At 37.9% G+C, this 117,030-nt stretch overlaps 1 protein-coding gene across 7 annotated transcripts; it reads left to right on the forward strand.

Moving 5' to 3' along the window:
• Positions 1 to 18,145: 18,145 nt before the first annotated feature.
• Positions 18,146 to 115,780, forward strand: LOC117408895 (nipped-B-like protein). 7 transcript variants are annotated; one of them, XM_058995733.1, is made up of 49 exons: positions 18,146 to 18,424; positions 18,556 to 18,644; positions 47,759 to 47,904; positions 50,347 to 50,512; positions 51,731 to 51,861; positions 53,558 to 53,669; positions 53,959 to 54,110; positions 55,641 to 55,766; positions 56,341 to 56,501; positions 56,888 to 56,978; positions 57,381 to 58,034; positions 59,093 to 60,604; positions 79,749 to 79,931; positions 82,967 to 83,158; positions 83,325 to 83,396; positions 83,511 to 83,600; positions 83,923 to 84,026; positions 85,227 to 85,313; positions 85,728 to 85,956; positions 86,182 to 86,333; positions 86,551 to 86,631; positions 87,431 to 87,531; positions 88,259 to 88,394; positions 88,639 to 88,721; positions 89,136 to 89,268; positions 89,472 to 89,615; positions 90,898 to 90,984; positions 91,898 to 92,118; positions 92,406 to 92,508; positions 92,684 to 92,782; positions 92,897 to 93,043; positions 93,641 to 93,775; positions 94,166 to 94,264; positions 94,421 to 94,474; positions 94,688 to 94,796; positions 96,583 to 96,719; positions 101,213 to 101,353; positions 104,329 to 104,422; positions 105,462 to 105,616; positions 105,712 to 105,802; positions 106,005 to 106,178; positions 107,474 to 107,664; positions 107,944 to 108,051; positions 108,211 to 108,411; positions 108,686 to 108,832; positions 111,423 to 111,718; positions 111,933 to 112,107; positions 114,231 to 114,407; positions 114,792 to 115,780. In XM_058995733.1, exons 3-49 carry the CDS (start codon positions 47,841 to 47,843, stop codon positions 115,152 to 115,154), a joined length of 8,460 nt encoding a protein of 2,819 aa, XP_058851716.1. In that variant the 5' UTR covers positions 18,146 to 18,424; positions 18,556 to 18,644; positions 47,759 to 47,840; the 3' UTR covers positions 115,155 to 115,780. The 7 variants fall into 7 exon arrangements, with proteins under 7 accessions (XP_058851716.1, XP_058851721.1, XP_058851726.1 ...); XM_058995738.1 differs by having other exon boundaries at positions 18,146 to 18,644; positions 57,384 to 58,034; XM_058995743.1 differs by having other exon boundaries at positions 18,146 to 18,644; positions 51,731 to 51,831.
• Positions 115,781 to 117,030: the final 1,250 nt, after the last annotated feature.

The raw sequence follows: 117,030 nt of genomic DNA on the forward strand, positions 1-117,030 counted from the left end.
GACAAGCACATTTGCAACAGAACTCTGCTAGAGGCACCACAGGACAGGTCAGACTGTGACATGACATGTAGAATGAATGTTAAGCATCTGAAACAGTTTTCTTTGACTGAGACATTTCTTTTTTAATTGAGTTTGAAAGCCAGACCTTCGATCCATTCATCTGAGGAATGAATTCCAGACTGCATTTGTCACTGAGTTTACTGGTGCCCCTGTATTGCCATCATCTAATCACCACCATCAGATTGTCCTGTAAGGTTGCAACAGCAACATCTAATCAATCAGACACATCATAGTGATGTCAGACAGTCACAATCCCACACACTCATCTGGCCATAGTGTCAATTAGGCAGCCAATGTCATCCATTCCAAGAGTCAGTGTCACCTAGCCACAATGCAGCAACATATGGTCAGGCTATCACACCTTTCTCCAGTCAGCAAGTTAGCCACTGTCGTTAGTTTGTTAATCATAAAAAATAGGAGCCAAAAGAACAGCAAAGTTCTTTGCTTAAGAGTCACACCAGAATAAAAGAAGAGCAGAAAATAATAAAGGCTAAATGACAAATACAGTTTGATGAGGACAGCTGTGATTCTAGAGCTGTGATTCTAGAGATTGAGATGAGAGAGTGTGATAGGATGTGAGTGGTGCGGAGTATAAAAGTAATGTCCAAACAGTACTTACAATAGAAAAATGTCAGTATTTATTTAAACAAAAAAAGAAAGCAATCAATCAATCACCCCTATAACTACAATGGTATAGGGGAATCCAAATACGGCAGGTTTCATTCCCAAAAGAATAAACACTCCACTACCACAATCCTCCGTGCACATAATTGTGCGCCTTAGGTTCCCGGGGAAAGTGGTGCTTGTGCTCGTGAGGTGCTTTGCGTAAAAGCTAGTGCTCAGGGTTTCGTGCTGGCTCCGTGGTGGCAGCTCCTGGGTCCTTAATCCTCCTCTGCAATACATACAGACAATTACAAACAAAACAAACCAAAGATCTGGCCATGTTTTGCTTTCAGTGCAAGGTCCGGTACTGACGTAGCTGCTTCCCCTTTGTACCATAAAACTCCTCCTTGCAATCAAGCCATAGTTTCTCCAATCGCTCTCTGCCCTGTAGCTGATTGCAAGGGAGTCTTTCCATGTACATGAAGCTACGCGCTCCCCCTAATATGGTCACCTTCTGGTTTCTGCTTACCGTTGAGGCTGCACATCTAGGAGGAAGCATACCATCAACCTTACACAGCGCACTTTCTCTTCAGGAGGGAGATTTACAGCTTGAATTCCTTCACTCTCTGTCACAGAGTGAAACAAAGATTCATCATAGGGGCTTTTTCAGATTGAATTTGCAGTTGATAATAAGTAAATACCATATTTGGTTATTTTTGCACCATTTTTGTACCGTGGTATTCACTGTGCTTGTCTCATTCTTAGTTCTGAAAGTACGGGGTGCCATGTGTAAAAAAAAGTGTTAATATTTTAACACCTTTTTTTCCAGATTTAACTTAAATCTTGTATTTTTTTCCCCCAGATTTAACTTAAATCTTGTATTTTTTCCCCAGATTTATAAATGTTTTGAAAATAAATAAATAAATAAATGTGTAAATCGCGTGAAAGCACAAAGTGGGCGGAGCTCATTTGCATACAAACTCCAGATTTACCTGGCCAGTTAAATTTTTAGCTAAATGTTAAATCTTGTTAAGAGATTTAAGATTTTGTTAAATATTTAGCTAAAAGTTAAATCTAGTTATTTATAAGTTAAATCTAGATTTATAAATTATATCTGAATGTACACATTAAAAAAAAAAGTTAAGTAAAATATTAATGCTTTTTTTTTTACACATGGCACCCCATAGATTGGAATTTTTGTGAGTAGTTCTCCACACACTTTAAACTTGGGTTAGGATTTGATTCTGTTTAAATATAGCTGATACAGCATAAGTAAATACATAAATAACAGAGATAAATAACAGAAAATGTTTTTGAACTTCATTAGGGTTACCATATGGCTCCAGATTAACCGGATGCTTTGAGACAGACCGGGATTTCAAAATTCCCCCTAAACTGAAATTAATTCAGGTATAAATGAGCTCCACCTTTGCTGTGATTAATCCTGCTGTGGTGGAATTGCTTGGGAGCAGCAAACAAGTCACACTGATCAGCTGCTTCTGATCAGATCTTAATGAACGAATAGCTAATTTATCGATAGATCAACGAGATGATGATGCAGAATAATATGGGCAATTGAATTTTAACAAACAGAAAAAAATAGCGACTGGCTGCAATTCATTCTTAGTATAATACAATTATTTGACACACATGCGGGTATTTAAGCACCATTATTAATTGTAGCTAAGGATGGTTCATTTACACATTCATTTATTTCAATTTAGGGGCAAGTTTGAAATCCCGTTCTGTCTCACAGCGTCCGGTTAATCTGGAGCCACATGGTAACCCTAACTTCATACCATATAGTTAGCAAAGTTTTTTCCCGTCTCTGTCTGGTTTGCCAACTGCTGCATAATCCAGTTTATATCCTGACCATCATTTTTCGTCGAGTTGAATTTGTTTGAATTTCAGAAAGTCAGAAAACAGTGACAGTGACATTTTAATCACCATTTTAGTGTTTGGAGCATCTTTCTTTTGTAGTATGTTTTGTAATTCATTTTCTATTAATTCACAGAATCAGTGTTCAGCCAAGTGCAGGGAAGAAAGGCGTTCCTTTGAAAAGGGGCAGGACTGACAGTGATGTGAACCAATCACATGACAGACCGAGACTATTGACAAACCTCTCCCGAGCACTCGGCAGTGGCTGTCCATTCTTTTTTTGCCAGAATACTTATTTTTTTCGCGAGAACAAAAGAACCTCACGAAAAACGATCCCCTCAAGACAATTCTAAATTCTTTTTTCACTTTACTTCTGTTTTTGCCAGAACAGCTTCTTTTTTCGTGAGAAGAATTCCTTTTTTGTGAGACGTGACGAAAAAAGATTTTAAAAGATAAAATAAACACATTTCCCACTCACGAAATGAAAGGACAATGTTACAGTCAATCTTATAGTCCCAATTATATATAGACATGGCCCACATCAAGAGATCTAACCAAAGGGACCACACATCCAAATTTTCATGCAAAACCCTACCACGCCACTATAATATATATATATATATATATATATATATATATATATATATATATATATATATATATATATATATATATTCCAGTCAGTTTATAGTACAAAATCTTACAGATTTCCAAAAACACTGAACCCAAATAATGGGTTGTGGCAAAGTGTCTGATTCTGTACAGGTCCAGGAGTGATGCAGTGTGCAATGAACAAACAGAGAATTGTAATAAAGTTGGAAACAGTTTTTTAAATCCTGGTCTGGTGACCAAACAATAACTCCAGCCAATACACAGCAATGTGTAATGCACTGGAAGTAAATAAATGGGTTACAGTCCCAAATAATAAACACACATATCTTTCCCACAATGTACAAAACACAGTCACCAGTCCTGGGTGTGTGCTGTAGTGCTCGTGGTGGGTGATACAAGTTTATTTGTGACAGTAGTGCAGTGCTGTTCCGGGTTTTGTGTTGGCCCTTGGCGACAGCTCCAGAATGTGATTGCTGTCTATTAATTACAAACAAACAATTATAGACAAACAAAACAAAACACTCATGGTACTTTTCTCACTGGGTCTCTCACAGGTCCTTACAGTTTAACGATTCAAACCAAACGAAAGAACAGATTGCGATTCTCCGTCCCATTTTATGCCATCACACATGACCCCTTGGTAAACGAGTGCAACCACCTCTCCAATCTGCGGCTACCACATCGTTTCCCTTCTGGGTCAATGCGTTCTTGCAACGGAGTCTCGCCTTCATCCAGACTGGCTGACTTCCCCACCCTGGGAAAGAACTGTCAGACCACCCTGTCCAAAGAACTCTGTTCTTGCTGCTTTGCACCCTCACAGGTCAGGAGGGATATTTACAACCAAGAATCATTGTCTTTCTGACACATGGGTGAATACAAATTTAAATAGAAATAGTTGGGGCACAGCCTCATCCCTTGCAGCATCCTGGTGCCGCCTGATAAAAAACAAGAAATTAAATAATAAATCTATGCAATGTGTTCATCCCAGTGAACAAAAATGATTAGGCAGAGGAGCATCGTGTACAACCCCCCATGAGGCTGGGTGTGAGGCGGTGGTGGTTGGGGAGGAGTTGGTAATTCGAAAGCACAGCAAGACTGAGTTTACTAAATAGGTATATATTATACACCTTATAGGTTAATTAGAACGTGCTGGTATTAGGCTTGTAGATTAACCAATGAATGTACCAGGCACGTACTGTAGATTTCCTGCCTGAAATCTCGCAAGTTTTATAATATATATATATATATATATATATATATATATATATATATATATATATATATATATATTAGCTCAAAGAGCCAGCTGCCCAATGTTTCGATATGTTATATATATGTTATATATATTCGATATGATATATATATATATATATATATATATATATATATATATATATATATATATATATATATACAGTGCCATGAAAAAGTATTTGCCCCCGGTCTGATTTTCTGTATTTTTGCACATTTTTCACATTGTATTTGGTCAGATTTTTTTGTGGGTTGTAGTAGTATACAGTATACCAAAGTTTGGTACTTCTTTCATTTGTTTGGTGTGCAAGGTAATCAAACATGCAATCTTCAGGTGTGCCCCCCCCCCCCCCAGTTAACTCAATCCAATTAAAGGGATAATTAGGGTCAGCTGTTTAAGTACTTTGGTTAACAACCAGGCCTGATTTGGGCCAGCCCTGCCAAATATAAATCTGACTAACTTTGGCCCTTACCATCAGAGTGAAGTTGGCAGCACACAGGTTCTAGAGGCACATCATGCCACGAACAAAATAAATTCCTGAAGACCTCCGGAAAAAAAGTTGTTGATGCCTATCAGTCTGGAAAGGGTTACAAAGCCATTTCTAAGGCTCTGGGGCTCCATCGAACCACAGTCGCAGCCATATTGTCCAAATGGAGAAAGTTTGGGACAGTAGTGAATCTTCCCAGGAGTGGCCATCCTGCCAAAATCTCTCCAAGAGCAAGGCATAAAATCGTCCTGGAAGTCACAAAGAACCCTAGAACAACATCCAGGGATCTGCAGGCCTCTCTCGCCTCGGCTAAGGTCAGTGTTCATGACTCCACCATCAGAAAGACACTGGGCAAAAATGGGACTCATGGCAGAGTAGCAAGGGGCAATCCATTGCTGAGTTGAAGCAGTTCTGCATGGAGGAGTGGGCCAAAATTCCTCCACGGCGCTGTGAGAGACTAATCAATACTACAGGAAGCGTTTGGTTGCAGTTATTGCTGCTAAAGGTGGCGTAACCAGTTACTGAATCTAAGGGGACAATTACTTTTTCACACGGGGGCATTGGATGTTGCATAACTTTCTTTAATAAATAAATGAAATATTATCAAATTGCTGTGTTATTTGTTCACTCAGGGTCCCTTTTATCTAATATTAGGTTTTTGGTTGAAGATCTGATAACATTCAATGTCAGAAATTTGCAAAAATGCAGAAAATCAGAAAGGGGGCAAATACTTTTTCACGTCACTGTATATATATATATATATATATATATATATATATATATATATATATATATATATATATACACACACACACACAGTTGTAGTCAAAATACCCCAACCGAAATTTATGATTTCTAGAAATTTTAGGAAAAATCTTTTGCAGCAAAGTTTTTTGTGGATGAGGGGAAAAAAAAGTTACAAGAAATAGAATTATTTATTTCAGCAATTTTTTGGCAAAACTTATTCAAAAGTAAAGCTCATTCAAAAGTATTTATACCCTGACAAGGAAAATGAAATTAATGGCTAGTTGAGGCACTGTGACAGGGTAGACGAGTGGTCTGACATCAGGCAGAAGCAGGAACAAAATACTGACACCAGGGACTGCAGTGGAAGTAAGAAAGACTCGTCTTTTTATTTTTAAATAACAAAAATAAAATAAATATTTTTAACAAAAATAAACTGCGCTCACAGAGCAAAATAAAAGGGTTAACAAAACAAACCTTGAACACAAAATAGCATGGTCAAGCTGGGCATTAGCCTTCACTGATCCTTTGTCTTTTTTAAATACAGTTTCTCTCTCTCTGCTCGCTCTCTCCTCTCTCACACCCACCCCGAGTGCCGAGAGCTGCAGGCTTTTTATATCATGGCCAAGGGGTTTAACTAATTAGTAAATCATCCTATTACCCCTCAGCCACAATCTGCACGGGTTTATTAATTGTGTTGTGGATGGGGCTACCCAGCCACACTAAACAAAACAATCGGCTACGCCGTCATTTCAACAAAACAATAACAAAACATACGGCACTTCGCCGACATAAAAATAAACAAACACAAAACAATCTGCACAGGGGCGGAGGGGGAGACCCCGATCTAAAAATAAATAAACAAAATAATGTACAGGGCACCTTGCCCTGTTACATACCCCCCCCCCCCCCCCCCCTTGTGCAACGCACACTTGGCCCCAACGGCCACCTCCCCCCTCAGTCTCAAAGTCCCGGAAGAGGGGGAAGCACAGTGTCTATGGGGGTGGCCATGGTGGGAGGTCCGGCACCCCCCAATTCTTCGTGGCCGGCAGCTCCCTCTTCCGGGGCTCCCACCACACACTATCCTGCCGCGAAAGTGCGGCTGGGGGAGCTGGTCTCCTGAACTCCTCCCTTTTCTTCATGGCCGGCAGTTCCCATCCGTGGGGCTCCGGCCACCCAATTTCCGGCAGCGAAACTGCTGCGGGGGGAGTGGTCTCCTGACCTCCCCCCCCTTCTTCGTGGCCGGCAGCTCCTCTCTGTGGGGCTCTGGCCACAGTGTAGCGACCCCAGGCGAAGCAGGATCCCTGGCGACCCCAGGCGAACCAGGATCCCCGGCGACCCGAGGCGACGGCAGCAGGAGCGGACCCTCGGGAGGCGACGGCAGCAGCAGCGGACCCTCGGGAGGTGAACTCGGGAGGGGAGCCCCTGGCCATGGAGGCGGCAGCGGGAGCTCCACTTCTCCCTCGTATCCTGTACCCTGTATGGAGCAAAAGGCAGCCCCAGGCGATGCGGAGCCACAGGCAGCCCCAGGCGATGCGGAGCCACAGGCAGCCCCAGGCGATGCGGAGCCACAGGCAGCCCCAGGCGATGCGAAGCCACAGGCAGCCCCCGGCGATGCGGAGCCACAGGCAGCCCCCGGCGATGCGGAGCAACAGGCAGCAACAGGCAGCCCCAGGCGATCCAGGCGTGGCATCCCTGAGTGGAGCGGGCGTGGCATCCCTGGGCGGTGCGAGGCTGGCATCCCCGAGCGATGGCGAACTGGCATCCCCGAGCAATGGCCAACTGGCATCCCCGAGCGATGGCGAACTGGCATCCCCGAGCGATGGACGACAGGGCGGCAGCGGACCCTCGGGAGGCGACTGCGGCAGCAGACCCTTGGGAGGCGATTGCAGGAGGGGAGCCAGGACCAGCGGTGGGGCTAGGTCTGGCCCTCTTCTCAGCCACGGTAACCCGGCCGTTTTCCCCCTTGCCCTTTTCAGCAGCCCGTGCAAGGGCAGCTGCGGACCGCCAGCCTTCTGTCCCGGTCCGTCCTGTCGTGAAGGGAGAGGTAGCTCCTGCTCCTCTCCCTCGGGTGGTGGAGAAAGAGGCAGCTCCTGCTCCTCTCCCTCGGGTGGTGGAGAAAGAGGCAGCTCCTGCTCCTCTCCCTTGGGTGGTGGAGAAAGAGGCAGCTCCTGCTGCCCTGCTCCTGGCAAAGGTGGCAGGGGCTCCTCCCCTTCTGGCTGCGAAGGCGGCAGGGGCTCCTCCCCTTCTGGCTGCGAAGGCGGCAGGGGTTCCTCCCCTTCTGGCTGCAACCGTGAAACCAGCAGGCATGCTCCCTCTGCTGGTGGCGGCGATGGAGGCGGAACCAGCAGGCATGCTCCCTCTGCTGGTGGCGGCGATGGAGGCGGAACCAGCAGGCACTCTCCCTCTGCTGGTGTCAGTGGGCACAGCAGGTCTACCTCCTCTGCTGTGCGTGGCGGGACCAGCAGACACTCTCCCTCTGCTGGTGGGAATGGACGCCGCAGACACCCTTCTGACAGGAGAGGGCAGTTGAGTGGGGAATGCCCCTGCTCACCGCAGATGGGGCACCTGCATGACCGCCCGGATGATGCTCTCCCGCTTTGTGGCCGCGGCTGTTAGCTCCCGCTTCTGGGGTCTCCCCCGGGGTACCTGGTCCTGGCTCGCTTGGACAGCCCACTCCTCTCCCTGGTATTGGGTGGGGCAGATGGCCACGGTGTGCCCAAACTCCCCACAACCAGGGCATCACTCGTCTACCACGTAGCTAGGGCCGACGTCCCCTGGTGGCAGCTGTTGCTGTTACCGCCGCTTTTGCTGCTTTTTGCAGCTCTTCCTTCCCATCTTCCTTCCTCCTCTTCACCCTCCTCACACACAATAAAAAACGAAAAAAAAACGAAAAACCTGCAGTACCCTACTTCTGCCTGAGTCCAGGAGGCGCTGGTGATCCCACGCTGGACACCACGTGTGACAGGGTAGACGAGTGGTCTGATGTCAGGCAGAAGCAGGAACAAAATACTGACACCAGGGACTGCAGTTAAAGTAAGAAAGACTCGTCTTTTTATTTTTAAATAACAAAAATAAAATAAATATTTTTAACAAAAATAAACTGCGCTCACAGAGCAAAATAAAAGGGTTAACAAAACAAATCTCGAACACAAAATAGCACGGTCAGGCTGGACATTAGCCTTCACTGATCCTTTGTCTTTTTTAAATACAGTTTCTCTCTCTCTACTCGCTCTCTCCTCTCTCACACCCACCCCGAGTGCCGAGAGCTGCAGGCTTTTTATATCATGGCCGAGGGGTTTAACTAATTAGTAAATCATCCTATTACACCTCGGCCACAATCTGCACCGGTTTATTAATTATGTTGTGGATGGGGCTACCCAGCCACACTAAACAAAACAATCGGCTACGCCGTCATTTCAACAAAACAATAACAAAACATACAGTGGTTCGCCGACATAAAAATAAACAAACACAAAACAATCTGCACAGGGGCGGAGGGGGAGACCCCGATCTAAAAATAAATAAACAAAATAATGTACAGGGCACCTTGCCCTGTTACAGGCACCTTTAGCAATAATAACTTATAAACGATTAGGATATTTGTCAATGAGCTTTGGCATGATTCTTTAGTGATTTATGACCATTCTTCAACGCAAAATTGTTCCAGTTCATTCAAATTCCGAGGACTTCTCTTGTGCACAGCCTTCTTTAACTCATACCAAAGATTCTCAGTTGGATTTAGATTGGGACTTTGATTAGACCATTTTATTCACCTTTAACCATTCTGAAATAGATTTTGATGTGTGCTTTGGATTGTTGTTGTAATGGAATGTCCAGTTGCACTTTAAACCAAGTTTTGTAGCAGATGGTTTCATATGATTGGCCAATATCTTTTGGTATGCTATGGAATCCATTTTACCATTTATTTATTTATTTATTTATTTATTTATTTATGAGATGTGTTGGGAGGGATGGTGATTGGGATGAGGGAGGGGGATGGAGTAGCTTATTGAGGGTTGAGAGGAGTTGACAGAGCAGTGATGAGGGTTAGGAAGTAATCGTGTTTGGCTAGTTCCAGAGCAGAGTGGAAAGAGGAGGGCGTGGTAGGCTTGGAAGTTCAAAGGTGAGGGGAAGGACTTCCAGAGTCGTTCAGCCCGACACAAGGAAATACGGTCCATTTTAAGGGAAGGGGTAAGCCATGGTTGAGGAGGCCTAAGTGAAGGAGAATAAGGATGTGAGGGTGCTAGGGAGTTGAGGGAAGAGGATAGCGCAGTAGATAGGATGGCAGAGGTTAAGTCCAGGTGAAGGGAGGAGAAATCAGAGATGGGGAAGCAACGAAGGAGATTACAGCAGAGGATAGGGAGTGAGGGGGTAGTGAGAGGGCAAGGGAAGGGGAGGGGGTAGGGAGAGGGTGAGGGTGAGGGAGAGGAAAAACTGGTCAGAGGGAGGTAGAGGGGCAGTTATCATGGATGATGATGCCTTACAACCGGAGAGGAAGATAAGGTCAAGGATATTACCAGATATGTGGGGGAGAAGCAGGAGGTTAAATGAGTTGGTAAGGGGGAGAAGAGCAGCAGCAATGGGGGAACAATGTAGGTGGAGGTTGAAATCGCCTTGGAGAATGAAAGGGTGGGGAGGAGGGAGGAGAGGAGGCAGTCAAGAAGGTCAAAGAATGAGGAGGGGGATACCGGGGGGGGGGGGGGGGCGATAGATGATAAGGAAGGTAGTGCGGTGAGGGGAGGCAAAGGAGGTAAGTTGGTACTCAAAAGAGGGGAAGGTGGTAGTTATTCAGGGAGGAGGGGCAGGGGTCCAGGAGGAAGGCACAAGTAGGCCAGTACTGCCGCCTTTATCAACTGTGCGGGGGGTATGGTAGAGGTGAGGGCAGCAGGGGTGGCTATGTTATGTGGTGTGATCCATGTTTCGGTGAGCGCAAGGATGTCAAGGTGGAGGGAGAGGAAAGCATCTAAGGTGGCTACGGGCTTGTTGCAGACCGAATGTGTGTTCCAGAGGCCTAATTTGATTGGGGAGTGATGGGAGGGAGGTTCAGGGTTTTTCAGCAAAAAAATTTAAATAATTGCAGACATCTATTTCGTGTAACTTTTTTTTCCTCATCAACAAAAGCAAAACTTTTGCTACAAAAGATTTTTCCTAAAATTATTTGTTTTCGAAAAAATTTCTAGAAATTATAAATTTCCATTGGGGTATGTAAACTTTTGACTACGACTATATAAGTCGTATGTTTTCTCTGTAAAACAAAAGTCTTTCTCATGTGTTATTGCTTATTTCAATCATTTGAAGCTTTTCAATATAAAATCTGTTAATGGCGCCTTGTGACAGAGAAAGAATGAATCTTGGTTATAAATCTCCCGCCCGATCTGTTAGGAAGCTGTGTAAAGGGAACAGTGTGCCCCGGAATGGATGGTCTGACAATTCATTCCAGGGAAAGGTGAAATTCGGCCATCTAGAAAGGGGTGGAGCTACGGTACACCAAGTCATCGCCCTAGAAGGGAAGCGATGTGGCAGCCGCGGATTGGAGGAGAAACAGTTGCACTCGCTAACCAAGGGGGGCGTGACTGACAGCACAAAAAGGACGTGGACAGGCGATCTGTTCCTTTGTTATGGTGAAGAGCGAACCATTAAAGGAGAACTAAAAACGTACCATGAGTGTTTTGTTTGTTTGTTTGTTTGTCGTGTGTAATTATACTTGTTTGTTCTTGTTAGATGGCTAACACGATCAGGAGCTGTCGCTTAGACGGCTAACACGTTTGGACCGTACACTTACGTGTTTGTCATTACTTGAGCACTGCATCACATCTACACCTGTGCACTGCAACCTACTTGGCCACATGCCTATATACCAGTAAGATACCAGCTGGTAACTGTAGACACAATTGAGCTCAAGACTCACACAGCTCAATTCAACCTGTAACTGTTTGGAGTTGTGAATCCAGCAGGTACCTGTGAACTCAGATAACCTGCATGACCATTTCCATTCTAAAGTGAATAAAAAGAAGTAAGCCATGGCTGCACCATACACTTACCATGCTTTACCACTGCTATTGTGTTCTTTCTTTATTTAACTTTGTAAGAGGATTTTGAAAATATTTACTGATGTTTATAATTTGAATAAGTAAAACTTTGTTTTAATTTTTAACTTAAATGTATCATGTGTTTTGTCCTGTTAAGTAATGTTTTACAAGTTTTGGAAATAACAGTCTGAATGTGATTTACCATGCTTGACTGTGCTTTCTCATCATTTTCTTTATTTGGATTTCTAATATTTGACTGCACTTTGCTCCGCTTGTACCATGACATTGCACAGAAAACTTGTTTTAGGGGTTACATCTACTCACAGTTCAGTTTTAAATAATTGATATAATGCAGTAAACTATTCAGTATTTCCTTAGGAATTATAGAACACACAAATGTCTGATTTCCACCACTTTTTGTTTTAAAAACATACTCTGACTGTAAAATCAGTTTTTGTTATTTTTCTAGAAGAAAATATGGTGCAAATTCTGAATTTTATATAAACCCAAGAGTGTATAAATAAAAGTCATCACTAGAGGGTGTAAAGGAGTAGATTGCATATATACATATGTATTTATATATATATATATACTGTATAGGCATGATTATTTCCAGCTCACATTCATATGCAAGAAAAATTCTCACTTGTTAATGCTAAGAAGCAGAGATTAATTTTACCCCCTAAACTGAGTTTCTGCAATGTTGATTGCCAGTACTGTTATGACATTAAATGTTGTACCTGTCATGACAGTCAATCAAATTGTGTTCCTGTGTTTTTTTACTTACTAGTTTTGTAGAATTTACTTAACCCAACAAGTAACATAATCTTTCAAAAATGTAAAGATGGAGAATATAAATACACAGGGTTGGGTCTGAGATTACCTGTAGGAAAAGTCTTGATACACATAACAATTACATACAGACATGAATATCTTCTCATTTGGAACAGCTGATAATTGTTCTGGGACTGTGCTGACATAAGGTTTAACTGTGTAATCCCCATAGATTTAGTAAAAGGAGGTGTTGCTAGTGCTGCCCTCTATTGGACAATTTAGCACCTGGAGCACAAGCAGGAGCAAATGCTGTTGAGCAGGGTTTTTTTATATATATTTTTTTTTTGCCTGAGGCCAACCTGTTGAGCTGCATAAGCCACTGCGCCCCACTATTAACACTTCTTCTGAAATCAAAATCATTTTTAAACCTGTAACACTGTAAATAAACTTAATGTAAATTGTTCTTTTTTTTATTTTAATCATATTTTTTCTTCATTAGTATTTTATTGTTGCTTTTCTTTATTATATATATGAAAAATACATAGAATGTCGTTTCTCCCATGGTCCACTCTGAACCACTCTTTTTTTAATATATATATGTATATAATTTATAGAAGATCGGGAAGATAAGAAAATCTATTTTGCAAGTGAGACCTGGATTAGAGTATGTCATAAAAATACAAACAACAATTAAGGAGGGGGCACGTGTGGTCAATCCATAAATACAGAAAAAATAATGTGTGTTGCATAACTGTGCAGTATTTAATGATTGAATTGACACCTTAGTTCAGAGCAGGTCAGAGTGCAAAGCATTATCTGAAACAAGAGAAAGTATCCGTTAAATAAGGCCCTATTTATAAAACCTTAAATTATTTTAAAATAATGTTGTTAAATGTCTGTTTGATACAACCAGTCTAGAACCGTGTTATGATTATCAATAAAAGAGACTTTTACAGTTTGATATATCGTGGATGTCATAGTATGTCATCTTCATACCTGAAAAACATACTGGGCCGAGCCAACCCATTTTACAATAATAGTTTACTTTTTAATTCATATTATTGGAGTGGTCTATACCCTTTGTCATTAATAATGAATCAAATCCAGGGGGTCTGTCTCGCTCGGTCCCAATTCCAGTCTGAAAATGACAGCACACATTATGGAATTCTCTTAGGCCCATTCAGCCTCCATTATCTGGTTTGCATGAAGGAGGTTAACTCCTATAGCCTACTACAGTCAATGCTACACCTTTCAGCCTTCAGGCAGTTACTGGTAAAGTCATCTACACTGGGAGCTGCACGTAGAATGCCTCTGCTCTCACAGTCAGGTCTGTCTACACAGCGGAGGCTCTGCCACTGTCACAACATGCCTGGCTCCACACCCCTTCCTTCTAAAGACTGACTCCTTTTGTGCAATCCCATTATTAAGTCACGTGGCATGGCATGAAGGGTTTCTTACAGTGCACCCATAGAAACATTTATTATGGCAATTTTACCATGTTTTACCTACATTTACACTTCGGATTTTCCAGTTTGCCATGGTCATCTTTTTTGCCATGCTTTACTATGCTTCCACTATACTTTTTAATGCATATGTCAAACAGACATTGATGACTTCTGTGTCTTGTCAAAATTCTGAAAAAATCAATGCAAAATTAAATCAGTTCCTATTGTGACATGCTAGTATCAGAGGGATTGAAAGGGGTAGTCCCCCCTACACAATTCGTTGTGCATTTCTCATGGGTACCATGCTGCTTGTATTTGTCAATGAAAATCTGTAATAGCATGACAGCTGATATACATTGTTTCATAATGCATGTTTGTTATTCTTAAGTTTCATATATACACATATGGGGTATATATTTTTTATAATAGCCATTTTTCTGTAACACAAAGCCAGGGAGAATATATCAATTCAAAGTTTAGAAATTGAGCACATCTACAATAAATGATTCATACATGCCCAATTGTGACTGATAGGGTCAGGTAAAGTATGTGATGAAACATTTTTTATTTGTATAATATTAGGTCATCCTGAGGTGTGCAATAAATGTTAGCATGCAGTATATGCTATTTATAAAAACATGTTTCAACAGAATATATAAATAAATATTAATCAACCTTAAAACATTACGTAATACTGTTTATTGCAATAAACTTACACCATCCATTTTTATTTCCTCTTCAGATCTTGCTATTGACTAAAAGCACTGGTGATGTCAAAGCATTGGCCTACAGCTTCATTTCCATGGTGCCGGTGACTCAGTGACCTGGTACATTAATTCAACTTTAAAGTCAAAATGAAACCTGCTATATAATGTTACTTTAACATATTGAAATTACGCTCCACTTTTTAGTTTCCCATACTTAATGAAAAACTGACACAAATGTGACATTTTGAAATCTAACATGAAATACTGTACTACTATTATGGCCTCCAGTAGACTTTTGCGAATACATTTTGTAGCTTCTTTGATTACACGATGTTAAATAAAATATCTAAATTATGTTAATATCGTTTTTTTTTTTTAATTATGTCTCAATCCTAAAATTCTAGGTGATGCAAAACTTTTGGCCATAGCTGTAGGCTTCCTTAAAAACATGACCTTTTACTGTTAAAGTTATCCTTTTTACTGTTATCCCTCCAGGCTCCAAGGCACAGATCAGGCACAATGGTCTGCCAGTGTGGAGAGGTCTGTTTTTGGCAACTGATAATATGCATCAGTACATCTCCCTTATAAAAAAAAATAAAAATAAAAAAAATAAATCTTCCTTTGCTCTTAACCAACCAATGTGATTTTTCCAGCATGATGAATTCATTTGTAACTAGCTTTCACACACACACTCTCATACTCTAAACAGTAAATTCCAGTTTCTAGAGGCAATAGTGATATCATTATACATTACAGTTTGCGTTAGTCTAATTCAGAAGCTTTATACATGAAATATCACATTGTCATAAGTTATTCTTGGCTAAACTATATCATGACAAAGCCATAAAGTAAAGGGGTGTTTAGATTTTGATCAAGCCTTCCAATCTCAGGCAGTGCTTCTGTTGTTCAATAAAACTACATTGTGTTTTAAAGAAAAAACTAAGAAAATCTAGTCACTGCAGACTTGCAAATGTGTTATACTCACTAGATGGCGCTCTTTTGATCTTTGCTGTTAATGCAGGACTGTTCACACGTTTACTGCATATCAGATACAATCATTTAACACTTACTATCTAGTTCTGTTGCACGTTATACTGTATCTTCATTTGCAATGCACTATGTACCATACTATGGTTTATAAGGATACATTTCACATACTGTCTATGTATGGATTCATAAGAAAGTTTTGGAACTGCTTACAAACCTAATTTACCTGAGACCTATTAGTAAAAACATGAATTTTAAAATATGGCTCAAATATTGAATACATGAAAAGTATAGAGCATTTACTATTTGCCAGAAAAATGCTATTCTAAATCCTTGGATACAACTGCAGATTTTCCAGAAAAGAAATAAAAGACTCCAAGAATCTGCATACAGCAGAACTTAAACATAATGTTAAGTTAAATAATATGATTTTGGAGCTATATTTTGAATAATAGAATATAGTTATAATTGTTAAAGTGTAATTTTTACTTTTATATATTGCAGTACTTTTGAGAAGGCTTCAAATGTATTCCAAAGATGTAAGCACTGCAGGGACAACCCAGGTTTATTTTGGGTAGCCACATGAAGCTTAGTCCTTGACTTCCATTACGTTTTGACTTATTAAGGAAAATTCTCAAAGACTCTTGAAGTTACAAAACAGATATGTAGTAGAACAATTAATTGGAATATATTTTTATTATAAATGTAGATAAATGTAGAAGATTGCCTGTGGGGCCTGTATATATAGTACACAGGATTCTCCTTAGGCATAATCTAATGACACCCTTCACTTTAGCTTGTAACCTAAGATGGTTGCCAATTTGTTGGTTTCATGGTCTTGACATACCTCTAAGATTAAGCAACCAAGGGTGCTTTGTTTTTGTAGATATTTAAATAGATATGTAACATAGAGTTATATACATATTAACATATCAATTGCCAATGTAAATATAACATTTACAATCGAATGAGAGACAGACAGACCAACTTATTTAATGCCTCTTAAATCATCCTGGGCTGGACAAGGTACCATTTTAATTGAACAGCCATTGTATTGTATTTTTGTACTTTCAAGTTAAAAACACACAGCATGCAAGTTGCTAGAATGATATTTTATGAGGAGAAAGAATAGGCAAGGACAATGCAATATATAACTTTCCTGACTTTGGAGCTGAGGGAAATAAAGTTTGGACAGCATGACACAAAGCTGTTTTAAAAGTTATTTTAATATAGCATTTTGTTGATGCATTCTTTTTTTTAATTATTATTTATTTATAGTTTCTAGCTCTCATTCCGGGAGTTTAGTTACTGTATATGTACAATCAGGACCATTACCAGAGCTGACATTCTACCGAGGTCAAACTCAGGTTTCAAGCTATAGCTGGCAGTATTTATATGACTGCTTGGTATTTACTATTCAACCTCCAAATCTATGTTACACGACGAACCAACAGAGAAAATTAAGGAGTCTTTTGTACTTTAGCAGAATTTTTACATCAGCATCAGCATTTATGATACAAAAAAACAACCAAGGACACAAACTCAGTGTCCTCATAGATAGTTACAGCCATGTGTACAATGTAGCATTTGTCAATTTATGTGTGATTTGTAGTTAGTTACTATACATAGTTTATAATATTTCTGACAATCAACCAACCAGAGGAACACCCACCCGCTGGGCAGCAGTGTGGAGTAGTGGTTAGGGCTCTGGACTCTTGACAAGAGGGTTGTGGGTTCAATCCCCAGTGGGGGACACTACTGTTGTACCCTTGAGCAAGGTACTTTACCTAGATTGCTCCAGTAAAAACCCAACTGTATAAATGGGTAATTGTATGTAAAAATAATGTGATATCTGTATAATGTAAAATAATGTGATATGTTGTAACAATTGTAAGTCGCCCTGGATAAGGGCGTCTGCTAAGAAATAAATAATAATAATTGTGTTGTAACTGTACTGTAGTGATAATTGTAAAAAGGTTATTGTAAAACACACAAAAAAGCAAATTCTTTACTGGCTGTAGTTACTACATTTTATATGTAATCCAATTCATCTGTTTCCCTATAGGAATAGGTCTGGCATTTGCAAAATTCATATTTTTAATTTTATCAGTCACATGTTAACTTCGTCACTGCTTGTCATACATGATTATTAAAAAGCACAATGGAAACACAATGCTCATTTTTGTGAATTATTGTACTATGAGAAGCAAATGAACGGGAAAGTATTTATTTCTGATCACATAGGTTCTTAATAAACACATAAGTTATTGTTTTATCAGTTGCTTAAGGGCCTATGAAAATAGCCATTCAGTTTCTCAAATATTAGCCTGATATCTAAGCCATTGTGCTTCAAAACAATACAATTAAAAATATTTAAAAACCAGATCTAAAAAATCCAGACACCAGAACAAGAGGCCACAGCAGCCCAAACATAACTGCCTAACTTGTCACGTGTAAAGAAGGCCATATCATTTATTGAGATTAAGGTATAGTAGTATGCCAACCAACCCTGTGCTGTGTATTTCAAATTCCCTAATTTGTCCAGTGCACTGTTTACCTGAGCACATTATGGCTGTAGCCACTTGCGTCTCGCAGCAGTGCTTGCTGTATGCATGGAGAGCAGCGAGCAACGGAAGTGAGTGTGTTGCTGCTGGTTGGTTTGGCGCCTGTGGAGGGAGTCATTCCTGCAACGGCACTTCCGGTCGGCATTTTGTTCTGCGAGAGGGAGAAAGAGCGAACGAGACAGTCTGAGTGGATCCGTTTATCACAGGCAGCCGCCTCAGATTTTTTTTTACATAATATTAACAAAACCTTCGAAATTTACAAACATGTCCACGTTCAAGGTATGAAAATCTAGAAGAGATTTGCTAAACAAATGTTTCCTTAGTAACCCCCGTTCGAGTCTACATGTTTGCAGTGAGACGGAAGAGCGAACCCTCCCGACCCGGATTATTGTTGTTATATTATTTCACAGAGCTGTGAGTGGGAGAGAGCGACGGACTCGGATCGTTGACAGGCTTTTTGTTTTATTTTATTTTTTTCCAACAAAACAAACATTCTGAGGTAATTAATTTACTTTTTGTGGGTTTGTACATATTTGGTTTCATGTGCTTCTACTGTCCAACTTGTGAGGAATTTACTGTCGTTTTTTTATTTTGGTGGTTGTATGCGCTGTGCCCGCTGAGAGGCGCCGTGCCGCGGTTTTGTCATTCACTGTGAGTCCGAGGATTCAGCCAGCCCTGAGAGGCCAAACAGGCCTCTGAGAAACAATAAAAACAACAACCATTCACATGATCAAACATGGAAATAAACCAGCGATGGTGCTTGTATATATCTGTATGGAGGAGAACGTGATGTATCACATTTGTGACGAAAACCTTTTAGTTCGGTGCTGATTGTAGTTTTACTTACTAGTTATAGATGAAACTAATATAAAGCGATGTTCAAATGAAATGCGATCAAGGAAACAAACCCATTACAGTTATCTACCGCCAATATTATTTATATGAAGAAAAGTGTCTTATGACAGTTGTTAAGAAGTACAAGGTTACTTCGTTTGTTTCGTTTTTTCTCATCTAGGTTTTATAGTCTGTGACCATGAATTAAATTAATTAAACATGATTACTAGACACCATTTCAAGGGTGATGACGGTCTTGTGTGCCCTAAGAAATAAACTTAATCTGAAGTTTGAAATAAGTCTCTGAAAGCAAAACTACAATGTCATCAGCGGCTGGAAGATAAACTGAAACAAATAAATATGCTAATTGCATGCTGATGAATGCCTACAGTTTCCTGAAAATGCAGAAGCATAGTGAACCGCAAATCCCTATAGAAGAACCGCACATTGTTATACCAGCTGAACATTGAGGTAAATTAGTTTAATAAAAGCGAGAAATATTAAACTTTCAGCAAGTTGTTATAGAAGGGATTCAAAATAATGTAACTCATTCGTTGTTTGGGGTGGATTGCCGGTATTGTAGAAAGCCAGAACAGAATAAAATGTATTGAGCTTTAATTAGACAAATGTTATCAAAAACAAATGTGCGGTGAATGTAATTTGGACATGTCTTCAGTTCATTGGAGATTGATTAGTACAGTACGGTATGCAAAATATTAAAGTCTTAGCTTGTCAGGGTAGGTCAGTGACGGCCTCTGTTTGTATCTGACTGATGATGATGTGTGAATACGTAATCAGTGTGGTGTCATTTTAGAGCAGATGTGTTTGCAAGTGTAGTAAGTTGCTGTCACATTAGGTAAACAAAAAGCATACACTTACTATTTAGGCTTTTTAACGTTGATTGTGGATATGTTGTTAATCATACCGCTTTTTTTTGTAATAAGTAAATAAAACACTTGCATATCTTTCATTTATTTGTTTAATATGAAAAGCTTATGAACCCCAGCTTTGGTGCAGTAATAAAGTAATTTTTTGAAAGGTTAAGCATGGAAATCTGACGGGAAATACTACTCTGTAAACACAGATAGCGGGGTGAACGTTTATGGTTGATTTTAATGTATTGGGATGTTTCGTTTTGCGGGTGTTAGTTTTAAAATGTATCTAATTTATGTCGCTACAGTGAGATTGTAAATCGAAAGATTAACCTATTGTATCTGAAAGGCGAGCGGTTGGGTTGCGAGCAGAGGTTTTTGGTAGCGGTCTGTGCAGATCGATAGACAGTGATTCATTTGCACAGGCAAAGAGCTGTTTGAATTTTAAAAAGCCTTAGGATCCCGCTGAGCCCCTATCCAGGCCTCCCTTCCTCTAATCTCAGATTCCTGTCTTTTGTGCGGGCAGCTTGCTTCTATCGGACGATCCTGACTGGTTGCAGCAGGACTTCGGGCCCAGATTGAAGCGCCAGATTTAACATAAGAATTTTCACAGCAAGTACATTTAATAACAATAATAATAATAATAACAAACCAGTCATACGAAATGTTACGCTAGAATCAGGCGCTTATAGCATTAAACAAATGCAATTCCACGTTTTGCATTGGTGGTTTCTGATGCTTTTTGTCGGACAGTATTGTTTTCAGATAGACACAACGCCCCAATGAGTTTGCAAAACGAGAGTGAATATTATTAAGTTCAAAACAAAATTCAGTTTCGGTAGATCTGTGCATTATAATGTAATTGTTGGTGGTTTTAACCTAGAATAGACGTATGATTATGGTATCCAGTCTTGACAGCCTAATGGTTTTGTAGGCAGGCTTGAGGCCTGCACTACTAGAAGGGAATGTTCTCTAAACTGAGCAGCAACTTTTAGAGGGATTGGGTAAGAATGAAGCATTTTTCAGTTAGAAATAGTGTTCAGTAGTAAACAACATAATATTCTTCCAGTATAGAGTATATATAATATACAGTTGTGTGTGATTTTGATTAGAAACAAGCAGTATTTTGGTTATGTTATAATGAAAAATACCCTTTAACAATAACAGATCCTGTTTACAATTTGATTGGTCTATGCCTATTGAATATGTTATTTATTATACATGTGTTTATGTGTTTTGAGTGATCCCTTCACTTATTTTGTATAGTTTATAATGTATATGCATAACCATTGTAAGCTTGTAAAAGTAGATTTGTAGCCTGAACCATGTTCAGACCACATTTATTGTCAATGGCAACTTATGACAGATGGCTGCTTATTTAAAGTTCCTGTTTTTATTGTATGGCTGGTAAGGACAGCTGTGAATGCATACCAGTTACCAAAAATAGGGTTTTTCTGTTTTGTGACATACTAAAGCAGTTTTAAACACAGGACCTAAATGACTTGTATTAACATTATTTTAATAAATTGGTTTGCATCATAATTAGATTTTTTGCATGTCACTGTTAGTCTTTTTTTTATGTTTAGCGAAGAAAATGGCTTTATTAATTCTGTAAATACTGCTGATTCATAACTGTAAATGTTTTTTAATCATTTATTTTGAAGAAGAAAAAAAAAATGTCTAAATTAAATTGTAAGGCTGCAGTTATATAAATATCTCTGCGGTGGATGAATGTCCAGGTGACTGGAATATAGATAGTTTGATGCTTATACATACATCACACTTTTAGCTACAGTCAGCACCCGTTTCTCCGTGTCAGCACTTTAACAGATTTATTCTATTTGAAAATATTACATTTATACCACTCAAGGCTAAATTTCCTTGAATTATTTTTGTTGTCTCATGAAACTTTTTTTTTAATCCATTGTGACGTACTGCACAGCAAATACATTCTATTGTTAAGCATACTGCGTGTCATTTAAAAACACTGCTTGCAAAAAATCACAAAATATGAAATATTTTTTGATGGAAGTAAACTTATCTCATTTGCAAGAGGATATTTTAATAGAGAAATTTCACGGCTTTAAAATAAAATAGATTACATAACTAAAGTAACTAGTGTATTTGTTTACATTTATTTATTAATTAGTGACTAGTAAGCCTATACAATCGCTTGTAATTTAAAACGGGTATGCTTCAATGTGGTGATTTCAAAAGACGCATTACAATAACAAATATTTGTTTTAATATAGTCCTTCATAAACTAACTTGTACAGTGCCGTGTGTTTACAACAAAGTTAAATATGTATATAAAGTATGTATTTGTTGATGTAAGCATTCATAGTATAGACAAGACATGTCATAAAAAAAAAAAGAAAATGTTGGTATTTCTGTCATGGATGTTCATTTGTTATCGCCACATCCACCCATGACAGAAATAATCAATTTTTTTTGTTACACTAGCACTATATTGTTTGTTATTAACTGTCATTTATCTGTCCCAAGACATGCCTGGGTTAAAAAAACAAGAAGCGGTGGAAATGTGCACATCAATAACTGCTGAACTGATATTTTTTGTTTGTTACTTTGTTATGTAGGTTTTAACAGTTGAAAAGCCGTTCAAAATTGTTTTTGTTAACTAGCTGAATAACATTAAACGTTACAGTACTGTATCGGTGCCAGTGTTATATTTGATAAAGGCACGTGCAAGCCGATAGTATTTCTTGTATCGTAAGTGCACTTGCTCATTGTATTATAAGTAAAATATTTTATTATAAAAGTCTTTTTCTATTTTTTTTTCATTATTGTAGCTTTCAATATTACAAGCTGTAGGTTTGCTGTCTCTTTTTAATGCATTTTTCACTGCTCAAAATAAGATTTAAATACAGTACCAGGGCACTTCAAAACTTTTTTCCATTGAGGGTCCAGGACTAAAAAAACTGGAGGTCTTTGAGGAAAAAGTATAAAGTACAGTTAATGTTATGGTATACATTTTTTTCTTCTTTCTTTATTTATTAAGGTTTTGACAATTTTAACAATAAGAAACAAACACTAAAAGCCACAAACAGAACTTTTTCTGTCTAAAAGAAAGAAGTACAAAAAGGCGTAGTAGTAGAATGTACAAAAGCAAAATTCTATAAAGATCAAAGGACAACCAACTGTTATACTCAACCAGGCACCCCCTACTGCTCTCACTATTAAAGGACACCAAATGCTCCAGAACCAGGCATTTAAACATGCAATGTTTTTATTAACACAGATTCCACAAAATAAGTACTCGCCACCATATTTTCTGTTACATGGACATGGTAACCTACTTTAGTCCAAGCACGCCTGTAACATTGGGGCATATTTTAAGCATACTCTGTTGGTTCTGTTGCAGCCTATACAATGCATGTGTTAAAACTGTTCAAAAGATAAGGGCATGTCTTAGCTATACCAGAGAAAATGTTCTGTAGAACAGTTCAGGACTAATGCTTACGCATGGGGATATATATATATATACATATATATATATATATATATATATATATATATATATATATATATATATAATCACACACACACACATATTATGTATAATTTACTATAGTTAAAATGTTTAAGGATTGTACTCCACCTCAATAGTTATTTGTGAAGTATCGGCTCTGGACTCTTGACCGGAGGGTTGTGGGTTCAATCCCCAGTGGAGGACAATGCTGTTGTACCCTTGAGCAAGGTACTTTACCTAGATTGCTCCAGTAATAACCCAACTGTATAAATGGGTAATTGTATGTAAAAAATAATGTGATATCTGTAAAAAAAAAAAAAAAAAAAAAAAAAAGTGTGAAATAATGTATAATGTGATATGTTGTAACAATTGTAAGTCGCCCTGGATAAGGGTGTCTGCTAAGAAATAAATAATAATAATAATAATAATAATAATAATAATAATAATAATAATAATAATAATTCCCATTCGCTTCAACCATTATTAAAATGGGGATGTGGGCATTGTATTTTTTCTATACAGTATGTATTCTGATTTATGCACAGCATTTAGAACTTCCTAGTTGAAAAGGGGAGTGCACCAATGAGAAACTGAAACCCAGGTGAGAATTATTGTGAAAATATTTTTTTTTACTAGAGCCTGCAGTGGTTATTGTGGCTGTTCTAATCTGGATACTAATCTCTTCCTAGGTCTGTAACTACCAAAGACAAATCAGTCATACTTACAAATTAAGACAAGAAGAACAAAGTATTTTTTCAAAAATATAAATGTTTTCTTAAATTGCATTTAGAAAATTACCAGGGCTCTACATATTCTCCTGAAAAAAAACAAAAGGGGGGAAAAAAGAAAAACTTTAGCTTTCATGCATATTCTTTCATGATGTTTTTTCATTTCCATGTTTAGTAATGTGTACTGTAACCCAAAGAGAGCCCATGTCTCAAATAAAGTGGCTAAGTGAAGCCTTTCAATATATGCATTATGTATTATGTCAGCCATTTAACATACACATATTGGTGTGCTTGTCAGAAAATGAAAATACTGTAGTTAAGATTTGAATGTATGTATACAAATGACGCTCGTTTTTTTTACAAGCAAACCAGCTACCAAGCTGTTACCTTATGGTAACAGCAACGCTAAAAGGTTAACAGACTTATACTAATCCTAATAATAAACACTATTCATACAATAAACATAATAAAAATAATCGTTCTCAGATCGTTTTCGCTTGTAGCCTCTCCTAAGTCAGCACCAATCTTACTGCTGATGTGAACGAGTCCTATAGAGGTTGTGAATGGCATTTCTGACCTGAACACATTGTATCCCAAATCAGAACGTTAGACAATTTGATCCCGTTGTCCAGCCTCCATGTGGCATATCTGGGTATTCATCGGTGCATCTTTTTTCGCTGCAGTCACAACAGCAGACAAACACCTATTATCTTGTGAAATATTACTGTGAGACTGGATATGAGGGCAACTAAATGTTGAATTCCCAACAAAAAAGCTGCTGTTTTATCTGCAAGTCTGGGTAACTGACATTTGTTTGACTGTCATCATGAAACAAGATGAAGTCTTTCTTCCACGCCACTCTATTTTCGTCTTTTTTTTTTAAAATATAATTTCTGTCTTTTATCTTTATTGATTTAAACACTTTATTTTTGGCTTATTGCAGTTGGTTTTTTAGTTATTAAAAAAAAAAAAAAAAAAAAAAAAAAAAGAATTGTAATTGTATTACCAACAGCACTTCAGTACGCAGTCTCAGATGCTGACTGTACAGCAAATACAATGTGCGGTGGGAAAGTTTGGACAAGTTCATTTACACCGTTATGGGGGTGGGGGGTGGGTATGTTTTTAAAAATGGGTTTGTAAATTTATTTCAGCTTTTTGACACAGCGACACATTTTCCTGCGTTCATGAAACGGAAGCCATGTGCACTATACTATATACATTATACAGTTAAAAAATGTTCCCGGCCCAGTTGGGCCTGTGGTGCATCATAACTACTGGCCCTGGGCCGCTGGGCCATGGTTAATGTCGAACCCTGGTTTCTGTTAAACAGTGGTGACTAGTGAAAACAACATTTTCACCTCATTTCACAGACCACCATTAGCACTGATATTGGACTACTTGGCTTTTAAGATTAAGATTTGGTTGAAATCAGCAAATTACAATTCAGCAAAAACCCTGTATTTAGCACTAGTGAACGTGGCTTAAGTGAGACTAAATAAAACTGATTTATGAGCTGTATACTTTACATTATTTTTCATTCACATTTTTTTCTTTGATCTGGAAAGAGCTAATGGTTCAGTCACCTTCTGGTTGTACCTGTTGTCTAATTCATATTCACATATTGCATCATGCAGACAGTGAGCTTGTTCTTCGTGTTAGCAAGGGAGTCAGTCTACAGTAACAATACAGTAATTAAAAAAAAAAAAAAAGTTGTGCATGTTATGGTTAGAAAAAAATAACATACCTGGTGAGCTGGTAACAAACAGAATGTCTGTTTTTGTTTGACCTGAAGCAAAAAAATAGGTCAAGCTAATTTCTGGATATGACCATCTGCACAAAGCTGTCAAAGTTCCCACCCTGTGTTTCTGTTTGCTGACAAGGGATATCACGGTATTACATTTTGACGGTATGACAACTTTCAAATATACAACGGTTATCATCATACCACAGTATAATGTCATTTTTTAAATACATTTTTAAAATGGCTATTTAAAGAAATACACAGTGGTCAACTCATTGTATTAATTAAAAAAATAAGTTGTTAATTTTAACATTACGCTTTCTGCTTTAAAGCAGCTACGTTAAGATGTTTAAGTGCTCTTACAGTAGTTACATTTTTCCTACAAAAGATTAAGAAAATCCAAGTATTTTCCATCAGTTTGAATTTGAATTGAATTGCATGCAGAATTGCAGTTGAGAAACAGGATACTACAATAAATGTTAAATAGAGTTCTATTATGTATTGGCGATGCAAATTTTCAGATCGCCTCTGAATTGACTATTCGTAATCTATATTGACCTGTTCATCTGTTCTGTATTGGTGATACTTTATTAATGCATTTGATTAACTCATCAGCTTTACATTAAATGGCAAAAGAAAAATACATGTGAAGGATAACGTTCTGGAACTGTCACTGTTAAATCTGTTTTAGCTGCAGTTATTTACTTGGCCACAATGTGCTCCTGCAATACAAGCTTACCTTGTACTGTATACAAAGTGTGTTTTAATTTTATTTTAATTGAGAATGTGATTTTAAGAGTATACTATGAATTTACATGCCAGAGCTTCACTACAGGGATGGGTGATGTATTCCCAGTAGCTGTTACCTGAATCCTGAGTGCTCTGAACACTGGTTTTCCATCCTCAACTACAAAGCGCTCTTAATTTTTTTCATACCCAAAATACCCCCAGATGGATATTTTGTGGGTAGTTCATCCCTTATGAAAAAAAGTGTGTGTTGTGCTCATTTATTCCTTTAGCACAGTGTTTCCCAACCTTTGTCAATAAAGGGATCACCTTGGCAGAGTCCTGTGCGGGTCTTACGACCTGCTTCCGACCCGGACCCACTTACTGGACCCGACCCAAACTCGCAACCCACTGCAGCACTGTCTTACCTGTGACCAGACCCCTTTTAATAAGACCTGCTACCCGAACCCACAAGTGTTTGTCCTTTACCTACGGTCTGTGTTGACTGACTCTCACATTCACACACACAGATACATCTACCATTCTCCACAGATTGAGCTTATAAAAAAGGCTATACGCAGCATGGCAGCTTTCTCTAGTGGGCTGCATATGTTGTAACATATTAACTACCTCTGCTTACTTTACTATAAAATACCCGTCTGTTCCTTTCGTGCCACCATCTTCGCTACCAGGTCAGCAAGGAATGTTGTCGTTTTGCGAATTGAAAGATGTTAATGGCAAAGTTCCTGTTTTTTTTTTTTGTTTAAAAATATATATATCATATTTTGAATGCTTTTGTAGATAAATGGCGTCTCAATTGTACAGGTTTAAGAGTTTAGTTTGACAAAACCTCCTGAAAATATTAACGCACTGGGGCTTGGGTCGTCCTCGGATCCCGTATCTGTAAATGCCAATGCTGGTCCCAGCATTACAAGCTCTTTTCTTTAACCACTGGACCACACAGTTCACAAGTCAAGCTACAAATATAGCCTCTTTGTTTCGCATTAACTTGTTACTATATGCAGCTAACCTCTCCAAAAAAGTATGGAAATAGGTAGATTCCTATATCCATGGCAACACTGTAGCACATATTTTATATTTTTGAAAATGAAAAGTACTAAACTGTGGTTTTAATGGTTTTTTGTTTTAATTTAGTCATTCCAACCGATTAGGAATATTCAGTGCAGTACGCTACTTTGAGGAGCAAAAAGGCTGGAACAGCCAGATTACGTGTTTTTTCCCCTCAAAACAGTCAACACACACAGTAGAAGGAGCACAGATTAGAAAGATGTGCATTTACGTGAATGTGAGATGTAGATTTTTTTTTAAAGTAATGCTGGCTAAAAAAAAGGCTAATTTTGATAAGACAAATGTGCCTTCAAGGGCAAAAATGCAGACTACATAGATATCTTATAATTATATATCATGTAGTTAAAGCTGTTTGTTGTGTTGCTTAGTAGTAATTGTGTAGAAACTGCGTAACCAAACTGTGGCCAACCTCCTGGAGTTTACTCACGGACCACAGGTTGGGAACCACTGCTTTAGCACCATTCTTTTCTTTTTTTAAAAAAATTTAGTAATTGTCAATTATTTTATTATTTTCTCCCAATTTGGCATATCCAATTATTTTTAGGCTCAGCTCACCGCTACCACCCCCGTGCTGACTTGGGAGCGGCGAAGACGAACACATGCTGTCCTCCGAAGCTTGTGCCGTCAGCTGATCACTTTCTTTCACACTGCAGTCTCAAGGTGCAGCCAACTCAGAGCTACAGTGTCTGAGGACAACGCAGCTCTGGGCAGCTTACAGGCAAGCTCGCAGGTGCCCGGCCAGACTATAGGGGTCGCTGGTGCGTGTTGAGTCGAGGACACCCTGGCCCACCTGCTGCCCAGAGTTGCGTGGTCCTCCGACGCAGTAGCTCTGAGGTGGCTGCATGGCAGGCCTGCAAGAGTGAAAAGGAGCCGACGGCTGACAGCACATGTTTCGGAGGACGCGTGTGTCCATCTTCGTCTGTCCCAAGTCAGCACGGCGGTGGCAACAGTTAGCCGGGTTGAAATAAAAAAAAAAAAATTGGGTTTTTCAAATTCGGGAGAAAATGAGAAATAATTGGTGATTCCAAATTTATTAAATAAAATAAATAAAGCAGCAGAAAGTTTACAAAAAAACAACCTTGTTTGTGCTTTATAATGCATATAGTGCAAATTTGACCTACCAAACGAAAGTCTCTGAAAACGGCATGCTATTGAACTAGATTAGACTTTGTACATTGATTAGTTTACGTTTGTTTTCTTACATTTAAAAAAGTTAAATGTTCTGTTTAGTAAATGTATTCTTCCATATATGTTATAGGCCTGTAGGGCTACTGATTTTCCATTCTGGGGAATTGCAAATTTCTTTTTTCAAAAATGACCAATTCTGTTTTATCCACTTTTTATTACTGTATTGATAATATGGCATTTGAGCATAAATATAATGTTGATAGTTAAAATAAGTAAGTTAATAAGTATTACCACATTTTGTAATTACATTTTCAATCAGACTCTTGTTGCTGTAATAGTAAGTAAAGCTCCTGAAGACACTTACCTGCCATAATATTTATAAACATCACTTGGCTCATTGCTAACATGAAAGTAAGCAGAACAACTTAATTATATTTCAACAGTCCAGAAAACAAATGTCCAGCAGTGTTGTGAGAATCATAGTTGGAATCTTCCACTAACACTGTAGTAAAGGGATTTTGGAAACACCTGTTTAGCCTATTGCTGGCATTACAGTAACAATCCACAATATTAAACGGTTTACAGTCCAACAATGTCATGTGAAAGTAATCCTATTTACAGTACTCCACAAATGAATAGCGTTTTACTGGCATTACAATAACCAGGATTAAATATGAAACACCAGGGGCCTAGTGCACAAAAGTGGTTTAAAAAAGTCGGGTTTAGTTTAAGTTGAGTTAACAGGATATAACTTAGCAGGGTAATGTTGCAAGAGCGTAGACTGAGTTTAAATTTATTCTAGATAACTCAAGCCAGGTCAATGTTTCTATCTTTGCACGTGCAGCCAAACTGTTTGAGTGTGTTGTTTGTCATGGTAATCTTTATTAATGGTCATCTGAAAAAATGGAGAACGAAAGGGCAACTTTTTTTTTTTTTACTGCTTCCGAGCAACACATTTTAGTTTCAACGTATGATAATGTTGAAGAATTTTTAACAAAAACCAAAAAAAAAAAAACACCGCTACTGCCAATAAAGCCAGGGTGGTAGCCTGGCAAACTGTAGCTGACTCTGTTAATGCGTAAGTATACAGTCGCATCCAGAGTACACAAGCACAAATCCCCTGACTTTATTATTTATATTATAGATTATTTATATTTATATCCCGCTGTATTTTGATTAATAGGAAATGATGTACAGTCATAATTTGTAGACATCCTAAAGAATAAATAGACGGTACTATTTATTTCAATCCACCACACCAATCACGTTGGGAAACCCTATATAAGTCAAAAATCTGTTAATAATAATGAAACATAAAAAATGATAGTAATAATGAAAAAAAAAAGTAGTATATAGATATTTTTACCTTATTTATATGGACAAAAACATTAAATATATATTATAATAATTACCTGCAATAGCGTTGAATGCCTCCTTGTTGAGCTTCACTGGACCACGTCTGGGAAATTTCATAAAATGGCAGCAACTTCTTCAGTGCAAGGTACACTTTCCTTATAGCTCTGCATATATTTGCCTTATTAAGATTTTTGACATCGCTGACTGTATACAAAAATGTTCCACAGGCCATAAATCTTAGACCTATGCAGAGTACCTGTATATGAGTAACGGTCGGGTTGGTTACTCAAGGGAGGGTCTTAGGAGATCCGCCAGATACAGGATACCATCCATAGAGAAGCGGGATCGCTCGGACAGGGTGGAATCTGGATTATTAACCGGATCCTGACGATCACTGAACACCCTTTCCCCACGAAAAGCCCTTATAATTATAGCACCAACATCAACCACTCTCAGTATAAAAGGTGATGCCTTTTTTCAGTTTTAAAAGTCAGGATTAATTTTTGTTAATCTGCTCTGAAGCAGGTTAGTTTAATCACAATAAATTACCATGGATTTAAGCCTGAGTTCTTATTATTATCTTGTTTTGTGCGATAGACTAAGCCTGACTTTCACAATTAAACCTGGAAGTTATCAGGATAACTCTCTAAACCACTTTTGTGCAATAGGCCACAGGGCTTTAAATTGGCAAAAAGAAGGGCAAGGCCAAAATTATATTCATATATAAAGCTAAATTAGTGGCTACAAAGAACAACAATTTCACTTAATAATAACTGTTTATTTATTCAGTAAAGGCTATTTGTTTTGTCAATCAGCAGCCTAGACGGATGCAGACCAACTTTTTACCTTAGGAACCAATGGCTCTTAGGCCAAACAAATTTGTTGGGTGTCACTTTAAGAGCAAGTTGGTTGCTACCATATTCAGCTGCTTAAAATATAACAACTTGTTAAGACACTAAAATGATACTAAAACAGTAACTTATGTTAGTACTCACTTGTTTGTTGCCTCATTCTGTTGAATAGGTAATCTATGCAGCTGATGGCTGCAATGAACTCCACATTTCATATTTGAGATATTGTGTGTTGAATTGCTGACCGCACCTTTTATTGTGTCCCGTTATAAAATGGGAAATAACTTGCTGCAGCTCGCATGCTCAGTGTTAGTTAGTGGAGTCCTGGTCTGAGACCATGTAACACACCCAGCTATTGCTTTTTACTGTACATGTAACCATTTATTGTTTCAGTAAAAAAATAAGTTCTTTTTGAGTTATTTCTGTTATTTTGATATTAAATACACCACAGTAAACACAGTATCATATTTTAGATATTTCCAAACCATTCTTTTTCATTATCACAATCCGAAAGCTAAGCTTTTAACAAATGGCAGTTTTTCTACTGCAATCAAATAAGCTGCAGTACATTTCATTTTCAATTTGCTAAATGTTTCCTAATTACAGTCGCCCACCCTGTACCGGTATCGAATTTGCATGAAAAACACAAGCCAAGTTAGTAGAAACAATTGGGGAAACCTTGACCCCCACAGCTTTTACAGTTGTGCCTATTTGCTAGGTGCTGGCCAAGGATGCCCCAATGGTTTATTGAAACTTGGCTTGTGTTTTTGATATCTCCACTTTAAATGGCTGGGCACTTTTGATAACTTGGCGTCTTTTCACATTTCCAATGTGCTTTTGTTTCAGATTGAGGATTACATGAAACATGAAAAGGGCCCATAAATATTCCTGCCGTGTTAAGCTACGATGACTTCAAGGCTATATTTGTTGCGCTCCATATGTGCTGGCTAGGGCACATCCTATGATGATTTGATTGATCTTACAAACATCCATATACATTACACTTCAATATCAGGGTTGGCTGATTTAAATCACTGATATAAATCACTTGATTTTTTTTTTTTTTAATCGTTGATTTAAATCATTTTTTCATTTACTACCTATTTTATGTAGTATCTCAAGGAAAAGACATGAAAAGTAAGTTTTAAAAATCTTTTATTAACACAAATATCTTAAACTCTTACTGTCTGTAAACAAAAATTGTTAGGGCTGTATTCTGACCACAGCGCAAATGTGAGTGCAAGTGCGAATGGCGCCTCCCCCCCCCCCCTTTATTCTGTGGTGCATAAATGGAGTTAAGCTATAAACCATTAAAAAAAATATAAAAAACTGAAATGGTATTCTGAAGACATGTCTTGCACAGTTATAGATTGAGAAATTTAGTTTGGTATGTAACAATTCACAAACCACAATTACCAACATCCTTAAATTTACAGTTTGGAGGTACTGTAAAGCTACAACTATGGTACTACAAAATACATTCAATTTAAAAATAAAATTGAAAAAATCGATTTAAATCAAATCTGATTTTTTTTTTTTTAATAAAAACAAAAATCGCAAACCCTGCACTTAATAGTTCATACAGTACGAGAGTATATAGCACAAAAAAGTTTCTCAAACCAAATGTATTGTACATATTGCATATTTCCTCAGTTGTCAAGGATGTGAGTTCTGTAGGTTTTTAAAAGTAAAATCTATATTGCATTTGGGATTTGTAATTCGCATTGAAGTATTTATCATTGAAGATCAAGACATATTTCTACATCTGTCCCACATACCCATACCATGCAGTAAGTTGAGAGGTCAAATGCTCCAGTAACCCCAGAAACAGACAGGTGCAATAGCAACAGCCTCTTTGTCCTTTAGTGCTTACTAACATTGTACACCTACAAATTCAGTGTAAGTTCTGTACTATTCAAATGATAAAAATGTTATCATTTTAAATGCGACTATTTCTTAGTTTGGTCTAATTTTTCATAGCCTACACCTGTGGTGGTAATTTTTTTTTTTTTTTTTTACTGTGACAGTTTTTATACGTGCAAAAAATGTGGTTGATTTCACTAACTTGGTTCAGGGAACTCTGATGTGGGAAATCTGCAGTTCAAAACGGTTCATTTGTTTTTTATTTATAGCAATGTAATTATATTAAGGCCTGAGTTGTTGATTTTACAGCTGAATAAAGTTTGTTAACCAGATTCAGGGTAATTGTAAGACAGATATAGAAACTCAGGATAGGGTCACCTTGGCAAAGGTCCCATAATTCACATTTTCAAGGAAAGTACTGTACAAGAGACTTATTGCCTCGTTGCCAATGCATGGTGCTACAGGCTTTGGCTGTCCATGGCTAGCTGGCAAAATCAAAAGTGCTTTTTTCCCAAACCTGGCCAACCTCAGAAATTCTTACTGTGCGTCAAAGGTTACTGGGGGACTGTGGGATCGTATTGCTTTGTTTTAAAGAAACCGGCCGTAACAGATACATTTAACCATAGGCTCGTTACAAATAAAAATGAATCTCATTAAGGAGAGCACAGGCAAACAGCCAGGTGGTGTTTAATAAAAAAAAAAAAAAAAGCGACGTCAGACGTTTTTTGTATTGTGTGCCAAAACAGGATGAACATTGTTCAATTTAACAAAGTTCTCTGCTTTCAGTAAATACTATTAAGCTTAAAGAAAAGCAATAAAGAAAATGTCACAGGCGTGCTTTACCTATATGAAAAAGATTGGCTACAATGGGAGTGATTTCCCAGTCCGTTTCTTCTCTATACACACCTCCTGGCTATGTGAGGACGCACTTCCTTTGTAGCCAGTTTGGCTACATAGAGCATGAAATACAAAACCTGACCAGATAGCCTCGCTCAGCCGCTTGGGCAAGCAGTGAAAACACCCTGTTTTGTTCTCGTGGGCAGCTGTCGCTGGGCGTGCCAGGCAGTAGAAACTGGGCATATTTTTGTTGTCCAATCTGTTGAATAATAAACGCAAAGGTAGAGTTTTAATCCTGCATTCCCTGACTACATAGCAATCCTATAAAGTGGTGTTTGTGTAATTTTGGCCGGTGCAAGCCATACAGTATCTTATGGTGCGGCTGCACTATTCTTTTTCTAAAAAAAAAATTATTTAAAGGAAAGTAAAAACAAACAAAAAACGTGTTTAATTGCTGTTATGTTTCCTGACAGGGGTGACCCACAAAGCCTTTGTGCTCCATATGTATCATTATTTGCGGACCAGTGGGTCCCTATAAGGACCTAGGTAAACATCTGCTTATCAGAGGTTTTCTAAATCCCAGACAACACGGATGAAAGTCTCATGTGTATTCTAATACTTCACTAATAATCTGCTAGATGGCTACATAGTCCACTTTTTTATTTTAACTATCAGATTACTGCTAACCTCATCCTGAATATATCATGTACATGACTGGAATATTAGTCTTTATGAAATACTGCGTGAAAAGGTTGCAACTGAAGTTTTTCAAAGATCTGTGTGTGATGTTGCAATCACATTTTAACCTATTAATTAGATTGATTTTATTCAAATAATTTGTAATTACACACACACACACACACACACACACACACACACACACACACACACACACACACACCCCATGGAGACGGTATTTTAAACCCTGAATTTTGTTTTTCTGGCAGTAAATGCACAAAAAACTGAATCAGAAATTATTTATCAAATTTAAGTAATGAATTCAGAGCTTCTGTTAACACAGATACTCATTTGTTGAAGATTGGCAATTTTATTTCTAATAGACTGGTGAAGAGTAATTCGTACTTTTCATAGTAATACAATTTGCACTATAAGAGCCATTCATAATTTGCAGAGAGGTCTGGAAGTGCGCTTGTAATGATATTATTAGTATAAGTAAAAAGTTGTTTTATTGCTGGATAAAGTTTGTTAACCCGATCAACAGGGTCATTGTAGGATGCGTGATTTATTAGCATGCGTTTAATAAAATGCTAAAAAATGCAGCCTAATACATGTTAATGATTTCTGTTGTGTTGGTGTATATTTAACATTTCCTTGGAATAGAACATTTTTATTTTAAGAGGAACTTGTGCAAAGGAAATTCTATACAAAGTGGAAGGAACAGTTCTCAACATATAGCCTACTGTAGGTAAAAATGTAAGTGACACAAGTTACATATGGACAGACTGACAACTGACATCTCCATAAAGGGGTTTGTATAAGATTACCAAAACATTATTTAAATTGTATTGGATATTGCATCGGTTTAATATTTATTATAATTAGTATTTCTTGGACCTTTTTAAATCTAGTTTTCAGGTTAGTCGCACCTTTAGAAGTCCAGAAATATTTCATATTTGTTTCTTGTTTTGTGCACGGTGTCAGTGTACTGTATATAGAAAGGATTATTATCCTCCACTAGGTATGTATTCCCTGTGAAGGGCATACAGTGGAGGGATTTGTACATTTCTGTCATACACGTTTGCATCTCTGGACAACCCTTTTCAATTGTCATGAAACTTGCTATTACAGTAACATTATTTAGCTTAAGTTATTGAGTGTCAGATTCTAGGGTTACATAAGGGAAGGTCTGTCTGTAAATCCAATGTAATTGTCATCATCAACTCATTGATTGCTCTGGTTTTGAACGTCACTGACATACTTTTGTTGTTCCTTCTAGTAATGTCATAGTTTGTAATTTCCCTATTTTACATTATCATCTCAGTCATTATAGTTCACAGCACAACTGTGGTTAGGGTTAGGTTTGAATTAGAAAACAAAACTTTGGATTACAACTATAACTTATTTATGGATCTAATATGTTGGCAGGTATTTGCATGGTAAATAACAACCAAGATGCTGTTTGTGTTTTTTTTTTTTTTTTTAAATTGTGCACCAGTTGCTTAATATTCTCATTTGCATAACTCTGGCTTGTATACAGTATGTAGTGTATTAAAATATAATAGTGCATGTATTGTCTGAGTAAAAACACATGACTTAATCTAAAGCTACAGTATCCCACAATCTATGTTCAATTTTTAAATAAAAGAATCATTCCTGCATGAATGTTTACTATTCATAGCTTATCTGTATGTTTGAAACCAGACATTGTTGGCTAATCAGTTTGTTTACATTGCCTAAGATAGTAGTAGCTGCAGGCACCCACGCTTCCTTCCTCAATGAAACTTTCAGGCAACTCTGTTAGCTAAGGTGCTCTCCTCCTGCCAGTACCTGCGGTCATGTGAAAGGGACACAACTCCGTATAGTGTTCAGTCCTTCAGTCTGCTCTGGTAGTGTAGACGTATGTCAAGATTGATGCATTTAGGGTTCACTTCTGAGGCAGTTCCTTGTGTTCATCAGTTATCTCCAACTGCAGAGCCATATCCCTACTGAGGGGATATACTGGAGGTAGGCATACATACTTTTCATGAAAGTTTTTGCACAACAGAGAACTGCTTGTGATACAACTTTTAGTGTAAGTTACTGAGTATTATAATCTGGGAGTGCATAGAAGCTGTCTGTCTCTCGGTCCAACTGCTTGTCTGTCTGATTCTTTCATGTAACAAGATGGAACTTACCAAGGACAATACACAGAAGAGGTTGTCTGTCTGTCTGGCTGGCTGGCTGTCTGTGTCACGTGTATATGTTTTTACATACAGAACCACTTATCCAGTTATGATGAGAAGGACTTTTTTTTGTTGACAAAATCTGGTGGTATACAGAGGCACCCTGTCTGTCTGTGTGTCACAAGTTTTTACATTACTATCTATAGAAATGCTTATTCATTTGTAATGAAACGTGCTCTTGAGTATCAGAATGTTGTGTTATTGTGAAGTACTGTATGTCCAACTTACATTTTTTAATGTTACTAATGACTCTGGGGGTATGCAATCGGCCGGCACTCGTTATAAGATTTGTGTGAGGGACAACAAGTTTTGCTGTAAAAGTAGTTTTTATTCATTTATTTTTCCTATGTTTGTTCTGTTGCTAGAAAGACACTCCGGGTATATGTCTCGAGAGCCACGCAAGTTTCTGAAAACTGAATTGTGGAAGTCTAGCACCTACACAAACATTGTAAAGTGTTTAGTCCCACCCCTGTCACGTTTGATTGGCTGGCTGTAGAAGAAGCTGATCTTCTATTGGTTACAAAGAAACTGAAATATTTTTTTTAGATTTAAAGGCTTTTTTTATTACTAGATTTGAATAGAAGTGATATTAGTTATTTATTGGACATACACAATCCATCGATTTTGTGAAGCTATGAAACATGAAGATTGATAAATGTTTACAATGATAGAAATTAAATGCTTACAATATTTTATTTTAAAATAAAATAGAGTTTCTCATGGCAATGTGTTTATGTACTCATTCATTTAAGTATTTATTTTTCAGTGAGAGTAGTGCAGAGAAAAAATGTCCCCCCCCGTCCCCCCCCCCCCCCCCCAAAAAAAAAAACAGGGTGTGAAACCAGGATCACCCTGCTGCAGCAGTGTTCCAGTTAGCCATCATGGGACAAGATGTTAGATGAGGAAAAAAAAGCTGTAAAATGTTGTACACTGTTGTACAAGTATATACTAGAAATAAACAAAAGAAACATATTTAGTCTTTGCAGAATTTAATGGAGCCTACTGTAAATATTGCTTGCCATTTTAAGAAAAACAGTAAAAATATGCGGTTCAACAGTTACAAAACTGCAAACGTCAAGAAAATTGGAATTCCACAAAGCAGCAGTAATAGTTGGCAATAATTTCGTATCTGACGCAACAAACTAAAACACCTGTACAGCAGGAGTTGGATTCAGCTTATAGAGAAAGAGTGGGGAAAAAAAAGCAGGCAGAAGCTATTTTTATATTTTAACAACTCCCATGTATTGCTTATTATAGTTGTACTCTTAGTACGTTACTTAAATTTACAGGCAAATATGCGCCAAACTGCACTGACAGGCAGTTCCTGAAAGTATGTTATATGTAAGAAATAACCCACGACAGGGTTTTGTCCATGACAAGAATTGTTTTACCGCACATGCTCTGGATGCGTTGTGAGGCAGGAGGCCGCAGGCAAGAGTCCCTTCAATCACCCAGCAAGTGTGGTAAGAATTATCTTACCGTATACCCTGGAGTGGGTTATTTTGCTTATAAAATGGCTACATTTTTTTTTTTAATTACGCAAACTAGCTTTTTTAAGGAAAAAAAAATTAAAAATGTATTATGTATCCTTCCACTAGGGGGGGGGGGGGGATCCCTGAAATACATATATTTTGTACTTTATTTGCCATAAACATTACATTGACCATTCCCATTTATAGTAACATTTTCGAGAGAAAATGACATTTGGGAATTGAAAACAGACTGATTTCCTACATCTGAGGGAGGGTTCATGGAACAGCTAAACAATGCACTTTTTTTTGTGTGTGTGTAGGAAATTATCCTGCTCAGGTTTTGCTGTATTCAAGAGAAGCTGACTAATAATTCCAGAGGCTGTTTTCACATCGATCGCCGGTAACCGGCATAATTTCCCTAGATTGTAAACCAGCATTAGATGATATGTGGACCAAATGACTTCCGTGTCAGTTTGTGCAGTGCTGCAGTCCTTCCCGTCCGCGGTGAGCACAATAGAATTCTATGCCGAATCCAACCTTGTTTAAAAGCCCAGCGGTTGTGTCAGAAGACAGCAGGAGAGATTTTAATTTTGTTTTAAATATGTTTCTGAAATCGGAGGGTTGTGGTGAGATGTATCTGTTGTGTCTAATTTAAACATAGCATACTTACTAGTCAGTTTTAAAAGGTGATATTTAGTTTAATAAGTAGATGCTGCTGCTGCTGCATATGTATTCAGGGGTGGACAAATCACTACTGTGTGTGGCAGACCGATGGGCTACCAAAAGGTAAACTATGGTAGCCCACCACAGATTTTGGTAGCCCACATTTTTCAGTAGATAAACATTTCCATTTAATGCTACGCACCATTAAAAAAAATGTAGACAGATACAATTGTAAGGTGGTAAGGTTCAGGAAAGAAATCCAACATCACTTTTGAGGGCCTCTAATAAAACTTTTTTTTATGATATTTCAGTTGTATATTGACATTTTTACCTACAGAAACACTATTTAGATAATTGTTACTGTTAAGGTGTAGTAATATTAATAGATCAGGTAAGGAAGTTGATCTATGATGTCATAACCATGCGGTAAGAATTGTCATGTGATCGTGTTAAGCCAATCACAGCACTTAATTCATCCAAGCCAATGTATAATTGTTGATGAGGTGGGGTCACTGGGGAACCTTTTGTGTATCATGCAGGACAACGTTTTTTTTCAAAAATTGCACACCCCTGGGCTCTAACTTAAAGTATATAGCGACTGCAAGGGATGTTGCTGACATGCACAATTCAGCTCAATGCCATTTAAAAATGTTTTAACAGGATATGTTTATTTGTGTGTTTTTAAAACACCAGGTGTACAAGTGGTTTTGTCATGAAGTGACAATAAGATATACAGATGTTACTACTAGAGCATTAAAGACAATTCAGTTAAGCTGCAGTAGTCTTAATTATGTACATGTGCAGAGTATAATGTAGAAAAGTAAGTCCTTAAAAAATATATTTAGTATTTGCTTTCTGATTTACCCATTGTTATACACAAGGTGGTTTTGACTGTCTATTTTTTATTTGCGTCTCAGAGCAGCCTGTTGAAGTGCTGGAGTTTGTTTTTGTTTCGGTTCTCAGGTTCAGGATACCTTCATATAATGAAAGCAAAAATTGCATTTTTTAAATAACAATCCTGCTGTTTGAGAGGAAACTTTAAAAATCATTCTAAACCTAAAGTCAGTATCATTCTATATCACATTACTTGGTAGCTTCAAGATTGACAATCTGAATTAATCTAAGTTCTTTGAAATAAAATTAAGGAAAAAAAAATAGTGCTTTAGTTACTTTCAAGGCTGTGTATTGTACTTTGACATTGACATCTGCAGAAGAGGAAGTTTTTACTTTAGGTTTCACTTTCACTGTAGTGTTATGGTCATAAGTATTGGCTGGGAGTGTATTTCTGAACTCATTTACAGACAGTATTTGCATGCTTTGGCTGTTATACTTCTAATAACTTTTTTCCAGGAGACATGAGGCAGAAAGTAACTGTTTGCCAATATCAAGTTTTTTGTTGGTTTTTTTATTACTATTTTTTATACAAGATAAAAATATTTTAGACAAAGCTAATGTACTGAATGCCCTTGTAGTTTTGGTTTTGCAAATTGTTATTCTCAGGGGGTGGGTCACATATTCAGAAAATATGCTTACCAGTTATTAGTTGTAAATATTATTTTCACTTGTTACGGATTAACCCCCTTAGTGTCTGGATAATTTAAATACTGTAAGAGTCTAAACTATATTTGTTCAGGATAAGCATGATGACAAACCTTTATTTGTCTGTTTCATCTAAGTTGGAGATGGCTGTTATGGTGTTAGGTTCTGTGAAGCTGTTGGTTTTGTGAAGTGCAAATATATTGTACAAGGTTATATATGCTGCTGTATAGTATATCTCATAAACCATTGAGATGCCATCTTTATACAGTAATCTGTCGTGTATCCGCCCGTCACATATCCGCCCTAACCGTTTATCTGCCATGATTTAACTCTTTTTCAAAATGCTCCAGGAAAGCGAAAGCAAGTTGTGCTTACAATTTAAAGTGTGTTTTTTTTGTTTTGTTTTTTTCTCCCCATAAATCTATGCATTCTGTGTAAATTACCTGACCATTAATGTTCGTGTACACAGCATGGCATCAAGAGGGTTTTTGTGTGTAAATGTATATTGTAAATAGTGTTGTAATTAATTAATGAAGTACCTGATGCTCCAGGGAGAGCCTGCCTGCTGAGTGTGATTACCAGGTGTGTCTTACCAGGTGTGTCTAATCAGCAGGTAGGTGTATTGCAGCAGGGCATCGCATATAAAAAGGTTCCATTTATTCGCCTTGGGGCTGCTGCAAAGCCAGCTGGGCTAAAGAAGCTGAAATTTGCAGACGTACGTGTGTGAGTGAGAACCAGGGTTGGATACCGAAGAGTCACTCAGCAGCGAGTACACACACCCACACGGCAGGTGGCTACCTTGTCACATTAATACCCTGTATCTTTCTAAGCAAGGGATTGAGGGGAGCGCCCTAATAAAAGCCAAATCTCAAAACAATAATTGTGTGAATGTAGTAATTGTAGGTATTTTAAAAAGGATTAATTTATCTAATTTTTTTACCTGTCCACCCTTACTCTGGTCCCACTGCAGTCTGATCTGCAATGGACTACTGTATTTTCAATGTTATGGAAACTTTCATTTTGACCTTTTGACTTAAGATGTCTGAAATGTTGTGGTCCTGTAACGTTTTAGTGCCTGGATGATAATGAGCTATTGCTTTTGAGATATTGGCTTCATACTCAGTACACAACTTTATTCTATGATTCTCGAAGTAAAATTCGATGGTGAGAATTTTATTTTGCATAATTGTAGTGCCCATGACTTTGACCTCATTTTGCACTCACTTAACTTTTTTTTTTTAATTCTGTGTTGCATTATGAATGCATGTGTATTTACCGGTAGCCTAAAACATGGCCCATATGTAATCCTTTGTTTTTTTTGTTTTTTTTTTTGGATTCACTGGTACAGTATAGAAGGGAACTGCATTTACTTTACAGTGTAGTACCCCAATGGGAACCATATTTTAAAGTCAAAACATTAATTAATATTGAGTGTACTAGATTTAGCATATGACTGCATTTTTAATGAACTACACAATCAACAATCGTGTATATACATGTATGAACTACACAATCAACCATCGTGTGTATGTCTGTGTGTGCATACATACATAAATACAAACATGCATGCATACATACATACATAGATACATATATACATACATACAGTGTTTACTCAAATTCAAGTGGCACCCCAAACACACACAAAAAAAAATCCAAGTCACATTTAACTCTTGAAAAATGAAAAAAACACAATAATTAACGGTTAAATTACTTCCAGGGAACACTGTATCACTGTACATTAAAGCATCAGAGTATGTCACCCACTATATGACAAATGCATATGAGAAAAGAAAATATGTACAGTACTTTCAGTTTATGGTAGCTGGGAAAGGGTAAATTACCTTGAACTTTATTTCAGTCTGCTTTATTGTCCTCGTTTGTTTAATTTGGCCAACGTGACTGTCACGTTCGCAAGCAAAATTAGTGCAAGAAACAGAAACGTGTAGTTCATTTTCGGTTTGAGTTAGGACTTTGGAGTTTATACTAGTGGGGTTCCCGTAGTTAAACCAGGCACAGACCATCATAACAGTGAGTAAGTTAGAGAATCAGAGAGCAATGGAGAATCCACCATTAAGCAGTACTTAACTTCGTGTTCATGTGTCTTGTGCTCCTCCAGATAGAGAAAGAAAGATCTGTAAATAAATAAATAATTGTTCATTTTGACACCACGAAGATGCTGCAAAGTGATCTGTTAATCTTGGGAAGTGTTGTGACTCTTGATCTCCCAGTTCGTGGCCTGTCATTGACAGTATGTCTGGTTATACCATCTCGCCAGGTTTGAAATTGCTGGCTGTGAGCACCCAAGACGACGAGCCACAGTACGCTGCCCTAGTCCAGCCTCCAGCATGCTGACTGCACGAAGGCGCTGCTGTCTTGAGAGATGTGTCATATTGTTTTTTTCTGTGATTCTTTGTTTCTTGCAATTGAACAGCTGAAATCACTCCAAATCCAGTGTCCAATCAACTGTCTCACTAATTAGGTGATTAAGTGCATATGCTTCAGTCTTAGTCACTCAAGCGTGTCCTGGTCAAGGATGAATGATCGAGAGATTAAAAAGAAACAAAAGATTTCTTCAATATCCATCATTTGTATACCTTATTTTTTTCAAAAATAAATGTGTTGTAATAGTGATAAGTTTCTTTTGATACTCTGTATACATACATACATACATACATACATACATACATACATACACACACACAGATGAACCCGTTTTTATATCGCCTTGCTTAATATCATGCCCCTTTTATTATCACGATTTTTCAAAAAACACTCGCAATGCACCATGTTATTTGAGAAATTACCTCTGAATATCATCTCACAAGCCTGCTTATTGTCACATTTGTGCAGCCTGTCAAATGCTGCCTGGCCAGGCTTTACTAAGTAACCAGAAGATATAATTCAATTCCAACGCAACCTATAAGCATCTCGGCTGATAAACTGACATTTTGTGCAGCCTGTCAAATGCTGCGTGGGCGGTCTTAATAGGATACAGTTCAGTTACAAAACAGCAACGTCAAATTTTTTTACACTCATTTTCTTTAACACAAGAAGTGCCGAGATTTCGGAGATTCTGGGGTTAATAAGCTACTAACAACCAAACGAGCAAGATGGGCTGAATGGCCTCCACTCGTTTGTAAACTTTCTTATGTTCTTAACAAAGCTGGAAACTATATTGATCCTTTGAAAAAAGGTGTAACGCAGGAATCTCTCTGTCCTGAATATAGGTTGTGAAAACGCACCTATGTTTTTTGGCTTGTTCAGCAACCATGCGGCAAAGGAAAATTAATTAAAGAAAAAAAAAGATTGAGGATCTGATGAACTTTTCATTTCGAACTTTTCATTTCAAACTTTTCATGTCGGGTTGATTTGGAATAAAAGCTCAGTTTGGGATTCTTGCTTGTTGGATTAAGATTTGGTGCACTTGAAACGATTCATGTCAGATTGATTTTGAATAATAAATTCAGCATTTTTGCTTTTTGTACTGCGTTTTAATTCTTTAATGAATAGGATTAAACACAGGCAGAATACTGCATACATGAGACGAACAGGTACATGTAATTCTACTTTTATTCACAATCTCATCTCATTAACTTACTCCAACAGTTTGTCCTTCATTTTGATTGTCCTTTCACTATAACAAACCCCTCGATATAAGAAACAAAAGACATGGGCGCCAACAGGTTCATTATAGCGAGGGTGTAATCTACATTATAATGTTCCCCAAAGAAAAAAGGACACAAAGTCCAAGATTCTACTGTGAAAAATAATTTTTAGTGGGGGAGCACCGCACTGAAAAACGCTTGGTCTTTAAAGGGTTAATACTTTTAATAATGAAAATATAAATAGAATACTATTTATTTAACAGAAGTCATTACGATCTGAATATATACTTGTTAATTAACATCACAAGGGCGGTGCAGTGGTTAGCGCTGCTGTCTCACAGCTCCAGGATTCTGTCTGTGTGGAGTTTGCATGTTCTCCCCGTGTTCGCGTGGGTTTTCACCGGGTACTCCGGTTTCCTTCCACAGTCCAAAGACATGCTGGCTAGGTGTATTGGCCTCTCTAAATAGCCCCTTAGTTGCCCTGCGATGGACTGGCATCCCATCCAGTGTGTAGTCCTGCCTTGCGCCCTGTGTCTGCCGGGTTAGGCTCCGACTCACCTCGACCCTGTATAGGATTAAGCGGTTACAGATAATGGATGGATAGAATTAACATTACTGTTAACATTTTATTTCAAAAGCATATTCCATCTACACAAAATTCAATAAATTGTCAAACCTTTTTTGTCCTCCTTTTCCTTTACCTCAATTACCAGTTTTGTGTCTGATTATTCAGTTAAATAAATTAAATAATTGTGTACCTTTTTCATTTTTAAATCAGAAAAAATGTAAATAAAGTATTTAACTGATGTAACTTGTCCAACGTGAATCCAAAGACCGGTCTGTATCCTTGCAACGTGCTAAAGTTGGCAACCTACCGTGCTAACACAAATATAAGAGCATAACGACATAATCAATGTTTGACTTCTGACTGCACGCTAATTTGATGCATTGATTCAACAATATGTAATCGAAACTCAAGAAATTTAAGGGTGATTGGGCAATAATTGATGCATCAGTTGCTTGTTGCATTTCTAGAAGAGATCAAGAATTTTTCCATGCTGAACTGACCTGTAATTTTAACCAAGCTATACAATGAAATGCATGCAATTGCTGCAGTAGAAACCACACTTCAATATTATAATTAAAAAATAAGTATGAAAAACATTTAAAGATGTCTTCTGCATTTTGTATTCAGGTTTATTACAGAGTTTAGATGAAGTACCATATTCTTTTCAAGATCATCCTGGCTGGCACAGAACAAGATCTTTCATATGTGTTGTCAGTTTTTTTTTTAAATAACCTCCTTTGTATGGTACTCCTGTATGAACATCCATTTTTCGTGCAGCTAACTTTTAGCCTAGATTGTCTATTTTTTTTGGATAAAGCTGCATAGATCTGATCCTGGTTCACTTTGCTTAAGAACTGTTAGTTTTTGTTACTTTTAAATTTGGAAAGAAAATTGTATCCCTGCTAACCTTTGTAAATGTGCATATTTCAGTATTAAATGTAAAGACTGTATAACTTAAAATTGTTTTGTCTGTATGAATTTGCTGTATGTGAACAGTTGTGCTACTGCAGCATGCTATTTTCTAATAAAGGCCAACATCTCCAAGTGTACATTTCGGTCTGTCATTTAGTTTTAGATTTTTGGGCGATATCAGAAAACCACCACACAACAAGCAATTAATCAAGGAGAATGTTTTTCTGTCTCATGTCAGGGAAATGGTGTGCATGTGCTGATGTCCAGGAACTTAAGCCTTGTTGCTCAGATGGACAGCAGAGGGAGTCATGTAGTTTACTGCAGTTCCATGGAACAGTGTGCTTGATTTCATCAACTTATTACTTTTAGTGATTTCGTTGCTTTTTAATTGTTTCATTGTCATGTATGCAACATACAGTATAGTACCTTTCAACAAATATTGGGACACATTAAATAAAGACAACAGCGGGATCTTATTCAGACCTCCTTGAAATAAATAAATAAATAATAGCGCAACCCCCCAAAAATGTACTGCCATGGATTTGGGTAATTTTACTTTGAAAGTTTTATTTTGATGTAGGCTTAGTTTGTTCTACAAAAAATGCAGATGTTCTGTGGTGTGTGTGTGTTTTTTTTCTTTTTTTGTGGTTTTAATATGTGATGGTCAGGAAATGTGTTAGAAAACGAGTTCACACACCTGCCTTCATCTTGACTTCTGTCAGAACACTGTGGCTTTGGCAGTTGTGCTTTGTTCTGCAAGAAAGTGGTAGACTTTGTTGGTTGGCTATAATTGTAATTCTGCATGCATTGAAAGTTTTTGTTTTTCAGTTACTGATAACATAATTCTGAATTATTTAATAATCATTGTAGATTATATATATATATATATATATATATATATATATATATATATATATATATATATAATTTTTTTTTTTAGGGCCTGAAATACTGCAGGAAATTCTACAGCTTTAACTTTTGTTATGGCTATTTCCAGAGCCGCTTGGGACATTGTTCAATGAATTATATTATTTACAGCTCAGTTCAATCTACATCATTTTATTTAATCTCACGCACTTGATTGTAATAATACTATTGTTGAATATCACGCTCCAGTGACATCTTGAACTGGGTCTTCCCATAGGGCTTTGTTGTATTCAGCTAAGATTTTTGAGGAAGTTGAGTTTTCCAAAATAATGAGAATTTACCTTTGTGCATTTTCCCCCTCATTGTTTTCAATTGAACACAAACCCTTAGCCTTATTAATTATCCGTTTTCCATGGATATTGTTAGTTTTGGGCTGTTTTCAGAGAGCCCTGGAATATCAAAGTTTGGGATTATTTCCATAGTGACTATACAAAAAGTTTGAATGTTTCTTCATTACCAAGCAATTCTGCAAGAACAAATGCAAGAACACCAGGTAGTATAAATTGCATGATAGTTAAACATTCTAAGAAAGGACATTAACTCCTTGCTAAACAACACTGACCAAACATCAGTATTCACATGACTGGGTTTAAAGTCTGGAATGAGATGCAGTGGCAGAGTAATGGTAGCTGCTTTGTATTCTGTGGAATGAGTATCGTAACCCATAATGTTTGTGTGATAACCTTGGATCTGGATGGCTTATTCTTTTTGTGCACTGAAACATCCTTGTTACACCCAAAATGTCATTAACCCTTAGCGGTCCATTTATTCAGTGCGTCAGGTCCAATTTATTTTCACACGCGCAGTTTATTTTAGACGCGCTGTTTAAAAGTATTTTTTTTTCACAGTAAAACAGATTTAAAAGGCACTGCATATCAACAGGATACTCAGTACTGCATCTCCAGCCCCGCCTCACCCCTTGTTTGCTGTATTTTTCACATACCTCTACATAGTAGTGCATACCGATAAATCATCTCCTGATCACTCGTTTTATCACCAAACTCCTCAATAATGCGATCCAAGTCATTATTTTATTACTATAACATCTGAAAAAGGCTCTGCAAATGTCTGTGATATTCTTTGAGCGCTGGATGCAGAAGCAGCTATCTTGTTTGTTTATGTCCGTGTTATCTATGTGGTGTCGGGGCTATCTCTATTCGTGAGATATGGACCTTTTTTTTTAATATAAAGCCCCTAGAACTTGGGACTCCATGTGTATGTAATTTAGTTGGATTGTTTGCTGTCTTCTTTCAGGACCCCTTGGGTAAGAGATATTGATAATCCTAGTTTACTACAGTCTAAAGGCTTCAGGTGCCAAAAATTTAACATTTGATTTTCTCTGCCCTAGATTTTATGCTTCTGTTTTTTTCTGGTAGAGATGACTAAAAGGATTTAACGAATCAGTGCTGTGAACTAGAGATTTTATAAGAAGCTTTGATTACCTCCTACTCTGTTGTTAATTGATTCATGGAGCAAGTTGCTAATAGTGTTTGTTTTTCTTTTTAGCGCTTGGGAGATGTGAAGTAACGTTAGCTGGTGACGAGACTGAGCTATCTGTGCATAGACACGATCACCGCACAACTTCAGGATGAATGGGGATATGCCTCATGTTCCCATCACCACTCTCGCTGGGATCGCTAGCCTCACAGACTGTAAGTACACATGGTTTACGTAGCATTACATTGCTTTTAAATGTATATAAGAAATGTCTGAACCTGTGCCAGAAACTTTCTTTTGTTGGTTTTAGGCAGATTATGGAAAATACTGGTAATTTTTTTCCACTACAAATTGAACATACTTAAGTATGCACATATTTAGTTTCCCCAAGTGATTTTTATGGTGGTGAAAGTTTTATTTTTTTGAGGACATGAAAAGAATATGTGGAAAACCTTTATATTGATTTCCCAGTGAGGTTTTTGTTTCACTCTCCAAACATGGCTAAACATAAAGGGATTATGGATACATCTGGAAGCTCTTCTGACTGGCTGTGCTTTATTTGAAGCGACACACATGGAATATGGTTGGCGTGATATCTGGGACCCCTGTTGGATTAAAGAACATTGGCACTGAGGATTTACAACAATAATTGTAGTGACAACATCTTTTGAAGTTGATGTTGAAAAGGCTTCGAAGGAAGTGGACACCAAGGACTTTAAACTGGATAACATTTAACTGGACGTATTATAAACTGGCTCTTTACTTCCAGCTCAACCCAACCATAAGATGTTGTCAGTGTTTCATCTGCTTCAAAAAGGATTTACAGTACCAGCAACTTCACTTTTTATTGTTTTTCATGTTTTTATCACTTATATTTTTAATTAAGTTTAGATATGTGATGTAAAGAAACTCAAATCAGCAGAACTGTCAATATTAGTAGCTGACTGATGGAGCTAATTACAATGATTGGCAGCAGTTTTCCAACGATTTTCAAATACAGTATTTTTCAGCTGGTCTTTCATTAACTTTTGTTGTTGTGGAGTTTTGTCTTAAATAAATATTGCATCGCCTATGTATTTTAATTACTCCTTTATCAGTTCAAGGACTTTGAATGTGTGTTTTTCATTTACTCCTATCCACACACACAAAAAATCGAATTTCTTAAGTTAAGACTTCACTTGACAATGTGACCTCTATGCTTTTTAAAGTTTCACTAAAACTAACAATAGCAAATTTCCACAATACAGAAAAGTGTATTTACAATCGTCTTGTTTTATTTTCAATTTTCCCTCTACCAACAATGGTATCGGGGATCCAACGGTGAGCTTGAGGTCCCACGCAGAAAGTTCACCAACAATAATAACCACTTCTTCCAATCCAAGGTGCACACACGGGTTGAGGATGTGTGCAGGTGCTCTGTAGTGTTGTGACAGGTTGCGCCAAGGTGGTAGTGCAGATGCTCCGGGGGTTTGCGCTTGCTCTGTAGCTTCAGCTCCCATTCAGTAGTCATCTGCCAAAATACAAAAACAGCAGCAGCAGTGCTCCGGCTTGTTAGCATGTCAGCGTAAGGGGCTGTACTCGCGTAGCTATGTCTCCTTTGTACTGCTAAACTCCTTCCTGTGATCAGTGCGGTGCCACGCTCAATCCAATCGCCTTGCACAACACACCTGATCACAATAGAGCTGTTCAGCAGTCTTACAGCTACGCCCTTTCACCCCGACTTCCTGTTCCGTCCTACCATCGAGTCGGCCCATCCCTGTGAAGGCGTACCACCAACCTTACTTAGCGCCCTTCCAGATTGGGAGGTAGATTTACATTTACAGATTCGTTCTCTACCATTCACAGTCTGTCACAGTACTTTTTGAAGACCTGTTTTTTTTTTTAAATAATCTAACTGAATGCTAGTATGTTTGCCTATTTAATTAGTAGTGCAAGATGTGCAGCAATGTTTCCATTAGGAAGGCACAAAAGAGAGAGAACTGAATATAGGCTAGAGTAGATTTTGGGAGAATGAATCTCACTCTGCCCAGCAGAAAAAAAACATGTAGGACTCCTAATAGGCCAACATGTGAAGTAGTAGGCTGGTCAATTGTAAATAGAAGACTAAATTCAGTACTGTTATTCAAAAACATGTAGAAAACAATGTAGAAAATAAAAATAAGTGGAAATATTAACGCAAGTGTCCTGCCCAGATTAGGCTTTTCTTATTATTGCTTAAATATTGCAACAAATGCTTGCTAGTTTATTTTTCCCCTTATTCCTTAACTCTCGTCTATTGCATCACTATTGTAAACCTTATGCTGCATGCAGACAAACCCAGTATAAAGACATTGCTGGTAAAGACGGAATCTAAAGTGCCCCCCCCCCCCCCCCATTACAATAATGTACTTTATATAAAACACACTGAATTTAGTACAGTACTAGAGTATTGCTGCATAAATTGACTAGAAAGCAAAATATTTTGGGATGTTAATTCCTTTTTTTTTTTTTTTTTTTTTTTTTTACTATAGATGGAAAAAAAATCTAATAAATAACTTGTTTGTGCATTTACACCACTGCTTCAAACACAAGACGACAGCTAGCTACATGTGGTTTATTTTTCTCTGGGCTTCAGTCAAGTCCTAATTTACCTTTTGTTCTGTTCTTTTTAAACCTAGTATTGAACCAGCTCCCTCTCCCGTCTCCTCTGCCTGCCACCACCACCAAGAGCCTGCTGTACAATGGGAGGATTGCAGAAGAGGTCAACTGTCTCCTGGCCTGTCGGGATGAGAACCTGGTGTCCCAGCTCGCGCACAGCCTCAACCAGGTCTCCACGGACCACATGTATGTTACATAGACTTTTACAACATTAAATTGATATGAAATTCATCCTAAACACTGCAGCATCAAACATGTTTTAAAACAAAAAAAACAAACATGGTTTGAAAGAAAACAATTGCACACATAATTTGTTTATTATGCTCACAGTAGGTTCTGAGGCACTGACTAGACTGCATCTGTGCATTTTCGATCAAATTTATAATAACCAACAGTATATTCATGTTAGGATTTAAAAAGAAGAGAATATTTACTTTTTTGTGTTTATACTTTTAAGTCTTTGGCCCCATGTATTTTGTACCTTTGGGCACAACCCTTTTAGTTTTCTGGATAAGAAACACTTTGGCTTTGTTAAATGTTGCAAAATGAACTTTCCTGCTTGTGCTGATGAGTTGGGCTGAACCATTTTGTTTTAAATGTTGGTAACACAATCTTATTACTTAAGAGCATAAGAAAAGTTTGGCCCATCAAGCCTCGTCCCTTGTTAGCACACCATTCTCTTCTACTGGGAGGATTGCATTTAAAAGCACAGAATCTTGTCTTTTTTATGTTCCCAGTGCATTTATAACTCTTTTTGTGTAAAAAAGCGCTTCCTACCTTCTGTTCTAAACTTACTTTTACTCAGCTTCCACTTATACCCTCTTGTTCTACTCTCTGTGCTAAATCTAAAGTTGTGTATTGGGTTAACTAGCTATACCATTTAAGATTTAATAGACCAATAGAGTCCCCTAGTTCCCTTCTTTTTTTCTATGCTGAAGAAATGTAAATCTTTTGATCTTTCCTCATAACTCATGTTATTAAGTCCTGGGATCAGCCTATTTGCCCTTCTCTCTACCTTCTCGGGTGCAATTGTGTATTTTTTGTAGAGAGGTGACCAAAACCGTGCACAGTATTCTATGTGGGGTCTAACTAGGGAATTGTATAATCTTAGCATAACCTCTCTTTTGTATTACATGCTTAATGCAATATAGCCTAACATTCTGCTTTCCTTTTTAATGATGACTTTGGTGAGATACTTTTAATGATGACTCCACTATAACCCTGAGATCTTTTTCAAAGTCCTCGTCCCTTATAATAAGGAACAGTAAGGGTCCAAGTAACATACCCTTTACCTTGCTAAGAACCCCCCCCCCCCCATCACATTTTTCACATCTCTCACAATGACTCTGCTTTGTTTATCATGTTTTTTTAATATGTTATAATTTGCTTTTATTTTTTTTGCAGAGAGTTGAAGGATAACCTTGGCAGTGATGATCCAGAGGGGGATATCCCAGTTCTGCTGCAGACCGTCTTGACCAGGAACCCCAATGTTTTCAGGGAGAAAAGTATGCAGAATCGATACGGGGTTCAGGGCGGTAAGGAGGAGATGGAAACATTGCTGCTGAAACACTTTTAAATGGTTGACATAAAAATCTGATTTGTTGTAGCCTCTATTTTATGTGAGCTTTTAACTGTAAACCTAAAAGTACAAAATGCTGTTGACTTGTAAATCAGATTAAAAAAATGTCACACATTTAAGTGTGGTTTTCTGACAGGCAGAATCCATATTGTTGCCAGTAATAGTTCTACAATGGTGGGATTTAGTGGGGGGGGGGAAAAAGATCAGGTTGAGGTGGTTCCATTCAGGGTCCAGTTTTCTTTTGTGGATACGGGAATCAGAATTGTTTGGGAGTGTAAGTCCCAGAGTAAGAACAGGTGAAAGAAATGTTGTGCATAGCAGGGAATTACTCAGTTGTTTGTCTGGTGGAATGACCAGTAAAGGAAATAGCTATATTTGTACAGTTGTAAAGAGGAAGACTTAGACAAAGGTAGGGGTTTGTTTTGTGTTTTGTGGTGGTGTTTTAAGTTGTTAGTAGTTGTACGACAGATGTTCTTAGATTGATTGGCTCGATATCGGCAACTGATCACCTGCCATTCTAGCGATGAGGCATTTTAAAAAAATAATAAAAAAATTGCAAGCTAAATGTGTGGAACCCATCATGACTTTCTAAGTTTCTGCATGATGGTCACAGCACACCTTGTAATATTTGCTACACATCTGTATTTTATGATTCTGTCCTTGAAGTTCAAATACATGTGATCTGTAAAATATACAATACCACTGTGTTAGTGAAAGTGATATTGAACTTCACCTTTGACCTAATATAACTGACTGCCATGTTTTATGTTATGTGACTTTACCATTTCCAGATGATAAACACACACTTTAAATTATTTCAGCACTCCAGAATGTTGTGAGGCAGTGACTTTTAAACTCTGGGTGCATTTAAAAAAAACAAAAAGACAGTTACATTTTTGGAATATAAGTGAATGAATTCTAGCTGTATAATTTCTTGGAAGTTTGCCAAACATTGGTGTATGGAGATTACTAAATTCATTCATAAGTATGGTGCTTCATCATATTTATTGTTAGAGCAGAAATAAACTAGAGAACCACTTGTCCCGTTATGATGAAACTTGGTTTGAATATTGATTGAGTCATTAGAATTTGGGGATGTCTGTCCATGTGTCCTTACATATGTATTACTGTATATTTGTCACATTTAAATTTGTGTGTAGTTATTGACTCTGATAATCTGGGTATATATTAAAGTACCTGTCCATCTGTCTGTGTACATGTCACCCGTTTAATTCTTCTTCATAACATATGTGATCTGTTTTTTTTTTTTTTTAACACTGATTTAACTGGTTTAATTTGATATTTACAGCCTTGGCAGGGGGTGGGGGTGGGGGTGGGGGGGGGGGGGGGGGTGTATGCTACTAACGTGTTAAATTGATGCTTTCAGATGAAGATGAAGATAATTACTTCTCATGTTGTGTTTGTGCTGAGGGCACAATTGCACTCTTCAGTCTTAATTTGAGGATGTACAAGTATATACACCAATTGTTTATGGTATTTGCTATTATGGTAGTAAGTGTGTTTTTCATCTTGAGGTGGACCAGCTTGTTGTGTAAAATGTGAGCATTTAAGATATGAAGAGTTAGAAGTGCTTTTTACATCTTATAGGTGAAAAGTTGTGTTAAAGTGAGTTGTTCTTTGTTTGCTTTCAGGTATTATGCAGCAGCCAATGATGCCACAATACAAAATGTCCCAGAATTCCATGCATGGCAGCCCTGCATCTTCAAACTACCAGCAAACCACTATCTCACACAGTCCTTCCAGGTGACTGACAGTTTCTTATTTTTTGTTACATTCTTTGTTTTTTTTTTCTTCACAAACTGTGTTGAGTAGTAAAACTAACTAACTTGTATAATAACTGACAGTAAATATATAGCAAATATTATGAATGGAAATATTAATCGTAATGCTTAGCAGTTTTACAGTAAACATTTAAATAGTTCTGTTCTGCCTTTGTGATCTTATAGTAAAGCTGTCCTGTAATATCCATTTGAGTGATATTTTCTGAGAAGTAAGACCAACTTATGCTTTTCTTTCTCTGTTTCATTAACAGCCGGTTTGTACCACCACAGACGACATCTGGAAACAGATTTATGCCTCAACAAAATAGCCCTGTGCCCAGCCCTTACACCCCTCAAAGCCCTCCGGGATATATGCAGTATCCACACCCCCCAAGTTACACTCAGCACCAACAGATACAGCAAGGTAAGAGTGAAGAGGATGAGACATGGGAGAGCTTCGAGAGGTGCCGTCATTCATTGCATTTACATGAGCATAAGAATTACAATATTTTCTGGAAAACTAAGTTTTCCGAAAACTAATTCTGATATCAAAAGTCATGTAAACACAGTTTTCGGAAAATTTATCGGAATATTCCAAAAGTCAGTTTTCGGAATACAGCACCAAGAAAGTTCTGATTAAATTCTGAAAACTTAACAAAATGTGTATCATGTAAACACTTTTCAGAAAACTTATTCCGATAGCGTACTGCACATGTGCAAACTTTGACCTTCATTCCTGCACAGAGAAAATAATAATTTGTAGTCAGTCTGCATGCATCCATTTGTCTAGTTCGGGATAAAGTAATACATTTGTTAACCCTTTGCGGTCCATTTATTCAGCGTGTCTCAGCCGCGTCAGGTCCAATTTATTTTCACACGGACAGTTTATTTTAGACGCATTCTGCATTTGTTAATAGCCCATACTGAAGCAGCAAATGTTTTCCAGCTTTAAAATGACGTGATAATTTAAAATAATGTCTGCAAAAGAAACTGGTATAGAACAGGATGAGCTGTTGGAAAGGCTGATTGCACATTGTGGGGAATATGAATAGAGGTATAGGATAGTAATCTTTAAATTTAAGACCTGACACTTCGATAAAGCACTATACTGGATTGGTCTCCGTTCTATCGCAGAAATGTCCGGTCTTCAAATCGTATGTAGGCTACTACAATACTTTGCATGCGATAGTATCCTGCGTTTTCCGAAAACTTCAATCAATGTATACAGTTCAATTCTAATTAGATTTTCTATCATTAATCATGTAAACACAGAAAAGAAAAGAAAATCAGTTTTCTGATTCAGTTTTGTCATGTAAACGTACTGATTGTCTAATAACACATTGAGTCGATGAAAAGGAGAATCTAGTTTCTGGTGCTGTAAGAGTGATTTTAGAGATCCAAAAAATATGTTTAAAATCTCCATATCATTGAGGCTCATGCGGAGATGTCTGTTGTGGAACCATGTTACTGTCTGTTCTCTGGTAAGGTGCTGTTGAATAGTTAAACACTTTTGATACCAATTGTTTTAAACAGCCCAGGGGAAAAAGCTGTCCCTTTGGTCCTGCTATCAAAGTGCAGAAGCACTGGTATAACACTTTCTTTTTAAGCCGTTTTTTTGTCTTAAACAAATAAACGTGTTTTTAAAAAAAATTAAGAAAAAAATGTATACATATTTTGACACTGACACATGGCACATAGAAGGTATTAAAAATCCTCTATCGCAAATATTTTCTCATCCAAGGGCTTAAAAATGATTTACTAAAAATACCATGTCCAAAACATTTGTATTTCTTCACATATTAACTAAGCTATTTAATAATGCAATTGATAAATACAATAACATGTCCAAGTTACCCTTTCAGTAATGTGTAAAATGTTTGAAACGTGTATATATACAAAGTATATTTAAAGGTAACGGCAACCCAATATTTTTTTTTTATTTTTCTGATTTTAGAATTACATGGCTCCCCTCTTGTATCTGCACCTACATATTCAGGAAGCCCTCAGAGGCCAGTGCAGCCCTGTCTTATAGTGCAGACTCAGCCCTCTCCACAGCAGAATCCGTCTACCCCAGCATTAGGTATGGCAGCAGGACTGATTCCAACTTAATGGTGAATTGCCATTCTGGAGCCCACAGTATAGGGTATAAACGTTGGTCATTACATCCCATCGTTCAGGTTATTTTTTTGTGTGTGTATACTTTCAACATTGGCCATTTCCTATCCCATTTTTTGTTTGCCTGCCTGCTAGGTTGTCATGGCAAATAGATGGAATCAAATAGAATTTATGTAATGGGCTGCATACATTTAAAAGGCATCTTGTTCATGATATACTAATGATAATGTTGCCAATAATTATACTTTGTTAGAATCTGATGTGTACAACAAGCTTGATGTTGCGTAACATTTTGCTAACTAGTTGTAATTTCTTAACATGTGCCATTTGTGTCTTACTGGACGTGCTTTTTAAGTGTTCGTCAATCTCGTCCATCACAATCCGTCGTTTAATTTCTAAAAGCGGTACCCTTCATATCACTCAAGATTTGGAATGTTTGTTCTTTTTAAACGAGTATCACTATTTTTGTGTGTTTTGTATGCATGTATATATGTGGTAGGTAGATAAGTACTTTTATATAAAACATTTTTTTTATTTAGTTTCAGTAGCCAGCCCCATGGTTGCTGGCAGCATGAGGAACATTCATGAGAACAAGGTGTCTGGCCAGGTGTCAAGTAATTCTGCTAATCACCACGCAGATAATTCCAGGCATGGGTCAAATGAAGACTACCTACACATGGTGCACAGACTAGGGAATGAGGTACGAATAAACATTCACTGCTGAAGTGTTTTTAGTGACCAGTTCTGTTGTTCCAATAGTGTGATTTTTTTTCTTTGTATCAGAATCCACAAGGCATTGTTTATGCCTGTAGATGGCACTATAGTAATTAGTATGAAGAAGGTGGGGCCACCAGAGTCGAAGGGAAAAGGGAACCAGGGGAAAAGGGAAAAGGGAAAGGGAACCACTATAATGATGTGCTTTATGTCAAAAAAAGCAACTGAAGTGATTTGATTGATATGATGTGGAATGATTATGTTCAACCACAACTTAAATCACCAGAAGAATTTGTATTCTTGTTTGTAACAAGTGTTAGTCACATAGTTGTGAATATATAGATATAAATGGTGTTTTTTGTCTTGTAACAGGAAGCTGATCCCTCCATGAGAAATGCTTCTTTCACTCTAAGATCTCCCCAGTCTGTGTGCTCTCCCGCAGGCAGTGACGGAACTCCGAAAGGTAACTAATATAACTTAGTCACACACATGCTCGTTCACTGTGTTGCACTTTTTAATCATTAGTTCCTCAAAGTAACAATATTCATCCCCTGTCCTGATTTGTTTTACATTTTATAACTAGCAAAACCTATGAGCCAGTGGTAGCACAAGCATTGTCAAAATCACTTGTTCTGCCTGATGACTCACATTGGAGACAATACCAGTAACATGTCATCTGCTTAATTTTACCTGAAGCTCTCATTTGGGGTCTGTGCTTCCCAACAATGTTTTTTACAACCATATCAGGAGAGTTTGAATGGATTGTTGTTAATTGATGAGAATTAAATAAGAATTATTTATTTTCAGTTGGTGTTATGGGGAAATTCCAGTAAGGCTAAAAACCAAACTTTGTTTGCTTTTCCAGCAGGTTCCAGGCCACCCCTTATCTTACAGTCTCCGCCTCCATATGCTTCGCCTAGAGATGGCCCACCAGACATCCTACTAGACTCTCCAGACAGAAAGAAAAAGCAGAAAAAAATGAAAATGAGCAAAGAAGAAAAAGAGCAGGCGGATAAGGCTGCAATGTACGACATAATTAGCTCTCCATCTAAAGACTCGACAAAGCTTACGTTAAGACTTTCACGTGTGAAATCATCAGAAATGGACCCACAGGAAGATTTGCTTCCTGGCATGGAAATCGGTACTGATCCTGAGGGTGACTTGGCATATAACAACATGTCATATGTGGGCCAGCCCCCCAAACCGCCAGTAGCTCCCCAGGATTTGCACCGGTCCCTCAATGTTGCTGCACAGTGTCTGTCACAGAACGAGCAGGCCGCCTTACTGCAGGCACAGCAGGTGCCTGTTTTACAGCAGAACACTTCAGTGGTATCGGCCAAACAGCCACAGCCTCCCACATTGCAACACCAAGGTGCTCCTCCACAGCAGGGAGTCACGCAGCCTCTGTCAGTGACCCCCTACGATGAGGTGGAAATGGACGCTTTGGCAGAGATCGAGAGGATAGAGCGGGAGTCAGCCATCGAGAGAGAGCGCTGTTCAAAAGAAGTGCAGGATAAAGGTGCCTACTCTACTTACCAAAAGACATGGAAACCTGTTTTTTAGGGGTGTTTTTGTTGTTTTTTTGTGTTTTCCTCAACAGCAATATTTCTGCAAAAAAAATTAGCTTGTCAATAGCATCCAGCTACTGCAAACCAACCCCATTTAGTGGCACACTGTCACAGATGTTCTAAAGAGTGTTGATTATATTTAGCAATGTGATATCCTAGTCAGTATTGGACAGACAAGACTGTCTTGCTGAAATGTCCATCACCCTACTGGAAATATGTTTTGTGAATGTGGTCCACCCAAGGTATCCTCCTGAGAGGCTATATTATATAGCCCACACATTACTGTCTTCAGGCCAGGAAAAAAACATCTCACGTATTTGATCTAATGCTCAAATGTTCATACTAGTGTATGATCCTGATACAGTTAAGTAAGCTGTTTGCAATTTCAAAAACCGATAGCTCAATAGATCTGAAGAAATGTTTTAGTAAGCTGCTGTTGAGTTGTTTTTGTTTTGTTTTTTTTTCCTCTCCAAGCATTCCTTGCTGAGGTGCATGATGCCCTTCAGTGTAGTGTGATTGTTTTTGTTGTTTTCCGGATGGATCTATGTTGGACAATTTTTCACTCCCAAAATTGTTTGTTTCTATGCATTATTTATAGTTGTGTTTTTTTACATTTGTTTCAGCACTATAGTCTGGATTTGTATTTCTTTATTTAACTATTGCCAAAAATCCAGAGACCTTTATTTTCTGTACTTTTAAGAACACAAATATCCTTCATCCAGTCCAGTGTTTCAGCAATCTGGCAACCATACAATGTCATATTCTCTAAGCCAATATAAATATTTTATTTTGCCAAGCTTCTACCTGATTATCACTGACATTGTACTAAGCTCCTATGCCTGTTGAATTAAACATGATCTTTCGGTTTTTTACATATATACCTGTGTTTAATTAGTGCTATTCCTAACAAGAAGAAATGATCATTAACAAAACACAATACCACAGCTCTTTTTAAAGTTTATTTCAAGTCAACTTTTATAAATGTACATATCTCTATATCTATTTGCAGACAAACCTTTAAAGAAACGGAAACAAGACTCTTACCCACAGGAGCCTGGAGCAGGAGGCACTGCTGGTGCTACAGGTGCCAGTGTTGGAGGAGGGTGCAGTGCTGGAAACAAAGCTGCTCCTCAGGAGGCCAGCGCAGCAGGGAATGGTTGTAGCCGACCAGCCCTGATGGTGAGCATCGACCTCCAGCAAGCAGGGCGGACTGACTCGCAGGGTCTCCCAGACCCCACTCTCCCAGACCCCACTCTCCCTGCTCCTCTAGATGATGGACAGAAACAGACTGAGGACCCCCGAGGGTTGTCCATTGCTGCTGTTGCTGCTCCTGGGGAAGGTTCCATCAGCACTCGACAAGAAGACACAGCTGGCGTCCTCAAGCCCAAACCTGAGAACCGTCCCGAGACTCCCAGGAGGAAGTCAGATGGCGAGGTTCAGAAAGGATCTGATGGGCGGCCTGAGGTCATTAAACACAGGCCTGAGACCCCCAAGCAGAAAGGAGGAGAAAGCAAACCTGAGACTCCTAAGCATAAAGGTGAAAGCAGACCGGAGACCCCCAAGCAGAAAGGAGAGGGCCGACCGGAGACCCCCAAGCAGAAAGGAGAGGGCCGACCGGAGACCCCCAAACACAGACACGACAACAGACGGGACTCCTCTGCCAAACCTCCCAGTTCTGAGAAAAGGCCAGAGGTCTCCAAACATAGACATGATGGCAAAACCGACTCTATCAAGGTCGAAACCGGAGGACGGGGATCAGAGACACCCAGGCAGAGGCCTGATGGGCGTCCGGCCTCCTCTTCTACTTCAGAGAATCCCAGACGTGACCAAGATAGCCACAAGCAGAGATCAGATGACCGTGGTGATGCTGAGAGGCACAGAGGAGACCCCTCCAGGATAAGGCGGCCTGACACCCCAAAGTCCTCCAGCAGGGGCGAGTATGACTCCAAACATGGCATCAAATCGGAAGGCTCCCGGGACAGGGAGAGAGATAGAGACAGAGAAAAGAAACATAGGCCTGAATCAGGCGAGTCCAGGGAGAGGCCCGATAGCCCTCGGGTGAAACAAGAGCCCCGGGGGGACTCCAGCAGCAAATCTCGGCCCGACAGACCTGGGTTCAAATCCCCCAGCAGCAAGGAGGAACGGCGGTCAGATGGGAGCAAAAATAGACCAGATGGCCACAAGCAGCAGCAGCAGCCTGACAGCAAGCCAGATTTTCCCAGCTACCTGCTAGGGGGCAAGTCGGGGGCACTGAAAAACTTTGTAATTCCCAAAATCAAACGGGACAAGGATGGTAATGTCACTCAGGATTTGAAAAGGACACAGTCAAGAGAAGAGAATAAGGTAAAGGTAGAGAAGATGAGCTTGGTGGAGGATTTAAACAAAGGATCTAAGCCAGTGGTTGTCCTGCAAAAATTAACTTTTGATGAGGTTCAGAAATTCATAAAGGAGAAGGAGGATAGGAATGCAAGGAGTTCGAGCAAATCTGGCAAGAACAGACCGTCCTTAAAACCGGGTAAAGGTAAGGCTGTTTTGCTTATTTACATTCGTTACTACCAGCGTGTTGAGTTAAGCTTTAGTTGATCATGTAGGATTTGTGGTAAACGGGAAGAAAGAAATAAGATAATACCTTGTCTGAGTAATTCAATCTGTTCTAAATTTTCTTTGGGGGACGACTTCATTTTTTATTTCTCTTTACTGATTTCACTGCATTACAAAATTCACAAAAGGGCTTGCTTATTAGCAGTCGCCAGAGGCATATTTGGTGATTTTTGGTAATTTGTAGCAGCTTAAATGTTGCCATTGCCCACCCTCTACCAAGCTTATTCACACACTCGGAGACAATGGAAAGAATGCGGAAGGCTAATCGCTTCTTTCAGTACCCTTTTAAATAAGAGTTGAGTGCAAGATTAGTTCTAAACAGTGTCTGTTAAACTAGTCATTTTGAGTTATTACTATTTGATACACAGCTTCATGCTATGTTTTTACATTCTGTACAGTGGAAATTAACTGTTTTTCTGCCACATTGTTTTAGCCTCTGACCATTTTTCAGCACACAGATATTGTGGTCTTTTTTAATGATCTAAAGAGCAATGGATCTTAATGTATTTAGTGAGTTATATAGAGGTAATTAAATAGTTAAAGGCGGTATTAGATGCACCACTGTTAAGATCATAAAGTAGACCCCAGTGTCTATACAGTTGTTTCCTGTGATTCATTGTCAAGTTCCATTATATATTTTTTTTTTCACTGACATGTCTTTTTAATCACTGGTATTGTAATATTCCCAGTTATAATTATTATGTGGTCACTTCATGATAAGGAGTTACCAATGTAGGGTTAGTAAACTTGTGTACTAAAAAAAACAAACAAAAAAAAACATAACAGGACTGCAGTTAGAATTGTAAATCAATAAGGTATATATGTATAGATAAATAAGAGAGTGTGAAAGTCCGAGGATGTGTCACATCTTACCTCTATCAAAAATGCACTGTTTTTAAATGAATGGCAGCAATTGCTGTGGGAGCCCTTCTCAATTACCACAATACCCCTCAATGTAAGTCTATTCATGGCCATTATTCAGCTACAGCAACTAGACACGCCTGTATTAAGAAGTGTTTGGGTCCAAACAAAAACATGATTTGCGTGGTTGTCACATCAGCGAGAAAAAAACAACAAACAACACTGCCCTTTTCAAGCACATGGATTTCTACAGTGCATAATAATGCCATCTCAGAAAAGAGTCCAGAAAAATGTTTACGGTGTCATGGGAAATAAGTTGCCTCTTCCCTTTTTACGCATGCACGAAATTATAAATTTAAAGGGGAGGTACGTTGGAGTCTATGTGAAGCTTACAGGACACACCATTGTTTTTTTGAAGAAGCGAGAAGTACTGCAATTTTTTTTTTTTTTTTTTTAACGGTGACATTTGTCGTTTTTAAATATCGAAGTGTAAAATAAATTTACGTTTAATGTTTTTTTTGTTATGTAATTTAATTTAATCTTCAGGAGTTCGATCGCTGTATTTGAATATGCAATGTGTTTTTAGCAAAAATAAATGTTTTACAAACATCTTTTTGATAGTATAATTTATATTTGTGTGTACTTAATCGCTCAACAAACGTTTACTTTTCAAAAAAAGTAGTTCCTGTCATACAAAAGCAAAGTACAGTATTTGTTGTTATTTATTTGCTTAGAGGACGCCCTTATCCAGGGCGAGTTACAGAGGTTGCAGAATATCACAATACAGTTAAGGTGTATTTAAGTGCTATTTAAGTTATGTAGGTGTTTATGTCGGCTCACTTGAACTAAGTTATAATACCACTGTACATTTGCTCTGATTTTGAACTTTTCCAATAATTTGAATGGAGTGAAGTACGAACACCTCTTCATGTCCAAAATACTGTTTTTGTCTACATGTGGGAAGGTGGGCTAAAACTGTAAACGTTTAATTTATACAGAGTGAATAATAGAAGAACGCACTGAACGACTGGCTTAAATGGGCTTAAATGTGCTTTAGAGCAATTCCATGATTTATTATGGGCATCTGTACCAGTTAACATGGTGGCTGCGTTACATGATAGACACGTACTCGCTGTATATAGTATTACAGTTTGGATAGCTCTCCCTCCATGAAAGTCTTTAATCCTCACTTTCACAATAAGTCTCTATCCGTGGTATATTAGGAAAAATAAAACGGCATATCACATGTTGTAGTATAACAACTACCATATACATAAGTAATTTAAAATATTTTTGTCTTCAAGAATTACAGAGTTGACTTCGCCTTATGCTTTAGGTCATTGTTGGAAGATAAGGTTTCTGTCAATCAGCCCTCAAACACATGGCATCATTACTTTGTAGAATGTTTTGATACATGGCTGCATTCATTCACTTTTCAATCAAATCTCTAGTCCCTGCACTGCTAAAACACCCCCATATCATGATCAGACCACCCTGTTTAACTGTTACATAGACTCATACTTGCTGACACAAATACAGGTTTTAAAAACATATTTTTGTTAGTATAATTTATATTTGTTTGTAGTTTAAATCACTTCTTGTCAAACGTTTTACTTTAAAAATGTCGTTCTTGTCATACCCTAAGGAAGTATTTAGGCTTTTGTAGGTTCCTTTTAAACTAAGTTATATTAATATCACTGTAAATTGCACTGATCTTCACTTCAACAATAAATGTCTCCATTAGTGGTATTTCAGGAAAAATGTGAAAATTACTATGTAAAGCTGCGTGAGAACTCATTCTTCACCGAAAGTTTTTTGATTTTTTAAAATTATTTTTCTGTTGTACACCAGCTGCAGCTGTTTAAGAATACTTATTGTACAGTAACTTAATTCATGACCTTTGAATATATATATATATATATATATATATATATATATATATATATATATATATATATATATATATATATATATATATATATAATATATATACAGTAATGTGCAATGTAATGTGCAAAAGTTTTAGGCAGGTGTGAAAAAATGCTGTAAAGTAAGAATGCTTTCAAAAATAAACATGTTAATAGATTATATTTATCAATTAACTAAATGCAAAGTGAGTGAACAGAAGAAAAATCTAAATCAAATCCATATTTGGTGTGACCACCCTTTGCCTTCAAAACAGCATCAATTCTTCTAGGTACACTTGCACAAAAGTCAGGGATTTTGTAGGCATATAGTCAGGTGTATGATTAAACAATTATACCAAACAGGTGCTAATGATCATCAATTCAATATGTAGGTTGAAACACAATCATTAACTGAAACAGAAACAGCTGTGTAGGAGGAATAAAACTGGGTGAGGAACAGCCAAACCCAGCTAATAAGGTGAGGTTGCTGAAGACAGTTTACTGTCAAAAGTCATACACCATGGCAAGACTGAGCACAGCAACAAGACACAAGGTAGTTATACTGCATCAGCAAGGTCTCTCCCAGGCAGAAATTTCAAGGCAGACAGGGGTTTCCAGATGTGCTGTCCAAGCTCTTTTGAAGAAGCACAAAGAAACGGGCAACGTTGAGGACCGTAGACGCAGTGGTCGGCCAAGGAAACTTACTGCAGCTGATGAAAGACACATCATGCTTACTTTCCTTCTCAATCGGAAGATGTCCAGCAGTGCCATCAGCTCAGAATTGACAGAAAACAGTGGGACCCTGGTACACCCATCTAGTGTCCGGAGAAGTCTGGTCAGAAGTGGCCTTCATGGAAGACTTGCGGCCAAAAAGCCATACCTCCGACGTGGAAACAAGGCCAAGCGACTCAACTATGCACGAAAACACAGGAACTGAGGTGCAGAAAAATGGCAGCAGGTGCTCTGGACTGATGAGTCAAAATTTGAAATATTTGGCTGTAGCAGAAGGCAGTTTGTTCGCCGAAGGGCTGGAGAGCGGTACACGAATGAGTGTCTGCAGGCAACAGTGAAGCATGGTGGAGGTTCCTTGCAAGTTTGGGGCTGCATTTCTGCAAATGGAGTTGGGGGTTTGGTCAGAATTAATGGTCTCTTCAATGCTGAGAAGTACAGGCAGATACTTATCCATCATGCAATACCATCAGGGAGGCAGCTGATTGGCCCCAAATTTATTCTGCAGCATGACAACGACCCCAAACATACAGCGAAAGTCATTAAGAACTATCTTCAGCGTAAAGAAGAACAAGGAGTCCTGGAAGTGATGGTATGGCCCCCACAGAGCCCTGATCTCAACATCATCGAGTCTGTCTGGGATTATGTGAAGAGAGAGAAGCAACTGAGGCTGCCTAAATCCACAGAAGAACTGTGGTTAAGTTCTCCAAGGTGTTTGGGCCAACCTACCTGCCGAGTTCCTTCAAAAACTGTGTGCAAGTGTACCTTGCAGGGTGGTCACACCAAATATTGATTTGATGTAGATTTTTCTTCTGTTCACTCACTTTGCATTTTGTTAATTGATAAATATAAACTATTAACATGTCTATTTTTGAAAGCATTCTTACTTTATAGCATTTTTTCACACCTGCCTAAAACTTTTGCACAGTACTGTATATAGACATCATGCAGCATATATCACAAAATATAATAAATTAATATTTAAGCCCATTTACATTTCTCAATTAATAACAGACATATTTAAAAAAAATACTTTTATTTAACATAAAATAATGCAATAAAAGAAAAACAAAGGTGTAAGGGTGGTTATGTGAAGGAAAGGATAACATTTACAGGAGGTGTGGTTTAATTCCATGCTGGAGGTTTTCTAGGAATATATCGTTACCTGTGTCACTCATATGGACACCATCCCCCCCTAAAAAGCCCAACCTGATCATATTTAATTTCAGGATGCCGTATTGAATCCTCCCCTAAACCCCTTACAAAATCAGAAATGACATTGTTCACCCATTTACGTGCTTTGTTTATTTTTGGAGATGCTTTTACATCTTTCCAAAGATGTCTTTGGTTGCTGTATGAGAAAATATTTATTGTTTCTGGAAAGAGCTCATGCAAATTTGTTAAATCTTTTTTCATTCTTTGAATTAATTCCACACTTTTTCAATTTTCCTAAATCATTGCCTCCAGCATGGATTACCAGGATATCAGGTTCAGAAACAGGGGAATTGAAAATTTAAATCATAAACAAAATTTTAAAAAAAGGTGCCGTCACATTCCCCTCCAACCGAACCTGTGGACAGAGGTGCTTAGCAGCTGCAGGTCCAGCCCAAGTGTTCTCCTGGCACGTTGCTCCCCCCAGTGCACAAAACTGCCCAACAATCCAGACAGAGGTGACTGTGAAGAATCAACAAGATATTTGATGTTATTTACAGTAGGTTGATTGCACTGATGATAGCAACAGGGGCTGCTGAAATGTTTGCTTTTGAGCACTTTATTCACTTTTTTTGCACATGTGAGTGTGAATAAGATTAAATATATTTCTGCTTTTGATTTTTTTTTATCTTTGTTTCATTTTGTGATAGTGTGTGAGCATTAGACTTTTTTTTTTTAATTTAGACAAACAAAACACGGCACACTTATTAGGAAAGGTGTACCTGCATGAAACCAACACTTTATGTTTAGTATATCAGATGTGTAATGTTGTGTATTTGATGCTTAACATTTGATAACTTTACAGTATGTAGTCAGAATCAGATAATCTGGTTGCTCCTCAGTTGCAAAGTATTATATAGACAAGATATACATTAAAAACAAATATACTGTATTTTAAGTTACTGTGTTTTATACCTAACATGTCTTGGAATAATCATTCACCAATATTCTTTTTACACTTTTGGATTATTGGTTTAATACACAGAATACACAATTAACTGTTTCACCTGTAAGTACCTTTTAAAGAAAGTATATGCTTGGAAAACTTGTTAGAGTGCATCACTTACATTTTCTTATGTTTTTAAAACAGTTATATTGGACCTTAATATACTGCTCTGCAGTGTGTACTTTTACCTAAGTATTTCAAATTTCTCAAACTCTACTTACAGCAGTGTTCAGAATTAATGGGACAGTGTGGCAAAGTGGTGAGTGGTTACAGGTGTGTGCAGAGCGGATACAAAACAGACAGACAATGATTTCCAGGTGCAAGGGTGTTTATTGATTTATTAAACAATGTCCAGAGCCTTATGGCGAACACCTGCAAATAATAATGATGAAGTGATACAGCAGTGTGTATTACTCGGTAATTGTAAAAAAAAGTCCAGTTCTTTTACACCCACACGAAACACACAACACAAACACAGTTCACAGTGAGTGATATTAGTGCTCGTGGTGCAAGACAGTTCTCCGTGAACAAAGGGAAGGTGTTGATGTCAAGGGTTTGATGCTGGCTGAATAATGACTTCTCCGGATCATGTTAGCAGCAGTCTAAAATAACAAACAAACATTTTTTACTTACAGACAAACTAAACACAACACTCATGTTTTTGGCAGCACAGAATTCTTGTTCTAGGTTTGATCTGACCATTTACAAAGGAACAGATCACTTGCATTACGACCCCTGTTTATACCCTCGCTCAAGCATTTTGGAAAGTAAACGAAAACACTAATTTCATACAGTAGATCAAAAGCCCAGAAAAAAACAATTTACATAAATCCCGAAAATAGCTAAAAAATAAGCACAGAAAAATACAATTAATAATACCCGAAAAACAGAAGCCCTAATTATAATGCAGAGAGCAGGTTTGTTCAGGTTGACTGATGTAACATTCTGCAGGACTGTCTCACTGAGGTTCTGGAGAAGTTAAACTAGTATTGAGAAGAGATGTAGCCAGTGTGTTTGGAGGAATTACAAATAACGTTGCAGACCGTGATTATTGTGCTAGGGAAACCGTGATTTTAAATGTCAACTTTACTTGCCAAAGTGTATAAAACATGTAAATAGCAGTTACCCATTTAGTTTTTCAAATTGCACCTTTCTTTCAATTTGTTTTCAATCTGCAGTTAAGATAATGTAAAGGATATTCATCGTTGCAGTTAAGTAACTCCAATGACATAGCATTGCCGTCGGTATTGCTGATTGAAGAAGTGTCCAATTGACATACTCTCATGTACGCTACACATTTTTTTAAGATGCAATTTGTGCTTTGAGTTTAAATTAAATAAGCACTTTAGTACAGTACATAAACCTTACATAAATACCTTGCTGTATTTTCATTTGTATATACTGTATTTTGAAAATTGCTACTGTAACTGAGCTGTTACAGATTACATGGTTCCATTGAAAATAGTTTCAATTGAAATAATGAATGAATGAATTGCTGGCTGGCAAGAAGCTGTGTCATGAAAACTTTTACTTGTTAAGAAGTTTGTCTATAGAAGCAAAACCTAGCAAACTGTCAGTCAAACAATGGAAGCGGTTCCATATATAACAAATATACACCACCTAATTAGGGTTGGGATAGTAGCGATAATCACGATAATTTATTTGCAACGATTAATTTTATTGCGCTGAAAAATTATCAATAATCAAAATTATCGTCCGTGACCCAATGAAGCAGAAAGCCGCTCTGCACTGAGCAGTAAGCAGCACTGAACTGTCTGCGTGAGGTGCTAAGCATGGTCTGTTTGAGCACTGCGTACATTGGGAAGTTAGGTATTGATTTGAAACAATATGCTTAAGCTTTTAACTAACTCTCTCTCTATACATACATACATACATACACACACACACAGTGCTGTGAAAAAGTATTTGCCCCCTGTCTGATTTTCTGCATTTTTGCATATTTTTGACACTGAATGTTATCAGATCTTCAACCAGAACCTAATATTAGATAAAAGGGACCCTGAGTGAACAAACAGAAAAATTTGATACATATTTCATTTATTTATTAAAGAAAGTTATGTAACACCCAATGCCCCCGTGTGAAAAAGTAATCGCCCCCTTACTCAATAACTGGTTGCCACCTTTTGCAGCAATAACTGCAACCAAACGCTTCCTGTAGTTATTGATTTGTCTCTCACAGCGCTGTGGAGGAATTTTGGCTCACTCCATTTAGAACTGCTTCAACTCTGTGACATTTGTGGATTTTCGAGCATGAACTGCTCATTTCAGGTCCTGCCACAACATTTCAATGGAGTTTAGGTCTGGACTTTTGACTAGGTCATTCCAAAACTTTAAATTTCTTGTTCTTCAGCCATTCTGATGTAGACTTGCTTGTGTGTTTCGGATCATTGTCTTGCTGCATGACCCAGCTACGCTTCAGCTTCAGCTCACGGAGGGATGGCCTGACATTCTCCTGTAGAATTCTCTGATACAGAGCAGAATTCATGGTTCCTTCAATGATGGCAAGGCGTTCAGGTCTTGATGCAGCAAAGCATCCCCAAACCATGACACTACCACCACCATGCTTGACCGTTGGTATGAGGTTCTTACTGTGGAATGCAGTGTTTGGTTTTCGCCAGACATAACTGGGCCCATGTAGGCCAAAATGTTCCACTTTTGACTCATCTGTCCATAGAACATTGTTCCAGAACTCTTGAGGATCATCCAGGTGCTTTTTGGCAAACTTGAGACGAGCATTCATGTTCTTATTAGTGAGCAATGGTTTCCGCCTTGCTACTCTGCATGAATCCCATTTTTGCCCAGTGTCTTTCTGATGGTGGAGTCATGAACACTGACCTTAGCCGAGGTGAGAGAGGCCTGCAGATCCGTGGATGTTGTTCTAGGGTTCTTTGTGACTTCCTGGACGATTTTACGCCTTGCTCTTGGAGAGATTTTGGCAGGATGGCCACTCCTGGGAAGATTCACTACTGTCCTAAACTTTCTCCATTTGTACAATATGGTCTGACTGTGGTTTGGTGGAGCCCCAGCGCCTTAGAAATGGCTTTGTAACCTTTTCCAGACTGATAGGCATCACCAACTTTTTTCCGGAGGTCTTCAGGAATTTCTTTTGTTCGTGGCATGAGTAGTGGTTAGGGCTCCGGACTCTGGACCGGAGGGTTGTGGGTTCAATCCCCAGTGGGGGACACTGCTGTTGTACCCTTGAGCAAGGTACTTTACCTAGATTGCTCCAGTAAAACCCAACTGTATAAATGGGTAATTGTATGTAAAATAATGTGATATCTGTATAATGTGAAATAATGTATAATGTGATATCTTGTAACAATTGTAAGTCGCCCTGGATAAGGGCGTCTGCTAAGAAATAAATAATAATAATAATAATAATAGAACCTTTGTGCTGACAATTTCACTCTGATGGTAAGGGCCAAAGTTAGTCAGATTTATATTGGGCAGGGCTGGCCCAAATCAGGCCTGGTTGTTAACCAAAGTACTCAAACAGCTGACCCTAATTATCTCTTTAATTGGGTTGAGTTAACTAGGCGGGGGGGGGGGGGGGGCAATAACTTTTTCACACCTGAAGATTGCATGTTTGATTACCTTGTACACCAAACAAATGAAAGAAGCACCAAACTTTGGTGTCATTTTTTCTCTGACTCCCTCTATATACTACTACAACCCACAAAAAAATCTGACCAAATACAATGTGAAAAATGTGCAAAATTGCAGAAAATCAGACCGGGGGCAAATACTTTTTCACGGCACTGTATTGTTCTCCAAAAAAGCAGATGCGTTGATTCATCGATGTTATGAAAGAGTAAAAAAAAACCAAAAAAAAAACCGCAGTAATACATATGGAGTTGTGGATTACTGTGTAACATTGCAAGTAACGCTTTAAAAACTATTGTGCATTTTTTTTTACCAGTTGGGTGTCAAAGTAAAATCCCCCCCCCCCCCCCAAAATAAAAAAAAAATTAAAACCATAACCAGTCAGAGTAACAGTCAATCAAGAGAAAAACTATGCAGGACATTTTAATAAAACACAAACAAGAACAGCAGTGCGTTTCTAAATCGCTATGTAAAAGACAACATTTTCCCTTTTCATCACTATCCAATAATTTCGTATATATATTACAAAGTAGTTTTATGCAATGAAACATGTACTGCGCGCGTCCCTGGTAGCGACTGTATCAGAGCATCATACCTGTTCACTCTCAGCCAAGAATTTGGGCAAGTAAAACACATGCTCAAAAATCATGGTTTTAAGACCATGGATGAGGCCTACAGGGTTTTTATTGAGAACTATTCTGACATCTATCCTGCTTACAAAACTTGCAGCAATTGTAATTATGATACCTGTATCTTGTGTACCAGAAAAACAGGGTTTTAGCTGTCGGAACAGACCAGTGCAGACCAGCAAACTCTTTTACGTGAGGATCATCTAAAACATGACAATTTCAATGGAAGCTCCTGAGAATTATTAAGACTTTGATTTGGAAAGAGCACAAGTAGTTTTTTGACTTGGGTGCTAAAAGGAAAATTTAAAGACCTTTTAAACAGCAAAACTGTAAATAGTTCTGATGTTGACAGCTACCCGCAGAGACATTGGTACATGTTCTTCAACACTGGTTTTTACATTGGGGGATTTTCAAAGGAAAATGTTTCAGGGTAAGCTTGTCTTTGTCTTTTTCTACTACCATTATTTGTACTGTGTACTGTTTTGCACGTTGACTTCGTTAATCTGAAATAGTTACACTGGAAAATAATGCAACTATGTTGATACAATATGCAAAAACCTAGATGTTATGGTTGAAAACACATAGAAACATCGACATTGTCAAACATCGAAAGGCATTGTAGCTCGGTCGATACAGTATTTATGTGTAATTCTAGCACACGCTCTTAACTCCTGCACAGATCCAATCCCATCAGTAAACACTCACGGGGGGGCGGTGCAGGAGGGGGAGAAGGTGAGCTCAATTGCATGCAGATTCAGCGAGTCAGACCTGAGGGGAGCAGAGAAGTTTTGCACTTAATGCAAAAAATAATGTCCGGTTCCAAATTTAATAAAAAATAAAAGCTTTTCTTTTCTTAAACCCTTTATACAAAAACGATGCACAGTCTTGACTATCGATCGATAGTTGTCAAACAATTCGATGCATTGCCTCCGTCTTAATTTTTGTGTAATTTTTCTTAGATTGATATACAAGCTATACAACAGAAATAACAAATTGTAGTTTTAATAACTTCATTGATTTTTTGAAATTTTATTTTTTGCAGCATCAAAAAAATGCCATTTACACACACACACACACACACACACACACACAAAACATCTGGTTACTGAACAAAAAATAAGCTTAAACTTTTGGCTGCACACAGATTTGTTTTATTATAGATAATAGGCTATTTAACAACGGTATATAAAGGTAATAAGCAATTGACGTAAAACAAGCAAGTGTGTGTTAACCTATATGTATTTTTATTTATTTATTTCTTTCTTTCTTTCTTTCTTTCTTTCTTAGCAGACACCCTTATCCAGGGGGACTTACGGTCAAGAGTCCAGAGCCCTAACCACTACTCCTCACTGCTGCCCTCTCTATCTTTTGTAAAAATGTTGATTAACCCCATAGTAATTTTTTAATCCTGAACGTGGATAAATAACCTCTATTAAACCAAAAAAGTGAAGTAAAACGACAAAAGTTGTCTTACCTGCAATTGTAGGCTTCCCTTTTTCATCTCCATAACTTTTGTAAATCTCCTTTCTGAAATCCGTCCTTGGATACGATAGAATTAAAATACTGCATATAATAGCCATTTCAGTTAACAGTGGATACAAACTACCAGAAACAATTTTAGAAATGTTTTTGCCAAAGATTTTTGACAAAAGTATACCTACAAGTATGTTAAAAAAAAAAAAGAAGAAGACAGCAACTCAAGATGTAGGCTACCGGCATGTGAGAAAAAGTGCATCTAATGTATCAGAAAAAGATTTAGAAGTTTTTTTGGATGGGAATTTTAAACATTTAAACGTATAAACTCTAAAGAAATGGTAAAACATTTAATAATATGCTAGACGGATAACAGATCACATGACAAATGTTACCAAACACATATTTTTTTTTATTTATTAATTTTAGTAATTTATCATCAGTAGTCTGTCGCATATGAGACTGCTCTGGAGCCACAATAAGGGCAGATATTATAAAAAGGAAGGGGTTTGGCAATTGCCTCCAAGTAGCTTTTGTAATTGGTGCAACAGAAAGATTGACACTGGGGCAGGTTTTATTCTCGGTCGATCTGGTGCTTCATTGGTGCACTGTGTGTGTTTATGCCTGTAGTAGGCGTGGTATGGTATCAGTTCCATGGCGGGGTTAAGTAACGTTAATGACAAGCGTTTTTTTTCTGAGTTTGTTCTATATTTAAAATGGCATCTCTAAACGAAGGAAACCGAGCGTTTTTTCTGAGTTTGTTCTATACTGTATTTAGCCACGTTTTGGAAGTATTTTGAAGAACCGGAGAGAAAACCGTAGTATGTAAGTAATTATGCCAAACAAAATTGACGTACCAAAAAAATGCTTCACAGTTTGAAATGAAAACATTCAGAATTATTGCGGATGGAGCTACTGATGGCAATAAAAAGCAAACATCCATAACAATATTTGCTATAGATTTGGCTGAACATTGGGCGTGGTCAAGTTATCCCCTATGAGGACAGTGCTTGTGAATCATGAATGCAGCAGTTTTGAAATCCATGTAAGATTATCCCAATACTGTGCCGACCCGTAAAACAAAAACAGCGAGGCTGGAAAAACTCAAAGAAAATCATGCTGCAGCTGATCATATAAAACTTTCAAAGGGAGTAAAAGTTGCAATTACCACAGACTCGTGGACCCCATTCCCCAAGCTTCCCATATAGGTTGAAGGCTTTTATCACTTGAAATTGTTCTGTAAGCTTTTGGACCGAACGGCCGTTTACGTTTAGTTTAGTACAGTTTTTATGTGTATGTTGGAACTACTGCACTAAAGTAGTGGGCAGCAGTGTGGAGTAGTGGTTAGGGCTCTGGACTCTTGACCGGAGGGTCGTGGGTTCAATCCCCAGTGGGGACACTGCTGCTGTACCCTTGAGCAAGGTACTTTACCTAATTTGCTCCAGTAAAAGCCCAACTGTATAAATGGGTAATTGTATGTAAAAATAATGTGATATCTTGTAACAATTGTAAGTCGCCCTGGATAAGGGCGTCTGCTAAGAAATAAATAATAATAATAATGTAAAGGACCCCTGAGACCCAGTTCAAACAGGTAGGCCAGGCATCTGTTTTTACAATTTAATGTGAAGTTGTGTGGATACGTGAATTTGAATACGTTATTTTGTAATACTTGACCATATACCATTAACTGCACAAGAAGGCAAACATTATATTAATTACTTAATATATTACTTGATTCGAGTACTCGGAAATTGTAATGCTCAAGTACTTGTCTCAAGCAACAATAGATCTCAAAAATCCCACCGCTACTATCAAAGACCGCAAACTTTTAAATCTCTGAGGCAGACTTTTTAATATCAGTCACAGTGCTCTTTAAAATTCCAAAATATTGTGCTATTTTATCCCTGGTAATTACCTTTCCAGAACTGAAAGTATTTTGCTTTTGCGCTGTACAGTGGGTGATGATAATCTCTTTTAATTTTTATTTTAAACGATATAATTTTGGGCAAAGTTACTTATAACAAAAAAACCTACAAAAAAACATAATAGGTTCCTGTTTTTTTGTTGTTAAATGAACCTTTAAGAAACACACTATTCTAAAAACGTTATACTAAAAAGTTTATTTTTTTGTTTTATTCTGTCCTTACTTTGTGCCTGTGACCCCTGGCACCACCTCATGTACTTCTAACTGTATTTATCATCAAAGCAGGGAGGTCAAGGAACTGTCTCCATCTTACACTGAATATCATAAGTTATATCTTTATGTGTGAATCGGTTAGAAACTCACGCTCGCCCGAAGTGAATTAAATCTGATGAGGACTAGTTGATCTCTGTGTCTCAGTAGTCCTCTGGGCGAGTACTTAAAACAAATGTACAGATATACTCTTACATTTAGTCTTGCGTTAAAAAAATGCAGGGAAGTCAATTTTCTAATGGGGTGTAGCAATGGTGAATAAGCATTCACAAATAATGCTTAGAAAGCAGTCGCTCGGAACTGAAACCAACGTTCATCTTCCCTGCAATGCCAACCACACATAATGACATTTTACGTTTGTGTTCTCCCTCTGCGTGGGATGCGAAGTTTATCGTTTGAATTTACTGAAATGCGTTGCATCTTTTGAAGTAAGTGTAAAGTCATTTTACAAAAATGTGGAGATTTATACTGGTTACGACCCTGACTGAAGATTAGCAAAGGGGGCCGGTTGTACTAACAAGGTCAAACAATACGACACGTTTTACTAAACATTTTAAAACTAAACAAACAATTGGCATAATGAACATTATCGTCGTATGTTGCTTAAAACATAGTAACACAATATATTCATAATAAAGTTCTTCTCTATAAACAGTAACATTTACGTTTAAAGCTTGGGACTCGCTGTCTGTAGCTTGGTGTTGTTTACATTATCGTCGGCATATTTTAAGTGATTGGAAGCTGAAATTACTTTTTTAAAACACGCTTTTCTTATACCAGTACAGTATTGGTGAGCGATAAACAGTTTGTTTGAAAACCAGGCTTTAATTGCTGATAATAGGTGCACAGGCGGTGATTCTGTGAGTGCTCTGGGGCTCAAGCACCAATGGGGGAAAATAAGATCCTACACAGTGCAAATAAATCACCTGTTCTGTCAAATTATAGTGTGGATGCTTCACAAGCAAAACTCTTTTAATGCAGCATTTAAAAATATTAAATCAATTTATACAAATGTGTACAGCTTTCTTAAAGATCTGCGTTTCCCTAATTTTTCTTTAGTATTTGTTATGCTTTCATTAGTATCTAAACCAAGTAGATACCGCGTCTGTCAGTTCTGGCAGATTCTACTCTACTTGCTGAAGCGGTTTTCTCCCAGTGCTAATTAAATAAATAAATAAATAAATAAAAATTGCCACCTAGCTAACAATTTTATCCAGAGGTCTACAGTGAAACATACTGTCTTTAAATGGGGACTTTAGTGAAGACTGCATGTGTACGTGAGTACATTAATTATTGTAGATAGTAATTCATAGCCAGCCAGCATGTTTGTAAATAGCAACACATGTAATGTATAATAAAATAAACATTTTATTTGTGTCATCGGTGTCAATTTCAGGCGGAGCTTCATGGTTGGCAAGGCAACACAGCTCATAATTTTTTCCTGTGTCATCCTGTCTGGTGCTGTCGGTGTCAGTTTCTCAGCACACAGTACAGTAGTCGCTCGGGTGCAAACAGGTGATTGATTGATCTGTATGAGCGTTTACGAAGGTGCTTTGTTATAATAAATAAATAAATAAATAAATAAAATCTACATCTAAATTTATAACAGTGTATTTTATAAGCAAAATAAAATGTAAGCCTATTTTTTAGGGAATCAACTGTTGTTGATTCCAACTTAGGCACTTCACGTAAGACTTAAGTTTACATCAGGACTAGCAAGTTTCAAAAGGTACTAGTCCTTTGTTAGATTTGTAATATTGTTAGATTCTAACCCTGCCAATAAACAAACCTGTTGCCACAACCTTCTACTGAACTCTACTTTTCTTAAACATGTATGTATTTATGTATGGTTAGCTCATCTTTTTTTTTTTTTTTTTTTAAGGTAGTAATATATAAAAACAAATAGTGAGGGTTCAGTTCTGTAGTCTGTTGCAAGCTGTTGCAATCAGTTGGATATTAAACCCTAACCCATCTAATTTAATTGAATGTGATACTTCATTCCATTACAGGATGTTGTCTGAATGTTATTCAGGTTTGGAAGGAGCTGGTTAGGTTTAGTAACTTTGCAGGTGAGAGCTGAGACTAGGGGCGCACCAATGGTAGCCTATCAATATGGCACAAATATAAGGTATCAGCTATCGGCAGTTTTTGTTATTTTAGCCGATAATGTACGCCGATATTCATGTTTTGAATTTATTCCAGTACAGAATTTAATGTTTGGTCAGGCGCGATTACTAATGACGCAAGAACACGAAGACACTCATTTTCCCAGTGCTGTGTAACGTGCGACCAAAATGCAATAAATAAGTCTCAAAAGAACGGGGTTTGGATTTTTTTTTTTTTTTTTTTTTTTTTTTTTTTAATATCTGAAGATGACAATAGGATAGTGAGTTATGTGCAGAAAAGCAGACTTGATGCTACATTAAATCCAACGATGAACTTAGTGCTTTAAAAAATTATGTATATATATATATATAGGTTGAATCCTAAATAACATTGATGGTTTAAGTTGTTTTAGTTGTTGTTATGACACAATGTACTTCAAAGTTACCTTTTGAATTTTTTGTTTATCTTGCTTAATCTGTATTGGTTGCTGGTGTATTCAGCAGCATTTTGAAGCAAGAATTGATTACTGTGCCATATTTTATTAAGTAACAAATTCAAGTTTGACTGAATTTTGTACCCGGATGTTTTTATGACATCTTTTTGTTTCTGATTAAGTGAACAAACATTGTTGTAGTTGACATTGCGTAGGCTACATTTTTCATTTGGTCGATGTTATAATATGCAATGTTTGACAGAAAGGGGCTATAAAAGTTAATGTCACATTATATCTTTTTTTTCTACAGAAGTGTTTTACTAGTACAAATGCAAAGTATTATTTTTGTGTGACTATGTTGAAAAACAAATGTATAAATTGCTGTCAAACACACAATATAATACTACGTTATTCTTTGTATTCATTTTCTGAAGTAAATGCAATATCTGTTCATTTGTGTCAAAAATACAAGTAGTAAACAATCTGTTTATTTAACATTTATAATGATAACACAGTTAATATAGGCCCTATGTTTTGTTCTAGTCATTTACAATAGCTTACCTGCACTGTCTATTATCGGTATCGGCCGATATGGGTAGATAACCATCGCTATCGGTGTCAGCCAAGAAAATCTTTATCTTCCCCACATCCAGAACCCTGATAAAGTCTGTGTGGACAGCATACTTCACTTGGCATTTCACTGCCTCAGTAATAGAACTATCTGTAGAACAGTCCAAGATAATCGCCATTCTGGTTAACTGGGCTGGACGCTGGGTCCTCACAATAGCGTGTACACACTCCTGTGCCTGTTTAGAATTTCTGTAGGTTTTCCCCACATTTAACCCCTTTGCCTCTTCCAGGTCACGCATCCATTCAAAATCAGAATATGGTGGTGCATGCTTTGCAAGGGTGTGAGCTGTTCTAAAAATCACTTCTAGCTTTAAAATCACAGAGGTGTTTATGGTGTGTAGTAATTGTTACATTTTTGATGTGCCTTTTTTGGCAGTCTTTGCCTTCATCAGTTTCACACAGTATAATGATTACTTGATTTTTCATGCGCTTTAAAGTGGACTATCTTCAAGGTAGACGACTCAGTCACAAATGTGCCACTCTGACTTTTGTCATACTGGACACAAACCTTGTAGTACATTCTTATTTTCTGAAGGTGTAGACTTGCTGCAGACAGTCACATTGTGAAAGCCAGGTTATTTGAAGTGTGCTGCCTCTTTTCTCTGTCGTATTCCTTGTTTGCGAATCATCAACTTTTTTCTTTGTGATGGGGTGTTCGAAATTACTACACTTCAAAGATGTGATACGCTATTAATTTATTCATCACTGTGGTTTAAATGTAAACTTTCAGTATTATAAACTAACTCTACTTTTTAGACATCAAAACAGTATAAAAATGTCAGAACACAAAATAGCCATTTCCTCACATTACGTTTCTTTGAAACAGACCATATGAAATTGTTCTAATATTTTACACCAAGTCTTGTAATACGAATACGAAGACAGTTAAGCAATTATTACTTAAATCTATATAGTTTGAAATATTGTAATATTTTACACTGATTAAAGATCGACCGACCAGATAAGTGTTCAAGCAATTGGGCTTTTTCAAAGTAGAAATCCATAATTGAAAAATGAAACATAATGTGAGGAAATGGCCATTTTTATAATAATAATAATATTGTTATTTTTATATGGCACCTTTCATAGTGGCCCACCATCACAAAGCGATTTACAGAGGTAGGCTGTGAACTGTGCATTATATGCAGAGTCACTTACAATAGGGCACTGATTTAGCATCTCATCCGCAGGATGGAGCACAAGGAGGTTAAGTGACTTGCTCAGGGTCACACAGTGAGTCAGTCAGTGGCAGAGGTGGGATTTGAACCGGTGACCTTCTGGGTACAAGCCCTGGACTTTAACCACTGGACCACACTGCCTTGATACTGTTATACTGTTTTGATGTCTTAAAAGTACATTTATTTTATACCAAACGATCACAGTTAAACCACGGCAATGAATAAACGAATAGCATAAGTTATCACGTGGACAAAATTCAACGAAACCCTGCAGCATTCGCATAGCTCAAAATAATGCAAAATCCGGCATGACAAGATGTGACTGTTTTGTAAGCATTATTAATGTTTGTTCACTGCTACACCCCATTAGAAAATAGACCTTTCCTAGAACTTTTTTAAACGCAAACCTGTGAATTTGAGATTATATCTGTACGCTTTTTTTTTTTTAAGCACTCGCTCACAGGACTACTGAGACATCAACTAGTCCTCATCAGTTTTAATTTGCCTCGGGCAAGCGTTAGTTTCTAACCCTGGATTGGATTTCATTTATTTTTGCCAGGAACAACCACATTTGATGTACATTGGGATTAGGGTTAACCTGATGTGTGATTTCTCATGGAATTTACCAAAGTGTACACTAAATGCAATAAACTAGTTGATAGTTGACTACTTGATAGTGTGGCATTCACAGCGCAATTTATGCACCAACTCAAACGGTAAACAAACATTTAGAAGTTAGGACATTACTATAACATTTAGTTAGCACTATGCAGTTTTTCACAGACCCTGAAGACAGCTAATCTTGTACTATCCTGTGTTGACAAGAACCAACATTAGTACTAATTATGGTCTATAAAACTATCTTGCAATATACTAAATTAAATTGTTCAAGTAACTACAAAGCAAATGTATAGCATGTACTCTATACATGCAGTGGTTGATATCTTTTAATTTTAATATAATTGTTTAGCCAATGGCAAAGATTTAGCACAATAGTAGTAAATACCCCTGCTACACTAGTAACGCATCTGAATTAAGAGCTTGTCCACAGAACATTGTAATTTCAGTGTAACCTACCTATTGATACTGCACTGGGAGTATGACTGACTTGTTTTAATACAGACCTGTTTGTTTGACTACAGGTGGAATAGACCAGTCTGTGTTGAAGGACTTGCCCCCTGAGCTGCTTGCAGAGATCGAGTCTACCATGCCTTTGTGTGAACGGGTAAAGATGAACAAGCGAAAGCGTGCTACTGTCAATGAGAAACCAAAATATGCCGAGGTCAGCTCTGATGATGATAGTAACAGCGAAGAGGCCTTCGAGTGTAAGTAAAACAGTATTCCCTTTCAAGTACGAAATGTATCCATTACATAATGGGTTAACTTTGTTTACCTGAAAAATTCTGAGACTTACCAAAGCTGTCACGCAGTGACCGGCAACGTCATCACACCAGCGTCCGACTCCATGATGACAGTTGAACAGCACCATTTTCTTTTTAGCCTGATTTAGAGCAAGCTGCAGAGAGATTCATCATTTCAAACGGTTTAATCGAAAGCTAAGATTTTGTTTTAAAAAAAGCATATATAATTTGATTGTAATTTTCTTTGCGGAATTAATCGCTGAATTATTTTGCAATTTAAGCTTTTTATTCCAGGGGTTTTGAGTGTGTTTTGTGAGTCCGTACACGGCCTTGTGGCAAGCCGGGAGCCTGCGGCTTGCCTGCACCTCCCCCTGCGGATCATTTCACCCTCCTCTGTGTCACGGTTCACACCGGCTGGAGTTGTATCTCGGAGGAGACTTGTATTAGTGCTACCTAGTCTGGGCTCAAGCTGGTGTGGGCACTTGTGTATTGTGTATAGTATATATTATTTTGAACTCAAGCAATATTGCCAGATGAAAGAGTTCACAGGTTCTCGCCCTGCTTAGAGTTGATTCAGCTCGACAAGAGACTGAAGGTGTCCACCTTCCGGCAGCTCTTGGGCCTGATGGCAGCAGCTTCCCAGATACTTCCTATGGGTCTCCTCCAAATGCGCCCCCTCTAAGTGTGTTCATTCGCAAGGTTTTTCAGCCTGCAGTGAGCCCGAATCGCTTACTTACAGTGACGCATCACTGCATGGCGACCCTATCCTGGTGGAAAAAACTGACCCATCTGCTCCTGGGAGTGGCTTTCGGTACTGTTACCAGGAAGGAGGTCATCACCACCACCGACGCCCCTGGCACAGGCTGGGCTCTGTGTGGAATGGGCTAGGAGTGCAGGGCGCATGGCAACCCCCCTGGTTGGGCTACCACATCAATGTCCTCGAACTGCAAGCAGTGTATAGGGCTCTACTGTACGCCTTCCCACTGATAGCAGTGCTACCTGGAGAAGATCAGACGAGACCGGGCCAGGGTGCTCTTACTAGTCCCGTTCTGGCCCAGGAGGACTTGGTTTTCGGCGCTGTCGCAATTACTGTGCGACCACCCCTGGCAGCTGCCTCGCTGCTGCGATCTGCTCAGTCAGGCGCGAGGGACCCTGTGGCACCCAGACCCGTCAAGCCTACAGCTCTGGGTCTGGCCCCTGGACGGCTGCATTTTAGCCAGGTAGGGCTGTCTCAGAGATTTATTTCAACTCTTCAGAATGCCAGGGCCACTTCTACGTGAGACCAGTACGGGTGTAAGTGGACTGTGTTCTAGACCTGGTGTCTGACGCAACACTTCAGCCCCACTACATGTCCCATGCCAGTCATTCTGCAGTTCTTGCAAGACCTCTTTGATGAGGGAAAATCACCCTCCACATTGAAGGTGTACTTGGCAGCGATTTCTGCTTGCCATGTTAAAAACGACTCGGTCTCCACAGGAGCTCACATCCTGGTGGGGCAATTTTTGAAAGGGGCTCGGAGGCTGCGCCCTCCCCTTAAGGACAAGGTTCCTCAGTGGCGGCTTAATGTAGTACTTGAGGCACTCATGAAGCCATCCTTTGAGCCCCTGCATTCAGCCGAGCTAAAGCATCTGTCTTTTAAGACAGGATTTTTGCTTGCCATCGTGAGCGAGATGCAAGCCTTTTCTGTGGCGAAAGCTTGTCTTTTTTTGTGGAGTCTAGGACCATGGTAATGCTCCGCACAAACCTTGCTTTCTTGCCCAATATATATTTCCACATCAACCAATCGGTGGAGCTGGAGGCTTTCCATCCCCCTCCTTTCCAGTTGGATAGGGAGCGTAAGCATTAATGTTAAGGCGTTAGCGTATTATGTTGACAACAAATATTTGGAGCCAATTTGAACAGCTGTTCATCTGCGATGGAGCTAAGACTCACGGTAAAGTCCTGTCTAACCAGAGGCTGTCCGGTTAGATTGCAGAGACAGTCATGATTGCTTATAAACAAGCCAACTTGCCCCCTCTTGTGAAGGTCACTGGTCTCACCACAAGAAGTATGTCTACCTCTTGGGTGTTGTTCCAGGGTGCATCTGTCAATGACATTTGCAATGCTGCAGTATGGGCCACGCCCCATACTTTCACAAGGTTTTACAGACTAAATATGCTGGATCCTCAAAACCCATGCTTTGAGACCAGAGTGCTAACTGCGGCTTCTATGTTGATACCGGAAGCACCTGCAGAGAATTGATTCCTGGTATGTAAAAAAAATTAATAATAAAAAAAGAAAGTAAAAATAAAAATCTATATTGTGGAAGCCTTACCATCTGATCCTCTGATTTTAAGTCATTCTGCAAGTAATGCACTTTGCGACGGCTTGAGTATAATTACTAATTATGTAATCGATACATTTCGTACTTGAAAGGGAACGTTAGGTTATTATCATAACCCTAGTTCCCTGAAATAGAAATGTATCCATTACAATCTTCAGTTGCTGCGTACGTTACACGCAGCAGGCTGAAGAATAAAAAAATGAAACATCTGCAAAAAAAAAATTTTTGACTTGGAAATTGCCAAAATAAATGGGCAGCTGGGTGGTTAAGAAGGATATATGTGTTAAAGACGATATAGGGTGTCAAGTTGAGGCATTTATTAACTTAATTTTACATTTAGCCAACCAATAAAATAGCTGGTGAGAACCCATTTAATATTGTATTATGGTTTACCATTATGTACAGCACAACATCAATTAGAGAGTATGGGTTGCTATCCATTATACTATATGACATTTGTGGCAGGTTACAAGGTAATAATGGAACTCATGAGTCAAAGTCCGACATCAGAGGTCGAGGGCAATAACTGAAAGAGGGAGTTCCATTATTACTGAACTCCCTACCGAAATACTTACCAATACTTATATTACCATGAATATTCCATTTTTTACAGTTACAACCCCCCATATCCTGAACAACAGCAATCTCACCTGATGTGATTTTTCACTTTCCCTAGCTGCTCGAAAGAAACACAAGAAAGATCGGGATAAGGCCTGGGAGAGTGAGGAGCTACGGGAGAGACGGGGCTCAGGCGACCACAGGAAGAGCAGTCATTCACACGAGGGCAGGAGGAGCTCAGGCAGCCGCTACCGAGAACGCAGCCCTGAGGACTCGGAGAGCGACACTGCGCCTCCTAGTCTCAGTGACAGTGAGTTTAATTATGTATTTAACCTTCAACCTATTTTTTGTCAATGGTCTCCGCCTCGTTTTAAAGTTATTTATTTAATCCAAATATACATAAATAAAATGAGTTCTTGCCTTGTGCTTGTTTGAAAACTTAATTTCTTAACAGGGTTTCTACAACTTATTTTCAGTTGCCAAAAGGTTGAAGAAAAAAGAAAAACAGAAAAAGAGAAAAGCATATGAACCTAAACTTACACCTGAAGGTATTCTTTTGTTTTATTTTTACAATAATTTTTTGGACCAGTGATTACCCAATTATGCCCTTACTTTCAGGATGTCTGAAATTGATGTCATCTTGCATTTTTCCCCTCATCTAGAAATGATGGATTCATCAACATTTAAGAGGTTCACGGCCAGTGTTGATAATATTTTGGAGAACTTGGAAGATATGGATTTCACAGCTTTGGGTAAGAATTAAACAATTCATATATTTTATATCAATATCTTTTTAAGCTAGACTTTCTTTACCCTAATATCTTACTGCCTGAGCCAAACTTCTATGATTATTATGCAAACCGTTTTTTATAGCATCAGCCTGGCTTTGAAAATGTCTATTGTTTAACTATTCGATGTAAGGGTATCTTTATCTGTCTAGCCAGTTTTACAGTAAACTAAGTGTTTGCTTAAATATTGCAAACAGTAAAATAGTTGTAAAATATCAGTAGTAATACCCTGAAATCTGAACAGCATTGCTTCATCTTATGCAAAATCACTTCCTTTTTCCTGTAGCGGATGATGATGAAATTCCGCAGGAGTTATTGTTGGGCAAACACCAGCTCAATGAACTGGGCAGCGAGTCTGCTAAAATTAAAGCGATGGGAATTACATGCAGGGTATGTAACATTTTTGTCAGGTGCGAAGAGTGAAAAATTTCAAGTACACTTTACAGATGTCTATTATAGCAAAGCATTAATTATTTAGTACATACTATGTGTGTAGTAACTTAATGCAGTGTTTCCTTCAATAAATGTGTTTTTTTATTATTTTAAATTTGGAATCACCAGTTATTTGTCTTATTTTCTCCTCAATTTGAAACGTCCAATTATTTTTATTTCAACCCGGCTCACCGAAACGTGTGCTGTCAGCCGTCCGCTTCTTTTCACTCTGCGGGCCCGACATGCAACCACCTCAGAGCTACAGCATCGGAGGATCACGCAGCTCCGGGTAGCTTATAGACAGGTCCGCAGTTGTCCGGCCAGTCTACAGGGGTCGTTGGTGCGTGGTGAGCCGAGGACACCCTGGGCCGACCTAGACCCTCCCCACCCAGGCGGCGCTCGGTCAATTGTGCGCCGCCCCCTGGGAACTCCCATCCACAGTCGGCAGTGGAATAGCCAGGACCCGAACCAGCGACCAGGCTATAGGGCGCATCCTGCACTCCACGCGGAGCGCCTTAACCGGATGCGCCACTCGTCACTAAAAGTTTTACCAGTCACAAAACTTCATCGTCATTCGTCTGACATCTGTCCACTCTTAAAGCAATACACAAACTTAGTTATGGAGAAAAAATAGGCGTTAAAAAATAAATAATTTATTTAACTTATCAGCCTTACTTAGTTGTTAAAATATTCTTATTTTTTTAATATTCATATTTCACATCAATTTCAAATTCAAATATTTTGCACAATAGTGTAACTGAAAACTACAGGTTTAAAATCAGCTTGAATTGAAGCATTTCGTATTGAAAAGATAGGAGGGTGCGAAAACTTACATAAGACTAGACTGACATACATGTATCTAGACTAAAGAGAACATGTAAAATCTACAAAAAAAATAAACTGCACCTGCTTTCATTTCAACGAACACATGAAGCGTAGCCAATCACAACCATGGATGAAAACTAAATAAACAAATGGATTGAATCAGCCTATTGGTTACTTGCTTTGTTAGCAAGCATGCGCGCGAAGGCAGGAACTCACTCATTCGATTGCCTGTGCCTTTTAAAGGGCATAGTCTAGGCGCACATATTTTTGTGTGTGCAAGAGTGAGATTAACAAGTGGGTTGTATCAAACTTTTTATTTATTTTTATTTGCAGCTTCCTTCAGAAAAATTGGTGAAAGTTTTAAATATTTTGGAGAAGAATATACAGGATGGCGCAAAACTTTCTACGCTGATCAACCATGTAAGTTTGACCTGCGTTACTGTATTTTAACATCCTAAGTTCAGGACTTTCATGTCTTTACAACATCTTTCAGCTATAGATGTTGTAAAGCTATCAGCCTCTTAACATATTAGGAAATTAATACACTGAAAGGTTAGGCAAGTTCGTGCTGTTATACACCTATGTAGTACACTAAACATTCTTGCAACAGGCACTGACATGTTGTAGGGGATAAAAGTAGGAACTTGTAATGTAATTGTATCTGGAAACAGAATAATAGGCATACAATGCCATAAGAGTTAAGTTAGCAGATTTGTAAATAAATGTATTTTTCACAGTGTCTCTATCTAATGCATTCTATACATTTTATAAGATTATTTGAAAAAGATTAAAGGAAACAAATGTATGGTGTTGTAATTGTGTACTTGCTCTCAGGACAACGACACTGAGGAAGAGGAAAGGCTTTGGAGAGATCTCATAATGGAGAGAGTAACAAAATCCGCTGATGCTTGTCTCACAGCTCTTAATATCATGACTTCTACCCACATGCCAAAAGCCGTGTATATCGAAGATGTGATAGAAAGGGTGCTCCAGTACACTAAATTCCACTTGCAAAACACTCTGTATCCTCAGTATGATCCTGTTTACAGGGTGGATCATGGAGGTTGGTCATATTTTTTTTGGTGGGGAGGAGGGATTTGTTATGATAATGAAAAAAATACTGTTTACAAGATTTACTCAGCACTCAACATGTAGAGTTGCTTATTGCACAATAAAAACAAAGTTCACTTCAATTTGTGTATACATTCCTGAGAGTTTCATTTATGTGTAAATTAGGTATGTGCTACGCATGCTGCTATTGAGATCTGTGTATTCTTTTTTCAAATAGGTGGTTTGTTGAGTTCCAAAGCGAAGCGGGCAAAGTGCTCAACCCACAAACAGCGGGCAATAGTGATGCTGTACAATAAAGTGTGTGATATTGTAAGCAATATGTCAGAACTCCTGGAGATACAGTTGCTCACTGATACAACAATCCTACAGGTAAGAACCAAATCCTTATTTGAACAGGGTTTCAGGTGGTTATGCTAATTTTCACTTTTTGACATCCAGTCAGTTTTCATATTGAATTGACAGTGACACGTTCTGGTTCTGGTTTTTAAAAAGTTAAGCAACATGGCAGTTATAATAAAAATATGTAATACCAAATGACAACATAAATATTTTCATTTTTCTATGTTTTCTTTTTTCCCATATGTAGGTTTCCTCAATGGGAATTACACCATTTTTCGTAGAAGGCGTCAGTGAGCTGCAGTTGTGTGCCATCAAGTTGGTGACTGCTGTAAGTAACTGTGGCAATGTGCCCCGCCCCTGTGTGCAATTGTGTGTTATGTGTTGTATGTTGCGTGTGTAAATGTTGGTGTATAGATTGGTACACGGGATATAAACGGGTCTGTGTTTCACGTGTGTTTAAAAAGTGTAGATTTGTATTTAGGCACGAGGAGAGCACAAATCACTTCACGTGCTGGTTAAATGTAATATGTGAGCACGGGGTTGCACAGAATTAATTCACGTGCTGGGATTCAAGTGAATAATTAATTTAGTAATTGAATCCCAGCACAACAGTGTATATAGAGACACGTAGCACTCAGTCGGGGGTTGGGTGTTTGGAAGAGGAGAACGGGTGAGAGAGAGAGGAGAAACTAGAAAGTAATATCTAGAAGTGTTTGTACTCACCGTGTTTGTTTGTCTCTCCGTGCACCGTTTGTTTAATGTTAGTCCGTTTTGTTTGTCTTTTTATTTTGGCGTGTAGTGCCGTGTCCTGTTTTTGTCTGTTCAAACCTTTTATTTTCTGTTCTGTTTATTAAATGCTGAACGCGATCACGCGTTCAGCCTCACCAAAACCCCATCTCTCTGTCGTTTGTGTTCCTGTTTCTGGTCTGACGCCACCCACTCCGGCCGTCTTTGTGACAGTAACACATCTACTTATTCAGAACACCCATTCACAATTAATGTATTAAATGTTTGCAATGGGCAAAATCATTGCAAATAGTTCTTATTTGCTGTACAAGTGAATGTTAAACTTACTAAAAATGTACACAATTTGTGGATAATTCATTTTGTAACATTTACCAAAACAGGTGTTCTCACGCTATGAGAAGCATAGACAGTTAATATTGGAGGAGATATTCACATCACTGGCAAGGCTGCCGACAAGTAAGCGAAGTCTGAGGAACTTCAGGTAAGCAGTGCTGCAAATGCCTAAAGATCTGTAAAAATCTGTAAAAAAAAAAAAAAAGATCTGTAAAAAAGAAAAAAAATTGTATATATGGTCATGCAAATAGACTGCTCAGCACTTCAAGAACAGGTTAGATTGCATTGTTTTGCAAGATCCCTCATGTTTAAGTGATACTAGCACTTCAGTCAACCCTTGCAAGCTGCAAAATGAACAGTATGTGATTTATCTTTGTACATAAAATCCAGAAAACAATTTAGGCATCAAAGCCTTTATCAGAATGATCTAAAAACTCGATAATTGTCTGGAGAATGGAGAGATGAAAAGGTTGTTGGAGTAAAGGTGTAAGAGATGACAAATGTCAAGAGGGAGCAGTTAGATAATGAGAGAATAAATAGTTGTATAAAAAGTTGTGAAATGTAGGATTGGAGCCATTGATTAGTTTTGCATAATAAAAGGTCAAAGGGTGGGTAGGTTAGTGTAGAGTAAGAGACAAAGGAAATGTAATTTGCTTAAGAAAAAACTAGGAAATTATTCCTGGTAGCTGTGATGTTTTTTAGGCATTCAAGTTGGTTGAATACAAGGGGTTGTATCAGTATCTGGCTAACTGACTGATGTGGTAGTCAAAGAAATCAAGAGCCAACTTCACCTGGCTGCTGCTTTTTTTTTTTTTTTTTTGCTTTGCCTTTTTTTTCTGTTCATCACGTTAAACTTTTACATGTTGTTTCATCAGGCTGAATAGCAGTGACACTGCCGGAGAGCCTATGTATATACAGATGGTAACTGCTCTAGTTCTTCAGCTTATTCAATGTGTGGTTCACCTGCCATCAGACAAGGATTCTAATGCTGATGATGAGTATGGTAAAAAGGTACAATGCTGCTTATTCATTCTGCACTGATCACATACATGCCATATTTTTTGTTATAAAAACTACTATTTAAGAACTTTTTGTAAATGCAATGTAATTGGTATAGCATATTTCTGTTTGAGCTATATATAGCTTGAAGATGTATAACTGTTCAAGGGAGTTATAACTGCATCAGTCAGATATTACATTTGTATCAAATGTTTGGGAAAAGTACCATTTAGAAAATGTGTTTGATATTTTGCAGGTTGATCAAGATGTTCTAATTACAAATTCTTATGAAACTGCAATGAGGACAGCACAGAACTTTCTTTCAGTCTTTCTAAAAAAGTAAGAATTGCATTATTTTAATGTATGTAGTACCAGTATTTAATGGTTTACATTTGTAAGTATGTTATGGGGTAGGGTGAACAGGCCAATAGGCTACTACGATCAACTATTTTTTAACATTTTATTAATAAATAAGAGCTGCATGGGTATTTATTGGACCCATCCAAAGAATCTTTTCTCCAGTTGACAAAAAATGGTAAGGATTTTTTTAGCACAAGTTATATGGAGTATCTTATTCTGGGTATTATTGAAGTGCTTGTCTGCTATTTGACAACAAACTGATGTACATGGAGGGTGCTTTTGGCAAATATTTCTGCCTCCAGAATATATTTCAAGTAATGTTGGATTGAACATTTCATTTTGTATTCTCAGCTTCAGTTTTGTATTTTTTAAACTTGTTGCTTTTATTTACAGGTGTGGAAGCAAGCAGGGCGAAGAGGATTACAGGCCGCTGTTTGAGAATTTTGTGCAGGATCTATTATCTACTGTGAACAAGCCAGAGTGGCCAGCTGCTGAGTTATTGCTCAGTCTTCTGGGCAGGCTGCTGGTAAGTCAATCATATAAATATCACATGACAGGTGGTAATCTGACTACATATCATAATTAGTTTAATAACCGTTTACCTTACCTGCTTAGTTTAAAAATGCACTAACACTTGTAGGTCATGTTTAATGTGTTGAATATAATTTTAATGTTGTTTGTTTTAGAAATTATAAGCTTGATTTTAAACATTGTTTCTGTTTTCTCCAGGTGCACCAGTTCAGTAACAAGCAAACAGAGATGGCCCTGAGAGTGGCATCCCTTGATTATCTTGGTACAGTTGCAGCAAGGCTCAGGAAGGATGCTGTGACAAGTAAAATGGATCAGAGCACCATAGATCGCATACTGAAAGAGGTACATTTAATATGCATATATTGCATTTTCAAATGACTGATGCAGTATGTACATTTTAACAATAGTTTAAAATGTTTTAGTGGTTTAAAATGGGTTTAAGTTGCATTTTATACTCTCAACCATTTAGAGTTGTTCTGGTAGTTTTACCAGAACGATGTATCAAAGACCTATTCAAATAAATACAGCACAAAACCTGTCTAATCCAGCCCCTCTACATACCAGCATTCGTATAATTTGGCATGATCTTTGGGTCATGACCAAATCCTTATTGAAATGAAGGGTGTGTGATAACCTCTACAATTCGGAACCTATCTATTCTGGAATCTTCTGCCTGAAATCAATGTAAATCTCATTGTGCAATCCTGCACCAGGTCATGTGATATTTTTTATAAGTTTAAAACTAGTATATAAAAAGATGTTGCTTATATACTCACATGTCCCTCTGGCGCCATTCTGAATTGTTCAGGAGCTATCTCTTGAAAGAAAGTTTGTGCTTCTCCAAAAATCTGAACGTTTACCAAAACACAAAAATAGCTAATTGAAAAATTCAAAATCACAAGGCAAACTTTCAGACATTTTGAAAAGATGTCTACATAAAAGCAACACAAAACCTGACTGTCAGCAGTGTTTGAGTTCTCATGCATGCGCAGGTACAGTAGGAACAAGTGAACATCATTCTGTGGGAATGGTTTAAACAAGCTCATGCTAATAACAGGTGAATTATTTGTTGAGATATTGTTGTTTAAAGTTTGCTGAGGCATTATTATGTTATACTTTTTTTATATTAACTCTGTAATCCAGCACACTGTCTAATCCGGCACAAATATCGAGTCCCAAGCAATGCTGTATTGTACACAGTTTACTGTAGTTACTCTGGAGTTGGGTTGAAGTCTGATTCCTAGATTTGCACTTTGCTTTCTTTTAGTTTTGTGTCTGAGAGGTGTCTGCTTGGTGTGAACAGTAGGTTTTTTTTCATTGCAGGTGGCAAAAATCATATAGGTGTATTAAGTTTTACACCGAAAATGGTGTAAAAACTATGTAAGGCTTTGTAACAATTGGGATCAGATGTGCTCAGTGGTTTATCATGGAAAAGAATATGGACATTTTAAAACCTGTGCCTCTGGGAATTAACACTTAGACCAGTCAGTCACTACACTTTTTAATCTTGAAAGAAAAAAAGCCCTTTAAACCTACAAATGGGGGTTTAAAATTTAAAAGGCTCTCCTACCCTACTTGATTCTATGATCACACTACTGTCTCTTTAACTCCTTCTGTAATGCAGTCACCGGGAACCGATGAGATACAGCAGTTACAGAAGGCCTTGCTAGATTACCTGGATGTAAATGCAGAAACGGATCCATCTTTGGCTGTACGTATTTTGTCATGTGTTGCTTTTTTTAATTGAATCTTAACCCTTTGCGGTCCTATGTCGGACCTGGTCCAACATTGCAATTATTCCTATCCGGTCCAGCGTTGGACCCTGTCCAACATCATCAAAAAGACGCAAAAAACGGGTTTCTAGTCCTTTTTTCTCCGGAAAAAGCCGAGAAAACCATTCAATGGCCAAGTGGGAGTGACAGGAGCCGAGACAAGCCGCAAAAAAAAAAAAGGGCGTATCTCATGATTAGTCATACTTGCCCCTGGCATCAGATTACGGCGGCCATAAGGAAACAAGCTGGCTGACTGCATCAGCGCTCAGAGAATATCACGAACATTCGCAGACCTTTTTTGAGATGTTATAGTAATAAAATAATGACTTGGATCGCATTATTGAGGCGTTTGGTGATAAAACGAGTGATCAGGAGATGATTGATCTGTATATACGACTTATATTATTATTATTATTATTATTATTATTATTATTATTATTATTATTATTTATTTATTAGCATATGTGAAAGCTAGAGCGAACGAAAGGGTGGGGCAGGGCTGGAGATGCCTAGTGAGTGCTTTGTTGATATGCAGGGCCTTTTAAACCCATTTGACTGTGGGGAAAAAAAATACTTCTAAACAGCGCGTCTAAAATTAACTGCGCGTGTGAAAATAAATTGGACCTGATGCGCCTGACACGCACTTAATAAATGGACTGCAAAGGGTTAAACATTGATTAATTCGACTATTGATGCACATTTAAGTATAAAATATTGTCCAATTTTTTTAATATATATTTACTTATTACTGTTCTTAACGGACAGACTTATACAATATTTGTTAGATAACAGCAGTTTAGAATTTACAAAAAATGATCATCTGTGTAATTCAACATTTTCGTCTAATTTTAGTTTTCCCGGAAGTTCTACATTGCACAGTGGTTCCGGGACACTACAACTGAGACAGAAAAAGCAATGAGGTCACAGAACCAAAAAGATGAAGATTCGTCCGAGGGGGCGCATCATGCAAGAGACATAGAAACAACAGGAGATATCATGCAAAAAGCAGAGGCTCGGAAGAAGTGTCTTCGATCCATCATTAAAACTACACCATCTAAGTTTAGCACGTTAAAGTATGTTTGTTGCATCAAAGTTGTAATTTTAAAATTATCTTTTTGCCTCACTTTCTTCCTTAAACATATTCATTAAACATAGGTCAATTTGTTAGCTAAAATTCTGGTCAAAACAAAACCTTTCCCTGACCTTTGTTAAAGATTTGACTTTGTATTAAGACTTGGAAAGTTTACAGTCATGTAAAGTGAATGCCAAAAGTGTAGCATGAGCCAAAAGCACAATTAGTTTATTGACTCTTGTTTCATTCTTGAATGTATCTTTGTAATTGTTTCACATGTGTTCACAGAATGAATTCTGATTCTGTGGACTATGAGGATTCTTGCCTGATTGTCCGATATTTGGCCTCTATGAGGCCGTTTGCACAGAGCTTCGATATTTATTTAACACAGGTGAGTGGCGTTTATTTCCTAGTAGAAATAAAACAGAATAAATGAGTCATGAAGTAGATATCTTTTTGTGCACCGCATTGTCTGTCTTCAGTTATTCCTGCTGAGCTGCTTCTCATCAAAACATGTGATCAAATTTGTTTATCAATTATGTACTGTTGTATTGTGCACTTTTTAGATTCTTCGTGTTCTGGGAGAGAATGCAATTGCTGTTCGAACTAAAGCCATGAAATGTCTGTCTGAGGTTGTCGCTGTGGACCCTAGCATTCTGGCCAGGGTATGTTTCTTAATAAATAAAGTCTAATGTTCATATCATTATCCTTCTAGAAACAATATAGAGAAAGTACTGCATGCAGTAAGTGACTATTTATTTATTTTTATTTTTTTACAGCTCGACATGCAGCGTGGCGTCCATGGACGGTTAATGGATAACTCCACAAGTGTGCGAGAGGCAGCAGTGGAGTTACTTGGGCGATTTGTGTTAAGTCGTCCACAGCTTACTGAGCAGTATTATGATATGCTGATAGAGAGGATACTGGTATGTGAGTTTTATCCTGGTGTTCAGTTAAGTTGAAAATATCACAAGACAAGTGCACTTTTCAGAAGTCTAGTTAGAATTGCAAGCGAGAATGTAAACATGTAAACCCTTCGTGTAGGTGTGTCTTTACTGTTTAAACTGTCACTGGACTTGGTATTTATTGTAGTATTTTATCTGTCTTTCTAATTAACATGTTCACATACAGTGGTGTCCAAAATATCAGAGCGAGAGATAGTATAATAAATTCATTTACAAAACTAGTAAAAGATTTTAGTTATACAGAAGGTTACACGATTTTCAGCTGGATTTGTGATATTACCAAGCTCCCTGAAGTTTCTGAATGTGACATTGTAAGGGAAAGTTCACAAAGTGTACTAAAGTTCACTTTAGGTAAATTTTCAAAGGCACAATGTCAACACCTAGTGGATTCAAAGAGAATTGCCTTTGTTGTGATTTTGCTGTAGCTGTTATTTCCAAATGACATAAAAATGTAATAAGCCTACAGGAATGATTGTCCTAATGTTCAAATAGTGTCTATATGTATTGTTTGTTGAATTATAGAACAAATGTAATAATTGTGATCTTTTTCTTTAACAGGACACCGGTATCAGTGTAAGAAAGAGGGTGATAAAGATCCTTCGTGATATCTGCCTTGAACAGCCGACTTTTAGCAAAGTTACAGAGATGTGTGTGAAAATGATTCGCAGAGTGAACGATGAAGAAGGCATTAAGGTATGATTACCTTGACATTCATATTTCCAGATATTGGTAAAGTGTTCTACAGTTGCTGCACTGACAGAAATAAAAAATAAATTAACATAAAGGTCTCTAGGCCAAAAGAGTTCTGCTTCCTGCACTTGTCCATTGGTTCAGTTGAACACAGTTTGGCTCGCATGCAAAGAATAACAGAGTAATGAGACTAGCTTTTTCCAATTGTTGGCGCAGCAGTAAATATTAAGCTAACAATTCTTTTTGTAATGTTCATATTAATTACCCAGTTTATTCTTTTTTAGTCTTGCCTGTTAAGTGTATAGGTAATGTAGTTGCAATAATTACACCTGCAACAGGTCTGAGAATATGCATCTGTATGTATCTTACAGCCCTCTTTCCTTCCTTTGACAGAAACTAGTAAACGAAACATTCCAGAAGCTTTGGTTTACTCCCACTCCCAGCCACGATAAGGATGCTATGACCAGAAAAATACTCAACATTACAGATGTGGCAAGTCAAACTTTTTACCCTTGATATAGCTGTACAGTATACAACAATCATGGTATTGAAAGTAAATGTTTTGTTATAGATGCAGTTACTATTTTTGTATTAAAATATTGATATATTTGGAGCCTTCAATCATTGTAAAAATGTGTTTCCTGTCAGGTTGCTGCTTGCAAAGATACTGGTTATGACTGGTTTGAACAGCTTCTTCAGAATGTAAGTATCGCTTCTTCTAATGATGATTTGCTATAACAAATTGTTTATATATTTCCATGAGACAATGCTTAGTTAGTTATTTCGTTATTAAATTAAATACAATTAAGTAATTTAACTGAAGTGAGAGTTGTCTTATTTATTTTGTGTGACTAATATTTGTTGAGTCTTTTCCAATACTATGTTTTTTTCTAAACTAGAAATTATTTATTGCAGTTGTTGAAGTCAGAGGAGGATGCCTCTTACAAACCAGCAAAGAAAGCCTGTGTACAGCTTGTAGACAATCTAGTGGAGCACATCCTTAAGTACGAAGAATCTCTAGCTGGTATGCAGTTTTTTTCTTCCCATCCACTGTAATACAAAGACTTGTAGATGCTCATATTTGATATGTGTTACCTTTTTCTGTCATACAAGATCCAAAAAGGAATTGGACTAAAAGGTGTAGTTTCTGTTACAAATTAATTTAAAACTAAGAAAATAGACAGCACTTTTAATCAGACTGAGTTTTTTTTCTTTCTATGTTCTAACTGTTGACAGGTGTGTAAGTAATCAAGGAAGATTAACTTCAATAAGTTAATCACCATTCTGTGTTGCAGTCGTGTTTAAGCGATAGTGCCTGTCGATGAAAGCTCTACTGTGTGGCAGTTGACCGCGACAGTTTACATGTCCTGAGCCTTCATAGAGAGGGTACCATTGCAATTAGAAAACAATTTTTCTCATTATTTTCTTTAAAAATAAAACTTTAAAACCTAGATTTACCTTGAAGTAGTAATGATTTGTCAAGTACTCTTTCACTGAGAAATGTTTTAGGAACATAATCCTGAACACATAATTAGAGAAACAAACATAACTTTATTAAACAAATATATTTGCTTACAGTTTCTGGACAGTGCCAAATAACTGAATGGAGCAATATTAACTGTATGTGGCTGAGTTTGTTGTTGAAAGCGCTGAGCTCCAGTCGAGCTGACAGATTTGTTATTGGCTGATTTGACAGTTACGGATACAGGACTGGTTGCATTCTTCGGTGTGAAGTATTGATTAGCTGGTTTTGGTGTATAATGAAATATTTTTGGACCAGTTGTGTTTTTTGTGTATTATTTGCTGTCCAGTAAATGTGAACTGAGCTTTCATTACGACAAATCAAAATAAAAAAAGCTGTCGTGCAAGTTTGATTTCACTGTCTAATAGAAGCCCTCTAGAGCTGGAAGCTGATTGGCTGATGGTACTGAATCGTTTTCTAATAAATATAAATACATCTTCTTGACAACTTGTAACTTTCAGAATTTATAGAAAACATTGTTTATGCAATTAGGTGGCCATGACAGAACAGTTGTGACTCAAGTATGCAAACATCTCAAAAAGGACCCTGTGGTGTGTGTAGGGCAGCAGTGTGGAGTAGTGGTTAGGGCTCTGGACTCTTGACCGGAGGGTTGTGGGTTCAATCCCCAGTGGGGGACACTGCTGTTGTACCCTTGAGCAAGGTACTTTACCTAGATTGCTCCAGTATAAACCCAACTGTATAAATGGGTAATTGTATGTAAAAATAATGTGATATCTGTATAATGTGATATCTGTATAATGTGAAATAATGTATAATGTGATATCTTGTAACAATTGTAAGTCGCCCTGGATAAGGGCGTCTGCTAAGAAATAAATAATAATAATAATAATAATAATAATAATAATAATAATAATAATAATAATAATAATAGTTTGACAGCTAGCTTGAGAATTGGAACTATAGAACAAAGGACAGTAAAAGCCTCATTGTAGCTGCAGCAACTAGATTTCTTAAATTAATTGGACGAATGGGCAAGATCATCCCAAAAATAGAACTGGATCACAGCCTAAAAAGTATTTACTCTTTTGCGTAAACAGTTTATACGCAGACTATTACAAACAAAATAGTCCACCACTTCAGAGCAAACCTCCGTATACAGGAAGAAAAAATTAACATGCCTTTAAAACCTCACTAAACTTGTTTTATTTGAAATACAATATGTTAGAAATGTGCAACATTTTAACAATGTACAGGATCACTTTCCAGTCCATGGAAACATGTAAAGAGAACCACATTATATATTGACAACTTTTTCCCAATTTTTTAGATTCTGAAAACAAAGGAGTGAACTCCAACCGCCTGGTGGCATGTATTACCACTCTGTATTTGTTCAGTAAGATCAGGGCACAGCTTATGGTGAAACATGCAATGACCATGCAGCCATACCTCACCACCAAGTGCAACGTAAGTATGAGATTGCTTTTGTAAAGAAACTCAGGTTGAAACAAATGTGACTTTACCACCCAAAAAGCACATATGAATATTCGAATTGGCTAAACCAAAACCTTGCCATAACATAACTAAATCGATTGAGGTACTAGGCTAAATTAAAAAGTAAAAAGCATAAATTGGCAATAAATAAATCATTCTAATGTATTTGTAGTACTTTGAGCCACCTTGTGGCTTTGTGTTATAATTACATAATTTGTTTGGAATTTTAGAAAATTCTAAAGGAAGTACTTGTTAATGGGGAAGTTGTTATATTGAGAATATGTGGTAGATTACAAAAACGTATTCCTGTTCAATTTAAAACTGCTTATTTTCTGCAAATTAAAGAATGTATTTATTGTGACTTTTAAAAGAAATTGTTGGTATTCTATGAAAGCTTAATTTTTATATTTTTTTGTATAAGCATTTAATCTTGCTTGTACAAATTAAATGATCCCTGAATAAAAGGTTAATAAGAGATGGCCCATGCAAGGCTTAACCTGACAAATCCACAGAACATCAGATTTTGAATGTACAGCTATGGCCAAAAGTTTTGCATTACTCTAAATGATCTAATTTTGCTTCATAAAGTTGAATGAAACCCGCTGAATAATGTTACATTAACATATTGAATTATATCCTGCGGATGAAATGTTAAATCAGTGTCCTATTGTGACTCTGCATATAATGCACAGTTCACAGCCTACCTCTAAAGCACTTTGTGGTGGTGGTCCACTATGAAAGGCACGATATAAAAAGAAAGATATTATATTATATATTACATATCGCTTTGTAGTTTTTCACATACCGTATTACTTAGAATTTGAGACGCAGCCCAAATTTCCCACCCTCAACTGAGGAAAACTCAAATAAAGATGCATTTACTCATAAGAAAATAAGTATGGAGGCAGTTTGTAGCCGTCTGCTGTCACACAGAGCATTACAGTTATACGCTGCTTCTCATTTCCAGTTGTGATTACTCACACCTGTTTTTCTCCCTTTTTGTGAACTGTGGTATTGCTTGGCAAGTAGAAAAATATGGAGGTCTGATTTAGAACTGAGCCTAATAACATAACACTGAAATTGTAAAAGCTTCTGTTCAAATTCCTCAGGAAGCTAATGATGCTTTGTGACAGGGAGCACCCTGTCGCTGGTTCAGCTGCGCTGCTGCTGTGGTAGACAGGAAGGCTTGCCCGGAGCTAAGCTGATCGGGAGGTCCTGATTGGCTGTTTAAGAACGCAGCAGCGCCAGTTCGAGGCTATTGCACCACGGTCATAGCTACACAGGCGGGCGCTGAGTGAAAGCTTGCTTTGTTTACATCGAGGAGGAGAGCGTCCACTCCGCAGGATAGTTGTTTGCTGTTTGTGTACTCTGGCAGTCACATCTTTTGTTGCCGATTTGTAATACACACATCACTATACTGCACACTATGCTGCCATTTTTGGGAAGAAAAAAATTAGTTTTAAACGTGCCTCTTATTCGAAGGAATATGGTACTTAATGAAAAACTGGCAAATTGAAGAATGTGACATTTTGAAATCCTAACATGAAAACATATGATTTCCGAAAAGACGTCCTAAGCTTGACGTGTTACTTAATTAAAATAATCAAAAGATGACAATTAGAAGTGGTAACAAGTAGATTCAAGCTATATAAGCATGATTTTTACATAGATTTTGTAAGTTCAGAGCACACCACGTTGCAGTTCATAAGGAGGTTTTAACAGCTGTCAGATAGCCAACAGAGGTTATGCCAGCCAAAGCATAGAATCTAGGATCATCCAAAAATATAAGACGCCTGGAAGCTGTAAAGCTGCCCCCAGGTCTGGACGCCCAAAAGTCAGCACTGCTCGCCAGGATCGCCACCTATTCATTCAAGTTTTACCAAAGGGGACAGCTATGAACAAGGACTGCTATCTGAAAACACTCCAAGACCAGCTCCTTCCTACTGTTTGGAACCATTTTCCCAATGGTAATTTCTACTTCCAAGATGATGGAGCCCCTTGCCATTGAGACAAACAAGTGAAGAAACTGTTAGAAGACTGATAGGGGTCTGATAGGACAGCAAATCAGAAAGTCAACCATGCAACTGACACAAACTGAAATCAAGTGTAAACGATGCATGGAGGAATCTAAACATAACTCCACCCTTCAGTGCCTCATTGAGCCCATTCCTGAGAGGATTAAAGAAGCCTTTAAACACAATGGAATGTACTGCAAATACCAAGTACGACTATTATGGCTTCCGGTAGACTTTTGCGATATCATTTTGTAGTTTCTTTGATTTACATGATGTTAAATAAAAGATCTAAATTGGTTTTATTTATTTTATTTTTATTTTTTTTAAATTAAGTCTCAATCCTACAATCCTAGGGTGATGCAAAACTTTTGGCAATAATTGTATATACAGCTCTGGAAAAAATTAAGAGACCACTGCAAAATTATCAGTTTCTCTGGTTTTACTATTTATAGGTATGTGTTTGGGTAAAATATACATTTTTGTTTTATTCTATAAACTACTGACAACATTTCTCTCAAATTCCAAATAAAAATATTGTCATTTAGAGCATTTATTTGCAGAACATGACAACTGGTCAGAATAACAAAAAAGATGCAGTGTTGTCAGACCTCGAATAATGCAAAGAAAATAAGTTCATATTCATTTTTAAACAACACAATACTAATGTTTTAACTTAGGAAGAGTTCAGAAATCAATATTTGGTGGAATAACCCTGATTTTCAAGCACAGCTTTCATGCGTCTTGGCATGCTCTCCACCAGTCTTTTACATTGATGTTGGGTGACTTTATGCCACTCCTGGCGCAAAAATTCAAGCAGCTCAGCTTTGTTTGATGGCTTGTGACCATCCATCTTCCTCTTGATCACATTCCAGAGGTTTTCAATGGGGTTCAGGTCTGGAGATTGGGCTGGCCATGACAGGGTCTTGATCTGGTGTTCCTCCATCCACACCTTGATTGACCTGGCTGTGTGGCATGGAGCATTGTCCTGTTGGAAAAACCAATCCTCAGAGTTGGGGAACATTGTCAGAGCAGAAGGAAGCAAGTTTTCTTCCAGGACAACCTTGTACTTGGCTTGATTCATGCCAAATCTGCCCGATTCCAGCCTTGCTGAAGCACCCCCAGATGAGTCCAATTTTCAGCAAGGCTGGAATCGGGCAGCTTTGGCTTTATGCCAGGAGTGGCATAAAGTCACTGTAACAAAGACGGCCGGAGTGGGTGGCGTCAGACCAGAGCCAGGAAATAAACAGACAGAGATTTGGGGTTTGGTGAAGCTGAGCGAATGCTTTCGCTCAGCATTTAATAACAGAACAGAAAATAAAAGGTTTGAAACAACAAAACACAGCACAAAACAGGACACGGCACTTGTAGCCAAAATAAACAGACGAACAAAACGGACTAGACAGTGCACAGACAGACAAACAAAACACGGTGAGCAGATAACACTAATATTTACGCTTTTTCACTTTTAGTTACTCCTTCTCTCTCTCCCGTTCTCCACTCACCGAACACCTAACCCCGAGTGATTGCTACGTGTCTCTATATATACTGTTGTGCTGGGATTCAATTACTAATTAATTATTCACTTGAATCCCAGCACGTGAATTAATTCTGTGCAACCCCGTGCTTACATATTACATTTAACCAGCACGTGAAGTGATTTGTGCTCTCCTCGTGCCTAAATACAAATCTACACTTTTTAAATACACGTGAAACTCAGACCCGTTTATATCCCGTGTACCAATCTATACACCAACATTTAACACACGCACGCAACATACAACACATAATAAGCACACAGGGGCGGGGCACATTGCCACAGTCACCCAACATCAATGTGAAAGACTGGTGGAGAGCATGCCAAGACGCATGAAAGCTGTGCTTGAAAATCAGGGTTATTCCACCAAATATTGATTTCTGAACTCTTCCGAAGTTAAAACACTAGTATTGTGTTGTTTAAAAATGAATATGAACTTATTTTCTTTGCATTATTCGAGGTCTGACAACACTGCATCTTTTTTGTTATTTTGACCAGTTGTCATTTTTTGCAAATAAATGCTCTAAATGACAATATTTTTATTTGGAATTTGGGAGAAATGTTGTCAGTAGTTTATAGAATAAAACCAAAATGTTCATTTTACCCAAACACATACCTATAAATAGTAAAACCAGAGAAACTGATAATTTTGCAGTGGTCTCTTAATTTTTTCCAGAGCTGTATATGAATGTGTGATCACAAAAGGGAAACAGACTCATTCAGATGCAGTAATAAAGCAACATTTCCAGTAAGGTAACTATTCTTTTGTTCAAAACCTAAAAATGTATGTTCAAACCTCAGTTCTCATGATGTCAATGTGCCTTCTACCAAATAGGCAATGGGAGAAGTTTCAGGTCCAAGAATTGTCAGTTCAAGTTTTATATTGTGATGTGAATATATCGTTTTTATTGTTACAGACTCAGAGTGATTTCCTTGTCATCTGTAATGTTGCAAAGATTTTGGAGCTGGTAGTACCATTGATGGAGCATCCCAGTGAAACATTCCTTGCTACTATTGAGGAAGATCTCATGAAACTCATCATTAAATATGGCATGACAGTAAGTGACTCAGAAACCCATTTTACTTTTGATGTGTACTCTTAAATAATGAGTATTTAGTGTTGGTTTCACAATTGCTACATATATTGTCAGTTCTCCTGTTTCTTACCTTTTTCTAAGATGTTTAATTGTCACTGTTATGGTGTACAGTAGGTTCCCTGAAAAGTCCCTGCTACGGCAGTAAACTTGCAGCACCTCGAACCACTTCACAGTGTACGGCGGTTATTGTTCGGTGCAGCTTTGTGTAAAACCAATACTTTTTTCCCAGCAGGTTGCGCCAGAGAGCTTTTACAAATGTAATATGCTGTATCCAGTTACATAACAAGATGATCCCTTTCAAGTACAAAATGTAACCATTACCGAATGGGTATTTACCTCCTAAAGACCTGAAATCTGAGTAAGGTATATGAAAGCTGCACAGCCAAGCCTGTGGCGCAGTCATGTCCATCCCCAAGGGTATAAAGGATGCGCGCACAGGTCTCTGCCATTTTTCCTTTCAAGAATTGACAGGAGAGCCTATTCAGATCAGTACTTGTTGCTTTTTCTGCAACAGATTTTTGCATTTATTGTGTTTTTACACAAATTATATGTGATTATTAAAAGTAAACTAATTAAGCATATTTGTGCACTACAGCCTGCTGTTTGTTACGTCCTGCTACGGCCTTGTGCCCTGCATTAAGCCAGTGGCTTGAGTCGCTCCTTCCCAGGGATCAAGCAACGTAAGTCGGCTGACTTTGTGCTCTCCCCCCAGGCTGCAATAGCTCCGGCTGGAGTTATTTTATTCTCATTTTGGCTTCAGACAAAATTACAAGATGGATCACAGAAACTAAGCATAGGCCTGTCTGCATTGTGTGCTGCGGCACAAGCGTAGGGAGAACAGGTGTTGGGTTCAGCAGTGCTGCACAGGACCAAGAGTCTGCTTCGGTTGTGGTTGTTTGCAATCTCAATCTGGCTACAGCTCCTGCTGTTTCCTGGTCAGTGGACACCCTATATAAGGTGCACGATATGGAGAAGCTGGGCCTAATTTAGTGCTCCTGTCCAAGGACGCTGTCTGCCCCAACAAACAGAAGTCTCGGAGGTGATCCTCAAGCATGCCAATTTAGACAGTGCATTTGCCACACGGATTGGCAACTTTTAATAGTATTCTGGTAGCCTACCAGTCTTATTTGCTGAGGTCCCTCTCTGACAGCCACAGGCCCTCAACACCACAACTGGATGAGCTGCGCCTGGTTAATAAGAACCTCCTCCGTCAGTCAAAATTGAATGGGCAGGCTGTAGGTAGAAACCGGGCTTCGCTGGTAGCCGCACGCAGGCTCTCACCACGTGCGGAAATCCACGAAGGAGCTGGTGCGCTTGCTTCCCAAGCAACCACCCCCAGTGCGCAAATCAGCGGCAAACTGGCGCCCTAGGCCCCAGCAGCCTCATAGACCGGCACAGCCATCTGCACATGATGCCTGAGGTGGTGTTCAGAACTGGCCTGTGGCTGCTTGTCACAGAGGCTATAATAGGTTCCACCACACAGCGCAGAGACAGAAGCCATGCATCAGGCTGAAGGGTTTGCTCCCACAGGCCCAGGTCCCCTTTTCAGGGAGCCATCTGGAGTATTGGCGTCGGTGCACCACGGACATCTGAGTTCGCAATTTTTGCAGGACCTGTTACCTACATTAATGGTTTATCTGGCAGCTGTTTCAGCTTGCCATTTCAAAATTGACTCGGTCTCTCCAGGAGCTCACTTTACAGCGAGGCAATTTTTATTTCACAAAGTGGCTTTCTTGCTTGCAATCACCTCCGCAAAGCGGATGAGTGAGATGCAGACATTCTCAATTGAGAAAGCCGGCTTCATTTTTGCAGAAGCCAGGACAAGGGTTACGCTCCGTACCAATCCTGCTTTTTTGCCGAAGACTATCAGCATTTCATGACAACCAGTCTGTGGAATTGGAGGCTTTATATCCACCTCCTTTCCAGTCTGATAGAGAGCGCCAGCTCCATACGCTCTGTCCAGTGCGGGCCCTAGCGTATTATGTTGACGGGACAGAAAGTTGGAGGCAGTGCTTTGAAAAACAAAGTAAAGATACAAAGAAATTAACCCTGTGCTCAAACTTAGAAAACCACATGAAAATTAGCATCAGGGATTAGGATACTGGGAGATTTTAACTGTGTGTGTGCATTGCTATGTGGTGGTGTTTACTTATTAATTTCATTTTCATTACCTATTGAGGTACTGTGAATGAGTGGCTTGCAGTGCGCAGGTGTAGTGGTGATGCAGTGCTCTAGAACAGACACACACAAGACAGTTCACAATGAAACAGCTCTTTATTGATGCCCAGCATGTCAACAACTCTTTTAAATAATACGCACAGGCTCTATACACCAATGTGTATTGCACCGTGCAAAAGGAGGGTTACAGTCCCGAAATAATAAGACACTTTAATCAACACAAGCACAGACACGGACACTTCTCCTCAAAGTGGGTGCTCTAGTGCAGGTGCGTGGTGAAGGACAGTCACAGGTGATTCAGTGGTGCAGTGTAGTCTGGGGTTTGTTGCTGGCGTGTAGCGACAGCTCCTGGTTTGTCTTGGCCATCTAGTGAGAACAAACAATGATAATCAGACTGACAAACAAACAAAACACTCACGGTCCTTTTGGCGTTTTTAGTTTCTCTTTCACGGTCCTTGCAGTTTACCCATAAACCAAAGAACATATTGCTGGGACCACTTCCCCTAAATACCCTCCGTCACGCCCTCTTTCGGTGCCATGGCCAATCACGTCTCTTTCAATCCGTGACTGACACATTGCCTACACATTAAGGCGACGACTTGTGGTATCGTGGCTCTGGGGATTAAAAAAAAATAAAAAAAGTGTTTGTGGCACCTGATCGATAACAGGTACTGCGACTATCGTTGTACAGGGAACATTTTCCATGGAAACCACCAAGTATTTTCAGGTGGATTACGTAATAATCTCTCTCTTTTCAGGTGGTGCAACATTGTGTGAGTTGTCTTGGGGCGGTTGTTAATAAAGTGACACACAACTACAAGTTTGTGTGGGCATGCTTCAACAGATATTATGGTAAGTTATTTTATGTACCAAAGTAATGCAGTTTCCTCAGAATTCCATGTGTGGTTTGGTTGCCTTCAGGCTTCATTATTCCTGTTGAAATGGTCAATTCTGAGGCCTTTACAATATTAAAATGTTCCTTTTTGGAGATTGTTAATTTCCAGCGGTAGGCATCATGTCGTGGGTATTTCCAATAGCCTAAATAATAATAAAAAAAAAAAATTAATGCACTTCGTACACGAAGGTGAACATGTTTTGTGATCTGTCTTTTTATCTACCTCTTAAATGTAAAACACGAGTGTAGGTTTGTGTATTTGTGCAAGCTTCAGTATTTAAGTTACTTTTAAATGTTTTGGTACTTTAAAATATCTAGTAGCCTGCATGTGTTTGTTCAGTAACTTGTTCAGTGCGTTTATAAAGTTTATTAAAAAAACCTGGTTATAGAAGAGAGCACCATGCCTGTGTTACGATGTGCTGACAAAGTTTCTGGAAGTAATCCATCTGCATCCAGTTGTTTGATTTCTACAACTTGTCATTCAAGCCGGAGACTAGTTGCTGTTCCTGTTGTGGTTACCATATTACCTTTTTATTATTGCATAGGTTCTATTGCTCCAGTATTACATTTTATTCATATTTGTCCCGATTTCTGTCTGGTAGTCTGTCCATTGTTTGATTTCTTCATTCTTGAAAATCATTTTACCATGTGACTACACCCTACTATAGACTAAAGTCCAATGTTTGAGCAAAAGACCTACACCAATAGATTACAAGCAGGATGTAAGGAAAAGGGATTAAACAAGTTATTTTAACAGGTAATGAGTAAGGATTTAATGATCCAATTTTTTGCACATTTGGTTTGGATGAAATCTCATGTAACGTTGTAACCCTTACACATTTTGCAGTCACATTTATCCGTAAAGATCATCTCAGACCTTTCTGAACTTTTTTTTTTTAATTGTGTGGTTAACTGAATTGGGTAGCTGATTTTTATTTATTTATTTTCATTGCGTGTTTTGGATTTTAAATAAATATTCATATTGTTTTTGCACAGGTGCCATAACCAAGCTAAAAACACAGAACCAAGAAGATCCAAACAGCACAGTCCTTGCTGCCAATAAACCTGCACTCCTGCGCTCACTCTTCACTGTTGGTGCTCTGTGTCGACATTTCGACTTTGATCAAGAAGAGTTCAAAGGCAACACCAAGGTTAAAAAAGAATGTATACCTGTCACACAAGTTAAAAACGACCCTTTCTGTGGCATGACTAAACTTATATTCATGATTTTTTTTTTTTTTTTTAGGTTGTCATAAAAGAAAAGGTACTTGAACTGCTGCTTTATTTTACCAAGCATGCAGATGAGGAGGTGCAGACGAAGGCCATCATTGGTTTAGGTAAGGGATTCTTTTGTGCTTCATTGTAAAGGCTTAGATAGGAAAGTCTAGTTTGTGTGTTTTATATCTGTGCAATTATTGAGTTTCAATGAGTTTGGGGTATATTATATTTACATTTTTTGATTTTGAGTTATATTCAAGTTTTACAACTGGCAAGGTTTGCTATTGTGCTAAATGACTGACAATGGTATTTTTGTTTCAGGGTTTTCTTTTATTCAGCACCCTAGTTTGATGTTTGAGCAGGATGTAAAGACTCTATATAATGGTATCCTGTCAGAGAAGAACGGTTCTGTGAATTTGAAAATCCAGGTGCTGAAGAACCTTCAAACTTACCTGCAGGAGGAGGACACCCGCATGCAGGCGGCTGACCGAGAATGTAAGTACAGCTTAACCTAAATCAAACCCCCCTACTTTCCTTCTGCTTCCTCTGCCTCCTCCGACCTCTCCATGTGTCACCCTTGACTATCCCTTTCACTCTTTATCCATCTCCTTCTGCTAAAAACCTGGGAGTTACTCTTGACCCCTCCCTCTCCTTCTCTCAACACATCTCTCCCCTACACATACTTGCCGCTTCTTTCTTGGCAACATCTACATAATCTGTCCTTTTCTCACTACTTATTCCACTCAACTTCTGGTCCAAGCTCTTGTACAGATTGGACTACTGTAACTCTCTCCTTGCTGGTCTATGCTTTGGCTATCCACCCCCTTCAGCATATTCAAAATTCTGCTGCTTGTCTTGTATTCTCCCAGCCTTGCTACTTTCATGCTACCCGTCTACTACGCACCCTCCATTGGCTACCTATATGTGTTCGCAATTTATTTCAAGACCCTTGTTCATGCTTACCGCTCTCTTCACCACACTGCCCCCTCCTACCTCCAATCCCTCCGGTCTCCTTACACCCCATCTCGCCCTCTCCGCTCCCTCTCTACTGGCTGACTGATCATGCCTTCCCTCCACTCTCCATCCTTCCATGCCCGCTCCTAAGCACCACATTACTGGATCCTCAGCTGATGCACTATCCCTGCACTATTGCATTACTATTGTGTTATTGTAGATATAAATGTTTGTAATCCTAACTTGTTGCATCTTAGTAGTATGATTTGCACTTACTGTAAACTATACTATATTTAAATACTGATTTTGCATTGTAACCCTGTACTGCCCTGTAAAACCTGTAAGTCGTCTTGGATAAAGACGTCTGGCAAATAAATAAGTAAATAATAGTAATCATCATAATAATAACCAACACCTCTGCTGTGCTGGATGAGCCCCTCTTTCTCAGGTCTTTATGTAATGTACTGCTAGTTTATGGTATTCACTTGTGTTTAAGTAGTCCGGTCTATGTCTTCCTTTGGGCTTGTTGAAATTCATATACAGTTATTTCTCGCGATGTACATTCTTGTGGTACAGTTTTGCCAGGGTGTATGTCAGTTCAGTTTCAACAGTATAGGTGTTTTATATTGATTGAATACAGTGTTGTGGGACATTTGAAATGCTGGTGTTTATAAAAGTGATTGTGTAGAGTCAGAAAGGAAGTTATGGTTTAAAAAAAGGAACAGTCCTGCAAGTGGCATTTCAAGCTCTTTTTGAGGTTACTAGAAGTTTGTTTGACCTTGTCTGGACTTATGTAAATGTTACCAGACTGTTCATTGTATTAATTTACCTTGCAGGGAAGAAATTGTCAAAGCAAGAGGATCTGAAAGAAATGGGTGATATTTCCTCAGGCATGAGCAGTTCCATAATGCAGCTCTACCTCAAACAGGTTCTCGAGGCTTTCTTCCACACACAGTCCAACGTCCGCCACTTCGCTCTAAATGTTATTGCCCTGACACTAAACCAAGGTCTCATTCACCCAGTACAGGTATGCTATATTTCACACTGTGATGCTTGATATCCTCAATTGTATTTACAGTCTTACAAGATTTGAACTGCACCAATCCACACACGAGATCAGGTTGATTGGTCACATGAAGACAAAATGTTCATATTTGCTTGTAATTTATTTATTTTTTTTACATTTTCCATACTGTGAATGCAGAACAAGTACTTCAGGTTTTGTGTGACTTAAGTATCTTGGTCTTGCATCACCACAAGCGGCCCATGTTTTGATTATTTACTGTACGTATGTATACTCTTTCAGTGTGTGCCATACCTGATAGCCATGGGTACAGATCCTGAACCTACCATGAGGAACAAATCTGACCAGCAGTTGATTGAAATTGATAAGAAATACACAGGTTTCATTCATGTAAGTAAAGCACATTTTATACTGTAGTAATTTTAATATATGTTTTACATCCACTTTTCTTAATGCAAAGGGCAGACCTGCTTAGCTGCTTATTTTTCACCTGGTATCTGAAGTTTACTTGCTGATGTGTTTTGCGTGCTGTTACAATTCCATTATTAGATGAAAGCTGTGGCTGGGATAAAGATGTCATACCAGGTACAACAGGCAATCTGGGCAGCCCACAACACAATAATAAGGGGATTCAGACAGGATGAGCAAAATACTGCCTTGTGTTCCCACCTTTTCACCATGGTCCGTGGAAACCGCCAGCATAGACGAGCATTTCTTATTTCTCTGCTCAACCTCTTTGATGACAGTGCAGTGAGTATAAGGGACTTTTAATATCTCTGTGCATAAATTAAGAAAAATCAGTACAGTTCTTGCTGCAGTTTATATATATAATATCTACATAAATTTAACAAGATTACTTTCACATTTTTTGCTTTTTAATGAAGTGACTGTTTGGTAGTTTTGTTAGATTATGTTCTTAAAGACCAAAAAGTGGAAGTAAATAAATGTATGCATGTGTAAAAAATGTTTGAGAGAAATGCATTTATGTATTCAAATGTATTTATGTATTCTTTCAACCCTACAGAAAACTGACGTGAACATGCTGTTGTACATAGCGGACAATCTAGCCTGCTTCCCATTCCAGACGCAGGAGGAGCCCCTTTTCGTAATGCATCACATTGACATCACGCTTTCTGTCTCGGGCAGTAACCTACTGCAGTCCTTTAGAGAGGTAGGCAGCAGTAATTCATCAGATAAAGGCATACTCAACAAAATAAGGAAGAATTACTAAGGCTTATTGATCCTGTTATTGGTTGTAGTACTGTACTTCAAAATGTGATATGTAACTGAGGGATCGTCACTGACACATTTTGACCTGGGCAGAGTTTTGAGATCACTGGAAGATACTACAAGCAAAAAAGAAATACGTTTTACATGGTGTTATAGTTTGATTACATTTTTACCAGTTTCAAAACATCTGAGATGATATTTCTGAAATGGTTGTTTTTTTAAAGGGAAATAAATCAAATAAATGTGATTTGTATTTGTTTCCTGAGTATTTATACTTCTAAATAATGCAGAAAGATTGTGCTTCACTGAATAGTATTCGATTACAATTGCAAAGTTCATGAACAGCACTGAGCACTCTGAGCAGAACTCTTCATAGAGGCAGAATCTCCAGGCACCTGCTTCACCCACTCCAGGATTAGTAGCCAAGTGCTTAAGCTAGAAACGTCATGATGACAAAAAAAAAAGTAAAAAGTTACTGACTTAAGTCTCAGACTCCAGTTAAATTGGTCTGAGGTAAGACCTTGTGATAAGACTGCTGCACACCAAATCAGAAACTTGAAGGTCTTACGTAAGACTAGCCTTAACCCTTTGCGGTCCATTTATTAATTGCGCGTCAGGCACGCCAGGTCTAATTAATTTTCACACGCGCAGTTAATTTTAGACGCGCTGTTTAAAAGTATTTTTTTTCACAGTCAAACGGGTTTAAATGGCCCTGCATATCAACAAAGCACTCACTAGGCATCTCCAGCCCTGCCCCACCCTTTCGTTTGCTATAGCGTTCACCTATGTAAGAAATAAATAATAATAATAATAATAATAATAATAATAATAATAATAATAATAATAATAATAATAATAATAATAATAATAATAGTCGTACATACCGATCGATCATCTCCGGATCACTCGTTTTATCACCAAACTCCTCAATAATACGATCCAAGTCATTATTTTATTACTATAACATCTCAAAAAAGCTCTGCAAATGTCTGTGTTTTCTGTGCGCTGATTCAGTCAGCCAACTTGTTTACTTCAGACCCGCCCCCGTTATCTGATACCTGATACCATGTATGACTAATCATGAGATACGCCTTTTTTTTTTTTTTTTCGACTTGTCTCGGCTCCTGTCGCTCCCACTCGGCAATTGAATGGTTTTCTCGGCTTTTTACGGAGTAAAAACGACTAAACACCCGTTTATTACGTTGCTATAATGATGTCGGACCCAGTCCGACAAAGGACCTGTGAGGAATAATTGCAATGTCGGACCCAGTCCGACAATGGACCGCAAAGGGTTAATCTACTATTGCTGAGCACCGAAGATTGGTCATGCTTTCGGGAGCCTGTTAGAAAAAGTGGCTGCCAGCAAATCAAAACTTTTTCGACACATGAATAGAATTGGGATGGAAATAGACATGCACTGATGATCAGATAGCTACCTGTAATGTCCTTCTGAGTGAATTCAATTCATTTACATACATTTTTGTGCTTTGTTATGTTTTGCAATATTAGCTGAATATCCCCTATTTTTTTGTAAGCAGTATATTATGTTGGCTAGGTGTCTCCTTTTAAAAATTCATAAATACATGGACACTGTGTCCATTACCTGGATTACAAATTACAGTGATTGACTGGAAAACTACAAAGCGTGATGGTTGAATACATTTAATGTGGCCAATGAAAAACACATTTAGACTTTTATTGCCAACACTGCCAAACCTCCAACCATTTGCATTTGTACTAGGACATGATCATCTTATAAATGGTTAATTCAGTGATTTTTGCAGCTGAGGTTTTATAAAATGAATATTATGTAAATTGAGCATACATGTAAAAGGTTTGAGTAACATTTCAAAAACTGTTTGTTCACTAGCCTCATGTGTGATTTTATGAGGTTTATGAGGCTGGTATACTAAAATGATAAGTTGTAAGTGAAGTAATTTCTCAATTTCTTTTTCTACAATGTCCAGTTCAAATTTGTTTCTGAAGTGATTAGAATGGATCAGAATGCATCTGAGAGCATGTACAACCCCTGAGCTTATGGGGGTCAAGGTGGCCCCCAGACCCCCGATCAAAAGATTGGTTTTGCCCCTGGAGTTTGTCAGAATGATCATTGGGCACTTTCACCCATGTTACTGTGAAGTACCAATGTGTCTGATGACTCGAGTCACCAAAAAAGGAATCAAAACAAGCTCAACGCAGCCACAGCAAGTAGAATGTCTCTCACATTTCGGGTGCAAGGTGCACAGATCTAAAGTGTTTTTTATCAGGCCCCCTGTGAAACAAATGGGCATGCTTTGTCATGTACAGACATTTGAACAATCAGTGCTAAAAATGTTTGTATATTTAATTTCCAAGCATTTAAACTGCACTAGAATATGCTCCTTTCAGGGCCGGTTTGAATGACACCTTTTAAATGTAATCAGTAACTGTTGGGTATCAATGTTTATGTAAAAAATAACATTTACCCAAATCTTTTAACTTGCATGAATGAATGTCAAGATTTGAGTAAATGCCATGCTCTCCCTTTCTAGTCCCTTTTGAAGGAAGCCAAACCAAAAGAGCAAAAGTACTGCTCAGAGGAAGAGGAGGAGGATGAGGAGCAAACCAGCGACAGTGACGATGAGGCAATGAGACGACCCAGGAAGTCCTGTCGGCGTGTCGACTCAGACTCAGAATCAGATTCTGACACAGAGAATGAGGACAAGGTGATGAGGAGGTTACCGGACAATCCCACACCGCTCATCGAATTTGCCAATGCTTCCCAAGGAATCCTCCTTCTGCTGGTCCTAAAGCAGCATCTAAAGAATCTCTATGGATTTTCTGACAGGTATGGTCATCTGTGACCACGTTACTTGGAATTACAAAAAAAAAAAAGTTTTTGTATGACTGCAGACATATCATTTTAAATAAGTTTAACATTTGTAAAATGAACTTTCATTATGCAAGCTTTAGATTCGTCATGTTGTTGCATCAGTTTTGTAACTAAAATGTTGATTCTTTAAACATTTCTCTTGCTTATGTGTGTTGTTTCTTTTCCTTAGTAAAATCCAGAAGTACTCTCCAACTGAATCAGCGAAAGTGTATGACAAAGCTGTAAACAGGAAGTCTTCAGTGCATTTTAACCCTCGACAGACGATGGAGTTTCTTTTGAATGATATGGCTAATGCAACATTAACAAATGAGGTTAAGAGGAAGATTGTCAGACAGTATCTTGATGTAAGAAAACAACGGTTTCATTATATGATCATGTATACCCTACATTGGCCTAGTTTGAATGTGAAACAAGTGTTAAATACACTTGAATGTATTATTATTGTTTTATTGTATTATTTCCTCAAGTGTAATTTACTGATCTTTAACTTAAGTATGTAAAGTTACCAGTGGTAGCCACAAACCTCAGGAACTAGAATCTGAAATAATTTTTAATATCATATATGGTCTTGATTTTGCACAAAATTGTTTGACAGGTGCACGTTTTTTTTTATCTTTTTGAGAAATGATTGGCAGGGTTTTAGCTGATTATGTGAGTTAATGTACATATCATTTTAAAGCATAGAGTGTGATACCTTTTCGAAAAGCTGAGTGTCTGTAGAACCTGGACATACCAAGGGTTACACTCTGACATGAAGTAAAATCTAAATGTACCCAACTAGAAAGCAAAACAAAAGTAGAAAAAACACACAGAATATTTTTTTTTAAATTGCTTTAAAAATATTTAATTCATAACAAATATCATCAGTATACTTATTTACATACATATGTTAGAATGTCAATAATGTCGGGCTCCCGAGTGGCGCATCCAGTAAAGGCGCTCCTCGCAGGATGTGCCCTATAGCCTGGAGATCGCAGGTTCGAATCCAGGCTATGTCACAGCTGACCGTGACCGAGAGTTCCTAGGGGGCGGCGCACAATTGGCTGAGCGCTGCCCGGGTGGGGAGGGCTTAGGTCGGCAGGGGAATCCACGGCTCACCACGCATCAGCGACCCCTGTGGCCGATAGGGCGCCTGTGGCTCTGCAGCGGAGCCGCCAGATCTGTGTTGTCCTCCGGCACTATAGGTCTGGTGGCATTGCTGTGGATCTGCAGTGCGAAAAATGACGGCTTGGAAGGAGCACGTTTCGGAGGACGCGTGTTCCAGCCTCCGTTTCCCGAGTCGGCGGGGGGGGTTGCTAGCGGTGAGCCGGGGATACAGATAATAATTGGGCATGCTAAAATTGGAGTGAAAACCGGGGTAAAAATAATTGGCGACGACTAAATTTATAAAAAAAAAAAAAAAAAAAAAGAATGTTAATAATGTCTGAGCAACAGCAAACTTTTCAGAAAAATGTGCACTTTGTCCATCAAATATTTAAACAACAATTTTTTTTCAGTATAAATAAGTATTAAATACTACATTATAATAACCAATTGATAGCTATGCAAGTAATATACTACATTTGACCAAATTCATAAACAGCAAAATGAAAAAGGAACCAGTAATGTGAAAAAAAGGGTAACACTAACAAGAGCAAAGTTAACTGATGCATTATTCTAAGTGTAACACACTAGTCTAGACTAAGCAATTGTACAACTTACTATCTATATACACATTTAGTATATTTATAACCAGGTTTTATTTCACATACTAACATCTATTAAAAAATAAACAAGCAAAACTGGAATGTTCCCCTACAGAATCTTCATACTCTGTGTGAAGTAGTTCATAATCCAGGAGATATTCTTCTCCTTCTGGCATTTTATATATATCAGTATATAGAGATCAGTAAGAATTCTGGGTTTTGCAAAATTATTTAGAAATCATTTTGATTGGTTTGTCATGCCTGAAGTTTGTCACACAGATATTTAAGTACAGTAAATGTTTTGTTTGTTCATAAACATGTTGAGCGATTTAGTATGCTGTCAGGTAATTCTTTGTTCTTGAATGCATTGTGGTCACAGAATCGCTAGGCAGAAGATGAAAAAAAAAAAAAAAGCGTTGCTAAAAATATAATAAAAATATCAATCTTGAACTACAGACTAACTGCTGTTTGGTTGATTTGTCTGAAGTCTGATGAAGGTTTTATGCTAATTAGAAAAAAAACATACTTGTCACAGTATTGTGTGCAATTACGTCATCAGACAAATTCATGTGAAATTATAATGGACTGTCTGTAAAGGGTTAAGGAATGCAAAAGAATACACCCTGTATGACACTGGTGAATAGGGTTATTGTTTTATTTCACATTTCAAAAAAATTGTATTTAATCTCCTTCTAGCATAGTACACATTGTGTAAGATGCAGAGCATAACAACTTTACACCATGTAGTTAAGTCTTCCAATTTGTGTGCTATTTTGTTTCAGTTCAAATTACTAATGGAGCACTTGGATCCTGACGAAGAGGATGAGGAGGGTGAGGCTAGTGCAAATGCCCGAAACAAGGCTATCAACGCGCTGCTGGGTGGAGCCAGTCCAAAAAACAACGCTGCTGACACTGAGGATGATGAGAGCGATGGAGATGAAAAAGGAGGTGCCTCCGGGGTAAGCAAAATAAATATTTATTTTGAACTGCAGGTGCATTTGAGGCCCATTTGCAAGATGGGACGAATGGCCTCCTCTCGTTTTGTAAACTTTCTTTCTTATTTAATCTGAATCTAGCATTATTGGACGTATAGAAAATATCAAAAAAGAAAATACATCCAGCTTTCATACCACAATATAAAAAATTAGCTATAACATTCAAAAAGATTTAAATAATAAAGTCTGAGATTTTATAATTTGTTCTGTTAGTTGAAGTGCCTTACAAAGCCTGTTTAAATAAGTATTTAATAATCTAGTCATAAAAATGAAGTAGTCTGTGTTTCTTTAAAGATATAGTAGATGCATGTTCCCTAATTTTGATAAAATATTTGTTCCATTTTATAGTCAAGAAAGTCCAGAAGGGGAGGAGAGTCAGCAGAAGTTGCAGGCCACTTGAATGAAACTGTGGAAGCCATGGATGTTATTGCTATCTGCTGCCCTAAGTACAAGGACAGGCCACAGATCGCCAGAGTTATACAGAAGACCAGCAACGGTTACAGTGTTCATTGGATGGCAGGCTCTTATAGTGGAGTCTGGGCTGAGGCTAAGAAACGGGATGGACGCAAACTGGTGCCTTGGGTAGACACTGTAAAAGAGTCGGACATCATTTACAAGAAAATTGCTCTGACGAGCGCACATAAGCTGACTAATAAAGTTGTTCAGACTTTACGATCGCTGTATAATGCGAAGGATGGAACTTCCAGCTAATGAACTTGTAATTGCAGCCAAATTCACAGGGACTGAAAAAAAAAAAAACTTGAAAATGCAACATTCTGGCAAAAAATATTAAGTTTGGTCTGTGAAGAAGTGCAAAGATACGGATCCAGGACACTGAAAATAACAAACAAAAAAACCCCAGAAGGAAATGTTTGAAAAACATTTTGTGGGAGCTTCCTTCGCTGTTGTGCAGCAGAAACTTCTCATTTGATTTCTACTCCCACTGTATTATAGTTTAACAAAAAAATGTTTATATCTCGAAAAAAAAAAATCTGTTTAAAAAAATAAATAAACTTAAAGTGAATGTTGGAAATTTAGTCTGTTAATGTTCTTAATAAAGTGTTCTTGGAGTTTAACCTAGCGACGGATGGCTTTCTTTAGCTTAGCTCAGTTTCCAGGGAAGCGTTTTTTTCCCATGCTGTAAAATGGCAGAATCTCCTGGATATAATTTATTCTGTTGAAAAAGAAGCATGCAGTATCTGTGGCCTATCTGCAGGAGGAGTTTTTGTAAATGTAGATTTTGATGTATTAGGTCACCCTGGTAATAAGAGAAAAGGGATCCCCAGCAAAACTGGTGGAACAAATACTGCAATAAATTTTTTTACTTCTCTTTGTTACTTGTCTGTTTCCATTTGACTTTCTTATTTTGTTCAACAGTGTCATCTGTTTTTTGTTTTTTTTTATTATTATTATTTACAACTTTACCTGTTAGTGACTACAGATTATTAAAGCAAGTTGTGTAAGAAGTTCTTTCCTTGAAAATGCTTGCTTTTATAAACTGGTGTCTTATTTATAGAGAGGATTATATAGTTAATTGTGTGGTATGTTATTAAAATATGCATAGCATTACTTTTTAACATTAACAAAAGTGTACACTCACTGCTAATTTAGGGAATGCCTACTTAAAAGTGGAACTAACCCACACAAGGTTTAAAGTGTCCTTAGAGGGCCAACAGACAATCACCAAGCCAGTCCCTTTATGATGAGAATCAAGGGACTATCTTCACCTCTGACATACACACACGAAAATTCCCAATATTCAAGCTACCGCAGTTGGGATTTCTTCAGTTATGAGCAGTGAGCGTATATATAATATTTTTATTTAAAAGGTGTTTTTAATTGTTTTATTGTTTTTTTTACATAGATTGTATGACAATTCAAGGCAGGAATATACATGTTTGTGTTTTGTATTTGCTTTTTATATACTTTTTGATGATTTTTATCTAGAAATGAAGACTGAGAAGTTAATGTGATGTTTTAAACCTTATTACTGCGTAGGCCGTTAATATTTATTAATATCAAGTAATGGAATATATATATATATATATATATATATATATATATATATATATATATATATATATATATATATATATATATATATATAGTGTTATCGTAAAGATGGACAAATGTCACACACTTTCACTGTCTTTTACTGACTTGGTGATTTTTGGTTTGAACTAAAAAAAAAAAAAAAAAAAAAACTGTAACACATCCATGGTCATTAAAGTGCTAGGTGTAATAATAATTAAGTACAGTTCTTGGTAACCAGTGCTTCCCTATTGAGAATATGTTAAACACATACATGAGTTATATTTTGCAACATGAATATTAACTCTTATTGTTAACCTTGCAATTTCTCTATTCATTTAGTACTGAACTTTAACCTAATTCTTTGAGCAGTCTGGTTAGAGTTCTTTGTGCATCCAGATTTCTTAAATTCACAACTGTATGTTGAATTTTCACTTTTACCAGAAATACATGCAGGAAATACTTCTAGTTTGGCTTTTAAAATGAGAACATCATATCAAAATGAAGGGACATTGTGATTTCAATTAGTCTTATTTATTTTGAATTTGAAATGGCC

This window comes from Acipenser ruthenus, chromosome 2 (assembly GCF_902713425.1).
Source record: "Acipenser ruthenus chromosome 2, fAciRut3.2 maternal haplotype, whole genome shotgun sequence".
Taxonomy (NCBI): Eukaryota; Metazoa; Chordata; class Actinopteri; order Acipenseriformes; family Acipenseridae; genus Acipenser; species Acipenser ruthenus.

Bases quoted from the DNA above. Each gene is read 5' to 3' on its own strand.
- LOC117408895 (XM_058995733.1), top strand. From the start codon at position 47,841: ATGAATGGGGATATGCCTCATGTTCCCATCACCACTCTCGCTGGGATC. The intron at 94,265-94,420 runs GCAAGTCAAACT...GTTTCCTGTCAG, and splicing joins TACTCAACATTACAGATGTG to GTTGCTGCTTGCAAAGATAC. The intron at 106,179-107,473 runs GTAAGTACAGCT...TTTACCTTGCAG, and splicing joins GCAGGCGGCTGACCGAGAAT to GGAAGAAATTGTCAAAGCAA.